This window comes from Diceros bicornis, chromosome 23 (genome assembly GCF_020826845.1).
Source record: "Diceros bicornis minor isolate mBicDic1 chromosome 23, mDicBic1.mat.cur, whole genome shotgun sequence".
NCBI lineage: Eukaryota > Metazoa > Chordata > Mammalia > Perissodactyla > Rhinocerotidae > Diceros > Diceros bicornis.
The window spans coordinates 23,462,934-23,585,566 of NC_080762.1; the positions used below are offsets into that span (position 1 = coordinate 23,462,934).

General features: G+C 42.2%; 1 long non-coding RNA gene across 1 annotated transcript; it reads left to right on the plus strand.

Moving 5' to 3' along the window:
* Positions 1–17,656: 17,656 nt before the first annotated feature.
* Positions 17,657–50,064, plus strand: LOC131420451 (uncharacterized). Its single transcript, XR_009223543.1, has 3 exons — positions 17,657–17,783; positions 36,045–36,193; positions 41,074–50,064. It is a non-coding gene; the product is annotated as an uncharacterized LOC131420451 (long non-coding RNA).
* Positions 50,065–122,633: the final 72,569 nt, after the last annotated feature.

Here is a 122,633-nt window from a genome sequence, read left to right on the forward strand (position 1 = left end):
TGTGCTGCTTTGCCCAGCCCGGCACTACATGCTAAGAGTCACCTTGGAGGAAGATAATTTTGATGTTGGTGAGACTTCAGGGTCATCTCTAGGGAAAGGAGAAAGGATAATAATGAATTCCAGAAGCCAGGAAAAAGGAAGAGATTAAAGATAGTGATCTAAATATCGGGTGGGGGGAGACAGGCAAGCCTTAAATGAAAGGTTGAATTCAGTCTGGGGGAGAGGAGAGCCCGACAAAAATGACATGGAGCCCAACAAAGTCATTAGTGCCCAGAGAGCAGAGAACTGTGGCCCAAGGACTGTTTCCAGGATGTTAAAACTGGCCTCAAGAAAAAGGAAACACTTTTCTTCATGCTTTCACCAACAACTTCCAGCCAGCAAAGTGGTTCCAGATTTTTGGCAGCCTTTTAAATTAGCTTCAGTCCCAAATTCAAAGCAGAAATTGCCCTACATTCCTCTGTTTCTCAAAATTTCCCTTTTCTGTTGCACCCAGGCAGCCCCAGATACTCCTTGTTGAGGATCTCGTGGAGGCTCAAAGATTGTGGCTTCACAGATGAATCAATGAACCAAAAATTTATTGGAGATCTGCTGCGTGCTCACCACAGTGGGGTGTGGTGTGGTGGGGATGAACAGTAAGTGTCACAGACAGCAGGCTTGGCCAGCAGCAAGCACTGCACACTGATTTGCAGCAGCACCATTGTGTGATACACAGTAAAAGAGGTCATCCCTGAGTGGGAAGTAGGATCAGCTAGGTAGAGTGGGCCATAACACAAAAGCCTAAAGAGGGAGGAGGTTAGGTCAGAAGCTTTAATTAAAGTCTGGTGGCACAGCAGATGTCCAAATCTGTTGAACGTGTGCATGCATGAATGATGTAAAATGAGCATATTGTCTCCGACCCAGGAGACAGTCATCTTCTCTAAATCACTGGGTCATGAGTGCCAAATTGTGTCAAAACACAAGTATGATAGTCATGTCTTTGTAGAATTATTCTGAGATTAGGGATGGATAGAGGTCTAACCTTTTCTTGAATACGGTGACTTTGACTCCCTGAATCTATGTGATCACTTAGAAACAGAGGGGGAGAAGCTGAACGAGAAGAGTGCTTGGTACATACTGGGCACACCGTGCTAATTGCTGGATGACAGAGAAATGATGCATGAAAGAGGAAAGAAGCCACTGCTGTCGCCAAATTCTTCTCCTGCCCAACAATGGCCCCGGGGACAGCAGCCTCAGAGAACATGGAGACTTGGGAAGCAGATTCACTGACATGCCTGCTCAACAGGCTATTTCTGTAAAGGCCTGTCCATACTGACCACTAAGTCTTAAATGCCATGATTCTTTGTGCCCTCCTAACCCTAAAATCCTTTCTAGTACATCTTGCTTATCTTGACAGTGTCAAAGACATAAAATGTATAGAATATCTGTAGAGTGAGAAGTAAATTAGATGGTTTCTGAATCTTAAACAGGAAAGTCTTCCAGATGAAGGGTGTACCAGTCCACAGAGGATGCTATCAACAGCCTTCAGCAGAAGAGATCTCATCAAAATCCTTCTGAGAGAGAACTGTGGGCATCTTGTAGTTCTCTCCTATCACTCTTCCTGCCTTCTATCTGCACACAAACAATAGCACATTTATCTGACCCTCAGACCAGTCCTAGGGCAACTGCCACTTTGTAAACTAGCCCAACCTAAATCATTCAAACATAGTAAAGAAAGAAAACCTATTCAGCCAAGGTCATTGTCTTAATGAAGAAATAGTCTGCGATGAGTACCAGCAGGGGGAATCGTCTGTGAGGGATGTGGTGAGTAGACCCTACCGCAAACAATGGGTAGAATGATTCTTATCATAGTTCCCCTGAATTTGACTGAACCACTCTTAATCTCAGAGCAGTGAAGAACAGCAAGGCGTTTCTTCCCCAGTCCCTCCCTTTCCCACAATGTGAGACTCAGGCAATAAGAAGCTGGGCCTCTCCATGAAGACCGTATGCTTTTGTGTTTTCTTTGTACCACCTGACTGAGCCATCATTTACCACTGGTGTAAGCCTGTGGCTTCTCTGGATCCCACACTTCTTACCTGTATCAGTTGGTTTGCATTTCATTTGGCCAATATAAAAGAAGGAGATACTACTGGAGACTTTTAGATCTACTCATTGAGTTCAAATCCAAAACCCACTACTCTGTCCACGTTTCATTGACGTCAGGACCTAGGCAGGTATCCCAGAGGTCGTTGACCTCACAAGCCACACTTTCTCAGACTGAGTCTGAGGGCTGGGTGGAATGGAGGAGAGAATGAGGAAGAAGAGGGAGGGAGAAGCAAAGGCAGACTGAAGCCAAGATCTCCTGGTTTTGCCTTTTGGAGGACAGTAATCATCGCCCCATCACTTGAGAATTCACAACCCAGACACGTGATGCTAAGAGCTTCCACCAGGAAGGTGGTGGTCCTCTGACCCTTTCACAAAGAATTACACTCTACACCTTGACCTCTAGCTGCGTTCTTTACTGGAGATATTTACTTTGCGTATCAAGTATCTTGTCTCTCAAGATGAGAGATCTTGTTTAAAGACCCATTGGAAAGCTGAGACTTTCTCAATGAGAGCCACTTTTGGAATCTGCCCTCTGCTACATTCAGGAAGGATAATCTCAGCTCACACCTAATTAACAAACAGTAACAGCAGGAGATCTTCTATTCTGGAGGCAATTTTCCAGCATTATCATGGGTAACCTTTTATCACTTTAGACTTTAGTAGAGTCAACTGCTTTTGCAAGTGCTTTGGCTGCAAGTACCTGAGCACAACAGGATGTGGTTAGACAGTCAAGATTCATAGGTCTTGGTAGTCCTGTGGGGCCAGATGGAACAGGGTGCCTGAAAACTCCTGCCAAAAATGTGCAGGGTTTACTGATCATGTCAGAGCATGTAATTTAATTCAACATATATTTACACATATATTTATTTATATATATTTATTTAATGCCCACCACGTACAGTGCTTGGTGCTATGGGAAGTAAAAATCAAGACACAGTCCCTGCTGTGTAATGGGGCTGTCAGGTATAACAGACTCAGACTGAAATAAGCCTTGTTTAAGCTCCATTCTGGAAGGAATGTCTTTCTAAGTTTTCTGGCTCTGGCCACTGAGTAGATTTGAATTATTAGGTAGGGTCAACCCCATCCAGACAACCATCTGAAGTGACACCTGGGAGGGTTCTTTAGTCAAGGACTTTAAGAACATACCAACAGCATTTGCTGGGAAAAGACTGGACCAATACACTGCAATGAGAACCAGATGCGTGTTACCATACAGCTCTCCTAGAAATCGCTAAACACGCAACTTCAGATGATGGCGTGCATCGGGATCTCAGACACGATTCCACCTCTCTCTCATTCGGGAACTATGAGTTAGAGGTCTGATGTGTTCAGGTTTTTTCCTCTCCCAGCGTTGCCCCATCTCGGTTGCCCCTGCTCTGTTGGTTGGTGCCTGTTTTGGACTCTCGCCAGGCCAAGTTGCTGCTTCTTGCCTCCCACACACTGATCATGCTGGCCGCGAGCTGGATCTTCCCCTGTCACTTGGGAACTGGCTTCTTCCACACCCTCTCTCTGCCCTGAGAGCTGTCCTGGTGCGTCCTCTAGCCCCACCAGGGCTCCATGCCACCGTGCCCGTTAGTAAAATGGCAGAAGGGAGGGGTGTGACGGGAAGAGCAACTTCCGCTGTTTGGGGCCTGAGACAAAAATGGATCCCACCTTGAGCAGAAACAAGACTCCTGACAGGGCCTGTGTAACTGCTGACTGTCCAGTGGCTTGTTTTCCATCTTGAACTTTGACACCAACCTTCGTGTAGGTTGGGTCGGGGGGAGGTATGAAAAGCTATCACATAGCAAATCACAGTGGAAGGGGCACAGAGAAGCAGCCGTTTTGATTTTACCTCACTCATCTTTCAGTTCTCTTTGTGGCCCAGAGATATGAAAGCAATCTAAGTAATATACACATATCCACAGCATTGTTTCTTTTATGATATGAAAATATATTCAGGAGACTTTTCATGAATCGTACTTGGTGTTCACCGATATTGAAAGTTGGTTCTTCGCCCCCACCTTTCCCACATGGTTTTGATCTTGGACCTCCACTGCCTGTTGCACCCCCCGCTCCACAGCGTCCATCATAGTCACCCATCTTCTCAAGACTGGGAGCACTGAGAGGGTAGCATTGTGCCTGACATGGTCACAGGTTATTCCTGTGCCCTGCACGCTGCCAAGCACAAGAGGGGGGCTCAATATTTACTTACTGATTAATTAATGCAAAAATAAGTCATTAGCTTTCAGGCAGTCCCATGGTAGGGGGAGTCATGCCCACCCACCCCTCCTTTACTCCATGATGTCCCAATGTAACATCCTAAAATCCCAGAGGAAACCATCAAATCTTTCAGAAATGCAATAGAACAGTCAAAAGCACATAAAATCTCTTATAAAAATTGTGAAACATCTGCCACAGTCTATTCTATTTTTATTTCATGAAGGTAGAAAATGAGAGCAAATAAATACCCAGAGCAGCATGTAATGACAAAAACTGCAACTATCGCAGTCAAGTATTTAGTACCCCACCCCGACCCTACACCAACACCATTTTTACTGTCCTCTGTCCAGGCATAGGACACAGCACTATGTGGTGTCAACAGCACAGAACTGGGTTCAAGTCTTGGCTCTGCCACTTACTAATTGGTGGCAGAGCCACCAATTTTGTCCTCCCAAAATTCACATGTTGAAGTCCTGACTCCCCAGTGCCTCAGAATGTGACCTTATTTGGAAACAGGGCTGTTGGCAGATGCAATTAAAGTTAAAATGAGATCATACTGGAGTAGGGTGGGCCCCTAATCTAATCTGACTGGTGTCCTTATAAAAAGGGGAAATTTGGACACAGACACACGCAGGGAGGACGCCATGTGAAGACTGGAGTTATGAAGCCACAAGCCAAGGAACTACCAAAAGCTAGGAGAGAGGCCTGGGACAGATCTTTCTCTAGAGTCTTCAGAATGAGCATGGCCCAGCCGATACCTTGATCTCAGACTTCCAGCATCCAGAACTTTGAGACAATAAATTTCTGTTATTTAAGCCACCCAGTTTGTAGTATTTTGTCACAGTAGCCCTGGGAAAATTCATACAGTGGCCTTTGCAAATCAATCTCTTTGTGCCTCAGTGTCATTTTTTTTAAATGAGGTTAGTAATGGTCCCCACCTCATGGAGTTGTTATGAGGATTAAATTAGTTAATATTTGTATAGTGCTTAGAATGGTACCTGCCACAGAAGACCATCGAGGTCTATAAAGGTCAAGCTGCTCTCCTGTTCCATGAGTCAGTGACCGGAGTAGATGTCACCAATTCTGACATAGTAAGTCCTAATTTACAACTCATTGCTGTGTTGGGACGTTTCATAATTTAGCTTCAGTGTAGAACGTGGATCCATAAAAGGACTCGGGAGTGAGTTCCTCAAGTGAGTGATGAGTGCTGGGGTACTCTGCAGTCACTTTTATTCACTAGACACTAATTGAGTACCTTCCCCATGTAAGGTGCAGAGCTAAGGATCTCTCAGGGCCAGGTGTGACCTTACAGGGAAGACGGTTTCATAGTATTTTATTGTTTCTAATACTGAACCATTAAAAGCAAAATGATCCTAGATTTTCATCAGTTTCTGCTGAACATTTCTAGCTTTCTCAAAACACACACAACCCCAGAAACTCAAAAGAATAGGAGAACTTTAAGAGGAATAAAATACCTATGAATGAAGGATTGAAATAGCTAATGAAATAGCTAATGGCTGAGGCCAAAGAAAAGTCAGGAATTCTCATTCTCTTATCACTTTAAACAATGGATCCTTTGCTTAGCAAAGATTCTCTAGCTTTAGGTCATTAGTGAACCTTAAGTAAAATGTCTGTGAGCTGCACAGGTTCTTTGGGAAAGGAGTATGAACATCTCTATTCTCCTGGCCAAAATGACCACCAGGAAATCCATTCAATCAGTCATTCAACAAGTATTTATTGAGCACTTACTATGTGTTAGATGCTGATTTAGGCATTGGGGATATGGCAATGGATAAAACTTAAAAAAATCCATGTCTTCATGGAATTCATATTCTGGTGAGGGAAAAAGATAATCATAATAATTAAGTAAAATATATAGTATGTCAGATAGTTATAAGTGCTAAAGAGAAAAGGAAAGCAGGAATATGTGTGGGGTGGAAGAGTTAAGTTGGGGGTGCAATTCTAGACAGGATGACCACGGAGGCCTCCTTGCGAAGGCAGGTGTTGACATTTGAAAGACCTGAAAGAGGTGAGGGAGTGAGCCATCAGATATCTGGGAGAAGAGCATTCCAGGCAGAAGGGAAGAGCAAGTGCAAAGGCCCTGAGGCAGGAATAGGAAGGCCAGCATGGCTGGAGCAGAATGAGAGAGGGTGAGGAGCATGAGATGGAGATGAAGTGAGGGAGATAACAGGGGCCAAGTTATAGAGGGCCTTGAAGTCATAATAAGAACTTAGACTTCTGCTGTCAGTGCCACGGGGAGCCATAGGAAGGATCTCTGGCTAATGTGTGGTCTCTTCTCGACTGTATCAAGCACAGGGGAGGATGCAGGGAGACAGTTGGAGACTTTTGCAATGATTCAAACAAGAGGTGACAGTAGCTTGGCCAGGATGGTAGTGGCAGCAATAGTGACTCTGGATATATTTTGAAGGCAGAGCAAGCAGGATTCACTAAGTGGGATGTGAAATACGAAGTAAAGAGAAGAGTTATGGGTGATTCTAGGGTTTCTGTCTTGAGCAACTGGAAGACTAGACTTTTCACTTTTCTGAGACAGGGAGGGCTATGAGAAGAGCAGGTGTGCAGGGCATCTCAGGAGCATGGTTCTGCAAGCATAGGGTTCAAGACGTCTATCAGGTATGGTATTAGTTTTCTATGGCTGCTGTAACACATTACCAGAAAATTGGTGGCTTAAAACAACAAAAATGTATTTTCTCACAGTTCTAGAGGCCAGAAATTCAAAATCAGTTTCACTGGGCTGTGATCAAGGTGTCAGAAGGGCCGTGTCCCCTCCAGGGGGCTTTAGGGGAGAATCTGGTCCTTACTTCTTCCAGCTCCTGGTGGCTGCTGGCATTTCTTGGCTTGACTTCAACCTCTGCCTCTGTGGTCACATTGCCTTCTCCTCCTCTGTGTGTCAAACCTCCTGGTGCCTTCCTCTTGTAAGGTTACATGTGATTGCAGTTAGGGCCCACCCAGACAAACCAGGATCATCTCTCCACCTCAAGATCTTTGACGTAATCACACCTGCAAAGTCCCCTTTGCCATTTAAGGTAACATACACAGGTGTCAGGACCTAGGAAGCGTATATGTTTTGGAGGGCCATTGTTCAGACTACCACAGATACCGGAGTGGAGATGTTGCATAAGCAATTCCCTGTATGAGTTTGGATTTCAGGGAAGAGCTACAAGCTGGAGGTATAAATCTACGAGTCATCAGCATACGGGTGGTATTTGCTGTCATAAGACTGGACCACCCAAGGAGTGCATGTAGAAAAAGAAGATGTCCAAAACCTAGGCCTGCACCCTCCAGTGTTCAGAGGTCTGGGATATCAGCAGAAAACAGCAAAAGAAACTGAGAAGGAGCAGCTGGAGAGGCCAGAGGAAAACTAGGAGGCTTCTGAGAGGCAAGCAAAGAACATTTCTGAAACAGCAGAGTGATCGACTGTGTCAAATGCACTGATGGGTCCAGTAAAATGAGATCTTAGAACATTGGGTTTAGCAACATAGAGGCCACTGTCAATCTCAACAAGAGCAGTTTGAATGCAGCGGTGGGGACAAAAGTCTGATGGGAGAGGTCTCGGGAGAGAATGGAGGGAGGAACTGGAGACAGCATGCACTGACAACTTTTCAAGGAGCTTTGCCCTGGGAGGCAATGCCAAAAAGAATCCCTTAACCTGCCCTAACTTTCAGAACAGTGGGAAGAATGGCCACTGGAACTGCTCTAGCTGGAGTTCTAAGATCCAGAATGCAGAGAATGGATGCCCAAGATTTTACCTGACTGTTTCCTCCAAAGTCTGCCTTATGAGTCCTTCTTACTACTGCTAAGGCTGACTACGTTCTGAAAACTCCACAGGGAAGGCTTGTCCCTGAAGTTGAAACCCTTAAGCACTGTGGCCAGATGACCACACACCCTCACCCAAGCCCCAAACACAAGCAGGACTCCTTGACTCTTAGAGATGTGCTGTGCAGCCCCTCCCAAGCCCTGAAAGGTCTTTAAATAACAAGTTTCCTAAGTTGGTAGGAGCAACGCACTGTTATGCACACACTCAGGAGATGTAGAGCTAATTAACCTTGAACTAGGCAACTTTCCAAGCCTCTCAGAGAAGTTTATTTATGCCTTATATAACTCAGGGCCATGACTGCAGCCTCTGATTTTAATTCTAGGTTTAAGAAAGTGTGAGGCATTACTTTAATGCTAATGAAAAGAGGCATAAATAAATTAGCACCAGCTTGCAAGGAGTTAGTTAAAGAAAATCATAATGTTCTCTCATGGGTTTCTAGAAAATTCCATGGGACACTTACCCTTTCATAACTGTGACATTTAAGAGGACACAGGACCATCCTCCAACAAGACTGGAGGGATGATCCTAGCCATTGTTTACTGAGTGCTTACTCTGTGACAAGCAGCGCACCAGATGCTTGGTGTGCATTATTATTTAATCCTAACAAGAGTCCTGTGAAGCGGTTACTTCTGTTAGACCCATGTTACAGTTGGGAAAAACTAGACTCCGTGAAGTCACACAGCTTCATGCTATTCTCACGGGAATCGCAGGTGAATGCAGAAGCACAACAGTTAGAGCCTCTTCCATGGAGGGGAGATGCCTGCAGTTCACCAAGGAAGATGGATCCAGAGCCTCAGCAAGAGGTGTGGTGTCCAGAAACCAACCTGCTTCATTGCTCTGCATCTGGAAATGCTTTGGCAATAGCCAACATCCTTTAAAATTCTCCATTATAAAAAGAAAATGAAATGCTTCCTTTGTGAATCGAGATAGCTACAAATGGCATAGATGGTGTGGGGTAGGGGCTGCTCTTTATATAACAGAAACCTTGTAAATACAGAGACATTCATCCCTGGGCAGAGCAGTCCACTGAGTTTATTAAAGGAGGCTGGGGTTTGGTTATCAGCTCAGCTGGAATCTGCAAGTTAAAGAGGGAAGGAACAAAAGGCAGCTTCAATTTCCCCACAGGCCATATGCCCAGTAGGATTTTTTTTACTATGGAAGTTATTTTAACAAGATGAAATTGAACACTATGCCAGTACTAAATACTCCCAAAGAATAAATGGTGCATGTGATACTGAGATTTGGCATATGAGGGCAATAGCTGTTGGTTTCCAGAACCTTAATGGGCTAGCCAAGGTCAGATCTAGGCAAAGTTGTAAAATAAAAGTTATCATTAGTTCTTTTGATTGGCACCTTCTTCCTTTAGGAGCTCCCAGACAGCCTCAGGTGTCCTCTACCCTCACGTAATTCCAGCTGCCCAGGCCTCTACTCCTATTCCTGCCCCTTCTTGATCTCATCAGAATTTGTGTCCTGGACTCAATTTTTTCAGCTCCCTCCGAGGTGACAACCAAAGTGATTTTTTAGAATGGAGGAGGAGCACCCTTAGGTGCCATTCCAGCCACTGCCAACTCCTCTTCCTTTATCCAGCTTTGGCTCCATCTCTGAAATTGGCAAGCTTTTCCCATTGACAACCTGAGAGGTGTGTGCTCACCAAGACGTTCATCGGGAGGACCCACTTACATCTTTATTGATTTAAAACGATCTTCACAGATCTAATGATTATTGAATAGGAATTAGTTTCTCAAATCCAAATGAGGTATTAATAAGACAAAAATTCTCTCTGTAAAGGTTGCTTTTTCCTACCCAAACCCTCCCCCACACCAAAAAAAGAAAAAAACCCCAAACCAAAAACCTCATACACACAGCCCAACATAGTAATGCTGGTTAGTAACCCATTTAGTAACCACGTAAATACCCTGTTTCTGCTACTTGTTAACTGAGTGACATTGGGCAACAAGCTTCCTCATCTACAAGACCAAGGTTAACAACAGCATGCACCCCACAGGGCTTTCTGTGGTCTAGATGTGATAACTCATGTGAAACCCTTAGTATAATACTTGGCTCCTAGTAAACATTCCAAAGATGCTAACCATGGTATTATCACTCCCTGAAAATGAGAGCTACACTGAATGTGTGGTTGCCCCAGTGCCAAGCACTGTTCTAAGTCTTGACATAGGTTGACTTGCTTAATTTTCACAGCAGCCCTATGATGTGGGTACTGTTCTCCCCATTTGAAAGAGGAGCAAATGAAGGCACAGAGAGATTAAGTGATTTGCCAAAGTAACACAGCGTGTAAGTGGCAGAGCCACAACTCAAACCCTAGCAGTCTGGCTCCAGGGTCTGCACTCGTCACCACAACCACCAAGCTCTACCGCCTCTGATGGGGGCTCTAGAAGGTGAACCAAGTTGGACCCCATCTTATAGCAGAGAAGTTGTGCTTCTGGGGCAAGGAGAAGGTTGTATGTGAACTTTGTCCCCAAAAGGAGAAAAGAGAGTAAGCCATTCAAGTGCCTAGAGAGGGCCCCTAGGAGAATAAAAACTCCACATGCTCGGCTGGGAGTAAGTGGTTCTGAAATCTGCAAGTGAAGGTCTATGTTCCTATAATGTCGTGAAATTTAAGGGGAGGATGTTCCCCATCAGGAATGAACATAAGTCACCATGAAGTCAGGGAATAAAGAGATCCGCTATGAAAAGTGCTAATGAAAGAGAGGAGGGACAGGAGGATAAAAGGAAACACATGGGGGAGGAGAAGGGAGAGAGATTCCCAGAGTCCTAATTCACAGGCAGCACGGGTTCAGGCAGCGTTTATAGGGACAGCCTGTCCAATAACATACACGATACACAATACTCTAAGGACTTGCTTGATGTTGAAATGTTTTCTTGAATGAGATTCACAAAGGGAATTATCGTTTTTTGACATTCCTTCAAGTCTACTAGGCCACGATGACCCGTGTGAGTCGCTGTGTGTGCCACGGGGCAGCGTTTAGCACATATTGTCACGTGTTGTATTTATTCCTGCATGAGTCTCGTCTCTCCAGTTTGGCTGCTTCTATGCCTCGTATATAATTCACTCATTTAATACCTGAGGAAGGAAAGAAGGAGGGGAAAGAAAGAGAAAACGCTTTGTAGAGATTTGCCTAAAAATTTCTTTCCAATGACTCTAAAGGAAATTTTCCAACTTGCGATTCTTTGGAAAAGCATCTAGTCTTTTAATAAGATCTCTTTAAAGGTGCATCAAAAGAGGCAATCTGCACTCAGGGATTTATCAATGTAAAGTCTGGGCTGCTCCACATTCAGCCAGCAGCTCTAAAGTCGCAGCTGTTGACCCAGCGGACATGTCCCAGCCAGGACTTACGAAACCAAACCCAGAGTCCACAGAGTGAGCAAAAGGTGTCCATGGTGTTTGCCACTCTGGCTTATATCCCTGAGTTGCCATGGGGATAGAAACCCTTCAGTAGGGGGAGAACTATTATTTTCAGTGGCTGGCTACATGCAGGGAAGCATTATTTTTTTTGCGAATAACACCTATAATTTCTACCAACAAACTCTGAAAACTTATAACCACTTAAGAGTAGAAGGGAAGGAATGAATTGCATTTCAGCTTCTTTTCCTTGCAGTGGTCTATTCTGGGGGAAATTATAAACTATAAAGCAGGAGAACGGGCAGCGAGTTCTCACCAGTTGTGATGCGCAGGCTAACCTCCTACTCTGTATCATTGCCATCATGTAATCTAGAAACACTTCATTGGACTGAATTGAGGCTGCATTAGGTCTGTGACATGCCCCCCGGGACTCTACATCCACTTGCCTGGTGATCTTAGAGCTGAGAGGGCTCCCTGCCCCCTGTAGATCCAACTGCTCCAGTGCAGCCTTCCTGCCCCCAAGGCCAAGCCGCTGCCTTCCCCACCTCTTTCTGGGAGTTGATTTCCTAAAGGATTTCTTCGACCACACAGATAAATTCTCATTTAAATTCAGGCGCATACACCCACAGGCAGATCAACAGAGACACACCATGAATTGAATGATAAATAACACATGCAGACAAAGACCACACCAGCGCTTATTTGCAGATGAAAGGACACTAGAAATTATTTTTGAGGGCAATATAAAAGATTACATTTAAGCAGGGAGTGAGAGAGGAAGTATTTTTTATAAGCCCCTTGAGAAACAACCTTATTGTTTCGCTTTCAAAGAAGCACTTTCCATCTTGAGTTGGGAATTCAGTGGGCACTGGCAACTCAGGCCCCAATGGGAGATGCTCATTCACTAAGGATAGAACCCAGGGGAGCAGAAAAGCAACTTAAATCTAAGACAGGGCACCTGCTGCTGGGGCGGTCTGGCATCTACCTCCCTTCTTCTGGTAATTTCCTATTGGAAAACTATCCCTTTGCCATTTTTATTCCATAGAGCCAAAGGGTATTGTGTCCCACCATCCATGGCACTGAGAGCAGGGTTGGGAAAATGAACCAAGTCATCCCAGTGAGACCCAGTTGCTGGACTTGGCTCTCCTTTCACTGAAGTTTCCAGCCAGTGGGATGTAAGCCTGGAACTGCTGGCACTCATGAAGTCAGGAGAGTCTGCCTGAGAACACGGAAGAAAACTGAGCTGAGAAATGGAGAGCTACCTATTCCTAATCACATAGTGTGAGTGCCTGAATTTAGCAGTTCATGGAGCTAGGCGGCCCTTGACGTTTCATGAGGCAATGAATTCATTTTGTCCTTATGTCAGTTTCAACTGGGTTTCTGTCACTTTCAGTCAAGTGCTCAGTGAGGTGGACTGGTGGTTCCCACTCAAATAGCTTAGGAGGCATCACTGTGTGGTAGAAACAAACCTTAGTTTGACTTTAAGAGGAAAGGAGATGGGGAGATTATCACCCTGTGCCTGAGCAATCACAGAGCCCAGGTTAGGCAACTCCCCATCTCTCTGGTATGATTCTGGCCTCACATTACAATAACACAGCACCCAAGGAGACTTGAGTGAGAACTTGTATTGATAAAACTGAGAGTATTTGGGACTCCACCTGAGAATTACTCGTAGTACCTCTATCTTAAATTCCAATAGCTTAAATAATTAAATGTGCATAAATATGTGTAATATACATAAACATATACATACATACATAATATATATACATACATATATATTATATGTCTTTACTAATATGAAAGAGATCTTCTTGTGGGTGTTCGTAAGAAGGTTTATCCCACTGACAGGCAAAACCTAATAAGAAGATCCAGGATTATCAACCGATAAATTAGAGTAGTTATTTATTTGTTAAGGATTACACGGGATGATGTCTATAAAGAATAACATAGTAGAAAAGCTCCTCACCTAAGATTGGGGAAAACAATTCTCAGAAGGAGGAGATTGTGGCCTTGGAAGACGCCTCAAAAGATGTTTAATACAAATGGAAAATGCCATTTAAAAAAAATGAAAATCAAATCAAAACCATGAATATTATGAGAACGTACAACGCTGGAAATAGGGGAATGAGAACGGTGTTCTTATAAACTGCTCTGAGCAGGAGAGATGACTGCCCACAAAGAAGAGGGAACCATGACTAACTTCAACCATGAAAAAATTGCTCTCCTTTATCTCAGGGTTCAGGAAAATTCCCACTGGGTGGAGGCGAAATTCTGGTCTGTGGGGAGGAGCTGGTATAGATTGCTCTTATCCTCATGTGGATGGTCCAGATGCCACACTCAAAGGACTAGCCATCTTCTCCCTTCTGTCCACAGACACAGCCTCCTCAGGCTACGGTTGATTCCTTACCACACAGCCAATCCACCTGATCCTTTGCATTCAAGTGTATATAGACTCTGGCTCATTCTCACGCTTTGGTCCTGGAGACCACAAGCCCTCACGTGGTTTATTGTGAGTGTCTCCTGATTGGTCTCCCTGCTTCCACCCTCGCCCTCCTCTAGTCTCCTCTATAGACCACAGAGTGAGCCTGTAAAAACACAAGTCAGATCACGTCACTCCTCAGCTTGAAACCTCTCCATCCCCCCAATAAAAGCCAAAGGCTCAGAACAAAGAACATAGAATGATTATAGCACATTTCAATCGGATAAGCAAATGAAAGCGAAGGGTAACATTTTGCCTCTTTTCTCTCTAATTGAAAGGCCAGTGCAAAACCCAACAGGGAAAATAAGTACCTCAAGATTCAAAGTGTCATGGAGGCAAAAGTAATCAAACCTTAAAAATAAAGCAGAATGGACTTGAAGGACTACGAGGAAGAAGTAAGAAGCACAGGGCTGGAGTCAGACTGTCTAGATTCATAGCCCAGCTCCACCACTTAACTAGCTGTGAGGAAAAAACGAAAGGAGATAATTTTTCCTTTTTTTTGTTTTCTCTTTTTGTTGCATCTATATGAGATGATGGAGGCTAACTAAACTTATCACAGTAATCATTTCACAATATATGTAAGTCAAACCATCACACTATACACTGTAAACTTATACAGTGATGTATGTCAATTATATCTTAATAAAACTGGGGAAAAAAAGAAATTATCTAAAAAAACCAAAAAACTAGCTGTGAGATGCTGGGCAAATTACTTCACTTCCCTTGGTCTTGATTTTCTTATCTGTGAAACAGGGATGCTAGTAGTACCCACTTTATCAGATTGTTAGGAGAATAAAATAATACATATAATGTGCTTAGAAGCTTGCCTCACATCCTGTAGGAGTTCAGTAAATGTTAACTATTAACAGTTATTATTTGTGTTAAAGAAAAAATTTCAGACAATTTAGTTATAAGCAAGTATAAAAATATTACTACAATCATGCTTTTCAAGAGAAAAAGGCCCATAGTCGGCCAAGTCAGAGATATTTTATAGGAAAAGAGAAGAGTAAAATATCATTGCTAGATGTGAAATAAAAAGAATGCTGGTTAAATGTCCCTGAGCTCTTTTCTAACAATCAGCTGAGTCAACTCAGTGGGGAGGCAACTAATTTCCTAGACAAAATCTTCATCCTGTTAAAATTCAGCAGAAAATTGCATAAGCATTTTTTTTTTCTAGAAGGAGGTTATGGATTTTTATCACATAGAAAAGTTTTGCCCCAGACCAAATTTAGCACAATTTTTCTATTACAGGAGAGAAATACACTAAAACATTATACACTCGCTCACTGTTTCCTTGGAAGTTTTCTATAAGGGGAGAGTGGTGATGAATCATAGTATCATCAAAATAATGAGAGTGAGGCCTCCCTCCCGGAGTAGACCAAGTTTACGTGGTTAGGTCATACGACGTGACAATAGACGAGTACAGAAGGGAATCCCATTCATAATAAAGATGCAACGATATCATGGAAAGAGTAAAGTCTTCAGGCCAAGCAGACTTACAGTCGAATCCTGGTTTGGTCAAATTACTTAACCTCTGTTAGTCTCACTTTACCTATCTGAAAATAAGGATGACGATATCTATCTCATAGGGTTACTGTGTGGATAAAGTAAGACAAAATATATCAAGTACCCAATATGCTGATACATAACATAAACTCAAGATAATTTAATTTTCCCTTTTTCCTACTCCCCCCTTCTCTCTACCGGCACTGCCCACTATGGCTAGGAACCTTCAACTTTTGCCTCAAATACTACCCGATAGGTCTCCAAACTAGTTGTAGTTCCACCATTTCCTACATTTACTAGGAATTCTCAGGAGGGGAGGAAAGTTAGCAATAATTAGCCTCTCCCATACACTCCAAACGGCCGCACTTATCATAAGAACCCATGTCAAGAGTATTATCTTCTACTGGCCCCAGCGTGTCCAGTCTTCGGAGCTCCAGAACAGACTCTCACCGTGGCTGAGAGAATGGCCCTCTCCCCCACCTCTGGGCCATGCTTTGTAACCTAAGCTTATGTCCACAGTTTGAAGGGTTCCCCCACCCCCAAACTCAGCACTTAACTGCTCCTTGGGCTGGGTGGGGACAAATGTTACAGAATCTACTCCATCCCTCTTGTCTTCTCTTTCTGCTCCCAGTTACAAAATAAAAACTCCCATTCATTAGACTAGAGGAAAATGTGGTGGTGTGTATCTGGGGGAGAGGATGGAGGAGGGGGTGTTTATTGGAAGCAGTCAGTTCACTATGCTCAGTGACAGAATAAACCTTTATTGAGTACTCTGATTTTGAATTATGTCCAAGAAGGGGAGAAAATATAGACTCAATCTCTATTCCCATTCATGGCCAATTGAAAGGAGGAGACTTTCCTTAAGGCTGAGGCAGTCGTGTCTCATTTCTGTTATATCCTCCATATCTTTGCAGAGAATGAAGTCTCAATAATTACTGAAAGTGTGAATAAATTGATAAAAACTTCTCTTCAGCCAACTTAATATATACTTGAAAGATGTAATGTTTTTTAGAATATATCTTAATATTTATTCAATGAAGTAAACACTTCATTTCATAAAATAGACGTGTCTCAAGGGATTATAAGACAATTGGTACATTTTATTCCATAGTTTGGAATTCTATTACATGAATCTTTGAAAGATGTGATTCTTGTCAGACCAAACCATTTATGATGAAGCATGAGGGCACTGAAAATGATGGCCTATCATGTAAGAGGATAATAAAACATGTGCAATGTCAAAATTAGAGCTTGGGCTCAGATCAATAAAGTGAGACTCAATAAAGAAAAACAAAGTGGCTCCCATATGAAAAAATGTGGAGCAAGCTGAGAATTGGGACTGTTGGTCTGGCTGAGCATGAGTAATAAACGGTCTGGAAGTCCACAGAGGGCCCACAGCAACACCAGACTGTGGTGTGTCGGGCTGGGATGCAGGGATTCGACTCCAAGGTCAAATAGTCATGTGTTTATTTCTTTTGACTTGGCCTTCACTGAGTACAAACCCAGCGGGGATACTAAGTATATTCTTCTTCAAGTTCCAAATTTCAAAATCGATGTAGAGCAATCAAAGAAGTTTCAGAGGAAAATGAGAATGATAAAATGTTTGAAAAATAAGTCTTATGAGAAAATACAAATAGGATGGCCTATGTTTGGTTTGTAGGGAAAGAGATTAAGGGGAGCCATGAGTTTTTAAGTTATAAAGTCATGGTGCAGAGAGGACAAAAATGATTTATTCTCTCTTCACACAGTGGACAGTTGAGATAATAAAGGCATGGTGCTGGCATTGCTTCGTGAGCACTGATAAATCTATGACACTGCCAGTGAGGACAGTCATTGGCATGGTCTGCTCTACCTTGGGCAAAGGCTGGCCTTTATTCAACATGTTACTCAAAAGCCCTGCGTTTCCTCCACTAGCATAAACAAAACTACCCCACAGAAACCTCAGAAGGAGGAAACAATTCCCCATCCCCTCACATAGAAGGTATCAAAATAAAAATACTGTATTCTAGAAAAAAACAATGTGGTGGGGTGGTGGGGGAGAGGGTATATGTTATTAGCACCAATCCCAGCTCCCTGCTATTCGTGTGCATGTGAACTGGTGAGGTCTTAGGATGCTGGGGTAAGTGGGATGTCTGTCCTCTGTGAACTTTGTACACTTAGTTTGGTTTATGTCTCCCAAATATAGGCCTGGAACCTGTATAAGTGGTACAGAGAATCAAAGAGGAGGGTCACTGCTCCTCCTCCTGGAATGCAGGGCAATATGGCTCTCTTCTCAAGCTCTAACAGCTCCCATCCGTGCCAGGACAAAGCCACAGGTACTCTACAAATGGCTTTTGTCCAGCTCCGGCCAGCTCTCCAGACCCTGCCCTCCTCCCTCACCCTGAGCACACCTGTTCTGTCCTGTATCTCCGTTCTCTGTCCTGTTGCCTCATCCCTAGTTCCAAGCTCTCTTCCCTGCCTCTGCAGATTAACACTCCGTGACTAGTCTCTGCTTGGCCCTTGTTTCAGACTTGGCCTCAATTCCTTTTTTTGGATCTCCCTTGATCCCGTGCTCTGCCTCCTGAGAGCCACCCTTATCTCCCCCTCAGTGCCAGCTCAGTTTCCTAAATCCCAGACCTGGTCAAAAGTTACAGAACTGCCAGTCTAGGAAGGGTAAACTTGACCATGTAACCCAAAGTCACTCTAAATATAAACGAATTCTAAGTATCTAGAAGTTTTATTCAGGTTGGAATGTACAGATATTTGTCTAAGAATCAGAATCTCTCAAACTGCCGCCCTGTAAGACTGTGAGGGAAGTAGATGGAGGCCCCTTCCCTCAACCAGGAAAAAGCACTCTCTGTGTTCCTATGAGGCATGGGTCATAAACAACATGCCTCCAGGGGTCAGGGAGGCGATGGAAATGGCTGAAGTGGGCCAGCAAGAGGAGTGGTGGGAACCCTGGCCCACTGCAAATCACACTGATCTGAGTTAGTTTGCTAGGGCTGCCATAACAAAGTACCACACATTGTGGGGGTTAAACAATGAAAATTTATTTTCTGATAGTTTTGGAGGCTAGAAGTCCAAGATCAAGGAGTTGGCAGGTTTAGTTTCTTCTGATGCCCCTCTCCTTGCTGTGTAGATGGCTGTCCTTTTGCTGTGTCCTCATATGTGTTCCCTTTGCACCTGTGTCCTAATCTCCTCATCTTATAAGGACACCAGTCATATTGGATTACGGCCCACGCTCATGACCTCATTTTAACTTAATCACCTCTTTAAAGACTATATCTCCAAATACAGTCATATTCTGAGGTACTGAGAATTAGGACTTCAACATATGAATTTTGGAGGACACAGTTTAGCCCATGACAACATCTAAAGGAGAAGCCATTACCTGACTTCTGCCAATGTGTGCCATAATAATATGCGTCCAACACTGACAGTACATCTTATTTCCCGGGAGAAAGCAGAAACCTAAAATTCCACATGAAATCCTCAATTTTTAAATATGGACAACTAATTTTAATTTCTTAAAAATAACATGTGGGCTGTAGGTGCCCCCTGGGCAGCCAGTTTGTGACCTCTTCAGTTAGGCATATGGCTTCCCTTGGAGCCCCACAGCTGAGATTGACACTTGAGATTCTTGAGATTAGGCAGCCTAAGCAACGGATACCAAAGGCAGACTGGCCAGCCCCTTCTCCCAGCAATACACTGATCTTGGCCCTGCAGTGGTGAGAAGACCAACCTCAGGAAAGAGCGAAAAGGGAGAGAGTGCATTTCTCCCTAAAGCCCAGGCTCTGGGTGTAACATCCTGCCCCAGGCCCCAATCTGATTCTGTTTGGCCTTTCCAGGGCAGAAGATGGCACCAGATGACAAGTAGCCCAAAGAGAAAAGGGGAGACCGAGCAGACTACTGTGTGGAAGTCAGAGTATGGAAATTTTTACCTTTCATGCCACAAGCTCCACTCCCAGCACCAGGGCTAAATAATGTCACCGACCCACATCAGCCCTATCGTCCTCAAGGACAGAGGGATGGATTCAGGGTTTTCTCTGTGCTGGGCTCTCCATAGAGCCTAGTTGGGAAGCCCTGTTCTGAGTGATCCACAGGAAAACACTTAGAACCAATCTGACCTGGCTCTGTCCCCAAGATAATCCTATAAATGGGCACAGAAAAGACACTAGTACATTTCAGAAGAGATTTGTGACTTCTCTGGGCTTCCTTCAAACACTTGAGTAGAAAAGCTGTTTCTAGGTCCAGTATAGTAATATAAGTGGTAGAGGGATTGTGGGCTGAGGTCATATTTGACCCATAAAAGGCACAACTGTGGCAGATTCTGTAGAGACCTGGTAGCTAAAACTTAAGAGGCCCCAGAGCTGTCTGGGAAAAAACCCTAAAGGATGCAGGGTTGGTGAACTCCATCTTACCTCCGTTTAATTGGCCAGTCTGATCCCTGAAAAAGCAAGACAGACCCTGAAGGATGACAGTAGATGACAGCCATTCAACCAAGCCCCAATGCAGCTGCTGTACCAGATGCGGTATATTTGCTAGAGCAGATGAAAATGAACATGGCCTTGGGTACAAGGTATGCAGCCACTGATCTGGCCAATGCATTATTTTCCATCCCTCTCAAAAAATAGGATTAGAAACAGATAGTGTATATTTATACTCTGGTCTGAAGGCTATATTAACTCTCCCAACTTCTGTCATAATATATTCCAAAATAAAAACCGGGACTGGTTAAACATCCCATAGAATAAAACACTGGTCCATTATACTAATGACATTCTGCTAATTGGATTGGATGAGCAAGAGGTGGCTAGGACATTGCAGGCCTATCTAAGCCATATGCACTCTGGAGAGTGGGAGATAAACTCTATGAAGACTCAGAAACCCACCACATGAATAAAAATTTTAGGTATCCAGTGATCTGAGGAATGCCAGGGCAGCCCCTGAAAATAAAGGATAAATTATTACATCTTGCACATCCCTCCATGAAGAAAGCAGTCCAACAATGCCTGGTTCCAGTAATGGGTACCTGAGACACATTCCTACCTTTCACCATGATTGGGGGTCAGGGAAAGTGGGCAGTAAGAGTACTCCTGGAAGCCACTGCTACTCAGAAATGAGTAGCAATAATTTAACTATAAACAGAAGTGACTGCAAACCACTTGATCCAAATGCATCCCTAACTCACTTCCCCTTACCAGGCTCCCCAAAGGCTCCTCCAATACCACCCAATCCAAGAGGAAGTTAGAATGTAGATTTTTTTAAAAGTCTGTCCAAATGAACACATTGCTAGGGCCCCTCCCAGAGCCTTGGAAGGGGTCTAAGGATGTGAGGGGCGCTGGAGTTTAAGTGCCATTAGCTTCTAGGTAAATTCAACAACGTCCAAGAGCCAAGAGAATGAGCACCTAGGTGGGACTGGAGAGGGTGGGGGTGTCAGGCCAAGGCTGGAACTGGAAATGAGTGCTTAAGTTTTAATGCACTTTCCAGAACCTCTTTTCTATTTCTATGTATATAAGTGTTTTCACCACTGTGACATTTGCCAAGGGCTTTTTGTTTGTTTATTTTATCAAACTAGGTTCCATCAAATACTCTTATAATTAGGAACAGTTGGGGAAGTACAGGCGCTGGGAGAGGAGCTGACTCTCCGTCCTTATCCAAAAACAGAGCCATGGATACCAAGAGTTTGGCTCCTTAGCTGCTGCTCTGGGTGGGAATTAGAAATATCTGGACATTCTTGCCACAGTCTAAAATTCAAGACCTTTAGACCAAGGCATGAGAGCCTGCTACTTCAGTTTTCCTCATCCACAAATTGATGATGTTTACTATTCAGTGACTTCTGGATGAATGGCACTATCGAACTGCAAAATATTAGTATTATTGCTTTTCCTCTTTGATCTCATGGGGCAAGATAAATTTATGATATCGTAATTGTTTCCATGGCAGCAAATCATATTGTCCCAAACAGGGGATTTTATGACTTCATGGCTGGATTAAGAAAAAGGAGAAATCAGATTGAGAGTAAGAAATTTGCTGAAGCATAAATATCTTCAATGATAGCAAAGGGAATAGAGCAAAACACAGATAGGCAAAATTGCCTTCGGTTTAAATGTTCTTTTTACAAGTTCATCCCAGTGCAGAAGCCCCTTCTTCAGGCATGTAATTTGTATAATGAGGCCTCTTTGCTTGAATTCACAGAAGGCTAATGGTGAAGTTCATCTATTTCGGGAATGCTTCAGCAATACTAATACTAATTGTTTTGCAGCAAATATCTGGATTTCTGCCGTAAGCAGTTTTGTTTGGTTTTTTTCTATTTTTGGGGGTTGTGTTATTTTTGGTTTTGGTTTTGGTTTTTACTCCTTCAAGGTTTTATCTACACAAATTTATTTGAAATAAACCAGTTTCCAAATAAATGTGGCCTTTTCTCATCTGAAAAATCTGTCAAGAACTCTCTCTCCTCACTAAAGGCATCTGCTTTGTCTCTCTTAGGTTCCTATTGATTTTATTCTCATATTTCTAGAGTCTATCATTAATGTCTGTCTATTGCCTGAGAAGAAAGCAAAATTTCTTTCTAATTTTGAAGTCACTTAAATTCACCTCAGTTTCATTTAAACATATACAACAAACAATGACTTGGGATTTTAAGTGTCTGGATCTCTCTCTCTCTCCTCTCTCTCTCTCTCTTTCTCTCTCCCCCCCACCCCCATCTCTCCCCCAACCCCACCCCACTCCTTTCTTCGCATAGAGATATTTCCAGTACCTTCTAAGAGTGATCTCTTCCTTTTAACCTTCAAATACCCAGAATCTGCAAGTTCCTGCTGATTCATAAACTCCTTGTCAACCAGCTCACCCAGGGGCACCTTATGGCTTCCACTCTCTTCACACCCTATTGCTTCTCATCATGGTCTCTCAGTGAACCTTCTCCATTCTTATTCTGAAGACTCCACCTTGTTGAATTCTGTACAATGAATTACTCCTCAATATGACTTCATTAGCAAGTGCTCTGTGATAGTCAGTTTTATTTGCCAATTTGGGTAGACTATAATGCCTAGTTATTTAATCAAACACTAATCTAGGCACTTCTGTGAAGGCATTTGGTAGACGTGGTTAACATCTAAAATAGTTGAACTTAAGTAAACGAGATGACTCTCAATAACGTAGGTAGGCCTCATCCAATCAGTTGAAGGCCTGAAGAGCAAAAACTGAGGTTTCTGAAAGAAGAAATTCTGCCACAAGACTGTAACATCAACTTCCACCCGAGTTTCCAGCCTCTGCCTGCCCTACAGATTTAGGACTTTCCAGAACCGCACAATCACATTAGCCAATCCTTATAATAAGTCTGTGTGTTTGTGTGTGTGCGTGTGTTCCATTTCTCTGAAGAACTCTGACTAACCAATGCATGTAAAGAACACACTAGGTGTTCAGTGACATGCTGAGCAATATACTGTGAGAAATACAAAGGACACATAGGATGTGGTCCATTTCTCCCAAAGAGCTTACAACTCATGGGAGTACCAAGACTAACTGTGCCTGAAACAACAGCAAATTGTTAAAAATAAGAAAAACAGGATTTAGATGTTCTATGTAGATGTCCAGGAGTTCAGCAGAAAGAAAGATCAGTGAGAACTGGAGGGGTCAGGGAACATTCCATGGAAAAAATGAGTGTTGAGCTGGCTGGGGAGGACTTGAGGATTTGGACAGGCAGAGGAGAAATCAGAAGGCACTCAGGCAAGAAAAGCCAAGTAGATGAAGGCACAGAGGCAGGAATCAGTGCAGTCTGGTTACAGGACCAGGAGGAGGCCATCTGACGGGAGCAGGTGCATTTTGAGAACTCAGAATGCAAGGGTGGAGAGGGAGATGAAGATGGATTTTGGAGAGATCCCAATAAACCCAGGGAAGGTTGTTTAGGCTGATGTGGTAGAAAGAGATCCTAGAATTTAGAGAGGAAGAGAATTTATATGTTGACTTAAATTCAGGTACCCGGCCCAAGCACGCATGGCTAGTTAGTGGCAGAGCCAGAGAACTAGATTTCTTGACTCTTCAATCCAGCTTTGTCCCCACTACACCACTCTGCCTCCTTATAGAATAGAGAGATGACATCATGAAAATGGTGTCCTAGAGGGATTGTCCTGGTGGTGGGCTATAGCAGCAGGCTATAGCAGCAGGGAGAAGTGAGAAGGGGAGGATTCCAGGGGTTTGAAATGAGGACCTCCGCTAGGGGAGTACAGGTGAAGGGAGGATGAAGGAAGGACATGAGGTCACATAAACCCAACAGCTTCTTCTCAACTTCCACCCTTTTCCATGTCTTAGTAGCATTTACGGTGTCAGCGACTCCTTCCTGAAACTGCCATCCTGGTCGTCTCTGACACTTTCCTCTCCTCCTCCTCTCTTTATGCTCCTTCTCTGGATCCTTCATCCTTCTGTCTCATAAATGGAGGTGTTTCACCACGACCATCTTTGGCCATCTCGTATTCTCTTTTTACAAATACCTTGGCAATTGTGATCAATCTCTTGACCTAACTCTCACCTTGGTAACGGCCTCCAAATTGCTGTTTCTAGATCTGACCGTTCTCATGAGTTTCAGACTCACATGTTTAACCACCTACTGGAAGCTCCACCTGGATGTCCCAATGGCACCTCTAACTCCCTGTGACTGTAGCTAAACTCATCACTTTCCTTCTCATGTCTGATCTTCTGGTCTTCCCTACTTCTGACATGGGAATCAGACACTGGGGTTCAACATCTCAGCATCGTTTTTGCTACTGTTCTCTCTTCTTTGTTCTCCACGTTCAGTTGGATGCTACGTTCTGTTCATTCTTCCCCACCAGTGTCTCCTCCATCTCCCTGCATTTCCCCATCTCCTACTCCTACTGCCCAAGTTTAGGCTGCTGTGATCTCTAGCCTAGATGATTATGCCCTGCTTTGCATTTCTCACCTCCAACCCATTTTTGAGGCTATGACTAGATGAACATTCCTGAAACACAGCTCTGATGCATGATTTATCTGCTCAGTGTTCCTAAATCTCTTTCCAATGCCTTCAAAGTGAAATAAAAAGTCCCCAACCTTCCTTCCCATTCTTTCTCCTCACACACTTGAGGCTCTATCCAACTCCACTCTCACTGCCCCGCCCTCACTCATGGCTGTCTTGCTTCTGGTTCTATTCATGCTGTTCCTTCCATCCAAAAGGCCTCCCCCAGGATCAGCATGTCCAAATGCTACCTAATTCTCAAGGCCCAACTCAAATGTCCCTCTTCCCTGAAGTCTTCCCTAAGCTAAGTAGAAGTAATTTTTCCCTCTTCTGCATTCTCATAACTCTAATTTGTAACTCATTATTTTCCACCTTAAATTCTAATTACCAAACATGTTTTACCTCTCAGCCTAGATTACAAACTTCTGGAGGGTAGAATAAGAATCTTTATAACACTGACCCCAAGGCATTTAGCACACAGTTTTGCATATATTAGGCAATAAATAAATATTTCTTTAATTTTGAAGGAAGAAACTGTAGAACTTGGCACAGGTTGGGAAAAAAAATGTAAAAAGAGAGGAATAAAAAGAATTTGAAAGGTTTCAGTCCTGCGGAGTGGAAGGAAGATAGTGACATTGGCAGGGACAGTGACTCTGACAGTGGAAGGTGATTTGGGAGTTTTAGGTGACAGTAAGACATCTAAATGGAAATGGCCACCAGATAACTAGAAATATGGGTCTGGAAGTCAGAAGAGATGCCAAGACAGGAGCATAGATGTGAGAGATGAAGCTCTGAGACTACATATAATCCCCAATGAATGGAGTGGAGAAAGAGAAAAGTACATGTTGAGAACCTGAGCCTTAAACAATAGAACAGAAAACAAAGAAACTGCAATCAAAGAGTAAGAGACAAGAACTAACATTGTAAAGAGACTGGCATTTCCAGAAGGCAGGAGATGCCAACAATGTTAAATATAGAGACTCGGTAAGTCACTCACTGAATGAATGTTCATTGAAAATCTACCGTGTGGCCGGCACTGCTGGATGTGCTAAGACTCAATGTTAAACATAACAGTCTGTGAAGAGTTGCAGTCTGATGGGGAAAAACAGAAAGCACAGATAAATATATAATATATCAGCTGGCAATGAAGTTCTATTAAGAAAAGATAAAGTGGCGTAAAGGGTAGATGAAGACAGGAGTGTTGCCTTAGATAGGATGGCCAGAAAGACCACCACGGAGGTGACATTTGAGCAGGATGCTAAATGAAGTGAAGGAGCAAGCCAGGCAAACATCTGGGAAAGTGTCTGGAAATACCCAGACAGGGGAGAGCATGGTGGCTTCCTTCTGGGTGCCTTACCCTGCTCTGGCAGGTGAGTGGTAAGAGGATGAGATGACGAGGGAGAGGCAGTTTGGAGATTTGAGGAAGGTGAGAAAGCCTGAAACAGCCACTGGCACCTGCTGGGTGAAAGTGCATGGTGGATGAATGGAAACCATGCCTGGAGGAGGCAGAGGTTGACAGCGAGGACCAGAAGTGAGCCCAATCTTTCTCCAGCAGGGACTCTGCTGACAGGGCACAGTCCTTACATCTACCTCCAGAAAAAGCTGGCTCTTCCTGAGTGCCCAATTGGTTAATGCCACCATGTTGCCAACTCCATGATGGAGAACTTCTGAGTAATCTTCGGTTCATTTTTAGTCTTTTATTCATCCAGTTCAGTAGCAAATCCTGTTGCCCCTTTCCTCTCTTGCTATTTTGGCTTTCTATGTATCTTTCTCTTTATACTGTCACAGCCTGAGGACAGACACTGGTCATTTCCAGTGGGAAACTTCTTGCTCCTCAGATTTCTTTGCTCTAAATCTACCTACCCTCCCCCCCCGACCCTCCCCACCTCAGTCAGAATTATCTTCCCCATCAGTATTGTTTTTATTGAACCATCATTTTTACTCTACTTTTATTATCCTTCTTGGGCTGGGATTTTAACAACTTTCCACATCTCTAAAGATAGAGCCCGGGTGTTGATGCTTTGTATAGAAGACCAGGGAGCTCTGCCTATCTTAGCCTCTTGATTGTGTCCCTCCCCCTTGCCCTTCTCAACTTGTCCCTCTCCTTGCCTCAAACCTGTTCCCAAGCTGTGCCACATGCTCAGCCATGCCATCTGGGAAAACTTGCTGAATTGATTGAGCCTCACCGGCTCTATCTGGTCATGTAATTCCCACCACTCCCTGTATCTTCTTGTCACCGCGTTTATGTGCTCATCCTCACCAGTCGCTCCCCGCTCGGGCATATAAATGTGACGTTAGGGGAACACATGGCTACGTAGGGGGTGAGTCTATAGCTTTGGTTTGTCAACTCTAAGCATGGCTCCTGCTTTAAATAATTGCTTAGGTCCCTGATCTAATAACTCAGGGAGGAGGAAGCACTGATGAAACCAGGAAAGCCCGAGTACCATGATGTGCTTATAGCTTAAAAAACAACAGCAAAAAATGCAGCATTTCTACTTTAACACTTCGTTAAAAGGCAGCAGCAGGGCAAACCCAGTTATTCCAGCAAATATGCACTGAGTCTATCAGCCTTCAATGGGTTGAAGTTACAGGAAAATGCATTCCCTTCCAAACCCCCAAATCCCTATTCCCATCACAAAACAGCAAAGTCATAGGCCAGGAACTGTGATTTTAGCCTTTCTCTGAAGAATCTCCTCCTGGCTCCTGACAGAGCTCAGAGGTCACCCTCTGGCTCCAATCTTCAGAGAGAATGAACACCCTTAGCCTGTGAACTAACTTGGCCTAAACATCACCCTTGAGACTCAGAATCTGCTTCAGAAGAGTGGAGGGGCAGAAGACAAGAGGAGCAGAGACAGGGCGAGAACCCTCTCCAGCTGATCACTGCACATGGAAGTACCAGGTCAGGGGAAGGAAGTCTTCAAGAGCTGACAGCCTCAAGTAGAAATGGAGAGCCACCCACCCTCTGAGGGTCGCTGTCACTGAGGAAGGGTGAGCAGAAGCCCTGACCTTCCCCGCAGCTCCCAGGAGGCACTGCCTTCTGGCCCTGTCTGAGCTCCCCTCTCCCAACCTCTTGGCCTCAACTCTCTGCAGCGTGCACACACCCCACCGTCGGAGAAGCTGATGCTATCCTGCGTGAACTCTCGGGTTCAAGCCCTAAAGGCAACCGAGAAGGCTTTAAAAAAAAACAAATCCCAACGATCTGTTTGGAGGAAATTGGCTGGAGGAAAAAAAAAAAAAAAAAGGAACGTTTGAATAGCATCCCCAGTACTGATGGTAGAGAGCAACGAAAATGAAACCTTCAGCCGTCAGTCCTCAGCTTCTCTACCAGAGAAAACAAGGAGGAAATGTCTATCTCGCCTTTGTTGGGCATTTGCTAAGAATTCCCATCTCTATTATTTTTCTTCTGTGCTCTTAGCCATATGCAAATCCTGAATCACACGCTAGAGGTCGCTGTTTATCACAATCCGACCTCACCTCCCAATCCGGGCGGGGAAGGCCTGGCCGCCTCGCGTCTGCAGCGGGAGGAAAATTTGGTTGGTCACACCCAGGCCAGGTACGTCAGAATGCATCAGCCTGCATGTATGTTGCCCTTCATTACACAGACAGAAGTATAAAAGGGGTAAAAGCAAATCATCAAAGGTGCTTTGAATTAATTAGAATTTTTTTTACGAGGTACTGCATAATTTGTGACCTTTAAACACTTCCCCTGTTGCCATGCCTTCCCCTCCCCACCTACCCTATGGTATCACTTCTTTCCAGGTGACCAATCAAGCAATTTAAGGAATGTACAATAAGGCCTTGAATAAAAGCCAAGGCTTCAATACAGACCATACCTGCAGCTGGCCACTACCACCAATGCCACTGGGTTGGTATCCTTCCCAGCTGGTTCTGTGCCCAGAATATAAAACAGCTAAGAAATAAAATGACAAAATAACAGAGCTGATAACACTATAAGCTATTACAGCCTCTCAATGCTGAGATTTCTAAAGATGCTACTCCAAGAGCGGTATTCTAATCAAAGGCCATTGTTAATGAACCAGAGCTCGGCCTGGCTGACTCCTATTATTCCTTTCCTAATCCCCCTAATTATGTCCATCTGTCCCTTCTTTAGTCCTAACTTTGGAAATTGCAATTCATTCAACACAGACCAAACCAAAAGGTGATATAGAGGCTGGAGTTGACATAAAAGTCAGTGGTATTATCCTTTCAAGGCAAGTCACAAAGACTTTATTTATTGTTTTCTGCATTTCCACTTCTGTCCTTTACTCTGGATCCAAAGTAGAGTCTAGTTGGTGACACGGAGTCGTTACACATGCAGACACTGGTACAAGACAATGTGTAATTCAGCATTAAGATCCTGGCATGGACTCCAGGTCTTAGGGAAATTCCTAAAAGAGCCGAAAGCACCAATGTAGACTGGCAAAGGTTTCTTGGTTAAGCGTAGGGTTTAGACCGGTGTGCACGCCAGCAGCGAGCAGGGGCTGGGAAGCAGATGTGAGCACGGCTTTTGTGAGGAGATGGGCCCACCTGCAGCCGAGATCATGGTCTTGTCCCAGGCCGAGATGCTGACGCTGAGTTGGAAAGGAAGAGGGCACCTCTAACGGTGCTAGAGTAGGAGGGACATGAGGCGTGTGCTGTTGGGGACGAGTCTGGCTGTACACATTTTTTATTGTGGTAAAATATACATAACACAAAATTTGCTGCTTTCATCATTTTTCAGTGTACAATTCAATGGCATTGGTATATCCACATTGCTGTGCAGCTGTCACCACCATGCGTCTCTAGAACTTTTTCATCGTCTCTAATAGCTCTGTACCCATTAAACAATAACTCCTCATTTCCTCTTCCCCCCATCCCCTGATAACCTCTCATCTACTTTCTGTCTCTATGAATTTATCTATTCTAGGTACTGCATAAAGTGGAATCATGCAATATTGTTCTTTTGTGTCTGGCTTATTTCACATAGCATAATGTTTTCAAGATTCGGCCATGTTGTAGCATGTGTCAGAACTTTATTCCTTTTTAGGGCTGAATAATATTCCATTATCTGTATATATTACATTTTGTTTGTCCATTCATGTGTCAGATAATTGGGTTGTGTCCACCTTTTGACTGTGGTGAATAATGCTGCTATGAACATTGGTGTACATGTCTCTGTTTGAGTCCCTACTTTCCTTTCTTTCTGGTATATACCTAGGAGTAGAATTACTGGATTGATAGGGTAATTCTATGTTTAACTTGATGAAGACTCATCATACTGTTTTCCACAGCAGCTGTACCCTTTTACATTCCCACCGGCAAAGCACAAGGTTTCCAATTTCTTCACATCTTGCCAACATTTGTTATTTTCTGGGTGTTTGTTTTAAATAATAGCTATTCTAATGAGTATAAAGTGGTATCTCGTTGTGGTTTAGACTTGCATTTCCCTAATGATTAGTGATGGTGAACATCTTTTCATGTGCTTATTGGCCATTTGTCTGTCTTCTTTGGAGAAATATGTGTTCAAGTCCTTTGGCCATTTTTGAATGACCATACACTTAAGGAAGTATGTTTCTGTCCTGGCGTGGCCACTTCCCAGCTGTGTGACCCTGAGCTAGTTACATAATTTCTCTGTGCCTCAGTCCCTTCATCTGTAAGATAGAAATAATAGTATCTACCTCATAGGATTGTATGAGGATTAGGTGAGTTCACATTTGTAAATACTTTGAATGGCACCATAGCGGACACTCCATTAGTGTTAGATTTATTACTACACGAGGTGGCATAGAGAGAGGAGCGACAGAGTGTAGGGGGAGCAGTCAAGAGCCAGTGTCCTGCCACTCGTGTTGGTGGGAATGGCCTCAGAGATCCTTGAATCCAGCCCCTTTATAACACAGGAAAGGAGAGAGACAAAGAGCCCAGTGGGAAGAGGGACCCTTGAAGCCAGAGTCCGAGTCCAGGACTGTTTCTCTGGCACTTTCTCTCTCAGACTTCCATTTCAGCCTGCAGTATTTGACAGTGTCCTTATGGGATATGACTTGAACATCTTCAAAACTACCTTGACATCCTCTTATCAGCATCACAAGCTTGTATCACTGGGCCTGCAAACGTTGTCAGTTCTGAGGATCGAGGGGGAGCTGGTGTGAGCAAGAAGCAGTGTTCGGCGTCTGGGGCTCTCCTCAGTGTCCAGGGCCCCCCTCAGCGTCTGGGGCTCTCCTCAGTTTCCAGGGCCCACCTCAGCGTCTGGAGCTCTCCTCAGTGTCCAGGGCCCCCCTCAGCGTCTGGAGCTCTCCTCAGTGTCCGGGGCCCCCCTCAGCGTCTGGAGCTCTCCTCAGTGTCCGGGGCCCCCCTCAGCGTCTGGGGCTCTCCTCAGTGTCCGGGGCCCCCCTCAGCGTCTGGGGCCTCCTCAGTGTCCGGGGCCCCCCTCAGCGTCTGGGGCTCTCCTCAGTGCCCGGGGCCCCCCTCAGCGTCTGGGGCTCCCCTCAGTGCCCAGTGCTCCCCTTAGCGTCTGGGAGTCTCTTCAGTGTCCAGGGCTCTCCAGCTGTCAGTCAGCATCACAATTCTTGGTGCCCTGCTCCCACCTTTCTCTCTTACCTTCTCCACCTGTGGGAGAGACCAGTTACAGCAGAAGACCAGGGACCACAGGGCCCTCTCTCCTAGACAGACGACTCCAGGGACCCCCACAAAAGGACCTAACTGCAGGCCTCACTCACCTCAGATGATGTTCTTAACGAATGGAACCCTGCTTACCTTTGTGTAACTCCGATTATTCTGTGCCTGCTGGCGGGAATGAAAATGCTAACTGCCTCCCAGCCCCTATGGTGGCAGGTGACACAGAAATCGGTGGATAAATGGCCAGAAAACGAGCTGAAGCTACACAGTCTGCCGAAGGTTTTTACATCATCTCAGAAACAGAACACCTGGTGCCACTGGCGAATCAAAATGGCCTCTTCTCCTAAGACCTGACGCTGAAGCTCATTTCCAATTTCCCAGACTGTCCCATCCCCAGCAGCAGAATCCGTTCATTTCAGCTTTCTGCAAACCCAGACGCTCTGCGTCTCTCTCTGAGGTTCGGCTAACGTGACTTCTCTGGTCCACCGCCCCTGAACAACGCAGCCTGCACTTCGTCTCTGACGAAGCCTCATGGCCCCTCTACAGTCTGCTTTCTGATGACTCACATCAAATTTCCTGTTTGGTTTCCTTTCTAGATGCATGGCTTCTGATGTTTTTACCCATCTTCTCAGGGGGCATCCGGCCCAAGAATGCTTATCAGTCTTGTCAGTTTAGCAGCTGTACTTGTTCGCCCTCGCCACCCCACGCAGGGGAAGATGGTTCTCACATCTTAAAAATGTTGTGATTATTCTTCTTCTCGCTACCTTTCCCCTTTTCTTCTAGTTTCAATGATAGTGGGCTTGTAGAGCCCCAATGTCCTAGGTATGTCTTCTGTAATAGCGTGTCCGAGGAGCACAAGAAGTGCTGATGGCTGCATCACCAAGGCCTCCTGCAGGCAGGAGGATGAGGCCAAGGAACCCACAGCACAAAGGGTGGCCCCTGAGGCCCTGTTCAGCCATTTGGAGGAAGAAGTCAGAGCTCTCGGGCGTGCCCAGCACAACGAGGTTGATTAACGCCACACACAGACGGCAGCTGTGAGCTGTGGTGTAGATCGGTGGTTTTCAAGTATGTTCCCCAGAGGTACAGAGTGAGAGAGAGAGAGAGAGAGAGAGTGAGTGAGTGAGAGTAAGAGAGAGAGAGAGAGTGAGAGAATAGTAGAGAACTAGGAAGAACCAGGCTCTGGGGCCTCCTCCCTCGATTCAAGCAGAGCACCTCTGAGTTTATACATTTTATACAAGCCTTTTTTTGGAAGAAGGGCTTCTGTGGCCCAAACATGCAAACCCACTAGCGTCCTCAAAAAGTCACTGTGCTGGGAGGCAGGTCCTGGGTTCCCATCTAACTCCATGGCCATTGACAAGACACTGAGCTTCTTAGGGTCTCCCCGCCATGTCTGAAACTGAGAGGTTTGGACTAGGAGATGGCCAAGGCCCTTCCAGTTCAATGATCTCCTCTTAAATGTTATTTGTAACCTTTGAATGACTGTGTCATTTCCAAGTTAGAAAGGCTTGGGACTGAATGCCAGCCGTGCCCCTCACAGCTGTTACCTAAGGCGGGAGCCCTCTCCTGCCTGCCTTTCAGGCCACCTTCACCTGTGATCACTGATAATATTAATGACCTTGCAGGGTTGTTATGATGTTTAAAAATAATATATAGAACTTTTCTGGGCTCAAAGTAGGTATTCAGTAAAGGGAAGCTATGACCTACCATGATTTTTATGCATTACCTTTAACTTGGCCATCCTAGGGCTAGGAATTTAACCTATAGGTATCTGAGTAAAAGTTCACCAAGATATCCATACAAGGATATTCATAGTGGCAAAATTTGTAATACCAACAAAAAGAGGAGGAGGGGAACAAAAAATGTGTCCATCAATCAGGAATTGAATAAATAAATTGTGGATTATGCCTCTCTGTGTATTTGTATTTTGTGACCCTGGATATGTTTGTTTGTTGATCTATTTTATCACAAGTGAGAATATAACCTATACTTTTGTTTCTTTACCTCTTCATATGTCTCTACAGTAAAGGTAAGTTCAATAAATGTTATTTTTAAGGCAAACATTATTCTGTATTCTATATATATTTGTTAAATAAATAAGCCTTGACTCTGATGAGGCTGATGGTGCAGGCGATGATGGGTCACCTTCAGAGGGTGTAGGAATCCCGGGCTGTCTTTCCCGCCAGCCGTCAACAAGGCCGAGGCTCTTCAGATGGATTTTCTCTGGCCAGTCTTTTTTTCTGACCACATCTGCTCCACTTGATGGATTACGTGGTCCTTCCTGGGATCTCCTCCAAGTGAAATAACTCTCTGACCCTTGTTTTGATTTTTCTCTGTTTTACAGCAGAGAAACTAGGAGAAAGGAGAGTTTACAATTCTCACCAGGTCTCAAAACGTTTAACAGAATGCTCAGCTGAACATCTCCGGGGTTCTCCGAGGACATGAACCCAACTTTGCGGTTTTCAGTGTAGGTTTCTCAGTTGTCGGGGTTGAGAGTGAAGAGGCTCTACTCCCCAAGCAGATAATCTGTTACACTTACAGAAAAAAAGGCTGCCGTCCTTCTATAGACAGCTCAGATCTTTGCGGTTTCTCTCTCTCATTCTTAAGATTTCTTTTTGTAACTACCTTTAAAATAAAATATTTATTTTTCAGGTGTGCAGGTCAGGGCTAACCAAATATTTTCATCATTCAGATTACACACTCTGGCCAATACTAGTCCAAAGATGCAGGATTTCTGGCCTAGAAAATAAATTTGTAAGTAGGATTGTTTGGTCCCCTTCTCATCTGTGAACATCCCACATACACGGTGAATGTCACGCTACTTCCTCTGGCTTCAGGGCCCCGTTGTGACATCCTGCCATACCTGATTTCTTCTGAAATGTGCCACGCTGTACACAAACTTTCCCTCTCCTTCCCCCAATACCCCTATACCCCTCAAACTCCCCTACTCTCATACAAACTCGAATTTTCTCCCTCCTCATGTAAATATCAGGAGGAAAGTAAAGCTGAATCACTAATTTAGTTTATAGTATGCATGACTGATGGCCTGATAATTTTCTCAGGGAGGGTGAAGATTTTATCAGAAGTACTTAATGCAAATCTTGATCCTGGTGGATTATAAATCCTCCACATTTTCTTTCCTCCATCCCTAACCCAGCCCAGAATTCAATGTTGGTCCACAATCCTATTGTGGAAGGGGTCTTCAGGGCTGATTGGATCTCAGTTCATCAAGAAAAAAGCAGCTTCTTTCCTGGTAGACTGTTCTCCTGTAATTCCAACTCCTTCCTACTTTGGGTATCACACATTCTTCACTTCCTTTCCTCCTTTCCTTACTCTATAGCCCAGAGCCCATAGACCCTGACTCTCTCTCTCTTCATTTTCTGGGCAGCTGATAGGCATTCGTCTGCTTGGTGTTAACCCCCTTCCCATATTTTCTCTTTCTAGTGGCTGCTCAGGTGTCTGGAGACAGATCACAGAGGGACTCTATTCTTATGACCACGGGTCTCCCAGATGCCAATCTTTCATGCATAACCATGCATCCTCAGGCTAGGGGAGGATCATGTAGAGAAAAGTACCTAGGATATGGGCTAAGAGCTCCATTCATGAAATCATGATTGCTGCCTGGTCAAGGGCCCCTGAGATGTCCTGAGTGTGCTCTTAAGCAGTATTAACTTTCCTTCTACCTTCTGCCACTCTACCCTCAAGATTCCCTCTGCCTCCTGACTGTCCTGCAACAACTCTAGTTACTTTGTTGTATTTCTGTGAACCACAGTCTAGAGGTGGGTCTTTCTTTCACCATTGTTAAAAAGACCTTTATTCAGCCAAAGTATGAGACAGCTGCCAGCACTGGCGGTCTAGTGGTTAAGATTTGGCGCTCTCACTGCCACGGCCCGGGTTTGTTTCCCAGTCCGGGTTCGTTTCTCCCTCAGAGAACCACACCACCCATCTATTGGTTGTCATACTGTGGTGGCTGAATGTTGCTGTGATGCTGAAAGCTATGCCACCAGGATTTCAAATACCAACAGGGTCACCCATGGTGAACAGGTTTCATGGAGCTTCCAGACTAAGACAGACTAGGAAGAAGGACCTGGCCACTCATTTCCGAAAACACTGGCCATGAAAACGTTATGAATAGCAGCGGAGCATTGTCTGATATAGTGCAGAAAGGTGAGAGGATGGCACAAAAAGACCAGGTGAGGTTCCACCCTGCTGTCCACAGGGGCGCTAGCAGTCGGAATCAACTCCACAGCACTAACAACAACAATAAGCACTTGGACCTATTGAGTGGCTTAGAGCTGCCAATGGAACCACTTTTTCATTTGAGTACAATTTTAATTTTATTACAGTTTCCCTTCCCTTTGGAAGTTGGCACAAATCCTCTGGACCAAGAGATATTGTGGAATGCTGACAGTGCAAAATATCACCAAAACAACTTGATAAGTCAAAGCTGACAGCTGACTTTATTGCTTACAGCTATAAAGGAGAGCACTTCTTCTCAGAGCCTTAGTAGCATCTCAGAGCAGGAAGGGCTAAGGAGACATATTTACTGAGATTTTGAAGTCTGGCTTAAGACAGGTTTTATATGGGGGCATGGTCAGGACTGAGGAAGGATCATGATATTATAGTTTAGGATTGGTGGACAAAGCAAGGCGAGGATTTTGAGGCAAGAGTTTCAAAGTGTCTTAGTGTATAAACTGTTGTCTGATGCTTTTTTAGTTAAAGAGTTGATAGGTCTTTCAGGAAGTTCCTGCAATGATCAATAAAGTTATCTGCAACTTTTATCTCTTTGGGCAAGAGTTTCCCAGAATAATATACTTATGGATGAAGACAACAGACTAGTAAAGTCAGGTGTAAACAGTAAGCTGTGTAGGAGGTTTGATTCTCAGTAGTAATAAAACCCAGTAATTCCAATAATGCTAACTGTAATTATCTCCCTCTACTCCGATCTCATACAGCCAGCCCCACCCTTCCTGTGCAGAATCTGCACACCTAGAACGTTCAGCCCTTCTCCTTCTCTCATGGTGGTTTCTTCCTCATCCAGTTAATTGTCTGCAAGGTAAAGGACTCCTATTTTCATGCCCAGCTCAGCCATGCACTGTGTCTCCTTGAAGCTCATCCAGATCTCATGCAAACAGAATTCCTTGCAGCCTTCTGGACAGGCCCTGACAGGCCTGAACTCACACACAATAGGTACGTAGCATTGACCGTTGCTCTCCGCCTTCCACGGACAGTTGAAGATTTTGTATAAGAGGCAGAATGTGAAATTTGGGCATGTTCTAAAGGGGCACCAAGTTTCAAAGTACCACAAAAAATAAGTCTCATTAATTACTTTTATTACTAAAGGAAGTAGGCAGCGATGGCTAGATGTCCACCAACATTTTTACTCCCCCTTTCATAGTACAGTTATTGCTGAAAATTGGCTGCCCAACCAGGTAATTAACTAACTCCCAGCCTCGCTTGCCTCTGAGTGTGGCCATGTAGCTGGTTCTCACTAAGGGGATAGAAGCAGAAATGACATCTGACCTTCCAGGTCAGGGCTTTTAAGAAGTGGGTGTACTTTCTTCATATTCTCCTTACCCTTCTGCCAGCTTGATGCAGATGATGGTAAGGCCCAGAGAATATCAGGCAAGATAGAAGCTTGGGTCTCAGGATCATCAAGTGGAGGAAAGCCACCAGCTATGCAGGATATGAGACTCCTATTATGTTAGCCATGAAAAAATATTTGATCAATCTATTACAGAAGCTAATACTGTAGTAAATACTAGCTAATTCTGTAGCTAATACTAGGAAGTAAAATGATAATAAGACTCCCATATGGAATCAGAAGAAAATGATCTCCATCATTGTTTTGAACTGAAAAACCACACACAGTAAAGAACGCAGAGTTCAAGCTTTAGGTGACCTTCATGGAAAACCAGAACAAATTAACTTGGCTTTTGGCATATTAATAAAGTGGCAGGTATTTATGTCATGTCATTAGCTAGAACATGTCATTAGCTGATCATCCTTTGAGAACCAGTTTGCTTCTTGGGAAAAGTTTTGGCAGCTGTGAATAGGCTGATAGTTCCCATTGTTTCCTTGCTCATAGTGATAAACTGAGATTATTCTAATTTATGTACTTCAGATGGAAATAAAGATAGGAACAAAGTCACTTTTGAGCCAGAATCTTCTCAGTACCTAGGTCCTTCTTCCTGGAGCTGAGTTTGCTGCAGAATCAGAATAACCTCTCTCAGCTCCCTTCTAAATACCCTCGTAGCCTGGAAGAATTAATGCCCTTGTGACAAAGAAGCCCTCACTTTTGAGGACTGTCTGGCAATTTTGCCTTCCTAAGTGTAGGTGTTCAGGCTGAGTCAAAGGATAAAAAATAGAACATGCCCACTAGGATAGGTGAGAGCCCTCTTTTCCCTGTGGTCCTATCATGTTATAGAGAAGGACATCATGTTGATCGAGGTACAAAATCCATGTCGCCTGGGCTAACCACTGTAAGAAGGCTTAGCCCTGTTGGTTTGGGGGAGCCCCAGGCCAAGAACATTGCTGCTGTGTGTGCCCCAGAGGTGAGCAGCGTGCATTCTAATTCTAACTCTATCCCTGCAGCTATATGATCCCAGTAAGGCGTTGGACCCCTTTCTCCACCTGCCCTGCCATTTTCTATAAAATAAGATTGATAAAATCAGCCAGTTCCATGCGGGAGAGGCAGTTACAAGATATTAAATGATTACTGACTATAAATATGAGGGAAATACAGAGCACTATATATAAACACTACATACATCCTAATTAGCCTCAATATTAGGACAATTCTTCAAATCGCAAGGCAAAAAGAGTCCAGTGGATTAAAAAAACATCTTTTTTTTTTTAATTTTCCTTTTTGAGTAAAACATTTTCAGTGGGAAAAAAAAATGCAGCATTTGGCTCATCTGTCCTGAGTACGAAAGGATTCCACAGGCAAATAATGTGATTAGAAGAAACTGTCCAGCTCATACGTGTTCATTCATTAGTAAGAGCGTGAGAGCTCCCTAGCAAACTGGTTTTGTGACATTTTTATGTGAGGAAGTCACGTGGGCACCTCCAGCACGTTTACATGTGTGAGTCCTGGCTTTGGTGGAGTTGTTTGTGGGCAAGACCCACATGAAAGCAAAGGAAGGGTTGGTTTTTCGAGGTTTAGATGGGAGTGAGGAGAGAAGTTGGCTTCGGGGACTGGAGGGCTTAGAGACCTGACAGACACAGCACTAGATGCTATTTTTAGATAGTAGTTCTTCAACCTCATTGACATGATAAATGCCAAGAAAAATAAGACCCTAAAGGAAGGCCCCTGATTTAACCATCAAATGCGGCAGAGAATAATAATTAAAAGCTCTTCCTCTTACTGGCCACCTTTACTCAACTGGTTATACCTCTTAACTTCTGGGTAGTGGTTCACATTTCAGTACCTGAGGAGCATAGGGAACATCTTTGGATTTTATTATTTCTCATAACATGAGATTTAAAAAATAAATAGGTATATCTAAATTTGTTCTTGGTTCAAGTGTACTTTTTGTTTTCAAGTTTCCAAATAAAAATACCATCGAAATTTAGACCACCTGAGGACTTATGAAATCAGAGGGAAGTGTCACCTCAAATAGACTTTGTGTTATTGTTCCCTCACCTTCTGAGCTCTGGTATTCTCCCCTCACCTCCTGAGCTGTGGTATTCTCCCCTCACCTCCTGAGCTGTGGTATTCTCCCCTCACCTCCTGAGCTGTGACATTCTCCCTTCACCTCCTGAGCTGTGGTATTCTCCCCTCACCTCCTGAGCTGTGGTATTCTCCCCTCACTTCCTGAGCTGTGACATTCTCCCCTCACCTCCTGAGCTGTGGTATTCTCCCCTCACCTCCTGAGCTGTGACATTCTCCCCTCACCTCCTGAGCTGTGACATTCTCCCCTCACCTCCTGAGCTGTGACATTCTCCCCTCACCTCCTGAGCTGTGACATTCTCCCCTCACCTCCTGAGCTGTGGTATTGTCCCCTCACCTCCTGAGCTGTGGTATTGTCCCCTCACCTCCTGAGCTGTGGTATTCTCCCCTCACCTCCTGAGCTGTGACATTCTCCCCTCACCTCCTGAGCTGTGGTATTGTCCCCTCACCTCCTGAGCTGTGGTATTCTCCCCTCGCCTCCTGAGCTGTGGTATTGTCCTCTTGCCTCCTGAGCTGTGGTATTGTCTCTTTACCTTCTGAGCTGTGACATTCTCCCCTCACCTCCTGAGCTGTGACATTCTCCCCTCACCTCCTGAGCTGTGACATTCTCCCCTCACCTCCTGAGCTGTGGTATTGTCCCCTCACCTCCTGAGCTGTGGTATTGTTCTCTCGCCTCCTGAGCTGTGGTATTGTCCCCTTGCCTCCTGAGCTGTGGTATTGTCCCTTTACCTCCTGAGCTGTGACATTCTCCCCTCACCTCCTGAGCTGTGACATTCTCCCCTCACCTCCTGAGCTGTGACATTCTCCCCTCGCCTCCTGAGCTGTGACATTCTCCCCTCGCCTCCTGAGCTGTGACATTCTCCCCTCGCCTCCTGAGCTGTGGTATTCTCCCCTCGCCTCCTGAGCTGTGGTATTCTCCCCTCGCCTCCTGAGCTGTGGTATTGTCCCCTCGCCTCCTGAGCTGTGGTATTGTCCCCTCACCTCCTGAGCTGTGACATTCTCCCCTCACCCCCTGAGCTGTGGTATTCTCCCCTCACCTCCTGAGCTATGACATTCTCCCCTCACCTCCTGAGCTGTGGCATTCTCCCCTCACCTCCTGAGCTGCAATATTGTGCCCTCACCTCCTGAGCTGCATTATTGTCCCCTCACCTCCTGAGCTGTGGTATTCTCCCCTCACCTCCTGAGCTGTGGCATTCTCCCCTCACCTCCTGAGCTGTGACATTCTCCCCTCACCTCCTGAGCTGTGGCATTCTCCCCTCACCTCCTGAGCTGTGACATTCTCCCCTCACCTCCTGAGCTGTGACATTCTCCCCTCACCTCCTGAGCTGTGACATTCTCCCCTCACCTCCTGAGGTGTGGTATTCTCCCCTCACCTCCTGAGCTGCAATATTGTGCCCTCACCTCCTGAGCTGCGTTATTGTCCCCTCACCTCCTGAGCTGTGGCATTCTCCTCTCACCTCCTGAGCTGAGGTGGAGAACAGCCCAGGAGCTCCTGCTGCACACCTTGCCTGCTCTCCAAAGTAGCAGCTACATAATGAGAAAAAGTGGCTGTTCCTGTGGTTTGTTTCAGTTTGAGGAGTAGAGACCCACTGAAGCTGGGTCAAACGAAGGAGATTTATTGTGGGAATACATGGGAAATGAAAAAGAAATGGAGTTCCAAGGACGTCCAAGAACAGGAGGTATAATATAACTAGGTCAGGAAAGCGCTGAGGGGTGGTCCAAGGTTCAAGGACACTCAGTGGACCCCAGAGGTAGAAATTAATGGATCTTCACTTCAAAAGCTCTGGGATCTGCTAAAACTCATGTCAGATCATGTCCCTCTTCTGCGCAAAATGCTCCTGTGGCTCCCCATCTCACTCAGAGTAAAAGGCAAAATTCTTACCATGACCCACAGACCCTATATGATTTTCACGCCCTCCCTCACCTAGTACCTCCCCCTCAGTCACTCTGCTTCGGCCATGCTGCCCACCTTGTGGTCCTTTAACACTCCAGGAACACTCCTGCCTCAGAGATTTTGCACTTGCTGTTCCCTCTGCTTGGAACATGCATCCCCAGATATCTGCTTGTCACTTCTTCTGGGTCTTTGCTCAAATGTCATCTTCTCAGTGAGGCCTTCCCCCTGTCTAAAACTGTTAAGCCCACCCCACCCCAACACTTCCTATCCAACTTACCTACATTCTTTTAAATTTTTTGTTATGAAAAATTTTAAATATACTCAAAAATAGTATAATGAACTCTCTTCCATCCCTCATTGATCAGATGTCTAAATTTTACCAATCTTGTTTCATCTATTCCCCCTCCATTTTTTTCCTACATTATTTCTAAACCTCCCCAACGCTTATCACTCTCTGAGATATATTTCTTATTTTTCTTCGTTGTTTTATGTCTCTCCCACTAGATTGTCAGCTCCATGAGAACCGGGATTTGTCTGCTTTGTTCCCTGCTGGATCACCAGGACCTACAGTGGGCCTGATACGTAGTAGGTACTCACTAATAATGGCTGAATGAAGCAAGGAAGCAGTTCCACCACAACATTGCCTTTTTCTTCCCTATAACCTCCCCCGCCATCTGACCTGCACAGCCATGAATGCCCCAAGCACCCTCCTCTGACTCCAGCCAATGGTTGCCAGCCACAGCACCTACTTGTCCGACTCTCAATAGTTCCTGGGTCACAATCCCAAGAGGCAAAACCAGATTGGCCCAGCTCTCTGTTTGTGGGCCGTGTCACAGGATTCTGGCAAGTCTGTGAATTAACCTCCCTGGGGTCCGCTGGCCCCCAGTGGTCATGTGGTACAAATGTGGGCACCCATTAGGGGCAGTAGATGGGGCGTTTCCCTTAGGAAGGGGTGTGGGTGATTGACATCCCTCTTTCACCATGCAAACTATTTGTTAGCAAATTTGATGAGATTAGGCTATGTTTCTTTTTAAGGGGGTGGGTAACTCTCCCAGGCAGCCTCTGATTGTTCCAGCCGTCCTTGGCGTTATTGTGCATTCCATAGAGAAGATATTTCTTGCCAGGCTCCACCTGTGAGCAAAGAAATAATGCACAGGCAACAGCTTGCCTCAGTTCAATATCTTTCTTCCACCACTTTCAAGGTTGTCAATCAGCAAAGCCCTTCGGGCATCGGACACTCTCCAATTATGCCTTCAATAAAAGCCAGGGGGTGTTGCCAGCTGTGATGACAAGTTGGGAACCTGAAGGACTGGTAACATGCTAGCACCCTGGCAACCACAACTAGCATTGCTTCGCAAATGTTCCGTTCCAACAATGTTTCCAGTCTACCTGCCAAAGGGGTGTGGCTTCCTCTTTGGCCACCTCCTGCGTAAACCATGTGCAGGGGGCAAGGGCAGATCCAGAAGAAAACATGACCACATCAAAGCATATCCGGGGCTGGCGCATTCTTTTTAGTAAAGACTGTTTATTTTCAAAGGCGCTGGGTGCCCCTGATAGCTCTGCTCCACCTGGCTGCCACTTATGATGCTTTTTAAGGCCACCTTGTTTTCCAAGTCATTTTATAAGGTTATGGAGACTCAGGAGCTGTGAGTCCCAATTCAGATTCAAAATTTTAAATTGAAGTATTTCCTCCAGCGGCTGTTGGATATTTTAGCAATGAGTATTGACTGAGACCTCACATGGGCTCATCCTTTTCTAGATTCTTTCAAGAGTAGGACTGATATTCATCTAGTGCTGTCTGGTATAGCCATCCTGCAGTTCAAGTACTGAAATACTTTCATGCCACTTGGTAAATAGCCAATGCCCCAAGCAGCCCCACTCTGAAGTCTCCCACCGTCTTGTTACCCCTGCCCCTGCCCCCATAAGACAATAACCACAACCCTGCTCAGAACAAGCCTAATGTGTTTTCTTTAGCTTGCAGGAAACCACAAAGAAAGGAAGGAGAAGATGGCTGAACAAAACCAGTCAAAACTGGTTGAAGGCAACATGGCGGTCTGACTTGACCTAATATAGAGCCAACAGCTCAAAATATGTTCACTGTAATACATTACCATGCTACATAACACACCCACTGGTGCCTTGACAGTTTACAACTGCCATGGCAAAGGCAGGATATAACCAAATAAGGAGAGAAAAGAGGTGGCACCCGATTTCCCTGAAAAGCCTGTCCACTTCCCCAAACAATTGTGAATATTCCTCCCCTTCATTACCCTGACCCCTTATAACAGCTGCTTAATCACCCCAGGAGCTGAGAAGTTGGTAAGCGAACTTTGTTCCCACTCCTCCATTCTTTGGCCGTTGAGTAAAGCTTGTGCTGTTGAACACTCAGCTTTGGTCTCATTTCAAAGTTGCAACACTGAACAGAGGAAGAACCGCAGGAGGAAGAACAAGAGACCCTTCCTCAAGCCTCTCCCCAGTTGGAGAGACTTGTGCTACATGAGTTGTTAAATATTTTGAATATGACTCCCACTTCTAAGTTAAAAACAACAACCACCACCCCTAATTTTAGACACTTTCATCCTTGCTAATTTATAGAGACAGATGCAGTGGGATTGGGATTGGACCAAGGTCCTAATCCCATACAGAGGCAGGACAGCCCGAAACAGAATTAGTCATTCAAGCTGTGATGCTATAAGCATTTTCCTCCATTTTGGACATCTCTTCACCAGAATGATACCCACGAGGATAGGAATTTTCATCTGGTTTGTGCACTGCTGTGTTCCAGAACCCAGAACAGTGCTTGGCACACAGGAAGTGCTCAATAAATCAATACAGCTCTTGAAGGAAGCCAGGAATTCCCTGATCTGATAGCCCGGTTGTTGCCTACCTTGACAAGAATTTAAAGCTTTTCAAGACTTCTCAGTTTTGACATTTTTTCTTAATTTTTCAGTCTCTTCACACATCAAGGCACGGAGGCAAGCATCTCCATCACGCAGGCCGCTGCTGATGTCTCCACATACACAGCAATGTGATGTTTGTAGGAGCGCTCCTCTGTGATCTGTAAGGCATTCCAGTTTCTCCAAGAGACTTTGATTTTCATTTCTAGAAAATTAGCCTCATACACGACATCATTTTGGCCAATGCAGCAGAAGCTGCTCCAGGATGTCAGCCAGCGCAGGTGAAACATAGAGAAGAGAGCAGCACTCTGCAATCACAGCTCTGTCACAGCCGTGTCATTTATGGCCTCCTGTCTCAAAGTGCTCCAGGGCAGCGGAATGGGCTTGGGGGCCAGGAGGAAGTGGTGCTGGCAGCAGGAATTTGAGACCCGGAATCAGCAAGTTCACATTCTCTGGCCTCCCAGAGACAGGCTGCTCTGGAGAGAGGAAAAGTGCCAGGTTTCGTTCACCAAGCATCGCTTATCCGCTACCTGCCGCCCAGCTGTGCTCACCTGGGATGTGTTTTCTGTCAGCAAGGTCTCTGCAGGATTTGAATGGTTAAGGAGAGAAGTCTCTGAAGGAAAACTTGTAATGTGTGACGTTTGAAGATCAGCTTCCTTCACTGTTTACAAAACTATAGGGAGAAGCATCAGCCCATGAACACACATTCCATACAAATCCACATTTGCTCCTTGACTTTAGTTTGGGGACCATTGCGTCTTCTGACACCCATTCTACAATGAGATCCATTCTCCACAGGGCCTATGTTCTAACATGGATTCTCTGTCTACTTCAATTCTAATCACAACACAGATGGCATGCTTCCCTGCAAGTGACACGACCTACCATGCATCACAATTACACTTTGTTTTTAACCCTTTCATCCCTGCGTTGCCACGCAGTTTGCAAACTTTAATTAATACCCCCTCACAAAGTAGAAAGTATTATTATCCTTCTGTTAAGGTTTGAGAAACCGAGTCACCCTAAGGCTGTGACCCACAGGCCCCAGGCTGAGTCAGTGTGAGAGAGAGAGTTGGAATTCCTGACTACCAGCTACCTGGCCACGGGCTTGGCCTTACACCAGCTGCCAGGCATTTTTTATTTCAGCCCAGAACCAGTCGGATGCCTTCTCTCAGGTCTCATTCTCATTCCACAGCTAACAAGGATGTTGTGGCCCAGGAGAGGCAGAGAAGGGGAGAGAGGAGGGTTGGACACACATCAGAGAGCATCGAGGACCTTAGACGTGGTCAGGAATGTGGGCCTGACCTGGGAGTTTTCTCTCATGAACGTTAGAACACAAAGCCCCATCTCATTCCCTGAGCCTTCCATATGCCTCTCGCCATTCTCAGGGCACGCTTAGTCCATGCCCCCCAGAGCCTCCATTCTTACTTACATCATTACCTCAATTACCCCCAGCATGCTCTGTCCTGCTGGCAGTCCTTGCTCTGAGCAAGACTTTGAGCCGTGTCCCTCCCAGAACCTAGAGAAAGTTCTCACACTATTCATCTTCATTCTCAGCAACAGAGACATTAGAGGAAGTTACCCTACTGATGTGGCAAGGCTGATGATTTCTTTCTCCCCCATCCCCTACTCCCACAGACATCCACAGTACTGTTCTCCTCCTAACCCTATCCAGCCAGCTCTCTTCAAAATGACCTTTTTATATTTAATTGTTCTAAGTGACTAAATGAATGGTTTCAGCCTTCATCCTTTTCTTCCTGTCACCCTACTTGTGATCAGTCCCTTCCCTTTCCTTTCTCCCTTACATGATGCACGCCTTGCCTCCTTCTGCAAACCCCAGACCCACACACCTTTGCCTAGAAGGCCTGGCCCTCCAGCTCGCCTTCTGTATATGGAATCTCTCTAGCGCTCTCTAGAAAAGGAAGGCAGGATTGACTCCATTGGGAACCAGCTCTCGGGGCATGGGAGATTACATCGTGCGGGGAAGACACAGGGATGTCTGGGAACGTGTCTTGATTGGGAGCAGGGTTCCCAGATGTTGCAAACAACGACATTCTTTTCCTGAAGGAGGAGAAACACAAGGCAGTAGAGTCCTGACAAGTTTTCATTCATTAAGAGTCAGAGCGGTGCAGTGGCTAAGAGAATGGGCTATGGCGCCCGACTGCCTAAGAGCAAATCCTGGCTCCACACTTGCTGGCTGTATGACTTATGCAACTTTCTTCATCACTCGGTACTTCAGTTTACTCTTATGTAAATTGGTTAAAATCGTACCTCCTCCCTTGGATTGTTGTGAGAAATAAATGATTTAAGGCATCTAAAATTCCTAGGACAGTGTCTAGTTCCAAATAGTTGTTAGAATCCAACATTTGTTTCAACAAACAATTACTCAGTGCCAAACTCTGTACTAGTACAGGAGCTGGCCCTCCAGGGGTCTAGTTGGGGAAACAAACAGATATTCATAGTACACTGTGGTCATGGCAGTGATGGGAATATGCACGGGGCATTACGAGTCTGCCTTTTTGTGAATTAGGAAACAATTCTAGCCCCAAAGGCACATGCTAGGCAGTGGAACTTGGGCTGGAATTCAGGAATTTATTTCCTCAGCTAGGTGACACTGTGCAGTGAAAAACCCGCACAACTGTACATGGTGGCACTGTGGGATAGCATCTAACCCACCTTGGGAAGGAAAAGGAACGGGTCAGTGCTTGATTTGGAGAAATGATAGCTGAATTTATCCTGATTAGGGGTTCATTCATCAAAATGCATAGGGAAATCTGAAGTGGCATTCTAGGCAGAGAGAACAGCACAAACAAAAGCAAAAGAGGCAGGAAAGGGCACATTATATGTAGGGAAATACAGGTAATTTGGTACAGGTATGAGACAGGGAATGGAAATCACTGCTTTAGGCAGGGGCTAAGTAATGTAGGGGCATCCACCATGTTAACAGCAGCCCACCATATCTGAGAGAAGATGGCCACGTGTCAGTTATTTATACTGACTCTGAGTTACTGACTTGAATGTGATTTCTTCTTTCCTTCTCTCTTCTACTTCAGGGTTTCAGTGAGTGTTGGTAACTACTGGTGCCCTGAGGACCAATGATCTAACAATTTTGGTCTCCCCTCCTTTCTGGTCATCAAGATTAGACTGGGACCCTGTATCAAGAAGGGGTCTTTCTAATTTGTCAAGGAACACTAAATGAAAGGTTGAATTATTTCTACCTTCTCTGGTCTACAACTTCCTCTGAATTGCCAGGGGGAGCCTCACTCAAATCACTTCAACAAAAGAAGAAATGGATACACTCTGAATATAGAAATAATACTGCCATAACATTTTACGTTTCTCACATGGTGCAATTCCACTGAAAGTGAAACGTACCATTTCACTGTAATGTGGACATTCTCAATTGTAACTTGGCTTTGGAGATTCAACTTGTATTTAGTGTTTTATTTATCAAATGCCACAGACTTAGTAAATATTCGTTTTTTTCATTTTGCAACCTTGGAAAGCAGAGTGGATATATATCCAGGGCAACAAAACATGTTTTGTTTTATACACAAAACATGACCCTAGACCTAAGAACTCTTTAATCCGTCTCAACCTAGAATTTGGATCTTGGTGCAAGTCTCTTTCAGTCACCTCACTTAATTATTCAATAGCTGTTTATTAAGTATCTAGTATGGGTCATGAGAGAGACATGATATGAGTTTCTAATCTATTAGAGAAGACCAATATGTAAGTGGATATTAAACTGATGGGTGACCCATAAGCACTAGAACAGAAATATGGGCAAAGCGTGTGGAAATCAGAGAAGGACCAGCTTGGCTGGAAGAGTGGCTGAAGGCTTGATATAAGAGGAGGTTTTGAGCTGGCTCTCAGAGGCTGAGTAGGAGTTTCTTAGAGAATGTGGAGAACATTTCAGACAGAAGAAAGCACAAGGTTGTGAAAGAGTCTGGTATTTCAGAAAACAACAAGACATTCCATCAGAATGACTGTGGTGAAGGATTTGGGATCAGAGTGAGCCACTGCTGTAGGTCGAAACAGGATTGTGATGAGTCTTAGAGTCACATGGTCAGGTTTGCTTTTTAGAAAGATATTTCTGATGGCAGCGTAAAGGATGAACTGGAATGCAGTGCAAGTAGAAGCAGAGCAATTGCACCCCCAGGTGAACAATGGTGATGGCCTAATCTAATACCCTGGGGATGTTTATAAAGTAGAATCCTCTGGCTTTGTGACTGATTGTCTATGGAAGTGAGAGGGAGAGCTCAGGAATGTCTCTGAAATTTCTAACCTGAGAGACTAAAGAGATGGCGACCCTATGAACCAAGATCAAAAATACCTGAGGCAAAGGAGGTTAGGGATAAAACAGTTCCATTTGAGATGTATTAACTTTTAGATGACTTAAGACAATCCAATTGGCAGTATCTAGTTGGTCATTGAAGATATTTGTCTAAGCTTAGAAGAACGATCAGGGCTGGAAATAGAGATATATGGGTTGACCATATGAAATCACCAACATTTGATCATGCTTTACCTACAAAAATGGCAATTTCATTGGGAGAATATTTCATATGGGAAAATATACAGAGTGAGAGAGAAGGATGAGTACCAAGGATAGGATGTTATCTGGGAAACTGACTTCTAAGGGTGGGCAGAGAAATTGTGAAGAAAATTGCAAAGAATAGGTAGAAGAGATACAGGCGAAATTCTAGAGGGAGTAATGGTGTAGAAGCCACAGTAGGAGCATTTATCAAAAAGGAGTGGATGTTCGAGAGCCTTGGATGCTGCAGAGGATACAAGCATGGAGATGGAAAACAGGACTCTGAATCTGGCAGTTGGGAGGTGACTGTAATCTCATCAGGAATTTCAGCTGAATGATGAGACAAGAACTCAACTATAAGAGGTCAAAAAGAGAGGGCTGACAGCAAGGTTTTACTTGTTTGTGTGGTTCATTTTTTAAGGTTTGGGAAGATTTGCACATATTTGTGTATAAAAAGGAAGAAGCCAGAGAAAAGAAAGTAATTGAAGATACAAGAGAGAAGGAATAATTCAGAGAGCTGGGTCCTGGAGGGGGCAGAGGGATAGACTTGAATGCATAGGAGGAGAGGTTTGCCCCAGACATGGACAGAGGTGTATCACTAAAGTCAGTTTTGTGTCCCTAACCATTGTGTGTATTTCCAGCCACACACTCAGATCACATTTATTAGTGCATTAGTGCTATTATGTTGTCATGGGACAAAAATCCTTCTCAAAGAGAAAGAGGGCAGAGATTTTAATTACCAGAACTTCTTTCCAGAGATCAGTTCTAATGCCTTTGATGTTTTCTTGGACACACCTACTTCCCAGGTTGCAGCATCAACTAAGCCCTCTCCACTGGCTATCGAGGGCACGCCCTCACAAGAAGAGCCATCTCCTTAGGAAGACCTCCAAAACAGTCAGGTTGTTTGGTAAGAACTAAAGGAGGATGTCAGAATTCACTCTGGCTGTCAGTCTCTGGGGAGATGTTTGGGCTTATCTTCTGGCCCTGGAACTAATGGTCCCAACTCCTATCACTGAGAATAGTTGTGGCAAAGGGCTTTCATTTGGTTCCAGTTTCTAACATAACCAAAAGGAGAAATTCATCACCCAGGAAAGATGATATTTGCTTAATGATGCATCACAAACATAGATGCTGTCTTAGAATTCCCAGCTAATCCTGTCCTAGTTCTCATCACGTTGGGGCCCAAGTGCTAGGAGTATATCTAATCAGAATAGTAGGAAAAACAGGATTAAGAACACAAGTCTTCTTAACCATGGAAGTTAATAAGTAAAAGACCCAACAGCCCAACCCTCTAACAAGAGAGCCTGCAACCCAGGTATTAGGTAAGGGACCCAAGTTGCCAGCTGAGCTGCCCATAGACCTGGGAGCTTGGGAAATGTGAGCTATTGGTCACAGAGAAGACCAGATTAGAGGCCAGGATAGTTGCACATAAGCCCTTCATACATTACTCACATTGCACTTACAGGTATCATAATTGTTAACTTATGGCTCTGTCTCTGGTACAAGGACCCTGTCTGTCATAAGAGATGCTCAACAAATCTGTCTCTCACAAATGGGCAAGTGAATGAATGAATGATGTTGCCAAGTAACCAACAATTTATCCAAATAGGAGTTCAGCTTGTCTTAGTGCTTGTGTGGGCATAAAAGAAAAATGAGGTAGGTCCTGTGGAAAGTTATCATACTACCAGTTCCTGAGCTAAGATGGTGAAACCAGTTTTTAAAAAACAAGACCACATGGGACTAGCCCTGTGACCTAGTGGTTGAGTTTGGCACGCTCCACTTCGGCGGCCCGGGTTCAGTTCCTGGGCACGAACCTGCACCACACATCAGCAGCCATGTTATGGCAGCAACCCACATACAAAATGTGGGTGACCTAGTGGTTGAGTTTGGCATGCTCCACTTCAGCGGCCCGGGTTCAGTTCCTGGGCACGGACCTGCACCACTCATCAGTGGCCATGCTGTGGCAGCAACTCACATACAAAATGTGGGAAGATTGGCGTAGACGTTAGCTCAGGGTGAATCTTCCTCAGCGAAAATTAAAAAAAGATCACAGATCTTCAATATCTGTGTGTGTATGTACATATGTATATATATATATACACATAGATATACATAGATACACACACACAGTGAGGAGTGTAGGCATCTGTAAGACCATAGCTTGGAGTAAGATGATCTGGGATCCTGAAAGATTATGAGAACACTGACACAATTTACACCTAGTAACATCAAGAGGATTTGTACTAGTCTTTTGAGATATACAAAACAGCAATAAAAATCTTCCAGCATCCCAAGAAATTTTGACTTTAGCTCCTGCCTTTTGTTCCATTCAAATTCCCTCTTTTTTTTCCTATAATCTTCCACATGTTTCTTATACTGTGAAGTGATTTTGTTACTATGGAAACCACAGGGTCTGCATAAAGCTCAAATATGATGATAAAGTGGTTTGAAATTTGTCCCATGGCTTGATAAAAAGCATTTGGAGGAATTGCCACACCCCAATATAGTGCTGTACCTATATAAAACACGTATCTGGGAATATACTTTTTTTTTTAATATGGGTGAGCGTTTGGGTGGGCAAACATGATTAATGAAGAAATATCTGACAGATGCTGCTCTGAATGAAAATAAAGCTTGGTTAGGAAATTCCAGGTTTATAAAATCACAGTAATTATGAGTTATAGCTTGCGGAGTTCATCCCTCACACGCGAAGCTTTGCCTTGTTTGCGAAGCACTTAAGTCCTAGCTTTCTAAAAGAGCTTTCGTAGAAATATTTGAGAACAGCACATCAACCATATAAGGGGGATTTTTTTAGGTGACTTCCTGCCTGGAGGCAAAAGATAAAGAAGCTCATCTCTTGGGGTCCTTTCTAGGGGAACGAAAGCCTGATTCTCCCCCTGGAGATCTGGCTCTGTTTCCTAGGCCAAGTTCTGCCTCCAGACTAACACATATGTTTCTGATGTCATCATCTGGCCTTGGGTCTGTATATGATTCAGTGATAGTGGAATCTGCCCTAATACTCTGAAATCACTTACTACACTGATAACTGGAGCCTGGGAACCCACAACCAAAAATCTACCTAGTTTATCTGAGGAAACGCCACAGATCTGTGAGAGTTGTTAGGTGACAAAGACAGAATGAGTAGAATAGAAGGCCAGCCACTCTGCTCCCTGGCCTCCCACCCGCCTCCTCAGCTACCCTTCCCTCCGCCAAGTCACTTGCAAGAGTATCACCACAACACTCTGGAGAACATTCCTGTTGGGTAATAAGAAAGCATAATTATATGCTTCAGAGCTGTTGAGGTTTCCTCCTATTTTCAAAACACTGAATATCCTGTGGAAAGATAGCGCCACTTGTGTATAAGCTGAGATTCCTTCCCTCGAACACACAGACAGTGGTTTGCAGGAAAGACCGGAGGATGGCCCTATTAATGTTTTTATTCCTTGGACAACCGGACCGCATCGTGCTATAGTGCCCCCAGGAGCAAACCTCTCTATAAATAGAACTAAAAATGTAGCATCTTCAAAATTAAAATTACGTACTCTCTCTCTCTCTCCCCCCTTACACTGAATAGTCTATGTAGTGCTGAGAGAAATGGAGTATTTATAAGTCCACACCATGCAAAACTAAAGACTGACTTCCACAAAGCGTTGCATTTATTCATTCAGGTATTCATATTTTTCACCTCAAATGTGATCAGTGAAGATGTGGGAACTGTTTTAAATGTCCTCTTGAGTTACATGGTAGTCCTTCTGGATTTGGAATCAGAGTGAAGCTCCATGAACGTGCAGTAACATATGGTTTCCAGAGGCAGAGTTTCTTTCCTGCGATTATCATACCAACATTCTTCAAAATCCAGCAGAAAGTCACGGAGAACAGTTGTTGCTGGGACTGAAGAAACAGCATGTACCCTTTCAAAAATGCTAATCCTTTCAACACTTCCATTCACTGAGTATTGACATCTGATTCTACAGGTAAGAAAATCAAGACCCAGAGAATCATAGAAATACATATCTCAGAATCCTTTTTCACACTGGACTTCCTGGATTCCAGTCTATTCTCTTACCACTAAATCAGGTCATCCTTCAGAGAAGGCTGCATTGCTTCTAAAATAGCATGTAAGTGTGGTTGTTTGTACCACAGCCCACTAAACTCTCGGTTCCACTCAGATTGCGCTGAACAGAACATGCTTTCAAGTAAAACCATCAGGTCGTTGCTTTTATAAGGCTTGGTTCAAGTTCTTTTGACCATATGGACTGTGTCTGTCATGTGGAAATAAAAATTGTCAATAGCTGTCAGACAATGTTCCCCATGAGAGGAAGCAAAGCATCCTGGGGCTTATACATTCACTAGCCACTGCCCCTCACTTGAACACAGCCTCACGGAGATGCTGAGGCAGACACTGGGGGCCTGATTCCTTTTCCTTTGGTGATGGTTTGGGAAATATGATTTTTCTTCCTGAAAATCTGTTCTTTGGCAGTAAACACCAAACCAAGGAGGCAGAGTCAGTTTTCCTCATCGAACTTTGTGCTTTGCTTCTTGGGCAAGTGGGAAATTTTGGAAAATCCAATTTTTATGAGTGTGCAAGTGTGTACGTGTGTGTGTGTGTGTGAGACTTTGGGAAGGAGCAGGGAAAGAAAAATATGTACTTATCCTAAAGCCAATTTCTAGTAGATAATTCATCTTCTTAGTCTGTGGCCTTGAGGAATCTGTCATTTTATTGGCACAAATGACTCGCTGTGTAGTTTGCTGATCAAGTGTTTAAAAAAAATAGAGGAAAAAACCCAGCCATGTGAAGAAAACGCCTTGGCAGACGGAGCACGTCTCTTCCAGACCCCAGCTCCTTCACTATCTGCCTTTTCTTGGTGTTGGAGCCACTCACTGGCGGGGAAACGAACACCAACAGTTTTCCAATAGCGCCACTGAGGGTTTCTGAAACGAAGAGAAATCTGGACTGTTACAGGAAGTCCAGCAACAGAGACATCTAGCCTGTTTTGCCCAAAGCTTAAGGCAGCATTCTTTACCCAGATAAGCAGTAACCGAAGCTGAGCTCCATACAAAATGACGCTGTGTCTCCCTTGATCTGTGCTTGCTTGTGGGACTACATGTATAGATAACAAGCATCTTCATTTTTGTCCCAAGAGCAGAACGGGAGTTTATTTGGGAAACATTTTGATGGGGACACAGTGAGAGACCTGCCGGTTCCCTTTAGCATCTAAATCTCGATTTTCACAAATAATAAACACACACATATATGCAACTTCTGTGTGTTCCGAATCACGTAGACACTTTGGGGAGACAAAAACGTACAAGACTCTTTGTACAGAGAAGCTAGCAGAGACTAGAGTCGATACACATGTGAAGGGATAACTGAAAATACAAAGGTCACCAGAGTGAGGTGTCATAACTCCTCAGGGTATAAGCCTGCAACATTTTCATTTTTTAATTTATCCATTCATTCAACAAGTATTAATTTGGCACCCATTATGTGTCAGGCACTGTTCAAGGTACTGGGAATGAAACAGAGAACATACGAGACAAAAATCCCAGTCTTCGTGTTATTAGATTCTAATGGAGCGAGTCAGACAGCAAAGAGCAAGTAAAATATAGATAAATTGCGTCAGATAGAGATAAGTGATGGGGAGCCAAAGGAAGCAGGAAGACCAATGGAGAGTGCCAGGTGTGTGCGTGGTGGAGGAGGGGTTTGAAATTTAAATAGGGTGGTTGGGGAAGCCTGGCTGAGAAGGTGACAGTTGAGCGAAAACCTGAAAGCAGTAAAGGAGGGAGCCCTAGTAAAAGAGGAGAGGGGAAGAGCATTCCAGTCTGAGGGAATAGCAAGTGTAAATGTCCTGTGACGGAAGTGTCCCGACATATGTGGTTGGAGCAAAGCAAACCACGGGGAAAGTATAGGAGGAGACATTGGAGAAGTAGGGGCTGGCCAGGGCACGAGCTAGATTATGGAGGGTCATTTAAAAGACATGTTGCAAGGATTTCTGACCTTTATTCTGAAATGGGGAGTCAGTGGAGCGTTTGTTTTGCTCTCTTTGACTCATTGGCTGGGAAACCTTGGGCAAGTCAATTAAGCACTCTCAGCCTCAGGTTCCTCACCCGTCAGACAGGGCCAGTTATAGGATAACAGTACCTATTCCAAGCATGATTGTAAAGATTTTTTTTATTGTGGTAAAATATAACATAAAACTTATCATTTTAACCATTTTTAAGTGTACAGTTCAGTGGCATTAAGCACCTTCACATTGTTGTTCAACCAGCACCGCTGTCCATCTCCAGAACTTTTTCCTCGTCACAAACTGAAACTCTCTACTCATTAAACAATAACTCCCCATTCCCTCTTACCCCTCCAGCCCCGGGCAACTGTTGTTCTACTTTCTGTGTTTATGATTTTGACTATTCTAGGCACCTCATATCAGTGGAATCATGCAATGTTTGTCCTTTTGTGACTGGCTTATTTGGCTCAGCATAACGTTCTCAAGGTTCATCTATGTTGTAGCGTGTGTCAGAATTTCCCTCCTTTGTAAGGCTGAATAATATTCCATTGTCTATATATATATACTACTTTTTTTTTAATCCATTCATCTATTGATGGACTCTTGGATTGCTTCTAACTTTTGGCTATTGTGAACAATGCTACTATGAGTGCAGCTGTACAAATACCTCTTTGAGTTCACGTGTTCAACTTTTCTGGTTATCTACCCAGAAATGGAATTGCTGGATAATATGTAATTCTATGTTCACTTTTTTGAGGAATCACCAAACTCTTTTCCATAGTGGCTGCACCATTTTACATTCTCACCAGCAATGCACAAGGGTTCCAATTTCTCCACATCCTCACCACTTGTTATTTTCTGGATTTTTTGATAATAGCCATCCTAATGGGTGTGAAGTGGTATCTCATTGTGGCTTTTTTTTTTTTTTGGTGAGGAAGATTAGCCCTAAGCTAACATGTGCTGCCAATCCTCCTCTTTTTGCTGAGGAATATTGGCCCTGGGCTAGTATCTGTGCCCATCTTCCTCTATTTTGTATGTGGGATGTCTGCCACAGCATGGCTTGATAAGCGGTGCATAGGTCTGCGCCTGGGATCCGAATCTACAAACCCAGGCTGCTGAAGCGGAGCACGCAAACTTAACCACTACCAGGCCAGGCCAGCCCCTCATTGTGGTTTTGATTTGCATTTCCCTAACTATTAGTGATGTTGAGCATCTTTTCATGTGTTTATTGCCACTTGTCTATCTTCTTTGGAGAAATGTCTATTCAAGTCCTTTGCCTATTTTTTAATTGGGTTGTTTGATTTTTTGTTATTGAGTTGTAACAGTTATTTATATATTCTGGATATTGATACCTTATCAGATATATGATTTGCAAATATTTTCTCCCATTCTGTAAGCTGCCTTTTCCATTCTGTAAGCTGCCTTTTCTGTCTCTTGATAATGTCCTTTGATGCACAAAAGCTTTTAATTTTGATGAAGTCCAATTTATCTATTTTTTCTTTTGGTCCCTATGTTTCTGGTGTCATATCCAAAATATCACTGCCAAATCCAACGTCATGAAGCTTTTCCCTATGTTTTCTTCTAAGAGTTTCATAGTTTTAGCTCTTACATTTAGGTCTTTGAACTATTTTGAGTTAATTTTTGTATATGGTGTGAAATAAGGTCTTTTGAGTGTTTTGAATAGAGGAGAAATGTGATCTGACTTGCAGTTTTAAAAGATCATTCTGGCGGCTGTGTGGGGACCAAACTGCTACCAGCTGTGCTTCATTCAATCCTTTCACGTACCAAAAGGTGGATTCCCAAACCATGTCTCAGTGTGATTTTACAACTCTTCAGTCATCTCTCTGTTCAACAATAGTCTAAATAATTTAATACTACTTTTGCATGAGTATGTGCATACCCCACCCATACACCCTAACCCATCATATGGGGAATAGGAAGATAAATACTTTTCTTTACATTAATATTATGCTTTCATTATTACTCACTTCTTGAATATGCATTCCACAAGTATTTATTGGGTACCTACCAGGAGCCAGGCACTTTCCTAGGTCAAGGAGATATAGTGTTAAGAAAGACAGATCCTATCCTCATGGAGCATACATTTTTGTCATGCATTAAAAAATTGACCTAACAAATAAATGGTCCTCATATCCAATGATTACAAAAAGAATGATTAAGATCAACTATTGGAAAACCAAAATTATCACCTAGAAAGGGTGAAGAAAGTCTCAATCATATCCAAAAAGTCTATTGAGACATCAAAACCAATTGATGGCGATACAATTGGTAAATAATTCATAGAAAACTAATTTGCTTAAACATGGTGTTTATTTTTTATGTGGCCACAGTTAGCAAACCATATCCATGGATTCATCTAGTCTTATTTTGTTTTAAATTCAGAACCTACTATGTGCCAGGCACTGTTCTGTGAGCTGATTGAATAAGACTGTGGAATGAGCTGATGTTGGAGAGGAAAGCAGAGGCCAGATCACGGAGGGCCATGTAGGCCATTGAAAAGAGTATGCCTGCTTGGATAAATTGTCCAGGGTTAAATTATTCCAGGTGTGTTCTATAGTGTGGCATGGTGGCTCTCAATCCAGCTGTACATTGAAACTACCTAGGAGATTTTTTAAATGTAAATGCCTGGGTCCCACCCTCAACGATCCTAAATTTATTTGATTTGGGGTGAGACCAGAGCATGAATATCTTTTAAAAGGTCCCTAAGGCTGGCCTGGTGGCATAATGGTTAAGTTTGCACGCTCCACTTTGGCAGCCCGGGGTCCGTGGGTTCAGATCCCAAGTGCAGACCTACACACTGTTCATCAAGCCATGCTGTGGTGGCGTCCCACATACATAATAGAGGATGATTGACACAGATGTTAGCTCAGGGCCAATCTTCCTCACCAAAAAAATAAATAAATAAAATTAATTTAAAAATAAATTAATAACTAAATAAAAGATCCCTAAAAGAGATTCTTAAATGCAGCTGGGGCTGAGAACCTGTGCTGTGGAACTCTGTGGCTGCATTTACCTGCTCATCAATGTATCAGAGAAGCCCAGGGTAGCTCTTTTCCTCTGAAAATAACTTTCATGGCTTTATTTTTTTTCTTATAACCAAAGTAACATCTGCTTGTTATAGAATAATACTTAGAAAAGAGAAACGTCAACCTAAATCCCACTTCCCAGAAATTGCTTCTCTCAACATTTTGGTGTATTTTCTTTTTATGCATCCATTCGTGCTCTTTGTCCCCAAAATGGTATCCAACTTTTCTTGTCATTTAATAATGTACCGTAAAGAACTCTCCAGTGTCAGAAACGAGGACTATTTTGACCCTGCCTGTAGATTATCTCTCAGCCCTCCGCGTGCAGAAACAGGATAGTTCTGTTCAGGCAGCTATGTTTGATTGGCTCTTGACTGTCATAAAAAGAACCTTGGTCTTGTTCTGTACCTGACTGGTTATCCAGTCACGTCTCTCTGCCCTTCGTCGACGACAGAGGGCATCCGTACTCAGGAACTTGCCTTGAACTCTGCTTTCACGTACTTTTCAAAAGCCTGGTTGTCAGAGACAATATCTGTAGAGGATTGCCTGAAGGACGTGAGTCTATTTATTCCTCTACGTATTCTAAAATTTATCCTTGCTGCATGCCAGACCTTGGAGGATTGCATATATACAGCATGCTCTTTTAGCTCCTTGTAAAAATGCTTTTACTGGATTGAACTTCAGCTATATATCATCAGCCTCTATTAAAGAACACGGTAAGAAACAGTTTTCTGAAGTTTATCATATCTATTATGAAAGTAGACACATTATTATGCTAGACATCATTTGCTTATATCACTCAGAATTCCTTTCATGAGAATCCACAAAAGTGCTCTGGAAAAGAACCATAATTTTTATATATTTCCTTAGTCTCATAGACCTCACTACCCTTTTTTATTTGTCTCCCTCTTTCCTTTGGCTGCCGGGAGGCTCAGTAAAATGGTAGCCTCAACTAGCAATTATACCTAACCATAGTGAGCATGTGTGCATTTCTTCTTAACTCTGGCTTTATGATGTCTCTACCCTCATTTTCCCTTTGTCTATTTTCTCTTCAACTATTAATTTTAACTTTTTATGTTGGATATATTTCTTAAGTCTTTGTGGGAAAGTGGAAAGGGAAAACAGAAAACAGGAAAGGGAAGATGAAGAAAATATAAAAGAAGGAATAGAGAGAAAGAGAATAATGGGAGAGAAAGAAGGCAGGTAAAAAGACAATAAAGGACAGCCTAATAAATGGTGTCAAAGCTGCCATGGGCGTCTTAAGGAGAAAGAGACCACCTTGTGTCTGATTGGGCTTTTCAGCAAAGGCCTGAATGGGGTTAACGGTAACAGCAAGCTCTCCCAGAGAGCCTACCCTCTGTGGGGTCCTCTGCCAGGTCCTTTAACCGAATCATCTCATTTAATCTTCATAGCAGCCCTTTGAGGAAGGCACCATCCTCATACCCATTTCTCAGATTCAAAAAAACAAAACCCCAGAGATACAGACAGATGAAATAACTTGCCCAAGTTCACACCATGAGTGATGAAACTAGTTTTCAATCCAGATCTGTTTGCTGTACACCACAGCCAGTAATTTGTTAATATGATTCTTTAAAAATGGACCGTTAAAATCTTTTAGAGAAATCGAAACTCTAGCTAAGAGACGTTTACTTATATTAACAATCCCTTACTTTACCATCATCTTGGAGTGTGTGTGTGTGTGTGTGTGTGTGTGTGTGTGTGTGTGTTATAAAGGATGACTTTCCCCTATATCCATCTATTTCCATCTCCCATAGAAATGTAATTACATTGAAAATGAGATCAGGGATGGAGGGGGGGAAGAGTACAGACTTGCTGGCAGGAAGAGCCAGCAGAAAGCCAAAAGGACAAAGGCAAAGCTGACAAGACAGAAGGAAAAGAGCGAACCATGGGAGAGCAGACGGGAAGAGGCGCTTGCAAAGAACTGGAAATCTGACTGAAGGCCAGGGAGAAAACAAAGACCATCTTGGCAGGAAGCCTAGCATAAGAAGTGGCAAACTAGAGCTAAAATAACAACGAGATGCTCAGGAAAGATGACATTCTAAGGAGAGAAAGAGAGAAGGCCTTTCACCCCCTCCTCCCCACCTCTGGGTCCCCGGCCCTGGACAGGGTGTGACCAAATAGCAGTGAGGGACACAGTGCCTGCCCTGAGGCCTCAACACTCCAGTCAAAACCCGACTCTTATATTTAAGAAATTGGAGATCCAACTCTTTGTTTCTATTTTTAGTAAAGAGAATTTTTTCCTATCTCCAATTATGCAATCATCCTACAGAATCTTAATTTCCCAAAAGCTCTAAAATCCAAGTAAAACTCAACATTTTTTAAAAATCTCTAAATCCCCGAGGGAGCTTTATCTGAAAGCACAGAGGAAGATGGATTCATGGACTCTCCGGGGCCAGTGGACAGCTGTGCTGTGCAAAGCCAGACCCTATTCACAAATGCCCCGACGCCGAGCGCGTCGCGTAGTGGTTCCATTAGCAGTAAAGTGAAAACTCATCGTTTTCCTTTGGGTAGGGACATAATCTCTATTTCAACTGGGTCTTTTTTTAAATTATCCCAGTCACCACATAGCTGGTCGTAGAGTCAAAAGATTCCATTCAGGAAAGCACCCAAAAGCCCGGCATTCATACCCTGAATGAAAATAATGACAATTCTCTTTTCTTCCCTCCAATGTTTTATTTTGAAAAATTTCGAACCTACAGGAAGGTTGAAAGAAAAGTACAATGAATATCCATATACCATTCGCCTAAATTGGCCAATTGTTAACATTTTGTCGCATTTGTGCCTTCTGTGTGTGTGTGTGTGTGTATGTGTGTGTGTGAGATACCTATGCATACATACACATACACACTCATTCTTTGCCAAACCTTTGACATTTTAGAGAATTATTTGCAGACATTATAACCCTTCACTCCAAATACTTCAGCATATGTCTCCTAACAGCAAAGACACCCTCTTTCATAAGCACAGTACAAGTATCACACCCATAAAATTTCACAATATAATACTATTATCTAATATACAGTCTACATTCAGATTTCTCCATTTATCCCAACAATATTCATTATAGCTGAGTTTTAGCTGAGTATAGCTGAGATCCCCAAATCCAGGATCTTAACAAGGAGCAATTGTATTTGGTTGTCATGTCTCTTTAGTCTCCTTTCATCTAGAAGAGTCCCTCAGCTTTTTTTTTTAACTCTTTCACGATATTGACATTGTTTTAAGAATCCAGGCCAATTGTTTTGCAGAATGCCCTCAATCTGGATTTCTCTGGTTGCTTATTCATGGTCAAATTCATGTTAAACAACAGAAATACTGTCAGGTTGAATCGAATGACATTGTCATTTTTATAAACCAAAACAAGTCGAATATCAGCATTTTCATATGGTTCCACTTAATACATAAGGAGTATCGCGTTCTTCTCTTACATCACATCAGGAATACATGATGCTTGTTTGTCCTGTTATAGGGGATGTTAAGTTTGATTGTATGGTTAAGGTGGTGTCCACTGAATTTCTCCGTTGTAATTAATAAGAAATCTGTGCAGGATCCTTTGAGACTGTGTAAGTATTCTGTTCCCCAACAGTCTTTGATCCAATTATTTTATCGTCCATTGATGATTCTTGTCTGAATGCATTGACACTATGGTGGCTATAAAGTGGTGCTTTCTGTTTCTGTCATTGCTTCCACATTTACTAGCTGGCATAAAGCGCTTTACCTCCCCACTGTTCATAAACATTTTAGTCAGTAAGGACTCATGGATTCTTTTTTATTTAAATTGATATAATTTATTTATGCCATTATTTTATAATTATTTCCACACTAAAAGTGTTTTTTTTTTTTTAACCTACCAAGTCATTTTTGCCTTTCTCATGCCAGTACACTTTCCTCCTACAATGTATTTTATCTGCTGTGTCAAATTTGAATCTACATCTCCTGAGAGGTAGTTCCTGAGTCAGTCACAGAAGTGAGATTTTTAGTTTTTGGTCTGAACTTTCTCTTTTTTAAACATCATAAGTCATTTCTCCAGATTGTATTAACTTTTAATGGGAAACTGTTCTTGATTGTCACCAATTTGTGACTATCTGTAGTTATATTGACGGAAGTATGTGATGAAGGGGGAAGTGCAGGCTTGAGAGCCACAGAGATTTGGGTTGAATCCTGGCTTTGCTTCTTAATAGCTATACAAGCTTGAGCAAGTTACGTTACCTCTCTGAGCCATGGTTTCCTCAATTTAAAAAAAATAAAAAAGGATTCTAATCCCTGACACATAGGGTGATTGTGAGTATTCAAGGAATAATGTCCACAAAGTGACCAGCTCAGTACCTAGCACATAGGAAGTGTAACTCACTGGTAATTATTATTAGCATTATTAATGTCATTATTTTTCAGGCTTACATTTCATTGCAGGTTTTACCTACCCTTAGATAATTTTGCATCTCCTAAATTATTTTCTACACATGTATAATTTTACGCTTCTCCAAAGTGAAAAGTCATTTTACTCTTTCTACCCATCTATTTGATTTAGATCCTTTTACATCTAACTGACTATTCTTCTTGGTGTTTGCACCCACTCCCAACCTGGAGCATCTGCAAACTTCATTTAAACTATATACCTTCCATTTCTTTGCAAAATTTTGAATCCTGAATGTGTTTTTATAGTCTCCTTATCCTCTTCCAGAAACATCCTCTTTAAAGAAATTCATTCATAGTCACCCCATATTTAGTTTCCTTCTTCCCTCTCTCTCTCCCTTTCTCTCTGTCTCTCTCTGTTTCTCTCTCTCTCTTCCCCCCCCCTTCTGTTTTTCCTTCTTTCAAGTGACAGATATGTTTTGGAGTACCTGCTAGGCCAAAGAGTGTACCAGTAGAGTTCCTGACTCAGTCTAGTAAGAAATAGGTACATAATACATGTAGCTATAATTCAAGGTAGACGAAATGTAAGAAAGTTATAAAGTGACTGGAAAACTTAAAGGAGGAATGAGTAAAATCTGGATATGTGGTGTCTTGGAAAACAATCAGTAAAATTTTAAAACCAAACTCTATTCTAATCTAATCTCAAATAAAGTTAAGATTTTCATCTAACACTACAAGTTCACCAGGATTACACACATTCGGGGAGACATTGTACACATAAATGCCACATTCAATTTGTAATGCAGAAAAGCCTATTACTATCATTTATCCCTTCCATACAAGACCTAGAATACTGTCTGAAGCTATAAATACTAAAAGACATCATCCTGGCTAATTTCTTCTGACCTATCTTCCAATCTACTAAGTCTTTCTTTAACTTCATCTATTATTTTTTACCCATATGATGAGTTTTACATTTCAGTTATGTTTTTTCTAGAAGTTCTACTTGGTTCTTTTTCAAAATTTTTTGGCTGTTTAAAATTTCTTGTTCCATGTAGATATTTTCAAGGTTGTCTTTTATTTCTTTAAACATAGTAGCATGTGTTTGTTTTTTATTCCTTGTATAATAATCTATTACTTGAAGCCTTTGTAGATCTGTTTCTCCTGTCTGTTTTCCCATTGGTTTTCCTTCATAGTGCCAATTTCCTTGTGTGCTTAGTTATTTTTTTTTACTGTGAGCTGCTTATTTTTCACAGAAACTTATTTGTGGAACTTCTTTGTGGCCTGTTATAAAGATGCTTTCATCCAGAGAGAATTTGCTGTTGCTTCTACCCAGTTGCCTGAGGCCACTGCCAGTCCCAGACCACTTTAATCTAAATTTAGGCTTGAAGCTTTTTAACTACTCAAATGATATGAAATTTGTGCTAAAAAAAAAAAAAAAAAATGCATGAGGGCAGATTTTTGTGGCTAAGACATGTCAGGGCCAGTTCCTCTAATACGGGCTCTACTCAGGACCAAAACCACTTCCTTATAGTCCACTGGAGGTGGGGGTAGGAATGACATGAATTTCAGGTTGATCCTTCCCCTGAGGATCTCGCCCTTTGGGGTCCCAGTTTTATAAGCAGGGTCTCCCATTAGACCTCTACCTTGTTCAGGCCCTAGGCTTGTTTTCTGTCCCCTCAACCCCTTGGATCATTAAAACAAATTCTAGACTCAGCAGTTTAGCAAATGACTTTAGGGCAAAAATAGTTTTCCACTCAGATTTTTTGCCTTCACTAAGATTGGCCTGATAATTTTTTTTTTTTAAAGACTTTATTTATTTATTTTTGCCCCCAAAGCCCCAGTAGATAGTTGCGTGTCACAGCTGCACATCCTTCCAGTTGCTGTATGTGGGACGTGGCCTCAGCATGGCTGGAGAAGCAGCGCGTCAGTGCGAGCCCGGGATTCGAACCCGGGCCGCCAGCAGTGTAGCGCGCTCACTTAACCACTAAGCCACGGGGCCGGCCCTGGCCTGATAATTTTTTTACAAGATTTTTTTACTCTTTCTATGCATTAAAAAATATTTTTATATACATATCATAAAGTAACAAGAGTGTGAAAATATCTAGCCTACTATACTCTAATAAATAGAACTCTAAATCCATGTAACTGCAATAACTTCTCAGACATCACATGATCATTCTATTTGTTAAAAATAACAAAAAATTGCATGCTTAAAATTTTTCAATCCATAAATATCCCAAGTTTCTTACTATCAATTATAAAACTTCTTATTTAAAATATATCCAATGATCTAAAAATAGGTGTGTGTTCTGGCAAATCTTGGAAGATAAGACTTTAGACATCAATAGTTTATATGCATTTATTTTTTACAATCAAATCTAGACTTCCTGGAATAAGCAGAGAATAAAGTATACAAAATAATTACATTTTTGAGTAGTGACGGTTAAGCAAAAAAATTGTCATTTTGTTTTATTTTTGTTATTAAAATCTTCTTAAATGTGTAAGTATACACTAGTTAAATATGCACAATACTGTTTAATGATTCAGATGCTTACAATATTTCTGTTATTAAAAACTATCAAAAGGGGCCGGCCTGGTGGTGTCATGGTTAAGTTCTTGCACGCCACCTTGGCAGCCCCACGTTTGCAGGTTCGGATCCTGGGTGTGGACCTGCGCACTGCTGACCAGGCCATGCTGTGGCAGCATCCCACATACAAAAAACAGAGGAAGATTGACACAGATATTAGGTCAGGGCCAATCTTCCTCACCAAAAAGAAAAAAAAACCCATCAAAGGTGTTTAAAAATCTTTCTTTATTGCAATGTATCCTCTAGAAGTTGTTCAAAAATTTTTAAAAATATACATCTAATACACCAACACATCTAATGTTTATATGCCACTTATCTGTTTGTCATCCAAATCAAAAAGTGAGAGAGAGGAAATAGTGTTTGGTTAATTCAGGATAATAAATTATATGTGCTTCAGTTAATTCTAGTTATTATTTCCAAACAATTCTTGTTTTTTACACAGCACTGTGAAAATGGCTGGTATTATTTCTCCTCCACAGACCAGCAAACAGAGTGCTACTGATTGATTCAAGTGGTAAATGATCTGTTCAAAATTTAGGTGGTTGAACTGTACTTTTATTTCCCCTGACAAAGCTTTTGAGCAGAATTCAATCATTTTAAAAACCCTGAAAGAAGGGTTGGGTAGTAATTCAACTGGCAAGAAAATCCAACATATAAACAGTGGAGTAGGACTTGGGGAATCCTCCAACTCAATGGATCCATTCAATCATTATTTACTGTGCACCTACTTGGGTGTCTGCGCTAGACATTGTAGACACACAGTGAACAAGACAGAGTCTCTGCTCTTAAGGAACTTCGTCTCCTAAGGCACTCCTTGTAGGCGGCCAATGTGGACAACAGCTTTTCTTCTCCACCGTTTTCCGTCTCCTCCATCTTCTGGTTGCTCTCTGCAATTACCACTGTCGCATCCTAACCCAGGGTGCGTTTTGGGGAATATGATGGGAACTGGGAGACCCCAGCAACCCAGCATGTGCCTTGTGGACAAAAGTCCCAGCCTGGTCCCATTTCCTCATCTCCCTCTCTAGAAGTTCTTCCTATGCCTCATCCCGGAGCTCACACATTGGAGTCTGTGATGAAATGTCCAGTAGAGCCTAAATCAGGATTTGTTCTATAATATGGATGCTTATATGGATGGTCTTATGTAGTATCCAAGGCAGCAGAGGACCTCTTGACAGAGGCAGTTCCATCCTCAAAAGAGTTTGCAGGGGTTACCAGCGAGAAAGAAGAAATTGAGTGGACTTTTTTAAAAGCACATAGGAGACACATCCTGGGGATTTCTAAAAATAACTGGAGGCAGCTTCAGCGGGGGACGCTGAGGTCCTTATCAGTCAGTGGGAACAACAAACCAGCAAAAGGCGGGCTTTACGGTTAATGCAATCTCATTGTTTTCCAAAACTAGTGACAACTGGGGACATTCAGGACAGGTATGTTGTCTTCCTGTCTCCGAAATGTAAATTAAAAAGAGAAAAAGGGATTGGGTAGGACTGTGGAAAATCCTTGGAGAGAGACTTTTCTCTCTAATTCTCTTTCAAAAAGCCACATGACTGCTTCAGGGTTGGGTGTATGGAGGTGAAGTTATGAGATTGGGTGGACTCCGTCCCACAGTGGGTCTTAGAGGGAAGGACTTGGTTGAAAGGGACAGTGTTAGGAAATCAGAAGCAGGCAGCTTGGTGCTAGATAAAAGCAGGCATTGACTAGGACCAGGAAATTGCCAAGACTTATTATGCCAGCGGGAACCCTGGACTCCCACCCCCACCTCCCAGCCTCAACAGTAGCTTGTTCCACTACCACCTCCTACAGGCCCATTCTCACCCCTTAAGCCACCCACCACCGCCTCCTACTTCATTTTAACCCAACAACCAATTTACAACTTTCAGTATCATGGCTCTCAACCTTGGCTGCATATTAGAATTACCTGGGGAGCTTTTAAAAACCCCAATACCCAGGCCAATTAAATCAGAAGCAACACCCAGGCATCAGTAGATTTTAAAGCTCTCCTGGTGATTCCAGCGTGCAGCCGAAGTTGAGAACCTCTGCTTTAGGAACACCACTTATTAATAATAAATTGAATACTGCCTAGCTTTTCATCAACAGCAGTGTGTCAGAAAGGAATAATAGACTGGTGGGGAGAGGGCAGGGGTGGAGTGCGGAAGGCAGAATTTTGTTATCAGTAATGACAGATAATGGACGTGTGTGTGTGTGCGCGCGCGCGCGGCGCACACGCCTTCTGTGAAGAGCTCATTCAAATTTAGAACAAAAACATCAAGACCTCAAAAGGGAAATGCACAAAGGTCATGAACAATTCACATGGAGAAATACGAAGAGTAAACAAACATGGAAAAATCCTTTCTGCTGATAATCAAAAAACCTAAATTAAAAGCCATCTTGAGATTGCATTTTATAACCACTAGTGGAAGAGGAAAAAGCTTAAATGACACTTAATTTTGATGAGATTGCAGTGAAACCAATATGCTCACAAATTCTGATGGCATTGTAAATTGGTTTTTAAAAACTCCTTCTGGATAGCAAATGGAAGCAGTGAAAAAAATTATAAAGGTGTTTGGACTCACGGATTACTAAAGGTTTAGCTTCAGGAGGTAATTAAACTGAAGCAAAAAGATAAACACTGGAAAACAATACTTGCAACAAATTCTAAATAGCAAAAAATTGGAAACAACCTAAATTTCCAACATCAGGGTAATGGTTTGATAATTCATGGTATACCAGCACCACAGAACATTATGCAGTCATTAAGCTGACAACTATGAAGACTGTGAGGAAACGTGGAAAAAACACTCCCTTGAGAGGGCCCTGCCCCAGGCTCAGCAGGGCGCCGCCTCTCCACAGCAAACTACCAGAAGGCCTATCTGAGACGGAAGCTGTAAATTGACCTGATTTCCCAGCTTCCCCTGAGAGACCACGGGGGAGTAGCTCCTGTCAGGATTTACATCTCTGTTGTATCCATGGGGATCCCAGCCTCTTACCACCTGGGCTCTTATCCCCAGAGTTCTGAACACCCCTTCGTCTCACTGAGCCTTCCACCGCCCAACCCCAAAACCTTTCAGTCTGCCCTCTGGAACCCATGAGGTGTCATCAGTAAAACCCCCTGTACCTCCAACTTCCTCTCTGAGCCTTACCTTGTCATTCTATCTTGTCACTCGGTGGTTAGGAAGCGTTTTGGAAATTTGAAATATTAGCCACCAAAATGATTGGGTCCTGCTTCCATCAGCGCGATAGGATTTGCTGCACTGAGCAGAACAGTCTCACAATGAAGAATTGCTCTGTACCCTGCCAGACAGTCATGTAATTCAGGAAACTGTTTACAATGATCTGAAGCTAGAATTTAATTCTATTCTACATATAAACCCAAAGTATTTTTCTCACAGTTTTAAAATACACCGATTTTTCCAGAAATAAAACTTCCATGTAAATTGGTGGAACAAAACTGTGCTTTGTTTCGTGCACTTTCTAAAAGTTGTACAGCATTTTGGAAAATCGCATCTAGAAAGGCAATGCACCTCTAACAGTCTGCCGGTATAGCTGTTGCGTTCACAGTGTTCCCTTAATGGGTCCAAATAGCAAACAACTTCATTAGGCCTTTTAATGTAGTCATGGCCAAACATTTTCACATGTCAAAATGAAATTATCTTATTATAAGTTACTTTCCTTTTATGGCGTTATGTTACAGCTAAGGAGTTACAAAAGATTTTTTATAAAAGGAGAGCATTGGGTCCAACAAGAATGAACACCAAGCTTCCCACGTAGCTCTTGCTAGTGGACACTGATTTTCCTCTCACCCTTTCACATGATGCCTCAAGCTGGTCCTTCATGTTTGTCTCCAAACCATGTCTGTGGTCTCCCCAATTAAAAATCTCAGTTCTTTCTGAAGAACATGCCATCAGATTATAGCACCCACGACCCCTCCTTGGTGCTTTCAACTACTGACTCCCAGGTCACTCCCCTTCATTTGTTGATTTTTAGCACCTGACTCAATTGTCTTCCCTTCTACCAGTAGTTTTGTCATCATTCCTGGGAACTTCAACCTCTATGAGACAATCTACTATCACCCTGGCTTTGCAGTTTCTTGATCTCTTCACTTCCAAAGTCCTCTATTTCCACCCCACCTTAGCTACCGACTACCACGGTTATACCCCTAGTCTGCATCATCACCATTTACTGCATCACCTCTGACATCTCCTCCATTCTCTGACTACCACCTCATCCTTCCAGCTCGCTTACTCTAGTGCCCGCTCTCCAACAATTCTTAGACCCCCATTGGTACTTCCAATTCATTGGTTCCATCATTTTTCTACTCTCTCTCTTGCTGCCCGCACTTCTGCCCCATTCCATGTCTTTACCTTTGTCCTTACTCTATGCCAAGTTCTGATCCCGTGATACACAATCTTACACACACACACATATCTATATCTATGTCCATAATTCCTTTGTCACTTGCTCTCTTCATTTTATTGTTTGACAAAATTCCAGTACCACTTAAACATTTCACTTTCTGCTGAATGTAGCTGAGAAAAACATACCATCTCTCAACCTGCTCTAACTTTAAATTTAGGACAAAAACTTTCAAGTGGACATTCAGCTCATTCCAACTGATAATACAATCCTAAAATATGTCCCTAGGAAATTGACTTTCTAAGACAACTCTTTCACATTTTTTCCTTTCTTCAAATCACCAACACCATCTTCCCCTCCTCACTCTCTAATGATGATCTGAACTTATATTTCATTGATAAAATACACCAGATTTGATGAGAATGACTTCATCATTCTACTAAGTCTAACAACTTATCTGCATCAGTATACGTATGTTACACCTTTATAAAATGGATGAGCTGTCCACATTCTAAGACCAACCTTCTACTTGTGCACTGATTCCCATCATTCCCATCACCTCTTGCTCACTTAGAGACTTTTCTCCCCAAATTACCTCCCTTTCTCATGAACCATCATTTTCTCTCTCTCATTTCCAGTAGGCTGCAAACTTGCTATACGTTCCCCACCCTTGACTACGTCCTTTTCCATCTACCACTCTATTTCTCTGCTCCTGCTCACAGCAGAACTCCTTGAAAGCTGTCCCTACACAATGTCTCCATTTCTTCACCTCTCATTCCCCCTATAAAGTATCTTTTTCAAAATTTCATCCTCACCACACCACTGAAACAGCTCTTATAAAGGCTACCAATGACCTCCATCTGGCTAAGCCTAATGGCCAATTCTCTGTCTTCTGTCGTATTCCACCTCTCAGGAGCATTTTACACAGTCCATCACTTCCTTCCTTCTTAAAGTATCTTTCACTGCTTCCAGGATGCTACCCTATCCTATTTCTTCTCCTACCTTACTGGCCACTCCTTCTTAGTTCCCTTCACTTGTTGCTTCTCTTCTGCTCAAACTCTAAGTGTTGAAGTCTCCTGAGTTTAGTCCTAATCCCTGTCTCTTCTATCTACCCTGAGATCTACAGCTTTAAATATCACCTACAAGCTGATGACTCTCAGTTTTATATCTCTAGCACCAACTCCTCTCCCAGGTTCAGATGCATCTCTCTCTCTGCTTATTTGATATATCCTCTGGGGCTGCCTAATAGGCATCTCAAACGTAGCATGACCAGCATGAAATGCTTTGTGTCCAGTTCCCGGGCCTCCCCCCTCCCCCCCGCCCTCGCCGCAGTCTGCTCCTCCATGATTCTTCCCAGTCACCTTTAACGGCACCATCATCCACCCAGTTTCTCAGATCAAAAACCTAGGAGTCATCTTGAACTGTTCCATTTCCCTCATCCTCACATCCAATCCAACAGCAATCCTTCTGACTCCACTTACCAAAATTGTTGTTTACTATGGGAAATACAAACATGTAGCATGTCTTTGTTGTCAAAGCCACCCTTGTGAATGTGTGCCACAGACTGAGGCTCAGACTACAAGTGAATCCAGCCAATCAGAACTCACCCAATCCTGACCACCTCCAGACACTCAAAAAGTTGTTTCTTACCTAACTGTTTCAGTTATCCATCGCTGTATAATAAACCATCTCAGAACTTGGTGGCTTAAAACTCAACACTGTTTGCTCACTATTTGGCAGTTTGGGCAGTGCCTGGTGGGAATGGCTCATCTCTGACCCACAAGGCATCTGCTGGGGAGCCTGCCTACGGCTGGAGGATCTACCTCCAAGATGACGTCATTCACAGACCTGGCAAGTTGATGCTGGCTATTCCTCTGAGACTATTGACTGGTGACCTCTCGTCTTCTTTAAGTGGACTTTTCTCCAAAGCTTCTTGGATTTTCTCACTGCAGGGTGAGTTCCAAGAAGAAGGAAATAGAAATTGCCGGTCCCCTTAAAGGGTAGGTCTGAAGTTGACACAGGGTCACTTCCATTGTATTCTATTGGTCAAACAGTCACAGGGCTAGCCACAATTCTAGGGGGTGGATACATAGACTCCACTGCTCAGTGAGGGGCAGTGACAAAGAATTTGTGGCCATCTTTAATCCACTACACCAGCCCCTTGAACTGTGTAACTGACCTGTAGTTGATTTGGTTCTTTAGAAATAGTGGTGAATGTTTAAGAACTGACTGGAGGGAAGATGGCAGTGGGTTTTGATTTATAGTATCTGCCAGTTTCCATGCTATAAATTCTCCCACCATAGCTGATCACAGAATTGGGAAGAAATCTACACAATTGGCTCTCATAAGCCATTACAAGTTTCCTCCAGAAACAATATTGATCAATTGAAAAACAAAATTTTGCATGGTTGTCCAGGCAATCAATGTTTATTGAGCATCTACTATGTAGTAGGCATTAGGAATATAGAGGTGAGCAAAACACACCCAAAATGTGCACTCATGGAGCGTGCATTCTAATGGAGGAGTCAGATAATAAGCAACAAAGTGTATACTATAATGATAGGTGCTATTAAGAAAAGTAAAACAGGGCAAAGAGCAGAAAGTGATGGACAATACTCCTTTAAGAAGGGTAATCTGAGAAGGGCTTTCTGAGGAGGAGACATATAAGTAGGTTAGAACCAACAATAATAGAAGCTAACTCTTACATAGCACTTGCTCTGTGCCAGGTACTCTTTGTCAGGTTACATATGTTAATTTATGAATTAAATTCCATAAGAAAATGTCTTAAATTAGGACAAATTTAATTCAATAAAAAATAATGTGATAGCCTTCCAAACATACGTCTAGAGCAGAAGAAAATGTGACAAGGGCAGAAAGCTTGAAACAGGTAATGCAGAAATACAAAAACAGGCAATTTGAGAAGAACATGCTTTGTGTTTGACACCCACCCAACCTCATTAGCTGAGGTACCACCTCTGGCAGGGAAACCAGCCCTGAGAGGACAACCTGAAGAACGTGTGGGGAAGTGGAGACAAGATTTACACCCCTGTGATTAGACAGTTAAGGAGAGTGTTTACAAACTGTCTTCAATTATGATGTCACTGCCTTCCCAACAAGGGCCATGTCCGAGAGAACCACCTTAAATGTGCGGTGTGTTTTATGTTCCAGGCACTTTCACACTTAGCCTCACAACCACTCTGTGTAGTAGCTAGGGCAAGAAATAACTCTCTTTCACAGATTAGAAATCTTTTACTCAGTAAACAAGAGAGTCAGGACAGGTCTGCTGGCTCTAAATCAAATTAATTCAATAAATATGTATTGAGTGCCTGCAATGCATCAGGCATGGCACCGGTGCTGGGCGTGACTACCCTTTCCACTCCACTGCCCCACCCTCCATCCACTGCCCTGGGAACATGGGGTTGTGATGCCACACTCTCACTGGCTCCCCACACATGTGCTGGGGTAGGGCACCCTGACTGATGTCTATTTCAAGCAGAGGAGGGAGGCAGGGAGAGGTGGGACTCCTTCCAAGTGTAGCAGTGGATATAGAATCTCTCACATCCCTGCCTTAGCCCCCTCCTACAATGAGAAAGAGCAGAGATCATCCAACCTTGATTTTTCCACTTCCCGATCTGTAAAGGAATCTCAAAACTAGTTTCCCTCATAACTGAAAATCTTTCTAAAATACCATATACCAAAATATGGGTTTTGTAATCACCATTTTTTAAACCCTAAGAGATCTCCTCTCCCTAAATACATGCTGTCATGTTCTCAATTAAATGAGTAAGAGCTGGAGCAGGCAAGAGGACTCATGCTCCCCGGCCGAGCCCTGGGGCTGATGAAAGCGTTGACTCAGTAGGTCAGAGGAACACATCCCCAGGGACGCCATCTAAGAGGCACTGAGAAATCTGAGTTGAACCAGGTGTCAGAAGACCCACTGAGCCTTTAAGTGGTTAAGGGAAGGCTGTGATCAGCAGAGTGAAGGGCTGCTGCAAGATCAAAGGCACCGTAGAGCGAGAGACAACCCAAGTCGGCCCTGAATAATAAATTGTTTTCTTCCTTAAGGAGCAAACCATGCCTGGGATGAAGCCAGACTGAGTACATTCAGGCTCCATCAGAAATCGTGGGAGATGCGTATGTGGATGTGGGAGTTGGGGAGGGACGTAGGAAAAAACTAGTTTATATGATCCATAAACATTCAGCAAGTCTCCTTTAGAACTATGTGGAAAGTGATTGGAATTAGGGTTGCCATTTTACAGCCAAAAGAACTGATGTGAGAGGAGCACATTGATGAAACATTATAATAAGTAGATGAACAGAAGCAAAAAATAATCCCAAATATTTGATTCCCCAGTCTATCCATCAGAGAACAAGGATAAAGGATAAACGGATCCTTTATCTTAAATGATGGTTATCCAGTTACTTTCAGCCTGGGGAAAGATCTGTAAAATGGCAAAATGCCTGATCTATAGGCTCTCTTGGGAGAAGACGAGTGGAGATAAGAGGTTTTCCTATCAATGGAATAGCAAGATTGCCTTTCAGCCAGGAACCCAGCCAATTTATTACTTTTTTCCTGTTGTGAAGAAATACTATAAATGGACACACTAAGCACCAAAGAAACTGGTTAGAGGGGAAAGAAAACTCAAAGCCCAAATGTAGAAAGACAGACAAGAAGGATCAGTTTGCTGAGTTTCTAACCGAATCCACCTAACTATGCGTGAGGCTTGGCTGGCAGCTTGACATCAGCTAGGTTGTCCCCCGACTCCCAGGCTGAGCCTGCACCAGGTGGGGAGCAGGGCTCCAAATCAATCTTCTACAAGCAACCCGGGTTTTCTGTCCTTGTGCCCAAAGGAGACCCTTCCAAAACCCTAAATGTACTCTTCTTTTTAGAATTGCTCCTTCAGAGGAATGTCCAAGACCCAGTGACTCTTTGTTCCTGCTTATGCACAGCTTAATACAGTCCCTCCTCCCTGCCCTTGGCCATATCCTCTTCCTTTTCCCACTGATCCCACCCAAACAGGACTGTATTTCATTGTTTGTAACTAACTCAGTCATGCTTTCTGCACCAAAGACAGTTTAGAAAAAAAAAAAGATTATAATACTTGGTGGCATTTACAGAAATATCTGAAAAGAAATCTGTGGACCTCGGTCTTGCCCTCCTCTCCAAGCAAGCAGAGCCGAGAGGGACTTTCTCCACCACGGGTAAATTTTAAAGGGATGTATCCACCCTCTACTTGTTCTCTCTTCCCTACTTCTATTTCATTCCCAGCCCCACCCTCTGGCAGCAGAGTGAAAAGGGAGCTCGCTGTTCATGCCCTCCTCCCTCTGAATGACCCTCAAGGATGGAGAGTGACACTCCATTGCAGACTGGGAGTCCAGGCATGGGCAAATTCCCAGGCTCGGGACGGTGCCCATGGCCTGCCCCTCCTCTCTGTCTGTGTCAATCAGCCCCTTCTCCTCTGCCAAGCCAGCTGTCTGCACCTGGACATCTCTGTCATTCTGCTCCCTCACTCTGCCTGGCCAGAGGCCAGGTTGGCATGGTCCCTGCTGGGGTCTGTGCTCCACTGTGGGCAGCCAGCTGGAGCTGGGTGGGGGCAGGGAGGCCTCTCACGGGCCTCTGGCCCCACCAATGCCTGAGGCAGCAGACCATGCTCCGGCTTCACCTAGCTTTTACGCAGGGTAAACTAATCTTCAGGCTTCCAGAGAGCTTCAGAATGTGTGCCCTAACGAAACGAACAGGCCTATTGCAAAGTATTTCTGTTAATGAACAATGTAGTTTGGATTTATTTGGGTGGGCATATCTGTAGACCAAAATTGATAGTCATTGCATTTAAATAATGCCTTCAAAATGCAATTATAAATATTCAAGAAAAATAGTAGATTTTTTACAATAACCTGCAATTCATTTAAGGTTCTGAGGCTTCCCAAAGTTCATTTAATCTCTCATGAGTCTTCACAGAGCCACATTTCCAGGTACACGTTAAGGCAGGACACCCAAGTATACATCTCCTAAGGTTAAGGCTTTTTTGATTATAAGCAACAGAAAACCAAATCTACTGATGTAAGCAGAAAGAGGGAATTTTATTGGAAGGTACTCGCATTGTTCATAGAACCAAGCAAAGAATGTGAAGGAAGGAAGGAATGAGGTGGTGCTGAGGCACTCAGCTGCAGGAGGTAATGGCGCTCTGCAAATGCATTGCCCTTGTCCTGTGCATCAGTTTTCTATTGCGGCCATAACAAATTACCACACGTGTAGTGGCTTAAAGCAACATAAATTTCTTAGCTCACAGTTCTGTAGGTCAGAAGTCTGGCGTGACTCAACAGAGGTCTCTGCTCAGGGTCTCCCAAGGCCAAAATCAAGTTGTCAGCCATGCCGGGGTCTTATCTGGAAGCTGGGGGAGAATCCACCTCTAAGCTCATTCAGGGTGTTGGCTGAATCCACTTCCTTGTGATTATAGGACTGAGGTCCTGCTTCCTCCCTGGCCGTCAGCTGGGAGCCTCTGTCAGCTCCTGGAGGCCACGGCAGTTTCTTCTCACGTGGCTCCTTCCTTCTTCCAGTCAGCAATGGGATGTCAAATTCCCCCCCACTGCTTCAAATCTCTCCAACTTCTGCTGCTTTTAGGGAACCAAATGATTAAATCAGGCTTCCCCAGATAATCTCCCTATCTTAAGCTCAAGTCTGCCACATAACTTAACAATTGTGGGAGTGATATCTTATCAGCTCATCATATTTCAGTTTGTGGGGAAGAGGATTAGAAATCCTGCCTACCACATTGTGATTCAGCTCTGATAACTTTTAGTCCCTGTCTGTCTGTGTCACTTTCCAAGTTCTCAGGAGAGAAGCTCTGATTGGCCAGTTTGGGTCAGGCATCCACCCCATCAGTCAGCTATGACCAGGGAATAGGGTCACACAGAAGAGGGGTCAGCACCCAGATGTCAGCGGCTGTTAGAGAGGGGAAGATTGTTGGGAGATAGGCAAAGATCAAAAGAAAAATCCTTCTTGAAGAGCAAAATAGGGAAGGGTCAAGAAAGGGGAACTCCACGCAGCATAGCTGGCTGACAAGCCTGCCAAATTAGGCAGCCTAAGAGGAGCATGAGTGCCCATATTTTGTCCTTTATTTTCCACCTGGGTTAAAAATCTGTGGTGTTCACACTGTTGCAAAATAGAACTGTGACTTGTTTTAGCTAACAAGTACATTTCTGAGAGTTGTGTTTTTCCTCGGAAGAGTTGGGGATTTGTATGTTCCACCATACTTCCCTCCGAGGGAGATGGTTTATAACAGCACCTCCACAAAGGGAGTCAGTAAAAAGCAATCTAGAACGAAGTAGAAACCCTTTGGCTTTGTGAGGGTATTTTCATACTCTTTTTGCCACTTCCAAGAAAACCAGGATTTGGGGGGCATCATCCTCCTGATTTTAAAGACTTGAAAACTGAAGCCCCCAGCCAAAAGCAATGGTTCTCCTTGAGGTGATTCGACAAGGCTCTTGGAGAAAAGCCCTTAGGAATATTTGATAGATACTTTTTCTTATGGTAATGGTGACAAACAGATGCCCCACTTTTGTACAGTAGCACTTCATACTTTTCAGAGTAAGAAGACGTCATTGAATTATATGCCTTGTTAGACTCATTTGAGGAAAAAAATGTACAGTTGGCCACATTTATCAAGTGTCCACTTGGTGCAGATTTCACTGGGAGAAGCAGAGAGACAGGAAAGAAGCAGAGACCTTGGGAGAGAGCGTAGGAAACGGGAGCAAAACAAATTATGCCTGGAAGTGTGTTTCACTTAAAATGAAACAGCCTCTCCAGAAGAAGTGATACAAAACCTTCTGAAATTACAAAGTCAAAATGAAATTAATTTGTATTCACTTTAGAAGTTTATATGTCACGGCTGGCCCTGTGGCATAGTGGTTAAGTAAGCATGCTTTGCTTCGGCAGCCCCGAGTTCAAGGGTTTGGATCCTGGGCGCAGACCTACACTGCTCGTCAGCCAGGCTGTGGTAGCGACCCACATACAAAATAGAGGAAGATTGGTACAGATGTTAGTTCAGGGCTAATCTTCCTCAAGCAAAAAAAAGAGGAGGATTGGCAACAGATGTTAACTCATGGCAAATTTTCCTCACCAAAAAAAAAAAAAAGTTTATATATCATGCTACACATAGTGATTAGGATGAGCTCAAATGGAATCACAGCTCCAAGACCTATGGGAATGACTTTCTCTGCTTCACTTAGTTCTGCTCTCACCACTAGTCTGCTCCTTACAAAATGTCATTCTTCCTGGCTAGAAAGTATTCCCTTATTCCTTTAAACTGTTTTCCTTCCTGTCTTCAAAATTCTCCTGAAGTGATTTATTCCTTCCACACCCTCCCTCTGCCTACTTATTATTTATTATTGTCACCTCCTTAGTTACTATCTGAGTACCAACCACAGGTCACCCAGCAAGAAAAACCATATACCATCTTACCTTAGGTGAGACAGACGTAGAACAGCTCCAGCAGCCCAGGGCTTGGTCCCATCCTGTAAGATGACCAGAGGGGTATTGAAAATGCCTTCACCAATATTGGGTGGCCATTCTCTTTTGTTGTGCTTTGTTTTGGGCCAATTTGGGAGACAAAAAAACATCATCTCATGTATTATTAGTTCCTAGTGATTTTACATGGTGGTCAAGGAATACAGCCTGAATAACTTATATTTAGGGCAATTTATTGAAGTTTATTGTCTACCAAATGATCAAATTTGTTAAGCATTCCGTGGACATTGGGAAAGTATGGGCATACCATTTTCCATACAACGTTTTCCAAATGGCTAGTTAACATGCTTATTGATTATTTTATTCAAATTCTCTAAATTCTTTTTAAAAAAAATCTAACTTGATCTGTCAAAGACTTTTTTTTAAATTTTTAATTGTGGCAAAATACACATAACATAAAATTTACCATCTTAACCATTTTTAAGTGTACAGCTCAGTGGTATTTACTACATTCACATTATTGCGCTACCACGACCACCATCCATCCACAGAACTTTTCATCTTGAAAAACTGAAACTCTGCACCCACTAGACAATAATTCCCCAGCCTCCTCTCCCCTCAGCCCCTGGCAATCACCATTCTGCTTTCTGTATCTATCAGTTTGACCACCGTAAGGACCTCACATAAGTGAAATCATATAGTGTTTGGCCCTTTGTGACTGGTTTATTTCATTTAGCATAATGTCCTCAAGGTTCATTTATGCTATAGCATGTGTCAGAATTTCCTTCCTTTTAAAGGCTAAATAATATTCCATTGCATGTATAATAATATTCCATTGTATGTATATACCACGTTTTGTTTATCCATTCATCCATAAATGGACACTTCAGTGGCTTCCACCTTTTGGCTATTGGGAATAATGCTGCTATGAACATGAGTGTACAAATACTACTTGAGTCCCTGTTTTCAATTCTTTTGGGTGTGTACCCAGAAATGGAATTGCTGGATCGTAAGGTAATTCTATGTTTAATTTTTTGAGGAACTACCATACCATTTTCCATAGCAGCTACACCATTTTACATTCCCAACAATGGCACACAAGGGTTCCAATTTCTCCACATCCTTGCCAACACTTGTTATTTTGGTTTTTTGATAGTAGCCATCCTAACGGGTATGAGGTGGTATCTTACTATAGTGATCTGTCAAAGACCTTTTGAGAGGTATATTAAATCTCCCCATTAAAAGTGTGGTTTCATTCTTGTATTCTAGTAAACAATTGTGCTTTATATATTTGACACTATGATTTTTGTGTGTAAAAGTTAATAACTATTACATATTCAGTGTTTTTTTTACCTTTTTGCCTGGCAAATAACACTTATTGCTGGGCAAATTGCTTCTTAAATCCCAGGAGAAATTGAAGATAGATGTTCGCCTTGCTGATCAATCACTGGGGCTTGTGGCCCCTCCGGTTGTCTTTCAATCATTCTCTACCTCAGATAGAAATTAACATTAGCACTCCACTCTTGAAAAGCTGTTACACACCACACTTAAATAGGCTGACCACAGTCGAACCATTAGTGCCTCTAACTCTGCACCAGACTGCTGCTTGGACTCTGCAAGGCAGAAGCCAGAAGTAACCTGCATCCTCTTACTGCTCCCCACCATCTCTCACTCAGTTGTCAGTTAGTCAATCAGTAAATACATGAGCACAGTCAGACCTTATGCTAGGTATAGAAATGCAGCTGTGAAGAAGATACACAGTTCCTGCTTTCCTGGATCTTACGGTGGAGAAGGAAGATGTTAAATCAATAATTGCAAGTAAGGCAAGTCCTACAAAAGAGAAGTACAGTGTTAAGTAGCATAGAAGAGAAAGATCTAGCCTGGAGGAGGAACCAGGAAAACCATCCCTGAGGAAGTTACATTTCAACCGATATGTAAAGGATCGGTCATTCGGTCAGTCATTGGAGAGCCCCATATGGAAGAGTTTCATGGTTAGGAGCACAGGCTCCGGAGCTAGAAAGCCAGAATTCAAACCCTACTCTGGCACTTATTAGCTGGAAGACTTTAGGGGTGTTATTTAATTTCTCTGTAAATAACAGTTGTCATGGTTAATTAATACACATATCAGTTTCTGGCACGTAGTAAGTACTCAATAAATGTTTATTATTCATTAAAGAAATATGAGTGCTTAACATGCCAGGACTGTGATAGATGCTGAGAATACAATGATAAAAATAGACACAGTCATTGCCTTCACAGTATTAGAGTCATTTGAATATGCCTTGATAGGAAATAGACTTTCAGAAAGGTTTAATGTGACAGCTTTTATCTAGAGTCTCTAAAATGTCCCTACCCTTTGGCTCAACAATTACATGTCTAGGAATTTATCCTGAAGAAATAACAATGAATGTGTGCAAATTTTTAGCTTTTTCTTACCTTGAAAAGTTGAGAGCAACCTAAGTGTCCTACAGGAAATTGGTTAAATTATGATACAGCTCATATTATGGGATGTCATGCAACCATTAAGAAGATGTGGAGAAATTCTATTTACTGAGATGAGATGAGATTTAGTATCACACATGTGAATTGCTTTTGCTAATAACATATACATAAATCCATAGGAAGCAAGAGTGGAAGTATATAAACCAAGATATTGATGGTAATTGTCTCTTGGTGAATATGCCAGCTAGGAATCAATAGAAACCAACTCTGGCAAACTTGGTGGGATGGGAAGAATTTATTGGAAGGAGCTGGAGTAACTCAGAGAAAGGAAGGAAAAGTTGAACAATCAGGCTTTGGGTAGGACAGGAACGAGCTGGATCTGGCATCCACCAGGTAATAGAAATGAGAGGACAGTCTCTGCTAAGCTATGCTATCAGTAAAAGTCAACTCAATCTACTTGTGCGTGTGTGTGTGTGTGTGTGTGTGTGTGTCCTGTTTTCATCCCACTCAGTTCCAGATCTCCAGCAGAGAGAGTCTGATTGGCCCAGACTCGGTCACAGGGCATCCTGCTTGACAGTCGCAGCAACACTGCATTCAGTGGGAGATATCTTCTGTAATAGACAAATATTACCTTTTTAACCAGGACAAAAATTTTTTTTTTTTTTGGTAATTTCAAGAACTTCAGAATGCAAACAAGTTGCCAAGTTTCCTGAATGGGCTACTTCACAACTTGTTTTCTTCTTTTATATCCCATTGCTACATCTTCTAGGACAAATCCCATCCCCATAACGTCACATCCATCCATATCTCTACTTATCCACATGAATTATTTTTATGTGATTGTTATTAATATAACAGTGATACAATGAGCACATAATGCTACAAATAGGCACATAACACTCCATTTCAATGATATAATGACAAAGAGATTCTTGAATTCATTAGCTAATGTTAGAGTAGAATTTTGCAAAATAATCACTAAAGATTACAGCAAGCATTTACCAAGTGCTTGCTCTGTGCCAGACACTAGACTGAGCCCTTTACTTACATTATGTCACTTTAACGTAAAATACATGATTTGACGAAGCAATATTTTCCTTCTCCAACACAGCATTCTTACTAGATTCTTTTCTGAAAAATAGATTCTTAATCTTCTAAGAACTTCAAGAACTTCCATTCACATGAAGTATTCCATTTAAATTCTCTCACTATCCCTAAGAAAAAAACACAGGATTGGCTATTACTTATCTTTCTGTAGAGCTGAGGAAGCTACAGAGATGTAATTTCCTCAAAATCACGCTACTGGCAGCATCTGAACATCTCTCCATCTATTGAGCTGAAGGCATTGAGAGAACAATTCTTATATTTAATAGACATATTTTGTGGTCCCACTTTGTGTCAGGCTTTTGCGCAAGGAATCAAAAACTGACTCATTCATGTACATCCACACTGTGTGCCAAGGCTGTGCCAGGAACTAGACAGATACCGTCCCAAGTCCCCACAACACAGAGGCACTACCTGTTCTCAAGGAGTTTGCAGGCAGAAGTTAAACAAGGGAGCATTTGCAAGTGAGGCATGTGGCTTAAGAAATAGAAGTGAAAGTTATTATTGATCTGAGAAATTAGAGGTATGCATGAAAATACTGTAGTGAGAACAAAAAATATGGTAAATACACGTAGTCCAAAGAAACTCTTGGGAGAGAGTGAAAGTTACGTGTTGACTGTGAGGAAATGAGGAAGCAGAGTTCACAGGCAGAGATAACAACCTGAGAATATCGCAGGCCACCTTGAAAGGAGCTGTGTCTTCAGTGGAGGGACAGAGTCAGTTCAAGGCAAACTTGCAGGGACAGAGTGAAGGAAATAAAAACCTAACCTAACCCTCTACCTCCTCTGATCTCCTGCCAGATCTCCCAATGGCCAAGCCAAGGAGCAAGGGTGTCTATTGATACCATCTAGATGGGTCAGCTTCCTGGGCTGAGAGCGAGATGGAGGAGGGTGGACCGTGAATCAAGAGGGGTGAACAGAAGATATCTAACACTTTTGGTTATGCTGCTCATTGAGTTCCCTGACCAAATTCTCTAGCCTCTTTAGACATCAGGTTCCTTACCATTCACTGGAAGGCCTCATTCTGGTCATGCCTAAGGCATCTCCCAGGGTCGGCACTATATGAAGAAAGAAGAGTCATTGGTCTGAACTAGGCTTGTATTAAGAATTAAGGGAGATTTCCTTCTACCGTCTACCAAGAGGCATTCTTTCCCACCACCTGAGGCATTTGGTGTTAAACCAGCTTGATAGGAAACCTCTTCACTGGTGAATGGAAGAGTCCATGTTAAATGACAAAAATGCCTGTGAAGTGAAGCTCTGAGAAAGTTAACTTTGATGTGCACCTCAGGGGTGTCAGTCCTCCTCTTGCTGTAGCAGCCAGTAAGCAGAGAGAGACACAGAAGGTCATATCTCCCCTTTAAATGTAAATGCTATTTTAATACAAACTAATTGAGAAGCAAGAGATGAAAAGGGAAAGGGAGATTATCATTATCACCATTGACAGCGACTTCCACCAGCTCCTCTAAGGATGCCAAGTAGTAATTACTACTGAGAAGAAGTGTAAGATGCCAGCTGACTGGCCAGCAGACAGGGGCTGGTTAAGGGACTGATGTTTAAATCAGGGAGCCTGCACCCGTGTGAAGCCCCATGGCTCTGATGGGCCTTCTGTTGTCCAGTACAAAGCAGGGTTCATTCAGCAACGCTGAGTGTTTACTGGGAACTGACACACACATTAACTGAAGAACCCGAGAACTTACCAATGTAAAGAGAGAGAAGGATTATTTTCCCCCATCAAAACCAATAAGATGCTATGGCTCTTTTTATCCATGAGTTCCAACACACTTGCAGAGTTGCACACTTGGACTTCTTGACCTGAACAGATGCAAGAGGTGATGTGGTGAGGAGGCTAAGCAGGGGGCACTGGAGCCAGGTTCTGTCCCACTTCAAGTGACCTTGGCAAGTTACCTAACTTTTCTATAGCTTAGTTCCTCATCAATAAAATGAGGAATAGCAGCTTCTTATAGGACTGTTATGAGGATCAAAGTACTTAATAAACAGCTAATAAAGTTAATAAAGGTAGAACAGTACCTAATATATGAGAAGTATTATATGTGCTTAATAAAATAAATATTTCAATGGAAGAGCAAAGACTAGAATCCAGAAACCCTCAAATTTAAACTTCTAGTGGATGGCACAGTTGCCTAAACAAAATGGAAAAGACAAGGGTAATTCTTATTGGTTTTAAGCAAGTTCCCAAGTAAATTTGAAAGAGGATTTGCTATTAAGTAGTTTTTTTTTTAATTTTTGCATACATTAGAAGTGTTTGGCCTATGGTTTCCATCTATTACAGTTGCTGTGCATTTATATTTATGTGTATATGAAGAGACATGCACACATATGGGCCCAAATTCTTCAAGTGCATAAGCTACTGGGGAGTGCCATTCACTTGTAGTGGAAAGAGTAACAAATCTGAAAGCACATCAGGGTTTTGGTTCTAGGTCTTTTTTGGGAGACTTTAGATAAACCTAGCATTTGGATATGTTTCACCATCTAGATATGAGGCAATATCTCAGACTACTATGAGTATCAAATGAGTTAATACAAGCAAAGCACTTAGAACAGTGCTTGGGACATGGTGAACACTCAAAGTGTTAGCTGTTTCTTGTTATTATTGTCAATGTCCCTTCCAAGGTTAAATGGTATCAGGGTACCTGTTTGCTCACAAAGGAGAAATCAGCTCCCTGGGCGGTTCTTCCAGGGCTGAGAAAACAAGAACTGCTATAACCATGGGAAGTACACACGCAAGAATTGCTAGTGAAGAGCTTGCTGGAGTATCCCAGGATCCCACCACCATACCTGGGCCCCTCACACAGGTGCTGCAGCTCAGGGCTAGGTTGGGCACCCCTGCCTCTGCTGAGTGGCAGCTTCCTGAAGGTCTCCAGAGGGATCAGCATTATGGCCCCCGTGCTCTGAGAGTTTGGTCCCACCTAAATCACATGAGGTGCTCACGTTTGCAGATCCACAAAGAATTAATCAAAACAGAAATAGTCTCTGCCCTAAGAGGCAGTCACATTCTAAAAAGCCTAAAGAGCCAGAATCATTTACTTTACGACTTCTTATTTTTTGAGCTCTTTATCTAAAACAAGCCTTGTCATGTTATTCTTTCTCTTTTAAGAGAAACTCGGTTGCTACAATAGCTGGTGACAGCTTTCCTTAAAAAATAAAAATCTTCCTGATTATCACTCTTGGCCTTCTACAACTGCTGCATTGCACTTTTTGTTTTGTGTGGTGTTTTCCCCTGCATAACTTTATTTCATTTAAATAAATGCCTTGTTATTAGCTTACAATAGTTAGTGTATTAGTCTTGTTTTTAAAGTGTTTTGAAAGTTAATATTTTTTTCTCTTTTTTTTCTATTAAATCAGTTAACCTGATCTTCAATTTTCATGGCCTGGAAGGCTTTGGGGAATAGATAATATCTTCAGTGTCAGTCAGGCTAAACCAACAATATACTCATCCCTGATACAGGACACTGAGAGGAAAATTACCTGTCTCAGCACTGAGTAAAATGGGTGAAATAGCCCCTGAGAATTTATACTACAATCTGATTCTCACCTAGAATTTTTAACTCCAATTCACCCTACCAAGGTAGTCTAAAAATCGTTCAGCTGAAGCAAGAGGCTATTAAAATAACCAAGCAGATTTTTGAAAGAATAAATAGAATTTCTAGAAATGGAAAATATAATAACAAAAAATTATAAACTCAATGGATAGGTTGAACAGCAGAAAAGACACAGTTGAAGAGAGAATTAGAGAACTAGAAGCTGAAGAAATTATCTAGAATGAAGCACAGAAGTATATAGAGATGGAAAATAAAGAAAAGAGGTTGAGTATGGAAAATACAGTGAGGATGCCTAACATACATAAGAATGAGAGAGAGAGAGAATGTTGGGACAGAGGCAATATTTAAGGAGGTGATGCCTGAGGATTTTCAGAAGTAATAAAATACACTACTTATTCAAGAACCCCAATAAAACCCAAGCAGAATAAATAAAAAGAAACATGCATCTAGAAACTAACATGAAACTACAGAACACAAAATTTGATTAGTTAAATATATATGTTAAAGTTTCCAGGGTAAGTGCTAAAATAATAGAAATACAGTGTTTAGCTTCTAAATTCATAGAGGAAAAAATAGAATGAGGAAAAAATAATCAATCCAAAAGAAGGCACTAAAGGGGAGAAAAAGAAACATGGAAAAAGTGAGACACCATGGAATATAAAATAAGGTTAATAATAAGTCCAAATATATCAATAATTATAATATTAGACTAAATGTTTCAATAAAAAGACAAAGAAAGTCAGACCAAGTTTTTTTAAACCCAGTTACGTACTTCTAACAAAAGACACCCCTAAAATATAAGAATACAAAAAGTTGAAAGGAAAGGAAATAAAAACATATGCCTGGCAAATACCAATCAAAAGAAAGTTACGCTATTAATATCACATTTTAATAATACATTTAAGGCAAAAGCATAACTAGATATGAAGAGAATCACTGTATAGAAAAAGGGTTAAATTTACCTGGAAAATATAATAATTCTAAATGTTTGCGCACCTACTGATATTATCTTAAAGTATACAAAGAAAAATTGACAGAATTACAAGAAAAATAGACACATTTACAGTCTTGGTAGGTGATTTTAACACAGTTCTGTCAGTAATCAACATATCAAGCAAACAAAAAAAGAATCAGTAAACATATAGAAGATTTGAACAAGTAATTGGGAAACTCACAGATAGAACACTGAACCAAATAGCTGTCTTTTCAAGCACACAGGAGGAGTTATAAAATTGATCACATAATGGACTATTAAAGAAGTCTCAAGAACTTTTGGGGCTCGCCCCGTGGTGTAGTGGTTGGGTTCAGCACGCTCCACTTTGGTGGCCCAGGTTCACTGGTTCCGACGCCGGGCACAGACCTGCGCCACTAGTCAGCCATGCTGAGGTGGTGCCCCACGTGCAAAGTAGAGGAAGATTGGCAAAGATGTTAGCTTGGGGCTAATCTTCCTCAAGCAAAAAAAAAAAAAAAAGAGGAAGATTGGCAACAGATGTTAGCTCAGAGTGAATCTTCTCACCAAAAAAAAAAAAAAAAAGAAGTCTCAACTTTCAAAGGACTGAAACCATATAGACTATATTCTCAGACCACAATTCCCTTCCTCTTGAATGTGGGCTGGACTTATTTCTAACAAACAGAAAAAAACAATAAGTGATGGTGTGAGACTATGAAGACTAGGTCACCCAAGGCACTGCAGCTTCCTGTGTGCTCTCTCTGTCTGGAAGAAACTGGCTGCCATGTTGTGAGGACACTTGAGAAGCCCTGTGAAGAGGCACATATGGTAAGGAACTGAGGCCTCCAGCCAACAGCCATGTGAGGGAGCCACCTTGGGAACAGATGCTTCAGCCCCAGTCAAGCCCAGATGACTGCAGTGCTGGCCGACATCTTGACTGCAACCTCATGAGAGATCCTGAGCCGGAACCACCCAACTAAGCTGCTCCCGGATTCCTGACCCATGGAAACTGTGTGACATAATGTTTGTTATTTTAAGCTGCTAAATCTTGGGGTGATTCATTACATAGCAAAAAATAACTAATACAACAGGGGTGGAGCTCCTGGTCTACCTACATTGGGACTCAGAATAATAACAAGATACACAAATTAGAGAATACATAATAAGCTGTAAATTGTATACTATAGGAAACAAGATTGTGCACAATGAGGGGATAATTCTAAAGTACCAAAAACAAGCTAGAGAAGGAAGACATCAATTTTCCAAAAAGAAAGTAGAGTTAGAACTTACTACTCTATTCATCCGCACAACAAATAAATTGAACACCAACTGTGTGCTATACACGGGCTAGGAAATTGAGCTACAAAGACAAATATCTTAGCAATGATTTCTGCTCTCAAAAAATTCAGTTTAATGGGAGAGAGAGATAAGTAAACAAAGAATTACAGTGTGGGTGATAAGTGTTCTCTGATAGTACCCTACAAATTTTTGGAGATCAGGGAAAGCTTTGTAAGGGAAGCAATATTTAAACAGAAACATGAAATTGGGGTTGCGTTAGCCAGGGAAAGAGGAGGAGGTGAGAGACAATGATGTAAGCCAAGGAAACAGCATGTGCGAAGGCAGGGAGGTGAAAAAGCATAATACATTCAAGTGTCCAAAATAAAGTTCAGGATGTCTGGAGGTTTGGACTGAGAGAGTCCAGGGTGGGGAGAGATAAGGTTGGAGAGGAAAGAAAGGCTGGATCCTGCAGACCTTGGAAGCCCTTTAAAGAGTCTGTGCTACTGAGACAGGAACCAGCCTAACGAGATAGGGTCGTCAGCAAGGCCCCTGGCTTAGCAAGATAAGGCCCCTAATCAACCAGCATGCTAGGAGAATCAGATAGAGACCAAGATCCACATTCTGCAGCCTCGGGATTTTCCCAGGCTTACGAATGCACCCCAGTACCCAGGAATTGACCGAAGGTGACCTTTGCCCAATTACCATAGTAAAAAATCACACCCAGGGATGGAGAGCTAGCATGCTAATGATACATGCAATGCACGTGGTGGCATGTCAAACAACAGCGCAAGCGCAAGAAAAACTCCGCCTCTACATGCCAGGGCAAGGCACTCCTCTCCAGCCTTTGCCTACTAAAAGCCCCCAAGTCCCGCTCCCTAATCAGCCAGTCACACGCCCCTTTCCTTCCCACATCAGCTCATTTGTGCCTCCCTTGTGCACAAGCTAAGAAACTTTTACTTTGCTCCTCCCATTTGTTGTCTCTCTTGATTTCTATCCTGGGGAACAACAAGAACCCAATACGCGGGTAACACTACATCAAGAGCAAGGGGGAGCCACCAAAGGATTTTAAACTCTAAAGTTTTGGCAGAATAAGAGGCAAAAGCAGCACCATTCAAATGCACAGTGGCTACCCATCTTACCAGATCTTCAAAGATACCCTATCTTCTTAATCCTAACAATTAAGCCCCAGGGAGGTATTATGGACCCCTTTGTAAGGAAGAGGCAGCCGAGGCTTCAAGAGTTTTGTGCCTCACACAAAGTCGCACACCAGTTGTAACGGGCAGAGTTAGGGCTGAAAAGCAAAGAAGAAAAGAAAAGAAGGAAGAAGAGAGTGAAGAAAGGGCCAATAGGTAGGGAACCAGTTTGGCAGAACAGCACAAAGGACAGTATTATATTTTAAAAGCCAACTTCAACTGTCTATTATTGTAATGGACTTTCTTTAAAAAGCGTGTTGCCTGCCTGTAGGGGTGTGAACGTATGGGGATGCGTCTAAGACCCGTTGTAATTACAGAGAGCTAGAAATAACTTGAGAGGTTCCTGCTGCTTTCTTTATAATAGCATGTGCCCTGTGACGTTCCTCAGTGTCCCTGATCTAAATTAATATAACGACGATGCACGAGTGACAAATGCCACTCAGCTGCCATTTTGTGCCATTCGTGAATTGTGTGATTCTACCGCAGGTGAGACCAACAAGCTCCGGGGTGAGAAGGGCCCCCACAGCCGCCCTGCCAGCCTCCAGACTGCTGCCCCCCGCCCCCCAGGAATGTTCTGTCTTGGTATGGAGAGAAACAAAAGCAGAAGCATTCCTGCTGAGCAACAGGACATTTTAAAAAACCTTGAAGTGAAAAAGAGAATCCTTAGCTGCGTTCTGAGGGCGCTATTTATCATCTTCTTCAGCCCTTCATTTACATAATTTACCTAAGTATAAATTTTCAATTACTTTTAAGAGTCTCTGCTGAGAGGCTTACAAAACAGCAATGCGAAATTCATTTGTATCCACAGCTGTTGTAATGAGCAGCAGATTGTCCTCACACCAAATCAAATGTCTGGGTATATGTTTGAGGGTGTTTTTTTTAAATATACTGCTTTTCATTTTTCTTTAATATTTTAGTGGCAGGAGAGGAAGAAAATGAACATCTACTGTGGGAAATAGGAAAAGACTGGAATAGGATAAAGGCAGATACATTTTTCTAAATGTGACGGATCTGTTACCATGAAGGCTAAAGAAAAATGCAAATAAGGTATGAGTTCATTTATAATAAAGGAATCTTTTTGATAATATCCGAACCCTCTAATCGATCTTAGTCTCAGAATCACAAAAAATGGCCAATCAGTTTGCATTCTGGTGTGGCCACTATGGAAAACAGTATGGAGTTTTCTCAAAAAATTAAAAATAGAAATACCATATGATCCAGCTATTCCACTACTGGATATTTATCCAAAGAACATGAAATCAATAATTCAAAAAGATTTATGCACCTCTATGTTCATCACAGCATTATTCACAACAGCCAAGATGTGGAAGCAACCCAAGTGCCCATCAACAGATGAATGGATAAAGATGTAGTGTGTATAAATATATACACTCAGCCGTGAAAAAAGACAAAATTGTGCCATTTGGGACATGGACGGACCTTGAAGGTACTATGCTAAGCAAAGTGAGTCAGACAGAAAAAGACAAATACTGTTTGATTTCACTCATACGTGAAAGATAAACAAATGAACACAAGGATAAGGAGAACAGATTAGTGGTTACCAGAGGAGAAGGGGGTGATGGGAGGGTGAAAGGTAAAGGGGCGTATATATGTGGTGACAGATAAAAACTAGACTATTGGTCGTGAACATGACAGAACTTATACAGAAACTGGAATATAATAATGTACACCTGAAATTTACACAATGTTATAAGCCAATATGACCTCAATAAAATAATGTTTTTTAAAAAAAGGCGAATCAGACCTTATGTGCCTCAATAGAAAGTACCTAGTACCACCTAGAAGTTAAAAAATTGAACGTGGATCTGATCAAGTCTCCAGATCTACCTACCCATTTACAGGAAATATGAGGGACAGAGGTACAAGTTAAATGACACTGAAGAGAAGCAATTAGCTAAATCCAGAATGTGGGACATTTTCCAGGACAAATGACTTGTTTTCTCAATAGCATGAGAAGAAAAACAAGGGGAAGGGATGAGATAATAAAGACTTAGAGGAGGCGTAACAACCAAATACAACGTGTGGACCTTGTCTGCAACCTGATTCAAATGAACCAACCATAAAAACACATCTTTGAGGCAAGCAGAAAATTTGAATATTGTAGGGGTAATATATACTATTAAGGAGTGATGGTGAATTTTGTTAGGTATCTGGGATTTACTTTTAAAATGCCACAGGTTTATGCTTTTGAAAGAAGGCTGGAGGAAATAAGATGGGCAGAATGTTAGTCATTGTCGAAGCCGGTTAATGGCATCCGAGGGTTCATTACACTACCCTCTCTACTTTTGTGGGTGTTTGAAATTTTCCATTTTTAAAATTAAGGGGAAAAAATGAACTCATTTGAGCTTCAATTTCTGTGGCAAGGCATAGCCATGTGGTGGTTTAATCTCATTTATGTCACTTATAAACTAACTGGTCTTGGAAATAAAGACTCTTGAAGCCCAACAAGAGCTCAGGGATTATTTTTTCCCTTGAATTGCAGATGAGAGAGTTGACGCCAAAAAGGTGAGTGAGTGATCCAGGACATAGAGCCAGCCCGTGGACTCCCAGGAATAAAATCCAGATTCTCAGTCCAGCTTGCTTTCTTCTCCATCCTGTGGCAGACCAGTTGCTTAATCTTCATGGAACTCAGTGTCTTCATCCCTAAAATGAAAACACCACTACTCACTCTACCTAATTCATTCAAAATTACCCTGGGGAGGGAGAGGGCTTTGCAAAACTCGTCACAACAATTATTGTATTTCCCCAGTTAAACTTACCCAGTATAGAATGGCAAAACTCAGAGTCCACGGAAGAAGGGGGTGAGGGGAGGAGAGCAATAAAGAACAACAGAACAGGACAGTTTCACTGCTGCCAAGACAAATTCAGCTAACCTCCCCCTGAATGAAACAAGATGATTGAAAGTGGAGAAATAATAGTTCCAGATTAAATCTGTGAAAGAGGACAGCTCATCTTGCATCTTCACCTAAAAGAAGCATTCAGAGGAGGCTTCCCACATGACACGAGCTGCCCTCAGGGGTACCCCCTTGTTCCTCTCTGGCACATCCTTTGCCCGAAAGCCATATGGCTCCCTGCTGGGGGCCCAGGCACAATAGTGTGCCTGCCAACCAAGAGGTGTGACTTCTCTAATTGGCAAAGTCTGTTCAAGTGTCTGGCCACCAGCTGACAGATGCCAATGTTGACAGTGGGGAGGGGAATCAGAGGGGGTACAAGGGGGATGAGGAGCATATGATGTCTGAGAGGCAGAATTCTCCCATTACATTGATTCCTCTTTTTCCCTTCCCCCGTCTTTGGAGTCGAGGGACGTCAGCAACATAATTGGCTGTTTGGATAAAAGACATTACAGTAAGAGAAGTCGGATGCTCACTCAGGGGCAGCTGCTCTGCAGAGCGCCTACAAAAATAACTAGGGAATGGTTGGGGCTGGTGAGTCCCAGAGGAAGGGAGGAGGAAAGACAAGTGGAGAATTAGATACCTGGCTGACCACAACTACCATTCCATGCTGGCAAGCAATGGACGGTGATGAGCAGGCTGAGCCATGTTTCCAGGGGCAGCAGAAGAAGCTTTTCTATCTACAAAATTTGTGCTGTGATTCCAAATACTTGCAAAAGAGAAGTCTTGCATGGAGTGCAGAAAGCCTGAGCGTGGGAATCCAATAGCTTTACTTCTTTCATTCATTTTGTCATTCAACAAACATTTTAGCACCTATTCCATGCCAGCTACCAGATTAGGTGCTGGGGATCCAAAGATAACATGGGGACTGGGAGATGCAAGTTTTTTGGCTATTGAGAGAAATAGGAAAGATTTTTTTTACAGTATAGCTAAACTCTGGTTTCTTTGGAGGCATCTAACTCAGACATGAGTATTTGAATCAAGGCTCCTGTTGACTTGCCAGGTGACCTTGTTTCAGCTGCCTAATCTTCCTGAGCTTTTGTTTCCTTACCTGTAAACAGGAATAAAGCTGCCTTTCCCTTTTATAGGAGGCTCAGGTGATACGGTATCTATGAGGGGTTTGTCGATGTCGTAGATTTACCAGTGAGGTTGTACCTTTTTCTACATAAGGAAGGCTTCAAATTTTCAGAAAATTAAGTATCAACTTGGTTTCTCTTTTCTGAAGTGTGTAAGACCTCACAAAAGAGACAATAATCAGACGACACAGATTCCCCACATAAAGAGAGATAACTGGGAAGAATTGTTCACTTGATATGCGTCCCACAAAAGACATACCGTGGCAATGGCTACTGTTTATTTAGTATTTACTTCATGCAGACACTATGCTATGGGTTTTACACACAGAAACACATCTCATTTAATCCCATTTAATAAATAATCCAATTCGATAAATATCATTTAATAAAGTTAACTCCAGTGAGTTAACTTTATTATCAGCACTTTACAGGTGAGGAAATTGAGATCCAGAGAAATTAAGCAATGTGCCCCAAATCACACAGCTAGCAAGTGAGAGTGTCTTGGTTCAAACCCAAACCTACCTCACTCTGAGGCCCATGTTTCTAAGCCCCAGATTGCACCATCTCAGCTGTTTGTGGACAAGGATAAAATTATGATTCCAGCAAGCCACCAGAGCAATGCACAGAACCGTAAGGTGGCAGGGCTGGAGCAGATTGTCAAGGTTGTTTACTCTCCCTCTCTATCTTCAACTCATTTTATATAGGAGAAAAATGGGCCACAAAAAAGTGAAGGATACTGCTGGGAGAGATCACCTGTAATCCCATGATCTTCCCACCATACAGCATGGCCCTGGCTGGATCACTGAGCAGAACCTCAGGATGAGGGATTTACTAGGGGTGACTTCATAAGGACCAGAGCAGTCAAGGATCAGAGCTGACCATTTCCAGCCTCTCCTTCCTGATTCATCTCCTCCCCTAATACCCAGCCTCTCATCTGGATTTTTGGAAAATCATACCCTGGACCAGTGGTTCTCAAACTTTAGCTGCATCAGAATCACCTGAAGGGCTTGTTAAAACCCAGATTGCTGGGCTCCATCCCGCATTTCTGATTTAGGGGCTTTGGGAAAATGGGGTGCAAGAATTTGAATTTTTAAGTTCCCAGGGGGTGCTGCTGCTGCAGACCCAGGGACCACACTTTAAGAACCACTGGTGTATAGCATTGATCTTGAGGATGGGTGAGTATTTAATACAATATTTAGTTAAAAAGCACTAGCTGTTCCCTAATATCTCTTCTCCTCTTCCTCTGCAATAATAGAACCTTGATTATTTAGCCGAGCACATAGCCAACCAAAATAGAGGTAATATTTTCTATTATTCTAATCTAATTTAACTTAATTTAATTTAATAATTTCTAATATTTTCATATGATCTAGTTACACTGATGGCATATGAGCAGTAGTGATGCATGCAGCTTCCAGGTTACGCCATTAAAGGGATACAGCAGGCCCTTACCTTCCTCCTCAAAGCTGGCTGGAACACAGACATGGAAGGAAGTCATCTTGGACTACGCAAAAGGAGCAGGGGCCACTGATGACTTAGTGGAACAGAGAGTCTTAACCATCTTGGACTTTTATATGAAAGAGAAATAAACTCCAATCTTTATTTAAGCCACTGTTATTTTGGGTCTCTGTCACTTGCAGCCAAACTTGTATCCTAACGGATACAGACATACCAACAAATACCTTCGAATGCCAGAAAATAAGGTAGATGGATAGATCACTAGAGTAGCTAAACCGATAGATAATTGAAGGAGATTATTGTTCAAAAGTCAGATCCCAATAGGTAACAGACACTTGATCTGGGGAGCTAGTTACACAGAGAGATCACTAATCAACACCAGTTGGTTTAACCAAGGTTTAACTTTGACAAAAGTCATTTAGCTGTTTCTAAAGACTTCATTGCCATTTACAATTACAGAAAACGTTCCCCAGTCATTTTATTGCCCTGCCCTACATTATACCTATAATCTTCCTAACTTGGATTGTTATCTGATACACAATTATGTTTCTAGAAGACTAGAATCTAAGCAGATGATTTAAAATAAAAGTTAAATAGATATCATTTGTATTTATTTTTGTCTTATGGAAACCAAATGCTATAGAATTGCCAATGTCTATTTCACAGGGATTGTTTGAGCCGAGCAGATATAGTTTTCCTTTAAATAGCATCTTTGAGGAAAGCGTATGGGGATGAGACTATAACTGTCCAAGGAAGGAAGGAAAGGGAAAAGGTCAGGTTTCACCATGACCAGGCTCTGTCCAGAAAGATCCTCATTCATCCATATGTCACTTTCCAAAACTGTGGCTCCTGTGTTGCTCTTTGAAAAAAATCAAATCAAGAGCCAGAAGAAATAGCAAAAATCAGAACGTCTCAATATTGATGAATAACAAGAACAAAAAAACTTCATACGTTTCTGTAGCATCTCGGAGTTTGCACAGCATTTCACAACACATTATCATATCCTCAGATGAAAGAAGCCAAAATTTTTTCCTGTTCAAATACATTTCCAATAGTGATCACCCACAATTACACGAAGTTGCTGGCTGATGGTGCCACATAGAAGTCTTAGGGCAATAAACTTATTCACAAGATTGCGTTCCAGCTCCCCGTCAATAATACATGGCTCATCTTGAATTGTTTAAATTGAGTACATCGGTTAATTGGATTTGTACCTAAAACTTTGAATAAGCTGTTTTCTGACACTTCTGCCTGTTCTTTGAACCTAGAACAGTGCTTCACATATAGATATCAGGTAAGAAAGGAAGAGAGGAAGGAAGGAAGACAGAGGGAGGGAAGACGGGAGGGAAGGAGGAAGGAAGAACGAATACAACAGAGATAGAAGCAAGTGGGAATTAAGATGAACAGCTTGGAATTCCAAACAACCCACAATGCAATGTGCCTTATGAGGGATTACAGAGCTGGCTGAAAAGAACCCCACTTTTCCTTTGTGAATAAGTCTTTGGCAGAGCTGTAAGGCGATTAAAGGTGACCATGCACGTGGCTGGCATTCAGTTACACAGAGTATTTATGAAGCAAGTGTGTATTTACAAAAGCCATTGACAATACTTATGGTATGACAGAACATCCGTGCTAATTATAATTCATGGGAAGTACATACAAATATTTATTTAAAAGAATACACTAACTAAGCAGTTTCAAAATAATCTTCAAATTTCAGTAAGGGTGTCTCTTGCAACACCCACTGTGATTTCATCAGATTCTCACTGTAACTTTCAAATTAGACTGTGACCATGGACCTCCCAAAAGTCTGATGTCATCGATGGCAGATAATTTCACTGCTCTGTGAATATTTACCTAACTAAAAATAAAGTGTTTTTTACAACCTTGGAAATTATGATGACTAGATGTCCTTTCAGAATATTAATCTTTCTTGTTGAATATCTAAATTTATGTTTATTAAGGTTTAGAGAAAATAAATTAATGGAAGAAAGAGACACAATGAAGAGTTAAGGGAAAGGAGGGTGTGTTGGGGCCGGTCCCACTGGGAAGATGACTGAGCCCTCTCACAATGCATTTCTTGTGACAGAGATGAACAGGAGAGGGCTGCAGAGGCACCTTTAAGGTGTCTATGTGATTATATTATGGTCAAGAAAGTAAGTTTCATAAGAAAACACTGCTGAAAGTTATTTCAAGAAGGTGCCAGTCCATCATGAGGATTTTTTAAATAAAGAAATTAAAGTTTGTTTGGCTAGAAGACACCACTCTTCTCATATGTCCCCTGATAGTTAAGCAACAGACACAGCAAAGCTCTTCCTGTTCCAATAAGATGGAAAACAAGAGGGCTAATTACAGGACGTTTTAAAAAATAATACTCAAGCAATTTTTTTATTTGTCAGCTTGATTGCAAGCCATAAAAGTGATTAAAATACTTATTGTACTGTAATTTCTTTATAATTTGGTATTTTTAGAGTCATGTTTCCCAATGATAGCATCTAAGGGACTCTCCGAATTTAAACGCAAAATTAAAAAGCACTTGTACAACAAAACAAGCACTTACCAGTAGCTAGTTCTTATCAACACAAAATGAAACAGGTTTTGATTCTCATGAAGTGGTAGGCGGTTAATTATGTCAGAGCTGGAAAGCGTCCGGAAAAGGTAGGGCGCTTTTAACCAGGTTTCTAAATAAGTTGGTGACCAGCAGCCACAGGAACCTAACATCTGGCTGAGCTCACAGATGTTGAGGAGCTGAGCCAAAAGATGCAGCCCTGGACGGGGACCTGGTGCTGGTTGGCACGTGGAAATGCTGAATGAATGAATGATCAGGTATGGCTCAGAGACCACTGACGCACGGAGGAAAGGATTTTAGAGGCTTCCTATTTGGTTGATGACGGATATTTCTAAACTTATTTGCAAGTCTGACTTTAACGACTAAATTTTGAAGTGACCCCTTTCCAAAGCTGATCCTGAAACACCCCCTAACTAGCTGTTCCTCCTCCAAGTAAAACAGGCCCCTTCCCTCGACTGCAGCCATGAACTGAATGTTTACGGCACAGGGTGGACTTTTTGTCTGTCCACCTTCCTCATCTGAGTCGGGCAGTTGTTTAGACTTAAGAGCCTAAGGGAGAAATTTACAGGATTGTTCATCCCGGCTGGTGAAAGGCTAATTATTTTCCAGGTTCAATTCCCTGAGTTCAGATGCCTTCTCCTGGCATCTGACACCCCCGGCCATCCAGGAGAAGACAGATGGAGCCACTGGACTCTGGGGACAGGGGTAACCGTGGACAAAAGGACAAAGGATGAGGATGGGAGTAAGGATAAGAGCCAGGATTGAAAAGGGGGAGAGAGGATCCCCTCTGCAGTCCCTGAGATCACCAAGCAGCTTCATAATAAGTTGGATTGTGTGGCTTGAACCCAAGGAAATGGCCATTTTATGCACTTTCAGATTCTCTCTGGGGGCTGCCTAGTCCCTCCCTTCCATGATACAGGTTGAATTCCAGGGCTACATTAAGTTGTCAAAATGCACAAACATTTACCCATTTTTGGTTAATTTATTTTTATCAATCAAAATTCAGTGTTTTCTGGAATAAATGTTGAAGATACTGTAGTAGGGAGATCCAAATGTAATACCGGTAATGCTTTCCACCTGGAGAGAGCTATACCGTTCACAAAGGAGTGCTGTGGTTTCATAATTTCCTTTACTCCTACCAACCAAGCCGTGAGGTAGGTATTATCCATTTCCCATCTGCACCCCTCCCAGACACACACCACAGAAGAGAAGACTGAGGGCCAGAGAGGCTCAATGACTTTCCTAACCAAGATCACTCAGCCAGGAAGCAGCAGCATCCCTGACTCTGGAAATCCAGGCCTTATCCTCTATACGGTGATTAATCACTCCACGTATAAACATTGATCTGTTTGTTTGTTTGTGTGGCTGATATTTTAAATGTTTAATAGTGTGCCCACAGAGATCAAATTTGTGTGGTTTTCCTACTTTTTCAGGAAGGAAAGTACCAGAAAACCATCTTAGACCCATTGAGAATAGCTTCCCTTCTGGGGAGTAAGCCGGGGGTGGATTCCCAGGAAGAACTTAAGGGAGCTTTAGTCTGAAAGTCAGGGGCAGAGCAAGTGGCTCAATTGTCCAAGGAAAGGAGGTACAGGATAGCAACCTGACCCCTTCGGGGGCATTGGAGGGAAGGGAGGCTCTGAGCCCTGGCTGATGGGTGAGTCGCTGGGATCTGACAGAGTGGCCCCAGGCAGTTTTCAGGGGCTTGGCCACAGGGAGAGGAGAATGACTGCCAAGAGGAGGGCAGGGAATGAAGGATGCAGCCTCCTCTATATTTGAGGCCAGCTTCTGCTCAGCACCTGCACCCTCCTACAGCGGAAAATGGGCCCCAGCATGTTTGATCCACGCTTGAGCAGGGGCTGGGCCAGCTTCTGTGCACTCAGGCCGTCTTCCACACAGCCGGCCCCCAGTGGGCAGAGAGAGCTCAGCCAGGCCAGGGCACCCATCAGCCCTCATCGGCCTTCAGAGGGGAGGCCAGTGGGGCCAGGCATGGGGTGCCCAAGTGTCCATACCAGCCTAAAACTGAGTGGAAAAGAGGTGGGCATCCCAGTTTGAAAGGATACTACCAAATATTAGATTTCAGTCATGGCTAAGCAAGTTCTGTGCATAAAACGCTGACATTATGCCTACAGAAGGTACCCCTTAAAAAGTATGATACTTTTTCACGCAGGGTTGTGTGACCAGCTGATTTGGGAGAACAGAGTTGTCAAAGGCAAGCCTGTCTTTCATGAGAACAACTAACAGAATGTGCTTGTAATCACTTATGACACACCACCGAAGACCACTCTGAAGCGTTTACAGTTTTGAATTAGCATGCAGTTCTTTCATTAAAATTACATTATTTCGTGTGTGCCAGGGTAATTTACTAAACTCTCTCTTCCCTGTATTCTCCCTTTCCCCCATTTTAAGCATGGAGCTGGGTTTTATGACTTCTTGTTTTGGGTACTGTGGCTTCACAGAAAGCAGAAGCAGCCTGGTGTCCAAGACTGTCTTTCTTGAAGCCCATGCCCATGAAAGAAGGAAAAGAAGGTGCATGCAGCCTGCATCGCAGAGGGGCGCCTCTCTAAGGCACGTCTCTAAGGGACTCCAGCAGTCAGAGAGTGATTATAGCTGAGTCAACCAAACAGTCCCAGGCCCCTGGCGAGCCCAGAAGCAGCAGAGCCCCAGAGAGAACAGATCTGTGCCCATTACTGCTGGCAGGTCCGTGACCATATGGACTATGGCTAGGGATCTTTTCTGCATAAGACTCTTGAACTTGCACATCCTAAGAATGACTGCAGTTAGGTTTCCTGCCAGCCTGGTGGGATGCAAGTTCAGGGTGGGAATTTCGTTTGATTAAAGAAATTCCATGTCTTACACACCTAAATTTGAGGATTGCAATTCATCTCCACCATATAGGCTACTACATTAAAGATACCAGTCACTTTACCAGCAAAACACACTGTGATTCTTTCTGAGGAATAAGCAGCATGTTAGTTATAAAGGACACAATAATTTATTTCTGACTACGGGGAGAGGGCGGTGGCGTGGGGGTAGAGACCAGCGTTCTAGTCTCTCAACTTCTGTGTAGCCACAAACATCTGTTTTCTTGTCTTTAAAATGTGGCATTGAACTTGATCGATAACTCCAAAAGCATGGGTTTTAGGGGGGTACAAGGACAAACATTTTTTTTTTTCATTTTAGTAATTATTATTTACCTTAATATGGATTTGAAATATATGGATATGGGAAATATCTAGCCCATGAAACCCGTGATTTCCCATATATTACTGCTCAGGATGGGGGTCTGCCAGGCGTTGGTAATGCTAAATCGTGGGAGTGCTTGAATTACAGGATAGTGTGTGCCTGTACTGGGCGCGGGATCCAGGAGACTGATCCTCGGCCATAATTGCTCAGAAGCACTGTTAAAGCAGGTGCTGTTCATCAATGACTTGGGTTCTTGTTCCCTGAATTCCTAGCCACACCATTGTATTCTGTCGGCAATATGTCAAACTACCACCTTCAAAAGTCGACAATCGATTAGTGTAAAAAGTCTGGCTCAATAAAGAGAAGGTAGATAATTTATCTTTGCCTTTTCCAACTAAATACACACCTGACTTGATTTCTTGGTGCTGGTGAAGCAGCAGCAGATGCTGGACCCTGGAGATGGACTTGCCTGGGTTCAAAGCCTCGCTCTGCCGCTGACCAGCTCCATGACATCTGACAAGTGGCTTAATCTCTTTAAGCCTCAGTTTCTTCATCTGTAAATCATGGAAGATGCTACTAAATACCTCGTGAGTCCTTGTGAAGATTAAATATGCATTGAAGCTCTTAGATCTGCACCTGTTACGTGGTAAGCCCTCCATTCTTTTTAGCTTTTTTTTTCTTTTTTTTTTTTTTTTTTTTTTTTTTGTGAGGAGATCAGCCCTGTGCTAACATCCGCCAATCCTCCTCTTTTTTTTTTTTTGCTGAGGAAGACGGCCCTGGGCTAACATCTGTGCCCATCTTCCTCCACTTTATATGGGACGCCGCCACAGCATGGCTTGCCAAGCAGTGCGTCGGTGCGCGCAGGGGATCCGAACCAGCGAACCCCGGGCCGCCGCAGCGGAGCGCGCACACTTAACCGCTTGCGCCACCGGGCCGGCCCCCATTCTTTTTAGCTTTTATATAACTTGTTCAAATGTTTTCATTGATGCAAAACCTCATTTAGTCTTACATTTAGCAGCATCCAGTTCCCAGGCAATCATAAATGGCCTGATTACTTTCACTGCGGAAACTGTTTAAATATATATTTTATAAATAGATTTATTATTACTTGTAATTCGTTGTTAACTTTTATGCTTTAATAATACTCTTGTTTTCATTTACTTATTTTTACAGTAATGCTCTATTTTTGGTGAGTAATACTGGTTTTCATTTGTGAAAATTATATAAACTTTCATTTAAATGAAATTATTTCAGTTAAAAAAAACACAAGTCCACGTAAAGAAGATTATTATGTAAGTAATTGTACAAGGGATATGCCACTAAGTCCAAAATCATGGAACTGCTATGAAGACCGAACTTTGGAAACTCAGACTGTATGCTTCCTAAACCTGTTTTTCCTACTAGCATTTTATTATTGTACATTCTACTTATTGCCTTTTTTCCCAGCTTTACTGAGAAGTGACTGACAAAAATCGTATATATTTAGGTTGTACAATGTAATTTTGGGGTGTATTACATAATGATTTAATATCTGTATATGTTGTGAAGTGATTACCACAATCAAGTTAATTAACACATCCATCACCTCATATAGTTACCATTTTTTTCGTGTGTCAAAAACACTTAAGATCTACTCATTCAGCAAATTTCAAGTGTACAATACAGTATTATTAACTACAATCACCATGCTGTACATTATATCTCCAGAACTTGTTCATCTTATAACTGAAAGTTTGTACTCTTTGACCACCATCTCCCCATTTCCCCCAACCCCCACACCCTGGCAACCACCATTCCACTCTCTAGTTCTATGAGTTAGACTTTTTTAGATTCTACATATAAGTGATATCATACAGCATTTGTCTTTCGTGTCTGGCTTATTTCACTTAGCATAATGTCCTCAAGGTGCGTCCATGTTATCCCAAATGGCAAGATTTCCTTCTTTTTTATGGCTAAATAATATTCCATTGAATACATACACACACATATATATATATATATATATATATATATATATATAATCATTTTTTCTTTATCCATTCATCCATTAGGTTGTTTCCATGTCCTGGCAATTATGAATAATGCTGCAATGAACATGGGGTTGCAGATATCTCTTTAAGATAGTGTTTTCATTTCCTTCAGATATATACCCAAAAGTGGGATTGCTGGATCATATGGTAGTTCTATTTTTAATTTTTTGAGGAACCTCTATACTGTTCTTCGTAGTGGCTGCACCAGTTTACATTCCCAATATTGTATAGGGTTTCCTTTTCTCTACATCCTCACCAACACTTGTTATCTCTTGTTTTTTTTATCGTAGCCATCCTAACAGCTGTGAGGTGGTATCTCATCGTGGTTTTGATTTGCATTTCCCTGATGATTAGTGATGCTGAGCTCCTTTTTATGTTCCTGTTGGCTGTTTGTATGTCTTTTTTGGAGTAATGTCTACTGAGGTCCTTTGCCCATTTTTAAATCAGGTTATTTGGTTTTTTTGCTATTGAGTTTTATGAGTTCCTGGTATATTTTAGATATTAACCCCTTATCAGATATATGGTTTGCAAATATTTTCTCCTATTCTGTAGGTTGTCTTCTCATTTTGTTGACTGTTTCCTTTGCTGTGCAGAAGCTTTTTAGTCTGATGTAGTCCCACTTGTTTATTTTTTTGTTGCCTGAGCTTTCGGTGTCATATCCAAAAAAATCATTGCCAAGACCCATGTCAAGGAGATTTTTCCCTACATTTTCTTCTAGAAGTTTTATGGTTTCAGGTCTTACATTTAAGTCTTTAATCCATTTAGAGTTAATTTTTGTGTGTGGTGTAAGATAGAGGTCCAGTTTCATTCTTTTGAATGTCAGATATCCAATTTTCCCAGCACGATTTATTGAATAGACTATCTTTTCCCAATTGTGTATTCTTGGTGCCTTTGTTAAAGATTAGTTGACATATTGCCCTTTTTGAAAAATCTTTTGCTAGTGTTTTATAGTATCTAATGACTTGTAGTTGGGAAATGGAGGAAACACTTAAAAGGAAAGGAAGAGATCCTATTTCATTAACCTCTAAAGCATTACTTCTCAAATTTTAGCATGCATACAAATTACCTGGGGATCTTAAGATGCATATTCTGATTCAGTAGGTCTAGGGTGGAGCCCAAGGATTTGCATTTCTAACAAGCTCCCAGGTGATGCTGATGCTGCTGGTCTGGGGACCACACTTTGAGTACGGCAGATGCTAGAAGTCTATATATGGAGAGAGAGGAGCTCTGTGATGTGCCAGGGTAACTGTTACACAATCAAAACAGCTATGTCCTTGACTTTAAGATTAATCACCGTCCCTCTTTACTGAAAGGAAACTCCATTTTCTCAGTAAGACATGGACAAAGAAATATATTTCCCAAATCTCATGAGGTATTTGCAAATAATATTTCTGTCTACCTAGAAATTCTAGGACATCCAACTGAAAAATTCTGAACTAATAAGATAACTCAGTTATATAGCCATCCATAGAAAAAATAATAATAGATTTCCTATAAGCCAGTAAGAAGCAGTTAAAAAATATAACTGTATATGTGTACGGGATGGAGAAAAAGAGTTTCATTCACAATAGGAAACAAAAAATACAAAGTACCAAGGCTTTGCTTAGCCAAAAATGTGCAGGAACTCTATGAATAAAATGACAAAATTAGAACTTAACTAAGGTATATCCACATGCAAAAGAATGAGGTTAGACCCTTACCTTACACCATATATAAAAATTAACTCAAAATAGGTCAAAGACCTAAAATTAAATGCTAAAGCTATAAAACTCTTAGAGGAAAACATAGGGGAAAAGCTTTATGACATTGGAATTGGCAATGACTTTTTGGACATGACAGCAGAAGCAGAAGCAACAAAAGAAAAAAAATAAATAAATTAGACTTTATCAAAATTAAAAACTTTTGTGCATCAAAGGACATTATCAACAATGGAAAGGCAACCCACAGAATGAGAAAATAGTTACAAATTGTATGTTTGATAAGGAGTTAATATCCAGAATATATTTAAAAAAAAACTCATAACCCAACAGCAACAACAAAACCCCATTAAAAAATGGACAAAGTTCTTACCAGTGGTGTAGTGGTTAAGGTGGCATGCTCCACTTTGGCGGCCTGGGGTTCGCAGGTTCAGATCCTGGGTGCAGACCGACACACCACTCATCAAGCCATGCTGTGGAGGCATCCCGTATACAATATAGAGGAAACTGGGCACAGATGTTACCTCTTCTTGCTGAGGAAGATCGGCAACGTATGTTAGCTCATGGCCAAGCTTCCTCACCAAAAAAAGGGGGCAAAGGTCTTGAAGACACATTTCTCCAAAGAAGGTATACAAATGGCCAACAAGTACATGAAAAGATGCTCAACATCACTAATCATTAGGGAAATGCAAATCAAAACCACAATGAGATACCACCTCACACCCATTAGGATTGGTACTATCCAAAAAAAAAAAAAAAAAAACAGAAAATAAATTTTTATGAGGATGTGGAGCAGTTGAAATCCTTATACACTGTTGTAGGAATGTAAAATGGTGCAACTGCTAATGGAAACAGTATGGTAGTTCTTCAAAAAGTTAAAAATAGAATTACCATATGATCCAACAATTCCACTTCTGGTTATATAACCAAAAGAATTGAAAGCAGGGACTCGGACAGATATTTATACAACTGTGTTCATAGTAGCATTGTTCACAATAGCCAAAAAGTGGAATCCACCCAAGTGTCCATGAATGGATGAATGGATAATCATGTGGTATATACACATAATGGAATATTATTCAGCCTCAAAAAGGAAGGAAATTCTGACACATGCTACAACATAGATGAACCTTGAGGATATTATGCTAAGTGAAATAAGCCAGTCACAAAAAGACAAATACTATATGATTCCGCTTATATGAGGCAGCTAGAGTAGTCAAATTCAGAGAGACAGAAAGAAGAATAGTGGCTGTCAAGGGCTGGGGTGAAGAGGGAATGGAGAGTTATTGTTTAATGGGTGCAGAGTTTCAGTTTTGACGATGAAAAGAGTTCTGGAGTGGATGGTGGTGATGGTTGCACAGCAATGTGAATGTACATAATGCCACTGAACTATACACTTAAAAGTGATTAAGATGGTAAATTTTATGTTATGTGTACTTTACCACAATTTTGAAAATTTAACTAAGGAACATAGACAAAGATTTGAATAATTGGAAACTGGTCTTGTAAGTTTGCATCAGTTCCTCTTATCTTTTGAATCATAAATTTATTCCTATCATTATTATGACAGATGATTTTCACTCCTTCTGTTGCTTTTTTTCTTTTTTCTTAGAGCAACTCAAATGACAGTGAACGGGTTGAAAAGCAATATTGTTAGAAAGTGCAATGATACATGTTTCCACTTAACCGGGAATCCGTTGTCTGTTGGGGCCCAAGTCAGGGAGATGTGTTTCCTATTAGAAGGAGCCAGCTCAGACGTTCTCTCCACTGCCCACAGAAAATGGCAGGACTCAGGATCTAGGAGTAGTAGAATGGGAACCCAAGATGAAAGACAAGTAAAGAAAGCAAGAAACCATTCCCAGCCATGCTAATTGCCTAGTTGCAGGCATTTTGCAGCATATACAGATGGTCTCCTAGTTTTGGACATGATGCATTCCTGAAAAGTGATTCGAATTTGAATGTCTGAAAATCACACATTAGGGCACATGTTATGGATTAGGGGAAGGCTGGTTTGTACCCAAAGAGAAAAAAAAAAGTAGTAAACCTCTAATTGTTGGTCCCTGAGGCACTGCTTCTCTCAGGCTTGGGCCACTCAGTGGACTGGCAAGGGAATATTGAGTCAAGCATCTCACCCTCCTTTGCACCACTTCCCTGATCCCTTTACATGGGCCCCAGCAAAGGGTCATGAAGCCCTCAGTCTTTAAACTTGAACCCTGGGACACTTGTTATCTCGGGCAGAGGTGGTACTTCTTTTCCAGCATGGAGACAGGCAAAACACAAACAAATAAAAACAAAAAACATCATAAAAACAAGCAAAATTGACAATTGATAATTGTCAACTGTTATACATGCAAGAAAGAAATAGAATGATGTGAGAAAGGGATGTTATTTGAGATAAGAAGGCCAGGGAGAGTGCCCCTGGGGAGGGGGCATTTGAGCTGAGCCATGAAGGAGGGTAGACAAGCAAAACATAGGGAAAAGTCGGGGCAGACCCCATGGAGTAGCAGTTAAACGCACACGCTCCGCTGCTGGCGGCTGTGTTCAGATCCTGGGCGCACACCGATGCACCACTTTTCAAAGCCATGCTGTGGTGGCGTCCCATATAAAGTGGAGGAAGATGGGCATGGATGTTAGCCCAGGGCCAGTCTTCCTCAGCAAAAAGAGGAGGATTGGCATGCATCGGTTCAGGGCTGATCTTCCTCACACACACAAAAAAAACAAGTAGGGAAAAGGATGCCAGGAAGAGAGAGCAAGTACTGGGCTCCTGAGACAGGAAAGAGCTGAGGTGGTCAAGGAACAGAAAGGCAGGAGCACGGGGAGGGGGTGAGGTAGAAGGTGAGGTCAGAGGGAGACAAGCAAGGGCCACATCTTGGACGGTTTTAGACACCATAGTGAAAACTTAGAATTTTCTTCTGTAAGAAGTGGGAAGTCAGACACAATAGAAATGTAAGATTGGGCAAAGCAGGATTTAAAATGGTGTTTAAACAAGGCTATTCCCTGTTTGGATCTCCTGTATACAGTACCACACTAGATTCATTGCCTTTAATTGTACTGATAATTTATACATATACATATTTTTTAATATTTCTTTTAGAGCAGTTTTATGTTCACAGCAAAATTGATGGAAAGGTGTAGAGATTTCCCATATACCCCCTGTCCCCACACACGCATAGCCTCCCCCATTATCAGCAGCCCTCAAGAGAGTGGTACATTTGTTATAACTGAAGAATGTACGTTGACACCTAGTAATTACCCAGAGTCCATGGTTTACATTAGGGTTCACTCTTGGTGTTGTACATTCTATAGGTTTGGACAGATGTACAATGACATGTATCCACCACTGTAGTATCATAGAGAGTATTTTCACTGCCCTAAAAATCTTCTATGCTCCACTTATTTACCCCTGCCCCCGAATCTCTGGCAATCAGTGATCTTTTTACTGTCTCCATAGTTTTGCCTTTTCAAGAATGTCATATCATATAGTTGGAATCATACAGTATGTAGCATTTTCAGACTGGCTTCTTTCACTTAGCAATATGCATCTAAGTTTCCTCCATGTCTTTTCATGGCTGGATAGCTTATTTCTTTCTAGCATTGAATAATAGTCCCCTGTCTGGATATAACACAGTTTATTTATCTATTTGCCTCCTGAAGGACATCTTGGTTGCTTCCAAGTTTTGGCAATTATGAATAAAGCTACTAAAAACATCCATGCTAAACATATATTTTACATCGTTAAGTCCATTTTGTCACAGATAATTTATTCTATCATTTTAATAGACAAAATGGTATATTTTCTTTACAGTTGTGGTGAGTACATTATCTTGTTTTCTTGTAGATAATTCATGAATATTTTATTTTTAGCTCACATTAAACTCACACACACTTTCCTTTGCAGACAAGTGCAATGTTTAGGCACCAGCTTATCTTCCCTCTGTGTGTGCCAAGACAGTAATTTTCTTGATCTGATCTCATATTCAGACTAAGATTGATAACATTTGTAGTTATCAGTACTATTAAGTACAATTCTCTCTTCTTTCTTAGACCTTAGGCTGAGAGTAAACCATGGCTCTCCAATAGATGGCTCCTCCCATTAATTTATTCATACGTTGATTCATCTTCGCCAGTCGTTAACTTAATATATATTTCTTTGGTATCTATTGTGAGCCAGGTACTGTATTATCACTGGGGGCATAAAGATGAATAAGACAGTTTCTGCTCTCAAGGAGCTCACATCCTGGTAGAGGAGATGACACTGAACAAATAATAATGATGCGATGTGATATATCTATAATTACAATAGCATTATGTACAAAATGCAAGGGTAACCCAAAGTAGGGGAGTAGTGATTAATTCTGCTTGGAGGAGCCGAAACAAACTTCACCGAGCCTTTGGCATTTGACCTGGGTCTTAAAGATTTGAGAAAGATTTCACTGGGCGGAAATGAGAAGAAGGCCTTCCAGAAGGAGGAAACAGCACAAGCAAAGAGGAGAAGCAGTATATATATTTTTAGACATTTTTATGTTTTTATCAGAATAATACACGTACATGGTTTAAAAACATAATTTTTAAGAAGAGATTATTATGAGAAGCCTCTCCTCCATGTCTTCATTCCTACTCTACCCCCAGGGACAACCTTTATTATATTTTATTTTTCTAATAACCTTTTTATTTTAGAATAGTTCTAAATTTGTAGTAATTCGTCACAGCAGCAAAAGAAATCTACAGGGCTTCACTCACATAGGGTGGTGGGTTAGGAAATCATCCTTTCGTTGGACAACACTGAAATTCTAGTATGTGGTCACCTTTTCTAGGGAACCGCTTGGTTTCTCCAGCAAAAACTCTTACAATGTCTTGTTTGAAAGACTACCTGCATTCTGAGGAGCACTCTAGGAGGGAAAGGCTTTGAGGAGTCTGACCATTCTATATGCAGATTTTCAATTAATTCCCGCATTTACAGCCCTATGCCTAACTCCTAGCCACGCTGTGCATATTGTCCCCAAATCCTAAGCCATTTTCCCCTGTCTCTTTCTCCAAAGAACAAATCTACCTCCTGCCTGGAGAATGATTACACAGCTGCTGGGGTTCTACGCCGGGACTGTAAGCAAGGTGGAAAGACTGTTCCTCGTATATTCTTCAACTTCTTTCACACTCTCTGCTGTACTTGTTTCCTCAATTCCTGAGCTTCTCTAGGGTTCTACAGGCCTAATCTACTCTCTCCTTGGTACCTCCCTGCTTGCCCCTTAAGATATGGCATCCTCGATCCAGCTATCTTGGACACCTCTCCTCTATCTCTTTTCTGTCGGTTGAAATATTTCATCAACTAATGTCCTCTCTCCTACTCTCTTTGTACGTGCATGTTTAGGCCTCTTGTATGTGTTCAAATATTTTCAGTAGGGTCCCCGAAAGGCAAGCCTATAAATTTGCATGTTCATTCTTCTATGTTTAACCTGGACAATAGATAAAACATGTTAGTGGTTAAGAGTACAGATAGACCTGCATTTAAATTCTGCCTCCATCCATATTTTCTCTAAGACTGGGCAATGTACTTAACCTCTTGAAACCTCTGTCTCCTCTCTGTAAAACGGGGTAATGTGACTATCTACTTCTTTGGGTTGCTGTGAGGATCAAACGAAATATTTGCATTTGGCACGGTGCCTGGCATTCCTTACTAAATGTTGGTGATTGCCATTATGCAAGTAAAAAAGGATTTTCACATGATGGAAAGGGGAACTTGGGGACATGAAGTTTAAAAAGATCAAATTAGTATTAGGAGAGTTACACTGTATCAGCTACAGATGCTTCAGAGAAGACAGGAGGCAGGGAAGTCAGCTATAAGGCTATTGTAATAGTCCAAGAGAGGCATGATGAAGCCATGAACCAAAAAAGTGGCAGTGTTTGTAGAAAGGACAGGATAATTACAGCTAGGTTTAGGCAAACTGTTCTCAACCCTGACTGCACATTGTAATCCCCCAGGGAGTTTTTTAAAAACATTGATGCCCAGGTCCCACACCCAGACCATTGAATCAGAATGTCTGTAGGTGGGGCCCAGGCAGCGTGTTTTTAAAGCCTCCCAGTTGATTCTAATATGCATCCAGGCTTGAAAACCGCTGGTTCAGATGATAGAAGTCATAAGACTGGTCAAGTGATTGTCGGAGGGTGCAAAAGAAGAGAAGTTCAGAACTACCACCGAGTTTTTGGCTTGGCTGATTGGTTGGGTGGAGCTTCAGACTCAGGAATATGTTCAGGGGATAATTGGTACTGCTGGAAGCAACTTGTCATCCAACCTCCTCTGCACAGAGGACAGAAGTGGGAATGTCTGATTAAATTGATAATAAAGTATATTTCTAATTAGCACATTGCCTGTCCCTCACCTGTTCCACCTTTAGGGAAAGCAAAATGTTGGGACATTGTTTCTCCCCAGTGCACTCACAGCTGTCAAGGGGATGCAGCCGGAGCTTCGGGGGGCCTCAGGGGGCCTCAGGGAGGCAGTTTACTGTGGGCCCATGGGAAGCAGGGTGCGAGGACTAGTTTGAGATCACTGTTCTTGACAGGAGCCCAAATGGCCCAGGTGCTTAGAGACTGAGCTGGTATAAAACTCACAGCAGGTGACTGGGAGTCAGGACTGGGCTCTGTATCAGCAAGTTACTGAAGCTTCGTCCACAAAAAAGCAGGACTGAACAGACACATTTTCATCTCTGCCACTTGGAGTCATTCCTTTGTGATTAAATTAGGAAGGAAGGATAGAACTATACATTCACTAGATTTCATAGTGAATATATCCTTAAAGTTCTCTCTTTCAAATATTAAGTTAATCAGTGGAGCCCTTAGTATGTGCTGGAAGAGTTCATTCATGGTCGAATCTCCAACAAGGATCTGTAGAGCAAAATCTATCTTGTCGGTAAGGTGAGAACCAAATAATTTAGGTGTCTGATATGGGAAGGACAAACTGTATTATATTCTCAGACAAACCCAAGGTCAGCCCGCATCAACTTGAGAGTGGGCAATAAGGATTGCTACAGGCAGAACCAATGTTTTATTTAAAAGAGAGCATTGACTCTTCATAAGAATCTGTAAAATGGGAAAGGAATTAGTGTTTACTGGGTTCCAAGTCCTGCTCTGCAAGGGAATATTTACATGTACATCTCAGAGCCCAAGGGCCCCAGGGAACTCCAGCTAACTTTACTGGTGCTATATATAGATTATTTTATTTAATCCTCCTAAGAGTGATGTAAAGCAGGCATAGATTTCCCCATTTTACATTTGAGGAACCTGAGGTTAAGTAATCTGCCCAGTGTTACACAGAATGGACTCAAACCCATATCTGTCTTCTTCCGAAGTCCCTAATCTTTCCCTTACCCTCTTAATTGTCAATGGACTTGGTTGAGTCTCTACACTTCTATCTCACACAGCAGAGAAACTGTTATTTTCAGCAGATCTCTTTGTGAAAATTGTAAGAGCATGGTCAAAAGACTTTGACATAGTAACCAATCATATCTGCTACATTTGTGTAATTCTTTTCAATGCTTTTAAAGGTCTTCAAGTCTGTGAGTTTTTATAATTATTCTCCCAACAATTCACTGAGTTGGTTTGGGGCCGGTGGAGTTAATGCCACTTGACCTTGTGGAAAAACTGAGGCCCCAGAAGTTAAGTGACTTGCACAAGGGAGTCAGCTGATGGTTTGCTCTGCTCCAAACCCGACCGTCCCTCCACCTCTGCACATTTCCACAGTCCCCATTTCAGCACCAAGGACATTGCTGTCTCTGATGAGGGGCTATATCATGTGTCAGAGGTGGTTTTCCCTACATCTATTTCATCAGGTGTCGGAATGATAAAGAGGGTTATCCAGCTATGGGAAGCAAAAAAGGATGGGAATTGCGCCCCCACTGCTGAGAAAAATGCACTGGAAAAGTGGTACAGGAGGCCAGATGCAGGGTTTAAATGGCCCAGTTTTCAGAACCAAACAGCCAAGGCCACATCCAGCTAATTCTACTCTTGAGGACCAAATCCCTTTCCTCTGCTGGCCGGGGGGGCCAGGTTGGAGGGTGAGGTGGGGGTGAGGTGACAGTATTGGTTCTCTACTCCAGGAAATGCATTGACCTCCAGTGTATAATTGACACAGCCTCCATGCTGGCAGTTCTCTGCAAACAAATGGTAGAAAGATTGCTTTTCACACTTGATTCCCATTCCCAGGAAAGGAACTTCTATTTTAGGTATTCAGTTATATTCAGTAAGCATTTATATTGAACACTGAGGTCAGCATTGTGCTAACATTGGGGAGAATTGCTATTGTTATTATTATCCAAATGAAATATTATGAAAGTACAGTATGCTAGCATCAAATTAATTATTAGGGAATTACACTGCACTAACATGGCAGCGAAGAGAAAACAAACTAGGGGTTTACATTATAATTCAGGAAAATAAATCAAGAGCACAAATTTGGGGGCTCAGGAAAGGACCCAGAAGAACTGTTCAGTATTTCATAACTCCTAGTGAAATGAGCAGAAAAGAAAGAATGCTTTACAAAATCAGCTGACTTGAAATTCTCCATATCTAGGAATATCAAAATTATATCTAAAATGGCAAAAGAGTTCAAAATAAATCTTTCTAAGAGACAAAAAGGATTCTGGAGATGACATTTAGTTTCCAATGTGACAGCATCTTCCTATAAAATTTGATATGTGTAATTTTTTAGAGTAGTCTCATGAATGAGTATCAGTGAATAATGTAACCAGACATTTTCCTCTTTGGGTGTCTAATTTGCTTTGAATATAGTTTCCTATAATACATAAATGGTATTTTTCTCCATTGCTGCACACCAGATTCATGTACTATAGCAAAGGCTACAGTGACCCAGTAAAAGCAGGAAGGAAAAGCAAGCTGCTCATCTTTGCAAGCCTTCTTTAGCACAGATTGTATTTAGACACATCTTTTTATGACAGTTTTGCGACTCCGAAAACTGGGTGTGTAAATAAGTAGTACTGAAAATGCGTGGCAGCACAACAGAACTCCACATGATGTTGGCACTTTAGCTCTCATCTCTTGGTCTTAGTATTTCTCTCAGCTGTTCATTGCTTACGCCCTGGCAGTTTCAGGCTCCAACTGGGACCAGTGCTTACTTACTTTTTTCCCCAGATTCCACCCTTCTAAGGAACGAAAACCTCAGACCTTGATTTCTTGGCACAATTCCCTTTAGCCTTATTCAAGCCCAGTTTACTAGGAAAAAAAAGTATAGAAACACTTTTAAAGTTTCATTTGAAATTTAGATTGAAAAAAATAAGTTTCTAATCCAAAGTTGTACGTGTCAGAAAGAATACAGAATCGTAAGCCAGAGGCACTGGATCCTGTCCTGATGCTGCAGCAAGCAGCTGTGTCCCCTTTGGCAAACACTTAGTCCTCTGGGGGCTCCTGTTTTCATCCGTAAAATGGCGGGTCCCAACACATTCTGTAATTGACACTCACTCATTCATCAGCAGTTCGGGTGCCTGCCTACTATGTGCCAAACCCTCTGCCGGGGGCTAGGAAAATCACAGAGATGCCAAAGGCATGAACCATGTGGTCAAGGAATCTTCATTCCTAGCATCACTGGTCACCAACTGACACTGAGCTCTGCTGAGACAGGTGACAATGCTGCCAGAGCAACCTACTGACTATTTTTACCCAGAAAGCCATATGTTAAGAGAAAATTTTAACCTATTTTCCCCAAACCAAAATAGAAACGGGGCCATAATGTTAGGTCTATTATTGTACTGTGCATGTCATATGCAAAGATGCTGGACCAGGTTAAGGGGAGGGAGCATCCCAGAATGAATCCCAAGCATTCTGCTTTACTCCCTGAAAGGCTCCCTTTGCTAAACATTTGGGTCACCATTTCCCAAAATGTGTTCCACAGTGCATTAGTTCCTCAGACTGTTAATAGTGTTCTGTGAAAGAAGGTTCCAGCATTATAGAAGTTGGAGGAATACTAGACAAAAATGTTAAATAGTTTTCCTTAGAGCAGGTTTTCTTGGTGACTTTATTGTATAATGTGACTCTAAAAGAGCAAGGAGGTATATTTTGAAGCACTAACCAAACTTATTTGACCATAGAACTTGTCTATCTGTTTTGCAGAGTATTTCATGGAGCCAGTTCTCTTTGGGCCTGGCCATCAGGACACTTGTGAAAATAGTTATTTATTCTAAAATGCACGTCTTTCACACAACAACTTGTACACGAACATTCATAGCATCTTATTCATAATAGTCCAAAAGTGGAAACAACTCAAATGTCTGTCAGCTGAATGAATAAGTAAAATGTAGTATAACCGTACAATGGAATATTATTCAGCCATAAAAAGGAATGACGTACTGCTACAGCATGAGTGAACCTTGAAAACCTAGTAAGTGGAAAGATGACAGACACAAAAGTCCACATATTCTATGATTCCATTTCTATGAAAAGCAAATCTGTAGAGACAGAGAGTAGATTAATGTTTGTTAGGGATGGGGTGGGGAAGAATATGAAATGACAGCTAATGAGCATGGTGTTTCTTTGGGGGGGGGGAGGTGGGGCGGGGAGGGGGTTGATGCTGAAGATGTTCCAAAACTATATTGTGGTAATGGTTATACAACTCTGAATATACTAAAAACCATTGAAGTGTATACTTTAAATGGGAAAGTGTATGGCATGTGAATTATGTCTTAATAAAGCTGTTAACAAATACATGTGTTTGTGAAAAAAAGATTAATTGAAAGGAGTTTGGCACTGCCTTTTTGATTGCTATCCATTTCTAGTTATGATTTATGTTCTTAGGGGTTTGCATGCCATAGTAGAAGGAGCTGACCTGGTTTAAAACCCACTTGTACCATTTATTGATTAAGCAACCATGGAAAAGTCCTAACTTCTCTAAGTCTCTCTTCCCTTGTCTAAAAATAGGAATAATTAACAGGACTATTGTGAGGATTAATGAAATCATGTATGGCCATTCTTTTGAAAAGTGTAAACATTTTATAAATGCTAATTATTATTTTATCATAAATAGTAAATACACTACTTGAGTGGGAAACCTGTGAGATGTTCAACAGGTTACTGAACCTTTCTAGGGCTCAGTTTTCTCCTCTAAGATAGTAAGATACCTTCCTCACTGGGTTGTTATGAGAATTGAATGGGTTAATAAGTGTAACACTCTTAAAATTGTGTCTGACATTTAGTAAGCATTAAATATTTATAGCTTAATTTCTTATTTTTCTTGCCAAGCTTACTTGCAAACATAGTTGTCACACGTTGTATTTTTTCCTGTTTTATTTTTCTCTTGTCTTGATCTCTTTGACCATATCTAATATATCATTCCTCCCTTTGTTTTTAGTGGCTCTTAGTTATTTATAAATCACCATATTCCTTTTTTCCTGCCATTCTTCTAGGGTGCATGCCAAATTATTTTTGTTGTTTCTTAAATATATGCTCTTTAACCCATATTGTAGTTTTCTGGCTGGTCTCCAACATGTCAGCAACCTCTTTGCTCTTTGCTTCAGTTCTCTGGATGATGATGATGTTTAGAAGAAAAAGACTACAAAGAAAAGGGAAAAGAAGAATGAAAATTCTACCTGGGAAATATTTATTATCTGCTCCCTTTTAAGAAAGAATAGTTTTGAAATGGTAATGTCACCAAAGAAAAGTGGCATGCTAAATGCTGGCAGAACAACTGTGCATTTGTAAATAAGTATTAATGAGTTGAGCCCAGAAGAGTAGTAAATATACTATGCATCTCCTCTAACAGTCACTATATTGATGCCTTTGGATAACTTTGATCACTTTCTAGTCAAAACTTCATAACAAAGACACCTCACTTTAATAAAACAAGAAATATGGAAATACAGATTTCAGAAATAATGAAAAGAAGAAAAGAAATGGGGCTCATGAGATCTACATGCTAGTTTTAGTTTCTTCCTCTGTAAACTAGACATTCAATAAGATCCCTTTTGGCATTACAACTCTATGATTCTAACATAAACTAGGAGATTATATTCACTATTAATTCATTCATTCATTCAATAAACTTTTATAGAGTGCCTATAGTATACAGGAAAACAAGATGTGGTGAGTCCTATGTGAGAGGAAACCTCACAGGAGGGTACCTCACCCAGACTGGTGTTTAGGGAAGGCTTCCTGTGCAACATAACATTGAGTTAGATCTTAAAGAAGAAATGGGAATTAGATAGTTGAGAGAAAGAAGAGCATTCCAGGAAAAGGAGGAGCTTATGTAAAGCACAAAGGGCTAAGAAAAGCCAACATGTTCACGGACCTCATTAGTACTTATTTGTAAACACTCAGTACAATATGGTTGGTATGGAAGATTGTGAAGGAATGAGCATAATCTGCTATGTGTGCCTAGTATGTTGCTTAGCATGTCATGCTAATGAGTTTGGATGTTGACCAGCAGGCAACAGGGAACAGAGGTTTTTAAATGAGTGACATAATTACATTTGCATTTTAGAAATATTTGGGAAACACATGGAAAAGAAATAAGAGAACAGGCATAGAGACGGGAAGACCAGTTAGGAGGCAAGCAATGATAAGGGTTTGAATTAAGGAGGACACATTGGGAATGGAGAGCATTGAGGACAGATTTGAGTCATGTTCAAAAAGATACGACTAAGGTGGGTGACAAATTGGATACACAGGCTAAAGGAGAAGAAGGAGCCAAGAAATTCTCCCAGGTTGTTCTTGGGGGACTGAACAGACGGAGTCACCAAACTTCAAGAAGGAGAGTGTTTGGGTAGGGATGGAAAGAAGAGAAATTCTGTTTTTAACATGTTTACTTTGAAGTGGCTGAGACATGCAAGTAGAAATGTCCGGCAGATGTTGGTTCTATGAGTCTAGAACTCAAAAGAAAGATCTGGGATGGACTTCTAGTCCTAGTGGTCGTTAGCACATATGTAAAAGTCACCACCACTAGACTGTAAGCTCAGAGGGCAGAGACTCTGCCTTATCAGCAGTAGGAACTCAAGAAATATCTGAATGAATGAATGCAATCCCAAAGGAGTGAGAAGACCTGGGACTTCTAACAAAACATGGGACTGCTAATTTGAAGTTGAGCATCAGTGGAAGAACACACAAAGGAAGATGAGAAGAAACAAGAGGAGAAATAGGAAACCTGGAGGAGAACAAATTCGTGGAAGTCTGGGGAGGAAAAGGTTTAAGAAGGAGAACATTCCAGCAGGGTCAAAGAATACTGGAGGGTCTGATAAAATGAATCTAAAGCATGTTTAGTGGATTTCATATCAAGGAGGTTGGTGACCTAGAGGAAACAGTTCTGGTTCAGTGAAGGGGGGACAATCCTTTTGAAGCATCTTGGCTGAGAAGAGAAGGGGAGAAGGTAGTGACTAGGGGAGACATTTTAGGATGGTTCTTTCTTTGTTTTAAGATGAAAATATCGTAAATAAGTCTATTTGATAAGAAGGAAAAACTAGTAGAATGAAAAAGGCTGAGGCATATAAAAGAGAAGAGATAATGAAATGTGTTTTACAAAAATATTCCTAATTAGAGTCCTGTAAATGGGAAACTCCTCATGGGCCCATAAATTGTTACATGATTTGCAAGAGAAATAGATTTACATTTCCTTTAAGAAATACTTTAATTGTAGAAATCAAGAAATATTTGTGGTGTTGCTCCATTATCTATGAGAAATATCCATATATCTATCCAAGTTCCCCATTTTTAATTATAAAATGAGACAATGCCCATTAATCCCACCTGTTTTCTCTCCCTCCCTCCCTTCTTCCCTCTCTCCCTCCTCCCTTTTCTCCCTCTCACCTTCTCTTTCTCCTCAGCCCTAAACACTGATTTGTATTCAGAGCTCCAAATGGAAGAAGATGTATCTCTTCCCAGACTTCATTCCAACCTACTTTTTAATTTTCAACTTATAAGCATAAACTGAAATAGAAAAAAAGAAATCCCATTGAAACCATGCATGCAATCCTTTGGGAGGAATGCTTGAGGAACCTGGTGAAATAATGGGATTCTGGAATGGAAGGCCCAGCACTCCTCTTAGTTGTAGGAAGGTTCTATGTACCACAAATCAAAAGGAAATGAGGAAACCTCTGAACAGAAAAAGAAAAGAAGAAATCAAATACAGCGCATCCATGTTTGCAACACTGTATTAAAGTTCAACTTCCCCGGGCTCTAAGTGGCCACCATCACATTGTCCCTCTTTCTGTCTGAATGGACAGGTTGGTGGGGGTGGAGGGGACTCTAGAAAAAGAAATTTCCTTAATTCCTTCTCTTTACCTCTCTTTAGGTTAAGAAGCAAAGGAGCTCATTTAAAATGTCATATCTACTCAATAGCTTAAAAGTTGAATCACTAGTTTTTTAAAATAAAAATAATAAATGGACTTTATAAGAAGCTCCAACAGAACAGATGATATTAAGAAAAAGGTGAAAGTCCCTCCAGCCTGTTGTTGCCCTATGACCACTCCGCAGAGGTGACCGTGGACAGTAGTTATTGGGCATCCTGCCAGAAATTCCCTAAGGATGTGTGAGCAAAAACACAATTACACTTCATGTAAAAGGAAGATGATGGTGCTGCTAGTCACTGGGCCCTGTGCTGTCACAGTCCTGGGCTTTTGTTTCTAGATCTGCAAGTGGGTAGGCCTGTTTTTTCCTTTCCAACAGAATTAACTGAAATGGGCACACCAACGGCATGTTGTAGTCTTGGTTCAGTAGTGATAAAGTCTTAAGTAGATTTTAGAAGTGCAGCGAGGGAACTCAACCCGCTGATCCTCCTCCTTCTCCTCCAAAAGAGAAGAGCAGCTTTGAAAAGTTAAGCCCCCTGCTAAGGTCCATCTCTGACTCCCTCTGGGGCTTCTTTCTGGAAATTCTGTCCTTTTCCCAGCTGGAGCCCCCCTCCTCCTCGGATGGGGAAGGCGTTCTGCTGCTGGCTTAGCTTTAATGAATATCCAGTTAAATAGAAAGCCAAAATCCTCTTTTCTGAAGGCGAGAGAGAATAGATCTGAGGTGGGAAATAACCACGAACTAGGAAGTAAATGAGGAAGAATCAGAATTTCAGTAGGAAGAAAATGAAAGAGAAGAAGATGACGGAGAAGAAGGAGAAAAAGAAATCTTTTTAAAAATGCTCAGAATGATTTGCTGTTTCCACACATATCATCTTTCATGGATCTGCCTGAGAGAGCTCCCTTTCATCACATTGAATAGTTATAATACTGCTGAAAATGTGTAAACCTGTGCATTTACCTGCTTCCGTTAACAAAAGATAGCCCTCGTGGCTTTCTCAGCCTCAGACTTTCCAGTCTTCAGTGACCTGAGCAAGTAGACGAGCAATGGGGGAAGATAGGCCGGCTCTTACTTTTTGGCACCGACCCAATTTTCCGATCTTCACAATTCTCAGCCAGTTCCCCTCTCCTCATCATCGCATTGTGCTACTTGAAAGACACAGTGGAAATAGCTATGGGAACACAAGGAAAGAAAGAACACGCACCATGGGGTTAGCAGAGAGGAAACCCTCTTAATAGCTTTCAAAAGAACAAATCCTGGAGCAATCCTGAGTCTTAAAAGATTTACCAGAAATGTAGGCAGAACTCCAAGACCATAACGCTGGAAAAAATTAGAATATTGGGCATTGTAAGATAGAAGATAAGGAGAAGAGAAATTCCGAATGAATTAATAATTAAATTCATGTATGGCTTCTTGTTAACAAGGCCCTGCCAAGAACCATAAGATCCGACCCAGTTACTCTGTTCGTTGGAATAAATGTGATGTTCTATTTGCTAAAGTAATTTGTATCCGCTTGTTTCTAAAATAACTTTATGTACTCCAGGCCTTTCAGGTAGCTAAGTAAGAGTGTGCAAAGTAAGAGTTTTCCAGTGATTTTTTTAAATCAAATATTTCCTATAGATATATTGCCTGGCCTGTCTTAAGTTCTGACTATGGTTTCCCAAGATTATTGAAATTTATAGCTTGAATGGACCACAGCTGTGTCCTCAGTAATTATTCTCTGTCTTATGAATTCATGAGGAATATATTCACAGCAAAGAAAGCACTAGAAACTGAACTATAAGAAGAATCTACCTAAAGATGTGTCAAGAAGAATAAGTTGCATTCAGAAGTATATTTTTTTCTTTATTCCAATGTGGGCTCTGGCAACATATGAGGGCTTTTAATATATAATCTTGATTTATTGGCTTTTTCTTTAAAGGTTGCAATGATAGATTCATTTTACAGATGTGTGTGACCAATATACAAGTTTCAATAAACTTCAAGTTGTATTGAAATTTTAATAAGTTGCCTGCAAACCAAAAACACTCATGAAACATTCAGGGCTTACTGGTTTTTTTGGTGTTTGAGACTCCGGGGGCAGTAAAGAAGACATAACAGTATTTTTTTCCAACTAATTGGTGAATAGATTTGTCTAAAATAGAGACTCAGCAGTCCTGTCTGCAGGGTCCCTGCCAGAAATGCTATGGAAAATAGGCAAGAAACAAAGCATAGACAGACGCATTGAGGGACAGACTGGTTATCAAAGCAGAGAGGCATCATGGGAAAGGGGAAGGTGCAGTGGCTCAGGTGTCATGAGATGGGGACTTTGGCAGACTCCATGGTTGCTTGCCCAAGAGATTCCTCATTTTGTTCAGATATTGTGCAGAGAGCCTTTGATATCAAGAAACAGTTCTGGCCTCTGGCCCAGGGAAAGATGAACACGTGATCCCATTCTTTCCAGTGATACATAAGGGGAAGTCTGCTGGAAGATTCTGTTCCTGGTAAAAACTAGAAGTGTATAAGGATAAGGTCTTTTTCTGTCTGGCTGATCCTAGGTCAATCCAACCCACTCACCCTCTGCCATTTCTGGCCTTTGTTTGTGGCAGCCATATTGCAACCATGAGAGGATGAGTCCTCAGATGAAAAGCCAACATGCTATGGATGGTAAAGCAGAAAGATAGAAAGAGCCTGGGTTTTTGATGACCCCATTGAGAAGATGAACCAATGCCACCAACTGGCCATCTCTAGACTTCTTGATATAAGGACAATAAATCCGTTTGTTTTAGCCACTGTTCATCATTTTTTTCTGTTATTTGCAGCTGAAAGCATTCCTAATTACTGAGGGAATTTTAGTCTTGGTTCTAAAACCAAATCATAGCATGACACTGAGCAAAAAAATGACCTTGTTAAAAAAATAAAATAAAATGAACAACCTCTCAAATCCTAAGTTTCCTTATTTATAAAATGATGACTAAGAACCAAAAAAATCACTGTGATCTTTTCAAGATAAACAAACAGTCTACATTTTCTAAATAATTAAAAATACATATTTTGAGCACCTACCTAATATATTATGAAGTTTTTCCTGGCCCTATGCTAAGGGTTTAATCTACATTACCTCATTTAACCTTCAAAAAATCCTCTAAAGTGAGTACTCTTAATGCCATTTTATAAATGAGAAAACTGCCATTGAAAGAGGCTAAGTAACAGGCCCAAGGTCACACAGCTACTAAGTGCCAGAGCCAGGACTCACACCAAGTTTGTTTTCTGCATCTGAAGCCATTTACCACATAGAGAAATACAGAGGAAATTCCTTCTAACAGCATCGTTAAGAGTGAGGCCTAACGCCTCATGGACACTTTGCTGATGTTTGTTGTTTTACATTTTAAGAGACGGGCCTTGACCTATGGTATGAACGAAACCATGTAATAGTTACCCCATCCCACCAGCACCACCATCTTCATACAGAGACTGGCTGAGACTGCCCACAGGAAACAATTTAGAATTTTTTCTGATACATACACAAACAGGTAATTGAGAACTGAAGTTCCATGCCATAAAGTGTGTCTATAACAATTTTGTTTCGGAAGAACTTTGAAAGCAGGAGTAATCAAAGCCCACCTGGGTCATCTAAAGAACTCTGAGGAAAGCACCCAAACGTAGAATGTCTTTGACAGTCTTCCCCGGTAAACAGCTAAAATAAACTGCATAATCCACTCTAGATAACTGAATGAATGGACTGCTAACTCAAGAGGTTATTAACTACATCCGTGATAAGGGAGGGGATCCTGACCAAAAAGATGACTCTGGTTTTGGAATTATGATCAATTCTGATTAAGACCACTTTTTTTCTGGCAGAAATTAGCCACAGGCCCATTTGTCTCTTAAGGCATATCACAATTCATGATATTAAAACCTTATCCTTTGCATGTGGAAAAACACTCATTTATGCTCTGAAATTATTTTATTACTAAAAAAAGTATTGTTTTTGTAGCAAATCTTAAAAATACAGACAAGCAACAACAACAAAAAAAACACAGTAAAGAAGATCACTCGTAGTCCCACCATAAGATGTAACAATTTAGTATGGATTCATTATCTGAATGAATGTGTATACTGTGGTTGTTAGTGAAAATGGAATATTGGGAAGACAGCAGCAACACGTTCAGAGTGCTATTTCCACCACGGACCAGCTGCACGACCTTGGGCAAGTTTCTGTAACTAATCTTGGCTTTGGTTTTCTTACCCATAGTGGGAATAATAAAAATACCTACTTTTATAGTTTTTTTAGTGATGATTAAATGAGTTACTTTATGTAAAGCACTAATAATAGTGCTGGTACATACTAAACACTAAATAAATGTGAGCCATTATTATATAATGTTTTGTAACGTATATCAGCTCTTTCATGTTATTTCATAATGTTCTGCAACATAATTTTTAGTGGCTACAAAGAATTCGATTTTAACAATACACTATTATAATTTAACAGTCTTTTATCGTTAAACATTTCAGTTGTTTCCAATATTTCACTATTTTACATGCCTTACACTGTGACTTATAGCCAGATTTTTGTACACATTCCTGATTATTTCCTTCAGAGGTATTCTTAGGAATGAAATTGGTGAGTCAAACGGTTCATACAAAGCTAAGTTTCCGGAAACGTTACATGAATTTACAACTCCTTTAGGAGTGTGTGGAAGAGTACATCCCCTCCTCACTTAGAAAATATCCAGTATTTTGCCAATTTGATAGTTTTTTAAAGTTTTTAAAATTTCTTTTCATGAGTTACTACTGAGGTCAAAGGCTTTTTCATTTGTTTGTGGACATTTGTGTTGGTCCTGGAGACCTGTCTGTTCCAGCACTCCTGTGTGGCCAGATGTCTTACAGAGGGGTATACACACTGGTTCTCCACCTCCTCGCTGTTCACTGACCTGTTAGCCCACTCCTCACCCATCACCAATGACCTCCACTTCACCAAATTCTGGGATCATTTTTCTATCTCATTTCTGTAGACCTTTTGGTAGTATTTGACACCATGTACCACTTCCTTCTTAAAACGCTCTCCTCCCCTGCCTTCTGAGATACCATGTCCTCCTACCTCTCTAGCTATTCCTTCTCAGTCTCCTCCTCTACCTGACCCATCATACCCTAGTCCTGGGCCCTCTCTCAATGTGATCACATTCACTTCTCGTTTAATTACCACAAGTACTAATTACCACATTTATATCTCCAACCAAAACTTCCCTCCTGAGCTCCAGACTCAGACATTCAGCAGATAGTAACATCTCTACTTGGATGTATCAGAGGAGTCTCAAATTTAACATGTTCTCAAAGAAACACTGATTCCCCCCTGCTCTTCCCTCAGTCTTCCCTACTTAAAATGTCACTAACATTTTCAGAGCTATTTAGGTTAGAAACCTGAGAGTCATTATTGGTCACTTTCTCCTTCACCATGGGGCCTTCTCTTCCCACTCATATGCAAGTCCTATTGTTTCTCTCTCCAAAATGTATCTCAACCTTTCCATTCCTTTCCCTCTCCTTTATAAACCTCAATCCAGGTCAACATCACCTAGCCCAGCCTACACCCTCACAATAACTTCCCATCTTGTCACCCTGTTTATTATCTTGCATCTCTCCAATCTGTTGTCCATAAGGCAGTCACAGGCATGGTTTTTTTTTTTAAGCGGAAAATTTGATAATGTTATTTTCCTGCTTAAAGCCCTCCATTGGATTCCCATAATTTTTCAAATAAATTCCAAACTAGTTATCTTGATCTAGAAGGCTCTACGTGACTTGATCTGTGTCTACCTCTTCCATTTTCATTCCTTACCAATTTCCCTGCTCTCTTCTTTACCACACTGGCCTCCTTTCCATTCCTTGTACCACTAAACATTTTGCCACTCCAGGACCTTTGCACATGCTTTTCCTTCCTACTGGAATGGTCTTCCACTTCTCCCACCCCTCTTCACCTAGAAGTCTCCTTCTCATCCTAAAGGTTTTGGTTTATATGCCACTCCTCAGAGAGGTCTTTCCTGATCACGCTATCAAACTACTTCCATTTCGTATTCTCTGTTCTCTTCACAGCACAGGGCCTCCC